At 25.9% G+C, this 112,428-nt stretch overlaps 8 protein-coding genes across 18 annotated transcripts; 3 read left to right on the top strand and 5 right to left on the bottom strand.

The window, feature by feature from the left end:
* Positions 1–9,257: 9,257 nt before the first annotated feature.
* Positions 9,258–43,080, top strand: LOC113552373 (lysosome membrane protein 2-like). Of its 3 annotated transcripts, none has more exons than XM_026955243.1 (11): positions 9,258–9,575; positions 24,490–24,823; positions 39,297–39,394; positions 39,465–39,628; positions 39,711–39,852; positions 41,509–41,718; positions 41,824–42,072; positions 42,141–42,279; positions 42,364–42,482; positions 42,546–42,674; positions 42,738–43,080. In XM_026955243.1, exons 2-11 carry the CDS (start codon positions 24,628–24,630, stop codon positions 42,960–42,962), a joined length of 1,671 nt encoding a protein of 556 aa, XP_026811044.1. In that variant the 5' UTR covers positions 9,258–9,575; positions 24,490–24,627; the 3' UTR covers positions 42,963–43,080. The 3 variants fall into 3 exon arrangements, with proteins under 3 accessions (XP_026811044.1, XP_026811045.1, XP_026811043.1); XM_026955244.1 differs by lacking the exon at positions 9,258–9,575 and adding an exon at positions 14,607–14,750; XM_026955242.1 differs by lacking the exon at positions 9,258–9,575 and having other exon boundaries at positions 24,382–24,823.
* LOC113552372 (zinc finger MYM-type protein 1-like) lies at positions 32,898–36,606 on the bottom strand. The gene is made up of 4 exons (XM_026955241.1): positions 36,152–36,606; positions 35,800–35,874; positions 35,428–35,526; positions 32,898–35,175 (listed from the first exon to the last, which is right to left on the bottom strand). The coding sequence occupies exons 1-4, from the start codon at positions 36,185–36,187 to the stop codon at positions 33,007–33,009; spliced, it is 2,379 nt and encodes a 792-aa protein (XP_026811042.1). The 5' UTR covers positions 36,188–36,606; the 3' UTR covers positions 32,898–33,006.
* A 3,247-nt stretch (positions 43,081–46,327) lies between the features above and the next one.
* Positions 46,328–51,462, bottom strand: LOC113555269 (inositol polyphosphate 5-phosphatase OCRL-1). Its single transcript, XM_026959679.1, has 17 exons — positions 50,848–51,462; positions 50,591–50,774; positions 50,303–50,434; positions 50,093–50,226; positions 49,907–50,031; positions 49,680–49,850; positions 48,924–49,086; positions 48,690–48,868; positions 48,309–48,530; positions 48,104–48,239; positions 47,769–48,045; positions 47,568–47,705; positions 47,414–47,511; positions 47,132–47,312; positions 46,929–47,056; positions 46,752–46,863; positions 46,328–46,485 (listed from the first exon to the last, which is right to left on the bottom strand). Exons 1-17 carry the CDS (start codon positions 50,902–50,904, stop codon positions 46,328–46,330), a joined length of 2,595 nt encoding a protein of 864 aa, XP_026815480.1. The 5' UTR covers positions 50,905–51,462.
* Positions 51,463–52,069: 607 nt separating this feature from the next.
* Positions 52,070–59,681, top strand: LOC113555271 (deoxynucleoside kinase-like). Of its 8 annotated transcripts, none has more exons than XM_026959685.1 (8): positions 52,070–52,206; positions 55,149–55,255; positions 55,517–55,656; positions 55,720–55,772; positions 56,423–56,548; positions 56,735–56,913; positions 58,548–58,666; positions 59,345–59,681. In XM_026959685.1, the coding sequence occupies exons 5-8, from the start codon at positions 56,432–56,434 to the stop codon at positions 59,596–59,598; spliced, it is 669 nt and encodes a 222-aa protein (XP_026815486.1). In that variant the 5' UTR covers positions 52,070–52,206; positions 55,149–55,255; positions 55,517–55,656; positions 55,720–55,772; positions 56,423–56,431; the 3' UTR covers positions 59,599–59,681. The 8 variants fall into 8 exon arrangements, with proteins under 8 accessions (XP_026815486.1, XP_026815487.1, XP_026815482.1 ...); XM_026959686.1 differs by having other exon boundaries at positions 55,723–55,772; XM_026959681.1 differs by having other exon boundaries at positions 55,517–55,772; positions 59,345–59,680.
* Positions 59,682–59,778: 97 nt separating this feature from the next.
* LOC113555270 lies at positions 59,779–71,228 on the bottom strand. Its single transcript, XM_026959680.1, has 8 exons — positions 71,065–71,228; positions 68,958–69,323; positions 64,791–64,945; positions 61,127–61,411; positions 60,976–61,051; positions 60,796–60,855; positions 60,299–60,417; positions 59,779–60,241 (listed from the first exon to the last, which is right to left on the bottom strand). The coding sequence occupies exons 2-8, from the start codon at positions 69,048–69,050 to the stop codon at positions 59,956–59,958; spliced, it is 1,074 nt and encodes a 357-aa protein (XP_026815481.1). The 5' UTR covers positions 69,051–69,323; positions 71,065–71,228; the 3' UTR covers positions 59,779–59,955.
* A 4,637-nt stretch (positions 71,229–75,865) lies between these two features.
* LOC113554731 (actin-regulating kinase 1) lies at positions 75,866–83,248 on the bottom strand. 2 transcript variants are annotated; one of them, XM_026958698.1, is made up of 13 exons: positions 82,928–83,248; positions 82,687–82,810; positions 82,470–82,585; positions 82,182–82,315; positions 80,381–80,829; positions 80,200–80,303; positions 79,814–80,138; positions 79,614–79,728; positions 79,385–79,490; positions 79,189–79,318; positions 78,982–79,080; positions 78,844–78,894; positions 75,866–77,548 (listed from the first exon to the last, which is right to left on the bottom strand). In XM_026958698.1, the coding sequence occupies exons 2-13, from the start codon at positions 82,799–82,801 to the stop codon at positions 76,434–76,436; spliced, it is 2,859 nt and encodes a 952-aa protein (XP_026814499.1). In that variant the 5' UTR covers positions 82,802–82,810; positions 82,928–83,248; the 3' UTR covers positions 75,866–76,433. The 2 variants fall into 2 exon arrangements, with proteins under 2 accessions (XP_026814499.1, XP_026814498.1); XM_026958697.1 differs by having other exon boundaries at positions 75,867–77,548; positions 82,687–82,852.
* Positions 83,249–83,963: 715 nt separating this feature from the next.
* LOC113554730 (intersectin-1) lies at positions 83,964–98,659 on the top strand. Its single transcript, XM_026958696.1, has 29 exons — positions 83,964–84,218; positions 86,044–86,218; positions 86,308–86,450; positions 86,517–86,807; positions 86,869–86,920; positions 87,118–87,276; positions 87,348–87,833; positions 87,904–88,042; positions 88,100–88,417; positions 88,484–88,721; positions 88,799–89,069; positions 89,127–89,328; positions 90,094–90,208; positions 90,672–90,841; positions 91,168–91,329; positions 92,650–92,691; positions 92,795–92,941; positions 93,009–93,162; positions 93,232–93,396; positions 95,654–95,769; positions 96,480–96,586; positions 96,695–96,767; positions 96,826–97,032; positions 97,100–97,183; positions 97,248–97,544; positions 97,608–97,803; positions 97,875–97,952; positions 98,063–98,233; positions 98,360–98,659. Exons 2-29 carry the CDS (start codon positions 86,067–86,069, stop codon positions 98,509–98,511), a joined length of 4,887 nt encoding a protein of 1,628 aa, XP_026814497.1. The 5' UTR covers positions 83,964–84,218; positions 86,044–86,066; the 3' UTR covers positions 98,512–98,659.
* A 2,296-nt stretch (positions 98,660–100,955) lies between these two features.
* LOC113554098 (flocculation protein FLO11-like) lies at positions 100,956–108,442 on the bottom strand. Its single transcript, XM_026957790.1, has 2 exons — positions 108,190–108,442; positions 100,956–104,326 (listed from the first exon to the last, which is right to left on the bottom strand). Exon 2 carries the CDS (start codon positions 104,318–104,320, stop codon positions 101,225–101,227), a length of 3,096 nt encoding a protein of 1,031 aa, XP_026813591.1. The 5' UTR covers positions 104,321–104,326; positions 108,190–108,442; the 3' UTR covers positions 100,956–101,224.
* Positions 108,443–112,428: the final 3,986 nt, after the last annotated feature.

Consider the following 112,428-nt stretch of genomic DNA (forward strand, 5'->3'; position numbering starts at 1 on the left):
GTGATGACAGACACAAAAATAAAAACATACATCATTGTAAAATCAATACATTCATCACTCCGTTCAGAATCTAAAATGTATTTAAATGTGTTTATTTGACATTTTTTTACTGTACTTTGGAATTTGAATTGTCTTAAAATAGACCCCTAATAATATTTATTTATTGACATTATTAAAACGAGCATAGGCCCAAAATCCATAAAGTTAGGCTTAGACAGTAAGTACCGCCAGTACCTATTGAAAAGTAGGCATTTTGTGTATATTTTAATATATTTTACTATTAACAGAAACGCGTGGATTTAACTTCGAGGGCGGGGCCGTCCCCTTGACAGTTATATTATATCTGTAAGATCTAGTATCAAATTCTAAGTATTATTGTGTTTACAAAATTATATGATATGATAAATAATATGAACATTTTTAGGTCTTCCTCTAAAAAAAAAATCCTAGATCTGCCCTTGATTATTATTTATTAGTATTTACGTATAAGATCAATACTTACAATGATCAGTTGTTAGGAAGTTAAGAATCTGCTTGTAAATTATGGTACAGTGGCGTTCGTAGATACCTACACCTAGCTAAGCTGGAAGAATGTTATTAAATACCATTAGTATTTATAATTAATGGTTTTAGTATAAATCATATCACCTGATGCCAAATTTTCTTAAATTGTAAATTTGTAATGTTCAAAACGCTTAACACGTAATCGAGTAAATAAATAAGTTTTCACGTCGAGTAAAATAAAAATCTTTTAAAAATATTGAATCTTATTAAATCTACCAATCTATGATAGATTGTTAAGAAGATGTCACCTTAGAAAACGGGTGTAACTACAGTGACCTAGTCTACTCTTTATTACCTATAATCATAATTTCATAAAAAGTCGTAGATGAACCAAACGGATAAGTAAGGCCAGTATTCTCTACTACCTATATGTGGCCTTTTTTAACTAATTTTGTGTTGCCCACACTAAAACTGAATTGTACATTCTAAAATCAACAGTACACTTTTAGAGTAGGAAGGTAGGTAAATAAAATAAAATAGGTACTTATTATAAAGTTTTATTATATGCAATTGCATTTGCATCTATTATTTAGCTTATCTTATTATTATTTTATCTTTAATTATTATCATTAAAAATTTAACTATAGAAACTATGCATTTGTACACCCAAGGGCCAAGGTAAAACATACACAAAACGAAGACCTTTTTTTTAGGTCAATATTGCGTAGATTTAAATAATTTTTAAAATTAGTAATTAGCTCTTTCCAATACTAGAAGGGATCGCTAATATATATATATATATATATAGTCACATGATATTAATATTATGATTAAAACAATTTTGAAAAAGAGATATTTTGTCTTCTCTGAATAACGACCTTGAATTAACATGAAACCAATTTATTTTTTATCTCGCAATTTTCTATTTCATAATTAGGAGTTTTTCATACGTTATTATTATTATTATTAATATTATCTAAACTAATTACTATGTAATAGTAATATTACACAATCTTTTCACAGCCGAATGTTATATTATTGTTAAACAAATGATTCATCAATCATCAATATATTATCTAGAAAACTAAAATAGTACTATCTCGTATAGGTTCTTATGTAATATAATATTATATTTATTATAAACAAATAGGTATCCAGGGGATCTAAGGGTTCTCGACTCACCTCCATCCCGATTTTTTTGTGTATCAATCTTGTAAAAAAATAAAAATAAAAATGATAATCAAAATTATTTTGGACCCTCCTCAAATTAAAATCCTTGCTACGTGCCTGATATTAAATTAGGGTTGCCATTTGTCCCGGTTTTAAAACAAGTCCCGGTACCCCCGCCCGGTCATTAAGCTTTGTTAAAAGCGGAAACCGAGAGATAATAACTTTAATATTGTATTATTTTTAAAGGTTTATTTAAAAAAAAGTTTATTCAATATTATGTCTCGGCTTGGTGATTTAAAAATCTGGCAACCCTATATTAGGCACTTACAATATACACTGATAATAGTCTTCAGTTATACGGTATTTAAGTAATGGCATTATTGGTAGAAGTACTAAGTACTATTATAATATTGTACTCCGTATGTGCACGGGTATCAGATTTAATTGTTCAATTATTAAATATTATTCACTGTGTCTCTATCACATTAAAATACTTAATTAATAGTGTTATAATTTATAGCCTACATAGTATATACTTCTTATGGTAAGTACAGATAATTAGGGCTTAAAATGACTCAACATTATGGCAATAGGTATTGGATACTTTAATCTCGGCATAATCTCTACATCATATTATACTACTATGTTTAGTGTTCTATCTTTTATACATGTAAACTGTTGAAATAATTCTTATTATGGTAAGGGTAAGTATCTAACATAGGTACTTAAAAATTGTAGTTTCATTATGTTGTTGTCATCGATGATGGGAAAAGGTCTTGTATTTATTAGTACTTACTTCTAATAGTTTTAATCTCTAGATTAGTTGGTAGGTTATAGGTTATAGGTACCTCATAATCCATAATTAATTTAATTTACATATTACATGTGTATTTCTCATATTTTCCTCCGATTATTTAATATAAACTCTAATACTCATTTATTCAGAATTTAAGCAGTGTAATGATTAAAAGTGTAAAAAACAATACAATTAATTTTTATGAAATCATCAAGATATAATTAAAAAAATAATTATAGTTTCATTAGTACCTACATGTTTATTTTCATAACCTTGACATAGAAAATCGCAAAATAAAATAAAATTATAATTATTAAATTAAATATAATAAAAATAATATTTTAATCAAACATGTGAAATAACGAGTTGATAAAATATATTTAAACTAATTAGGAAGGTACTTTACTCTGTATAATAATATTTTATCATACTAAAAATTAACTATTTAATAAAATAACTATACAACACTAAAATATATTTAAAAATAAATAATTATTTTTAAAGGATGAATTATTTTGATTAAATTAAAGATTCCAGGGTACCAGCATACCACAATAATAAAATATTAAAGCAAAACATTTTTAAACATAGTCAAGTTCCTTCGTGTCCCCTCTCACATTTAAACATTTTAACCATTACATCGAATATTATAATGATGAAATATTACAAAATATAAAGAATATGTAAGATGTACTGGATATAGCCTATATTATTTTATGAGGTACTTATTCCCAACATCATATAACAAAAAAGAAACAAAAAATAACAGAAATTAATTTAGGAATGAATTAACCGCGCCTAATACGTCATAATAATATCATAACATGAATGAATGTGACGTGCGTATAGGATCACCTTATTTTGTTATTATATTATATAATAAATAAATACATTTATATTATTAATCTTAATCTAATCGTATTATTTGACCTTTTATTAACTATCGAAGAGCTGTAAACTATTATTATGGCATTGTAGAATATGTTAAGACATTACAGTGAAATTGCATTTAAGACCTCAAAAAATAGGTATGTAGTAAAAAAATGTTATACGACATATTATTATATTTTATTATAAATAATTATGTGCTTAAAGATATAATATAATTAAAATAGGTATTACGTTTATACAAATTTACAAAGAACACACCAATTAAATAATATTAGTTGTAACAATTTATACTTTGATTTATTATTATAAAAATACGTATAGGTATAGACGGTACAGTACAATTATAGTACATTATATAACACTTCTTATTAGCGCTGTTAAAAAATTTTAAAAAGAAATTATTGAAGTACCTAGGTATATTTTGTTGTTGGTGAAAAAATATGCACTTTAAAGTTTTATACCTATGTTAATTGTTTGGATAAATTATTGCGTTAGTTATCAGTTATTACTTATTATTATTTATTAGGGCTCAGTTGATAACCTAAAAAAACATTAAATAATAATTACTTAAAAATGCAAATGTGACCTAAAAATGATAAAAAAAAAAATAAACCATAAAATACCACGATAAATAGTACTTTTTCCAATAAATTTTAATGCATTTGACTATATAAATCATATGTTTACATAAAATAATAAAATACAACACAGTTAATATAATTCAATTTATATGAAACAGTATCAATATACAATTATTATTAATACAATTATTTAACTTTGGTAAGTAACTATATAAACTAGTCAAGGGTACTAAAGGTAATATAGGCGGTACCTATATTCTGAATTTTTGGTCGCATAATACTTTTATGCGATGTTGTTCTATTCTCATCTGTAGGACTCTGTAGTATAGTTAGAATTGGCACAACCGTTAGTGGCCAATGGATTTATAGTATCTATAGGTAGAAATATTCTACCCAAAATAATCTCGAGCTCTCTTTCACTATTATTTTATGGATATCAATTAATTTTATTAAATTATTCACGTTCAGTTTTTCGTTAATAATATCATATACAGTGTTGGATTAACGTATAGGCAGGGTAGGCACGTGCCTAGGGCTATAGGGATAAAAGTGGCCGTCAGAATAGGCTATTTTTTTTTTAAAAGTGGCACTGTGGCAGTTTAACCAGGCGTTCGTGGCGAATGTCTTAAATTTTAATACGGGTGGGCTAAAAACAAAATATTATCCCTATAGGGCTATGGTCGGTCTTAACCCGGCACTGATCATATATATAACAACACTGTCACGGTGAATATTTTTTTGCCAATCTTTAAGGTAATTTCTTATGTATAAAAAATAAAAATTTATATAATACATTTTATATAATTAAACAGGAAAAACAATTTTTTAACAAATTTTATTTTTATGATACATAATCACAATTCACAATTTTCATAGCCCTAAGAATTCACTAGTGCTTTTTATTTCTTCGTTCAAAATATATATAAAATAATATGATGATCAGTGTATTTAATAACAAGATAATAATAACAAAAAAGTATTCAAACAAGATTACAATACTTGTTACTAGAAGTTGTAAACTCAAGTATGCGGAGCATAAAAAATACTACCAAGGCGACCGGGAACTACTAAATACGTCTCTATAGTCCCCATGTATATAATACTTATACAGGATGATTTATTAGGCTTATCGTTTGGAATACATTGTATACAAATAAATGTAACGTGTATGACATAATATTTAGCTATTATAAACAATTTATTTTTGTTTACTGAAGTGTCTGATTAATCTTACGTATGATAAGAAAATGGTTTAAAGCACTTGGAACACATAACATTTACTTAAACCCTAAAATAAATTATACTAGCTAATCACTAAGTTATGAATGTGCTATTATCGTGATAGTAATGTATGATTTATAAATATTAATAATTACAGAAATAATTTTAAAGTAAACAGTAATAATTGTTTTTAATAGAATTAATATGGTGTTTTATTTATTTAATATAATACCTACTTATAAGTTATAACTAAAACAAAAATTAAAACTCATGGTTTACTTAACAGTTGATATATTTAAAATTAGGCGTAATTAGATAGGTATTACACCAATTTTAAGTTTCTATAGATTTGAACTATTGAATAACTTTACAGCTTATCTGATGTCGTACTTCGTTAATTGTTACTTTCGTTACTATAATAGTTACCTACCATCATGATGTATTTATTTAGAAAAAATATATTGATTGACGATATTTTTGGCCTTAACCCGTAATATAGAATCATATATAGAGTTATATTGTCTTATCTCTCCGAGATAACAATTTTATTAACTCTAATTAGTTTAATTTAAACTTCCATAATCTATTGACTATTCCTATTATTGTTTAATAATTTCGTATACATATTAAATGCTGACTATAACATATTTATAATATAATAATATAAATACCTAGATATTATTTTCACTTGTTATCTTGAAAAGTATTCATTTATTTTGCATAATTTAACTTTAAACTGTTTAAAGTCATTACAAAACAAAGATTTTTATAAAAATTTTTGTTCTCCCTATTATGGTTTTAATTTTATAATTTGAAGTAAAGTATTTTGTTGAGAATTTCAGTATATCAAAACCTAATTTTATAAACTAGTTAATTACTTAGACCAGCGTTCTTCAAAGTGTGTTCCGCTAGATGTATGTGATAATTGAGAAAATAATTTTATATTATATTTAGATTATATATACTATTAAAAATTATTATTTAAAAAAAGGCGGTTTCACGAAATACAAACTATTTATCAAGGGTTCTTGAATTGTTACAATTCAATTGAAGTTACAATATTTATTATCACGTATTCACGTGTTGTTTAGATGTATTTTATTGTATTTATCGTTTTAAAGATAATATCTACTTAACCTAATCATGTTATATTATATTAATAAATAATACACAACATGTAATAACTATTTTTAAAACTATTGCAGATTATATTTTAATGTACCAACTTTTAATAATTTTGTAGATAGTAGGTATATCGCTGTATATTTAATATTTATATTTATCACATAAATCAGGAAGTTGGTATTTCCGATGGGCGTAAAGTGTATAATAATATTATTACCATTTATTGTTGCATACTCATTAAATTCATGTATTATGTAAACAATGAACAATATATTAATAAATAAGAAATATATTTTTGTTTTATTAGTAAGTAATGATAATTTAAAAAAAAAAATTTTTTATGTTTTTGTTACTCGAATTAAAGGATATAATTTGTTTGCTTTTGACAGTTATAGGAACAATTTTGGTTTATTTCTTTGTTAACCAGAGGACATGTTACGTTTTTCAACTTATTATGGTTTTTCAATAATTTTTTTTTCTAATTTAAAATAATTTATGAATTTATGATGCTTTGTTTTTATTATAAGTTATAACACAAACAATACTTTTTATTGAATTATAGCAATTCACCATTAACATTTTTTTTAGTTATAAATATAACCAAATATACCAAATAAACATAATGATAAATATAAATTTAAAAAAATATACGATAATATTAGAATTCATAAAAAATATTTCTAAAAATCAAGTGCTTTCCAGTATAACAGTTTTTGCCAATAACTTGTTACATTGTATATAATATGCCTGTACAAAAAATATATCCATAATGTGTACGCAAGTTACACATCATTATACATAGTGACTTATTAGCTAACAAATTTGATTGGTCTACGTTCTGATATAGGTACAATCATTGATTTTAGAATATATTGTAAAATCAATGGTATTGGTACAATACTCATGACCTGGAAGGAGTGGAAAGTTAGGTTTAGACGGTTTAGTATCTATATTTCAACACATTTTTTTAGATTTTTAGCGGAGCGTAGGAGTATAATATTAGTTTTACAATTACGTATGTTTTTTGTATCACTTGTTATTATTAGGTAGCCATTACACTTTAGAGAAGTAAAAATGCTTTAATCTTAGACTTAAAGTGCGATTTCTGATAGCATATTGCATATATATAGTAGTTAAGAGTTCAGTAAATAAAAATTTGTTACTGGTACTTTTACAATTAATCTAGAAAACGGAAAAATTTACGGATGGCGCTTCATAAAAATATAAGATGATTATATATTTATAACCATATAAACTTAGAATTTAGATAACTTACTAATAAAGAAACAATAATTGTGAAACTACCCTCTTAAGGCTACAAGTCTGCATTTTTTTCTGAAAAATTACAAAACAATTTTTACACACTCGTATATCGAATATTTAGTGATATTATTGATAAAATTATATGTACATATTAGTATAAAAATAACATTAATTCTAATAATATCTGAATCTTTTTATTTGAAATAATATTATATATATATATATTGTATTATATTTTATACTGATTCATTTTCGCATAATTATTATGATAGATATCTTTGATATCTATCATAGGTATCGTACGCAGGTATAGGAAATATATAAATTTGATACAGTACTCTAAGATTTATAACCAAACTTAATCTGTATATCTATACTAAAATAATATATTACATACAAGATATAGAGTATACATAGACATTAGATCTAATCGCCAATCTCACTATAATTTGTTAACCTAAGTTTACATAATCTAACCTCAATATATTCCTATCACACTATTTCATTATTTTAGTGACAAAAAAGTCATTTACATTGAGAAATTGGTAAAAATAAAAAAAATTGGTTTTTTGATTTACTTATTTATTTTAATACGCAATTTTGAATTAAATTGTATTCAATCTATAGTTGATAGTTCATAGATTCAGGGCCACGGTTATTATTTGATATCTTAAATTACTAATTCCCAGAATACATAAAGAATGCAGATGTAGCCTCCTGTTGCTATGATCTGTGACATTATTAACATTGTTAATCAAATTTACAATTAAAAAAGTAATTGTATTTGTATAATTTAAATATTGAATTAACCTCGCAGGCTGAAGAGAAAATGGTGTGGATATTTAAAATCTTAACTAATCCAAATCAATTAAGTCATAAGGTGACTGATTTTCTCATGTATATCATGCTAAAATATGTATCCCACGTGCTTATTACAAAAAATAATTACAGATTATGTGTTCTGAAATAAAATGTTAAATTAACAGAATTTAATATTATTTTTAAATTATAATTTAATATTTAAGTTGTAGTTGAGATATAGTATCAATACGTATTAAAATGTAAATTAATTTTTTTGTAGTCTCCGTCGGTCGGGGATCCTGGGGGATCCTGGGCTCATGTGTCGTCGTGCCTCTCGTGTCATTAGAGTCTTAGGGTAAAGACAGAACCGCATAGACTATAGGTAATTTATACAAGTATATACACCTCAACGTAACTATAGGAAAAAAATCTCAGTAATTTTAAAATAAAGTCTTTACGTATAATTAAAAATTCCGGAAATCAGATTTTGAATGACTGCACTATTGAAGGAAAAAAGGGGTAAGCATGCTTGGCGAATCACCCTGTATAAAATAAACACATATACATGTATATCGTGTACACGAAAAGAAAACGACCTTGCGCGGATGGACACTGGAGCGAACCATCGCGATGGTAGGAGGTAGTACTACACATTATTTTGTGACCGGCCCGTTGGCTATAACAGCCCGTCACGGACGACGCTCGGCTTCCGCCCGGAATGTGATGCGATATTTTTATTATTTTCGTGTAAATAGGGTTCGTCTCCGACAACGTGGCGTCGTGGTCGTCGGCGGGTCTCGACTGCAGTAGGGGTGCCGGGTGCAACCGTCATCGTTGTCCGCCCATTTTCCATGTGCTCTCCAACAGTGCAGTGTGCACCGCGTATCCACACACGTAATATACGCGCGCGCGCGCACACACACACGCACACACATACACAAACATTCAAGCGCGCGCTATACGACGCATGTTTGTCGGTACTCGGTTGTACCGGCTGCTAAATAGTTATCGTGCGTGTTCGTGTGTTAAAAATTGTATTATTATTATGTTGTTGCAGGGCTCGATCGTCTCGGTCGAACGCCGTTAAAAAAATAGTAATAATAATTTTAATAAATAAACAATATAATTACACTGTGCGGCAAGTGAAGACATGAAGTGAAAACTCTTTTTGCGTTTTCATAAAATCTCATCAACGATCCGTGTAAAAATGCACGCATATAATTGTAAGTACATTATATATGAGTTTCATTGTCTGTCTATAACATCCCATTCACGTTATGATCACATCCCTGAGGAAAAATCAACGCATATTTGCTGTACATACCTAGTTATTAAGCTAATAGATAAATATTTTTAATATTGTTAGGTTTGTATAGCAACGACACAACGTTCTGACGTTAAGTCTTAAAGATTTAGTGAACTCAGAAATGTAGCATACGAATTTAACGTATTGGTATTAGCAATCTATTCTGTGGTATTAATAAATAGTAGTATAGTATATAATAATAATATAATATTTCAGTATAGGTAGTCGGTACTATAGGTATTAATGGTATTTGTTATAATTTATTGTACACCTATCTAAGAAATATTAAGAATATTTCAAGGCATAATGATATTCGAAATTATATATATTATTTTACTTTTATATAACATTTAATTGCTATAATATTTATCTAATCGCAACGTTTTAATAGGTACCTAGTAAGCTATTTTATGTTTTTTTATCATACAAAACATAATATTGGGAAATATACAATTTTGTTGTATAATAAGTATAAACGTCGGTAATTCATAAATGTAAATAGCGTTTAAAATGTTGGGCGAGGAAAGGGCTTGGGTTCAGTTTAATACGTATAATATCATAGAAATAACAAAAACTCTAAATAAAGTTTTGTTTGAATTAACATCACTATATTATTTTTATAAGGACATATCTTTTTAACTAAAAATAAACAATATTATGATTCATATACACAAAATTAAAACATTTATAATAATAATAAAAATAATAATTTAATCAATAAATATTATTCATTTGTTTATAAACATATTATACATTAATCCGTAGGTATAATAAACAATAATATTAACATTTAATGCAATGACGCAGTGGCGTATCGAAGGAGTTGAAATCCAAAATTCAGACCCTCTCCTTTTGAAACTCAATAATTTGTAAATGAAATAATTATAATTATATTTATTTACGCGTTGAAAAAAAACTAATTGAAATAAATGTCTTCATTGTCCCTCCCTCTACTTAAAATAATGATACATTTTATATGTCGCGTCCGTCGCGTTAGCGGAACGATAACAAGCAAATAAGTAGGTAGGAACCAAAAAAATTCTGGTTGTGTTACTATATTATGACGTTGAATTATTAATTATTATGGATATTAATGTAGACATGAGATGAATTGTCGAGATGCTGACCAGTGTCTATATTATGGTGAACACGTTATCATTGATTATATATTTATAAACATTGTTATACATATAGTATCAATAATACCTATTTATAATTTGTATAATAAATGGTAACATTACTATAGAATATAGAATTATAGTAGTTAATCGACAATATATATAGATAAACTATTTTTTTGTTTTAACTACCTATATTTTATTTCTCCTTGAAATATATTTGATGAGGATTAACATTTTTTTTTTTTTGGTGGGTTGAGTGGTATGAGTAAATAAATGCATCCTTTATTAAAGTCTATAACTTCTTTAGATGAAATTATATTATTATACTAATATACATTTTTATTAATGTATAATGTAGTATATTAGATTACAATCAAAATTATGTACATATTATGTAGATATTTAATACCTATACTTGTCAAAACAAATTAATAGGTAAAATACTACAGTAACCACTAACCTATATTTAATTATATTTCAATTTAATTATACTTATCTTAAAATCTACAAATAAAATAAAAACATGGAAGTATAAAAAAAAAATATTTTATGAAAAGAATAACCTCAAAACGCTAATAATAATTATAAATTGATTGATTTGACTGATCTATAACTTATAAGGATTGGTAAATAAACATATAAAAAAAAGAAATAGAAAATAGGCAAATTACTCGATGATTTTTCTAACTTTAAAAAAATAATAATCGAAAGATTTTTCATATTATATACCTCTATGAAACTATATTTAAAACATTCATAAGTGTCTAATTTGAGTCTAAACCCTAGAGTTTTTTTGTTTACAATCCACCACTGTTACAAAAAGTTTTTTGAAAATTTACGATTTATTTAAGCTATATTTCATTTTTGCCGATACTGTTTATAGATTTAATTTTTACATGTGCAATTTTTTAACAGTGTTATTTATAAAAATGAAAAATAAAAATTTCCTATAGGTACGTGTGTATATATTTTTTGTAATTTATAGCACAAGAATACATGTTTATTCATAATTATGGGTAAATTTTAAAAATATTCTTTATAAGTAATTTTTTTTTAATATAACTAGAATATTTTGTAAAAAAAGATAATAACAAAGCGTAGTATAATAAAGACAGCTAAAACATATTTGGGATTAAGTGCTACAAAAAAAAAAAACTCATAATCTATTTAAAATTCACTTTAAAAATGTATTAATAATCGTTTAAATCAGGGATCATCAATTAGTATTTTTGGATATAAACTTTAAGAATTTAGAAAGTTTTTTGGAGACTATCAAACTTTAATATATACGTTTATTGTTTATCTAAGGAAAGTAAAGGCTGGCGCGAAATAAAACAAATACAAATTAATGAAAACCTTATTTAAACCATACAAATAATAATTAAAAATTGGTGGGAAAGTGGATATCCGCTGTACAGTTGGTGTTTAGTGGTTTACTATAATGGATAATATGTACCCATTTGAATTCAATGATTAAATACGAAAACGATTCTAAGCGCTGACAGTCTATCGGTCTTTGCCTTATATATTGAAGATAGGCAACTAGTCCGTGTACCTTTTTTATTTGACCCGCGCAACATTTTAAAATTATTACTATATACAATTTTAGCGTTTATCTGTATTTTATTTTATTACGTTTTTTTAATAAATATAAAAAATAAATATTAGTTCTAAATTTAAAATTTTTAAACTTGTTTTTTGTTTTGGCTTGCTAAATTTTTTAAGTTCTAAAAATTGGATTTCTAGTAACTTCGAGTTCCCCATCCCTGGCCTATATTACTCAGTAGGTAAATTTCATGATATTATGGTTTTTAATATTTTCATTAAAGTAATTTATTTTATTATTAGTATTACGGTAGGTTAATATAATTTTACTAAAAACATTTTATAATGAATATTACAATATTTAAAATAATATATATTATAAATACATTTTAACAACGTTTATTGAAATATTTACAATTTAAATTATAATAAGTACAATGAATAAATTAGAGGGAGAATTGATAGTGCTGGGACGATGAAGTCTGAGGAGACTTACAGTAGAGCTACCTGTACATGAATTTTATAAAAATTACAAAGTATTGACAAGATCTCTTGACCAGTTCCGGACGTTCTGGTTGAAGCATCTAATTGAGTTTCCAGGAAATGATTTTGAGTGCAGCTAAGATATGAGTTGGTTTGAGTTACATTACACTTTATAGTGAAGTTTTAGATAGTGAGTGATTGCAGTCTAATTGACGATAGAAACTTTGAGGTCTTTATGTAGAGCGAAATTTGTAACATGCCATGGGCGTTTTGATGACCAAAAGAATGCAAATGAATTGGTACGCTTGAATTGTCCTAGATTAGAGAATTTGGAAGTAGTACATATTAATACCATATAATATTATCGTTTTTATATTCTTAGTATAAAACTGAAAAAAGCTTAAAATTTAATTGTCCCAAAATAGCTCAAAATATTTTGAAAATTGTACTATGTATAGGAGGAAATAATAATATAAAACTTAGTGAAAATTTTAAGTTTCTACAGTTTTTAATTTTTAATTTATGAATTATAACAAAAAAAATAAAGAAATCAATTTTCTGAAAACTGATTTAGCATAAAATTTCTCATTTTCGTTAATATTTTTGTTTTACTTTTGAGCTCCCAGACTCCCAAAGTACCAAATACATCCAATTCCACTCTCAAAATTAAAAATCAAAGCAACTTTACTGCCTCAAAAGGCGATGATAGACAAAAAATAAAAAAAAACATATTATTGTATAATCAATATATTCAACTACGCTCAGAATTTAAAACGAATTTCTTGTCTGCGGTTCAGATAAAGTTGATTCAAGGTCATGATCAACTATATATTTTTTTATAAAGTAAACTAAAGCCATAATATCAACAAAATTAACAACATTTATTATACAGGATGATTCATCAAGCATGTTCATTTTTTCTTCTTCAATAATATAATTACAGATCATAAATTCAAATTTTTGAGATTTTGTATATTACTTTTTTTATTTAAATTTGCAAAAATTTGAAAATATGAGAGCTATGATAATTTGAAAATTGTTGTAACTTGTACAAATGTCAAATCTATCATTATTTATGATTTATAAATATAGTTTATGTATAATTAATTAAAATAGATTTAATATTACATCTATTTTATATTTTTGTAAGCGATTGTTAAGTATTATTATTTTTAATATAAACAATTTAGTAACTGAAAAACTACTTAGGTATTCAAATTTTTAATTAAGTAGATCAACAGCTTTGAAAAATTATCCCTTAAATAATTTGAAGTATAAATTGGTGGGAGGGGGCTGTCATTTGAAGTTCATATTAAGTAATATAAAAGAAATCTCAAAAATTTAAATATATAGTCCATAAGTATATCTACAAATTCTAAGAATCAGTATTCGAACAAATTCTTTATTAAATAAAAAAATTGAGGTGAGTATGCTTGGTGTATCATTCTGTATATTGTATTAATGTACATATACATATATGAATATAAACAGTATATTATATGTAGAACTAAACGGGTTTGTTGTACGTAATACTACGGATATAAATTTACATGCCAATAACTAAATTTGTCGTAATTGCAATCGGTACTGCAGATAGTGTCTTGTGTTTTTATTATAGGATTTATGATAAAATATATTAAATATTGGTTTATTTTAATTTTATAATAGATAATTGTGTACATAATATTTTTGAGTGTTTGATTTATATTTAATATGAAATGTATTCCGTTATAACTGTTATAAACTATGTTGATATTAAAATAGTTTAAAGATAAATTCTCAGTTTATTATAAAAATATACCTACACTTAGTTAAAAATTCTACATACCCCAAAGGTTGGAGAATTGTTGTTTCTCTACCTAAATTGTTGACGTCCTTGTGATGAGCTACATAATATACGCATTATGATTATACTTACATTTTAAAATTAATTGTCTATTGAGGTAAGTAACTTACATTTTTTAAATTTTCGTTGTAGATAATCTATTAAAACTGAATATTAAAAAATATACATAATATTAATCACGTTTTTTTAATAAATAATAAAATATTTTTCGTCATCAACTTTGTATGAATGTTAAAAACTTTTATTTATTATTTACTAAACAATTTATTTTGAATTTACTATTTACGTTTTATTATGTCATAATTATATTAAGAGCCGGGATTAAAGTCTAGTTAAAAGTATAACCAACATAATACTTACAATAAATTGTATATAAACAATCTATTTAGTTAAACAATTAACATTTTACAAATTATGAAATAAATATATATACTGGTGTATAACTACTTAAAATACATTATAGTAAAGTAACTAAATACCTAATGTTGTTTGTCATTATTTTATTATTATTATACACAGTCAATAGTCAATAGGTAATACAAATATTTTAAAATTATCTATAACTTAAGTATACATTCATCTTTGTATTTATTTTTTCACTTAGTATAGTTTTATATACACTTGGTAATTCATCTAACACTTAACACATTAGTACACTACAATAGATATATTTAATCAATTTTTTTGTTTTTATGCTTGTTTCTTGTTATTTTAAAAATGGAAAATTAATTATTATACATATAATAATAGATATTTGCATTTTGTGATGTTAAAATAATAATATAAATTGTCTACTTATTGATTTATAAGAACAGGAGTTTGATTTTTCGAATTTGAAATAGTTGATGACCTCATACCTAGTTTAACTTAAGCGAAACAAGAAATGTTAGTTTCGAAATGGGTGTCAATTATGAATTAATTCAACTAAGATTATACTTCATATTGCCATATTATGCACAAATAAAATTAGATAAACATGTTAATCTTTTTTACTACAATGTATCATTTAATTTGGAAATAATTACAAAAAAATAATAAAATGAGCAGTGCACAATTATACACATAGCTTAACCAAAATAAATAGATACAAACATGAGCTGCGTGACAAAAAAACGATGCTTGGTATGCTTGGACGAAAAACGTATGACTTTTTTTGAATTTTTGTTATTCTGAAGTAATTTACCTACTGATTTTAATTTCAAACGCATAGGTATAGTGTGCATCGCTAACAAGAAATATTATGTATCTACCAGTCTTACTCGCATGTAATGACGGATACACCGCGCGTCTTACAAGAGCATAACACAACAACTTTTTTCAGCAATAGTTATTCATTTAGCTATATCAGTTTTAATATTAGAGTGAATTTACTTATTATTAAATTTAAATGTGATAAAATATTCTGTTGAAAGTAAATTTGGTATTTTAATTTTGAACCAATCTATAAGCATGTAAATTATTACAATATCAAAATGCTCATAACCCTAAATTAAAAGGTAAAAAAAAACCACAAAACAATGTAAAAAATAAAACACACAATAAAATGTTATTACCTTTAAGTTAGTTTTAAGTATAAGTACGTTCACTCTGTCACTCTGAAATTACATTAGTGACATATTATTTTCTAAAATTTGGATTTAATCTCTAACTTCTTTCCAAGGCGGGTTATATTATATTGACGTTTCTTACAATAATTGAAGTATCAGCTTGAATACAAAAACGAATGTTTAAAAAATTGATTACATTTAAATGCAAATAATAAAATTGTGAGTTAAATTTGGAATAGAAAGATTCACAGAAGTTAGACTAGTGTAGTAGATTAATGTCATCATAAAAGTAAACACGTATCTGAGAAACGGGATATGATATCCCCTTGTTAAATCATAATATTTTATGATTTTGGAACCCATTTCAAATACATATATATTTTATTAAAATTAGTAAATAAATGTTTATTTCGTATAAAAATGATCAGTTACCATAATGGTTTTAAATCTAATTAAGTCTAACAATAAAATATTTGTTATTAACCTTGTCCTGTAGTTGAAATAATATATTTAGTTACTGATGCATTTATTTTGTGGTTGAATTATAAAATAATTAATTGAACTTCTAAATTGTAATTATAAAAAAATGGAAATTAAAAACTAAATTGAATATAACAACATTATTAATAATATATCAATTTATGAAAATTATATAATGTAATTCATATATACATTTACATATACAATAATATAATATATTATCAAAGTATCAATTATATCATTAATAGTTATTACTTACCGTAGTATCATTTAATGGTTGGTGATGGTGAATAGACGAACACAAATATACAACTTAAAATTATTAATATTATACGTAAAAAACTTATATAAAATAAGTATAAGAAATAAATGCATAGTATTAAGTAAATTTTAAAGTATTAAAAACCCATGACTTCATTAATTAGTGATTACCTAAATGATTGATGGGTAGGTTAGGGTTCCTCCAAAACAGTATTAGTCTTTTTATTTTAATTTAGTTATGACTTATGGGCTTAAGGTATTATATTGTTGTAAAAATAGGTTTTCTATCATTGTTTATAATGAATTTTAGCTTTTTTCTGTTAGTAAAATATTTCACAAGTCTTATCTTTAGTTGTAGTTAATTTTTCTTTACGTTTTTCAATGAACAATTACGCAATACGCAAATACGTCTCTTTTTTTATGATAAATTCATTCGTAAACATATTATATGTATAGTACTATAATGTATCTAAGCATAATTTATATACTCTAATTGCTTTTAAACACAAAGGTTACCTATTTAAGATTAAGCAATGTATAATTATAACTACGTTGAAAAACAATAATACCGTCAAAGTATTATATTTTAAACTTTAACAAATGTACGCTGTACTAGTTCATACCTAAATTAGTCCATTAATAAAATCCATATTGCTTAATAAATTATAACCAGTTTGGGAATTATTTTACTAAATATCTTTGTAAAATGTAATAAATAATTAAAATTACCAAAAATGCTTTAAATTATGCAAAATGTGCATTACATTTTTTTAATCGCTCGAATAATCAGTCTTTAATATATAAAAAGTATTGTCTCATATTAAAAAAAAAATAAACCATATTTTTAACCATTTTATTATTTATGTCCACAAATTTGTATATTATTTTACAAAAAAAATAAAATTAAAATTATAAAAAAATATAATACAAATTTTGGTTATAATAATCAAATAAATAAATTAATAATATTAATAAAATTAATTAATATAATAGATGAAATTTGTTAAAAATAGAATTTACCTAATGCAATAAATAAAACAAACAACATTGAAAAATAAAATATGAACAAAAAAATTGCAAAACTAAAGTTTCAAAATAGAATTTGTTATTATTACATAACTCAATCTTTGAGTTCAGAAAATTATGACTTACTATATGTATAAGCTAATAAGTAATTTGATTTACCTACCAATTCATAAGCTTGGTTATACAATTTAATTTGTATACATATATATTTACCTATTTAGTGTTTGAATTGGAGTTTTAGTTCTACAGTTTAGAAAAGAGCTGATAACAATATATTTCAGTTTCTCCGAAACGAATGATGAATTAATATGTATTGTAAATTAACATATTACGCAGTATGGCTTGTTAAGGATTTTTTTTCTTATTAGTACATATATTAAAATATTATAATATTTTATTTTATTATACTGGAAAATTTAAATCATTATATTTCTAGATGTTTTTAATAATTAAATTTATTACCAACGAAATATAGAAAAATACCTGTTAAATAAAAAATATAATTAATATTTTATTTATTTGAACTGACTTAGGGTAATTTGCTTCTTATAGTATTTATAAAGCACATATAATGGAACTAAAATAATTCTAGACGAATCAATAAAAGAGCCAATAAGCAATAAAGAATAAAAGATAATTTAGTAGCATTTTATTATGATCACATAGGTTCAACCAATTCAAACATTAAACTCTTGTCCCCTGAACTCGTTTATTAATAGCTTACAATTGATTTCTAAGAGACATGTGTCCAATTCATATTGTCTGTAAGACTATTTAGTCAAGAAAAAAGTTTTGTCCATTGAAATATTTCGTCCATGTATATGATTTTTCATAAACAATAAATTCATTAAAAGAAATGTATCTTATTTCAATATTCTATTTCTGTTTATGTTTTACTTTTTAAATTCTGATTGGAAAAATAATTGTATTGATTTTAAATTATGCGTGTGTTATTTTTGCTTTTACACGAAAATTAGTTTAAATAAATGCTTCGATTTTTAACTTAGCGGGTAATCTTGGATTGAGGGTTTAAAATTACCAGAATTTTTCAAAATAATTAGGAAAATCAAACAAAAATTAAGGAAAAACAAAACATTTTACATAAATCTATTTTTTTTACAAAAATTGATTTTGTTATTTCTATGTATACCTAACTAGAAAAGATACTTGAAATTGTCATATAATAATTTTCCATAGATAATATAATTTTCAAAATAATTTGACTATTTTTTTATTTATAAGCATTTATTTTAAATTTTTCCATTTTTTAATTTTTTTTTTTTATAAATGTCGATAAAATATATTTGTTTTTATAAAAATGCTTGAAGACAAAGTTCCTCATTAGTAGTTCATACTGAAATCTATAAAACTAAAGAAATATATAAGTATAATTTTGTAATAGAAATTTTATAGAAATATTAAAAAATTATCACATGAAATGTACTTAATGATACAGGCTAATAGATCGTCTCCCCTCGAAATTGTTTTTCTTATACAATGATTTTATCATTGAATTCAAATTTAACACATCTTTTAATGACCCAATCGATATCTACCATATGGCATATGCTAGATCGCTATTCACTTGCCGATATTTTTTAATATTTATACCTAAGGTTTGAAAATTTAATAAAATGTTGTTCTTCGTACATTTTCTTTAAAAAAAACCTTAGAAGAAATTTGATTGAAATATTATATAAATATTTTCACGTGAATTTAAAGTTAAGATGTTGACGACATTGGATATTCGTACGTAATATAACGATATCTCATCAAATGATTTTTGATATTTTGTTTTATTGAAAAAATATTAATTACAGACATTTTTAACATTCCACACTGTTATTTAAATTGTAATTTTGTGTAGTTAATGAAATTTTCAAAATACCTATATAAACTAAATTTAAGGTTTTATAACATTTGAAGTTTTTGATTTTTTTTAGTTTTTTCTTTAAATATTATGCTTGACCAAAAAACTTAAAAATTAGTATACAATCCTCAATGATTTGATCTTACAACAATTTAAAAATATCTCTAGCATATATATTTTTTTATAAACGTTTAAAATTAAAAAATTTGATCAAAATCCTCGAATCACGAATAATTAAAAAAAATAATATTTGTAATAATATTTAATGCCTACATTATATTATTATTTACTTTACACAATGAAATTTTTCAAAATATTCAGATTAGTTTTAAGCCATTACCAAATTATACCTTGAACCTATTCACACTGTTCTAAAAAAGTCAGTATTGACTTAAAACTTAATAACAATTAACAATGATATATGATATAAATATATATAATATACAATAGGTAGTATAATTTTAGTAACTTATGATACAATAAATGTAATTTCATTAGCAAAAATTGATTCAACTTACCGTTTTACTGTGAAATATATTATTATAATAGCAATGAATAAATCATAAAATATATTTAGTAATATAGGTAGGCTGACGGTTCGTCTTTGCTCAGAATCGTTTTTCGTATAAGCAATAATTTATCATTGAATTCAAATTTAACACATCCATTTCAGTGACTTACTCAATAACGAGGTACATTCAATAACTTCTGTACAGCAACAAATTAGTTAACTACTTTTCTACTTTTTATTATTGATTTTAATAATATTTTAACTGGCAAATAGTGTTATCAATTCATTTATAAAAACATTATTTTTATTTTGTTTCTTATTGTAGCCATATCCTAATGATTTATTGCTTATTTATTTTCCTACTTATTTTTTGCTGCTTTGTCTTGCATCATTATACTATGTTTGAATTTTTTTAATAGGTATAAAATATTTTTGTGATTATTACTCACTTAAATATTATATACTATTTCTGGATAAATTGAAAAATAATTGGAATGTAAATAACTGAATTAATTAAATAGTGGAAAAATTATTGTTTTATATTTTCTGTTATTTTTAGTTGTTTTAAATAATGAATTGATTCTTATATATACCTATATTAAATTTAATTAATCGAATGACATTTAATCATTTTAAACGGACCAATGGCCCCAGATGTAGAAGCGTAAAATCAATATCATAAAAAATTATAATTATAATAATTAATTATAAATGCGTAAGTGGAGAAAAAGTATTAATTTATCTACTAATATTTAATTTATTTGTTTTTGAGATTTTCAATTTTTATTTGTTATAACTAATGTTTAGGTAGTAAATGTTTGAATTTTATTATTTATTTAATGAGAAAGGCATTAATAAACAAGTACCTATGTTTTGTGTTATATCAAATCTACATTAATTGCTTATTATAAAAGAATACAAAATATAATGTAATTATAATGATTTATTACATTATATTAATAATTATGTATTTGATTAAACTCCTAAAAAAATATATTTTATGAATTTATATTTTTGACATTGGTAATTATTAATATAAAATGTATTATGTATGTATAATGATGGTATTATTTTACTTTGATTTGAAATTTTGTATATTTAAACTATTGATAATTAAATGTAAGGACTAATGAATTTTACATTCATACATTATTTGAATTTTATATTTTTTTAAATTAGTATACCTATTACCTACATTTTATGAGAATTAATATTTAAAAATACTTGTATTTACTATTTTTTTACAATGTCTACGATATCCTATGGATACAGGATACTTTATAGATGCCTAGTTTATAACATTTTCAAATATATAATTAATATTAATAATTATAAAATAAGTTAATATTAACAATATGTGTTTTATTTCCTGTATAATAGTTGAACAATACAATCTCATTAAAAACTAAAATAATATTTTTATCAATAAACCTAGTTTGTTGAATTTCATACTTTGAAACTAATCTCACTTTAACGTCCTCCAAGATTGTACTTCACTCTCAGATTGTAGCCGTTTTTAAGCTGTGGCCGTGACATCTTACCAATGTAATCACATTCTAGGTGTTTTGGCATTTTTTATTTTAGTCTTTTTGTTTTTTTCTTTTTTGACTTGGCAATTAAACTCCCTTGTTGGCACCTTAAATGATGTGTCATATTACTAAATTTAGAACGAATTGTGCGTTGTTTTCAAATTGTGATTGGATTTAGTTTGGATAGACAGAAATAATCATCTTTTATTACTACTCATTTTAATTATTAAACTGTCTTAAACTATTATTTACACTACATTGAATTTTGATTAAATTTTAAAACGCTTTACTCAAATATCGACAGATACCTAAATGGTTATGAACAATACTTTTTTTTATAACATTGGCAATCTTGATTAAATGATTATATAGTTAGTTATTAACTAAAATCAAGGTCTAGTTAGAAGATACAACTTAATGGTAATATAATGATAATACTAATATTAATGATTTAGGTCAATATTATTAATATTAAGAAAAATGTATAAATTTGAACTTCGCACAGTTTTGATACAATATATAGTTATATAAATATAGTACTATTTGAAATATTATTATAGGTGACTTACGAAAATGCATAGTTAATTATGCAATATTGGATTAGAACCAAATATTGTATTGGTAAAAACTAATAAGTAATACTAAGTATTAACTAAAGTAAAAATAAAAAATAAATAGTAAATGATAAACAACATTTAGTGTCTACATTAATCTACTGTTTTGATTTAGATAAGTAAATAGTATAAATATTTAGTGAAACCTCTCTATGGTATTTACCATAGAGAAACTAAAACGTGTCCGTTATTAGGAGGATATTTTCCAATAAATATATACTTGGTTATATTTTCTCTACAAATAATACAAATGATCTATAGATATTACCTATGTATTTTAAGATTAGTAATAAAATACGTATATAATGTTGGATATTTATAGCCACATGTATAATTTTATTTTGTATACGTAGGTAAATAAAAATTGAATAATATTTTATCGTGTTTTTATGTTTATTATAATTTATTGCCTCGTATTTATAATCTATAATATTTATTAGAATCTATACGATATATACGATGTTACGATAATCAAATATTTTATATTTAAATTCGGATACTGTTATAAATTATTGTATTAAATATTATTTATTATTCATTGATAATAATAGGTAATTTTATATTAATAATACGTCCACGGGTTTGTAAATATAAAAATATAACTATAAATAACTAAAAAGTAATGTAGTATAAATTAAATCAATTAACGAGAATTTTACACTTAATAACCCATAAGGAAACTACTATCTTTGTTTAACCTGTGCATAACATTACATAGGTAATTCTTGGTCGTTATTCTAAAAGTAATTCTCCATAATCTTTAAATTTATATTTATAAAAGTCAGTTACATAAAAAAATTATAGAATTATTTTAATTTAATTTGACTATTAGTACCGGGGCCGCTACAATACCTATCTAGTATCCTAATTGCTATTATTCAGAAAAAAAAAATATCATTGATTTAAAATTGAACTAAAAAAGTTATTCTTAATTTATGATAAAGGAAATAGTAAATAAAAATAAAATGTGATGTGCATCTTTGTTCTGATTTAAGTAATTATTAAAAATGAAGAATTTGCTAAAATTGTTTTGTACAGTTTAAATTTATGTTAATTTCTTTAGATACCTTGTTACTTCATATTTCATGTTAAGTTCTAAAATTTGTAATATCATGTATAACACGTAATATTTAAAAATATCAACACTACTATCACTATTATATTTTTAATATTAGGTAATAATGTTATTTTTTATATACTATATTTGTTAGTAAATAACTATCAGCTAATAGCCCAGATTTCGAGACTTATCTCAATAAAAAAATATATCTACATATATTATTATGTCATAGCATGTATAAAACAATAATATTGGTATTTGCTTATCAATTGTTTTGGGACTCACATAGATATAGGCTTACTAAAGAAATAAGCTTCTAAATGTAAGTAAGCACCTATATTGAAATACCTACAACACGGCTTTTATTTTTTTTTTTCGAAGAGTAAAGTATATTAAAACTATTTTTAAAAATCTGATATGATTATCTTAAATTTATTGGATACTATCGTAGATAGACATCTTAAAACAAAATCTTCAAAATAACTTTCCTGCAGTTATTTTTTAAAATTACATGATGATAAAATTGATACATGTAACATAAATATGTATATAAATTGTTTCGATGTTGTAATTTTTAACTATTTATATATATCTAGTTATTAAAAACAATTAGAATTATTAAATCATCAATAATTAGAATACAACATAGGTCTTACGCAGTGCGCATTCAAAAATGTAATGTATTGAACTCCTCAAATAAGCAGATAAATTAAAACAGTGGTGTGAGTCGTTAGTTCAAGAGTCAGTCATAACTTATCGTGCTTGATAAGAACTATAGCGGGGCGTGCACTATCTGTGTGTAATAAACTATACACGGATGCCGAATGCTGATCAGTATATCGTTAAACGCCTTAAATGACACACATGTGTTGATTGTTCTTTTCGTAACGAACAAAAATAAAATTCAAATTATTTAACAGTTCTTCATTTTTGTTTAGTGTCTGAATATAATGTTTACATGGATCACCCAATGGACTTTCGACAATAACAGGCCCTGTACTGCCTGATAGTTCAGTAACACTAACAGTGATTTCGTCCACTTCCTAAACTTTTTTTTTACTTGAAACTTTTTCGAAATGCCTATTGAAACGCCAAGCTCAAGATATTCGCCAGTGGATACGCGCGTTGAAGAACATATCGCTACTACTGCAGATCCCAAGGTCAAAGATGCTGCAAACGATGAGGATGGATATATAAGCAAGATGAAACATTTTCTGACCACAGCAACATTGGCCAATAGCTCAAAGACAAAACCATCCAAGAATTGTAACTGTAAGTAATTAATTATTCCATGTAAAGTAGCTTTGACGCACATAAAAGAGGTTATTTATGATTACACATATTTTTAAACATATAGATATTTGATATTTTTAATTATACAATTTAGTTTTATAATAGTCAATAAATACTTATCAACAGACTAAATTACACATATTTATAACAAATGATAAATAAGTATAATTTAATAAAATTAAAATAACAATTATACCTAAGTACCCAACCAATTTCCCAACTTACTTACGTTTGCGGAAATATGTATCGAATTGTTCAATTAAAAAAATATTTTTGAGGACTTAACGTTTAGTTTATAGTTATAGTTTCAAATTATAAGTTAGAATATTCCAATGCGTAGATTTAAAAATGTATAAAAATACACACAAATGTTTAGATTGTGTAACATTAAAATAAATAAAGATTTTTAAATAATAAATAGACAATGTCATAATATATTTATCATACATTTTGTTAAAATGAATATTATCAATTTCGTAATGACTAATAGAATTATTTAATTTTATTGTAATTTGATTAAATGATCATATAAAATTTAAATTCATGGTTAGCATATCATAACATATAATCAACCTTGTATGATGACTATATTTTTAAAAATTATTTTTAAGTTGTAGACAATATAAATTTTAAATTAATATTCAGTTAACTACAGCATATTATATAAATTGAAGTGTTAATTTTTATTAGAAAAATAGTTTGAGACCATTGATCCATCATACCCGTATAGTTTATATCTAATTACAAACAATTCGTTATTCCTTATAATCTTAGATGTATGTTAATTAAATTAATACTTTTTTATATTTTCTATTTGTTTAAGTAACTATGGAAATATAAGTTGGTTTCTCAATAAATTATATGTATAAATATATCGCAAAATTGGCGATGACTGTAATTAGTAATTATAAATTACCTAGTATAATACGATTAAAAAACTTATCTGATGATTAAAATTGTTTAATGTTATTTAACCTATAAATTAACAAAAATCTAAGGCCGTAATTACCTACCCTAGTTATTTTTTGTCGAATAAGATATGGATTTCTTGTGAAGATTTATTCGGTGACTTATCGAGAGGTGAGAGGTTATAATTTATGAAATGAAAATAAATTGTTACAAATTTCTAAATTATTATTTAGGAATAAATAAAAATAATGTCGTCATGTATACGTAGTCAATTAATAATTAATAATAAATGTTAAGATAATTATAGGTGGCTTATGAATCGTAATTACTCAGTACTCTTCATTATTTAAAACATTCAGTAACACAGTAATATTGTTTAGTTAGGTTAAATATTTTTAAGCGGTTGTTCATTAATAATAATAATATACTTACCAATTCTCCCCCACGCTTTATATTATAAATACTAATATATAATAAATACTTAATGTGACAAAAATAATACCATGATAAATAATACATGTGAAGGGCTAAAGAGGACGTTACACCCGCATGCATTGTCTCAGTCTTACAAAAGAATAAACAATTTAACTCCTACATAAGGTTCTAAATTGTTTATGTATTTTAAAATGTTCGTAACCTGCTTAAAAATTAAAATAGTAAAAAAACTTGTGAGATAAACTATACTTAATATTCTTACTTTTAAAGTTGATAATAGGTAATTTCATAGTAATATTAAGCATAAAGGGCTTAATGGATTCTTCTGAACATACAATTTCCAATGTTATGCGTTTGTAATACATACATTGTATACGGGTAAAGTGTCCTCTTAACAAAATATTTAAATTACTAGTGAGTAAGTCATTTTTTGAGTTACAGCAAAATGATTAAAGTCGTTAGAGAAACTGACAAGCCTATTGACTTGGAATGAATATTTTTTTCAGTATAAATTTTTAAAAAAAAATTAAGAAAATGTTTATGAATAGCTTAAAATGAGTCAAAATATTATGAAAATTATACCATATATAGAAAATTATAGTACTAAATCTAATGGATAAGTATCATTGTACGATCAATTAATTCATCGAAACGCTCAGAATCTAAAATCTATTTCGAATGAGTAAAAGAGTTCAAGTAGTATTAACTATTAATTAAGATTTATATATTTAAAGCTTGAAAATGTTATACATAATTTTAGATTTTGAGTGAAGCGATGAATGTATTGATTTTACAATGATGTGTGTTTTTTCTATTTTTTTGGTGCTGTAAAAATACTTTGTTTTAAAAAAAAATGAGGGTGGTTTCTGGTAGAAACTTTTGATACTTTGGTAAATCAAAAATCAAAAATTCTATATTTTATAATTAAGGAAAAATGAGAATTTTTTGGTTACGAATGCTGAAATACCAGAGAGCATTAGAAAGGACACGAAGAGTTATTGATTGGAACGCTTAAAGATTAGTTAGGTTTGAATTTTTTGATCTTTCTTAAAGTTGGTTTATGGTACGTCATTAACGAACGTAGTATTTCAACTTGCATTGAGCTATTTTCATGCATGATACATTTTTTTTCTATTATAATCTCCATAATAGATATTCCGAATTCTTGAAAATTTAATACAAGATCCCACTTACGTTGTTCTTACATCTATGTAAAAATATTAAAAATACAATTTTTTTATACCATACATTTGAACGAAATCGTTTAATTAAACGATTAATAGCATGGTGTTAATTATTTTGTTATAATTTAAAAACATTATTCGTGAGAACTTAAAACTTTTACGTATATTATATTATTATGAATTTTATATACGTAATTTAATTTTTGATTTATTTTAAAATATTATCTATTTATATTATGAATCTCTTTTTATTATTTTACGGTAATTACAAAAATATATTCAATTTTGAGTTATTTAGCTCTACATAATATAGAAAAATAGTAATTATTTTAATAATTAAATACTAAAAATATAATAAGTGCAATATTTTTCAAAAAAATGATTTTAAATAGCTATATATATCAAAAGAACATATTAAATATAGTTAGTAATATAGGTTGATAAACTGTCTCTATTCACAATCATTTTTCGTATAAAATTTTATATCATTGAATTAAAATTTAACATACCCATAATAGTGACACACTTGACAGAATAGCGGTATTTATTTGACTATCTTTTTATTATTGTATTATGAAATTATCAAAAACCTTAATTATTGTGTTTTATAAGCGTTCGAAGTTAAAATATTAAAGTTTTTTTTTTAATATACCTTAGATTACAACAAATAATTGATTGAATAGATAGATCATGTAATTAACAATTTTAACAATAAATTCTTAAATATTAAATAATATAATTTGTTATCCTATTATTATAGAATAAATTATTAAATTTATTATAAAGGTAGTTTAAATCACTACTACAGAACTATTTACTTTAATAGTTCATTTACTATTAATATAATATAAAATATCCTTAAAAATGAATAGTTATAAAATGCATTTATTTATAATACTAGTACTTAACAAGTATGTTTTTATTTTGATATTTAAATCTCGATCGCCAAACTTATATGGTATAAGACCAATGCCATTAGTAGTGTGGCACCATTTATTGTACGGTTCGTTTCAATTCTGTAGTTGACAAGTTTTTCACATTTCTCGAAAACTTAAAAGAATTCTAAAAATGTTCATACTAAATATACAGGTAGTAAGTAAGGACTTTGTCAATTTACGTATACTTACAAAGCCACTGCAGGTTTCTCTTGTTTTATTCCATCTCAACTCAGTTCATTAATTTTTTTAGCACATAAAAATTATAACCATGTAATCTATTAGTACCTATAAAATAACACAATAGTACTGTTCTATACCGTATCAAGGTTTTAGGTCACCAATCATTTCGGAAGAAGTCATGACTTATTAGCTTCAGTACTTGAAGATCAATTAATAATGTTCTATACCCAATATTCTATGTACTATAATAGTAAATAGTATTAACATTAAATTGTACGTTAATACGATAATAATTACGTTTTATAAACAAAAATGTAGAACCTTGAATTAGTACCAAATATTATCTTTTGACTAAGTTATTTACAAATATATTAATATACATTCTACATGCTCAATCTTATCATAAAAATCATTGTTAAGGATCTAAATTCTAAATCAATCTAAATTCAATTCAAATAATTAATTATTTTTGGATTATGTATTCGTTTTTTATTATATTATTCATCTGAAAATCTATATTCATAGATTGATTTGTATTAAGCTTTAGTAATTTTTGTTTTAAATTAATTGTTATTAATTGTTCATAAATCATAACTATTAAAGTAAACTATTTTTTATATATTGACCTGTGTTTAACTTCAGTAAATTATTATTAACTAATTTTTGATTACATAAAGTTATTTTTAATCAATAGCAATGTACCATATTATTAGAATAAATTGACCTATTGTCATATTTAAAGGTAACAACGTTATATGTATTAACCAGATGTTTTTTTTAAATAATTTAATTTTAAATCAATTATAGTTATGAACATTTTAAAATATTTTTTTCATTTCATTATTATTTTAATTTAATCTTTTGAATTTAACTTTATAATTAAAAAAAAGAAGGAACATATAAGTAATCGTTTTACTGTAGTAGATGTCAAGTGTATCTTGTCACTAAGAAATAAGTCACTAAAGCAGTAAGGCTCATGAGTTAAATTTGAATTCAATGATAATTCATGGCATATGAAAAACTATTCTAAGCGAACATGGTTAATCAACCTATATTTTCTTATTCTTCATTGGGCATTGGCATCACAACTCTTCAATAGTTTTTGCCGCTACCGACATCTCCTTCCACTCTTCTCGATTTTGCACTTTTTCTTCCCAATCCGGTATCCATAGTTTCTCTGAGTTCTGCATAATCAACCTAAATTACTAAGTTAATATTAGTGTTAAAGTAATTTATTTAACTATTTTTAACTATAAAATATTAAAATAATTTGCAAATTTCAATGATTTCAAAACATTTTATTAAATCTTTAACTTTAAAGGCTTATAAAAAAATATCGTGACCTTGTATTTTCTACTTTTTTATTAGGATATAAACAATTAATGAGTAACTTTATATTATATTTTTAAGGTTTTTGACCAAACTAACATTTTTTATCGATATTTAAAGGAAAAATAGGTTAAAAAGATAAAAATATTTTTTAAATGTTATACTATGTTATCGCTCCGCTCAGAATCTAAAATTAAAAAAAGTTCTTTAAGAAAACTGCAGAGATAATATTGTACCTTTTAAATTTGAAGATACATCACCATCAATCATTTTAATATTTTAAAACTGTCCATTATAAAATATATTTTACAAGGTATGAGTTAAAATGTTTACGATAATCCAAAGTGATGTGTTAAAAAGGTGGGTTATTTAAATTTAAAGATTTGCATCCACTAAAAGAACTTTGTGATATGTGTGTAATACACACTGTGTATACATAGCCAAACGTCAATAAAGAATTAACGGCACCCAAGCATTTTTTTTTAAGATGATTAATTTTAAATTATAAATGTCTCATTTTTGTATTATTTTAAATTTATACGTGCACGCTAAGAATATAAAATATACAAGTATTTGTTAAATTACTTTTTTAAAGGTGTATAATACTATCATAGTATTATATATACTATAAATTGTACAAAGTGTATTTGATAATGATAATTAGTAATACAAATTAAGTATTCGAGTACATTAAAATTTGATCGAAATATATTATATTTTTAAATATAAAATTATTGATCAATTAAATTTAATTATTCTACAATTATATTACAGTTATATAATAGTAAAATATGTTACTTTAATTTTAATTAAAGTAAACTACAGAAATTTAGTATTTAAAATTATACAAAGTGATTATTTTAATGAATTATCCTGAAATACTATTATTAAAGTTCCGCAAATATCAAATGATCACATTGGATACAAATATGTTTAAGATGGCTACATCATTTGATTCTATTATATGGTAATAATTATAAAACAATTCTAAAACATTTGAAGACTACCTATAAGACTACTTACAAATATGTAGTTAGTTAAAATTGTATTAATAGATTAATGCTACAAATTTCAATAGGCAATTTTCTAGTAAAAAATCAATAATTGGGAATATATTTTATTGATTAATATAATATTGAATAACACAACTACTCGAATATCATATATCTATGTTATTAATTTAATTTTCTGTTAAGTACATAATAGTTATAAATTTAATAAAATACCTAAAATCATTGAATAATTGTTATTTTTCGTTGAAGTATCCAATTTTTTTAAATTTTGAACTTCAAACGCTTAAAAAGATCTAGTAATTTCATTATTTCAGTAAAAAATTATAAGGTTATAATACGTATAATAAATAATATATCGTTCAGTTAAAATTGTATAAATATTAAATAACATATTAATAAGAAGCCACTATAAATGTATGACTTGTTTAAAAATTATCTTATTTGATTATTGTTATTTTATTTATCACTCAATAATACGTAATAAGGAGGTACATTGGTATTTCTAGCTTACAGTTAATATATTTTAAGTTGTTGAAAAAACAGTTATTAATTTAGTTAAATGGAAGTTTGATTGAACAAATGCGTACTGCATTACAAATATGGTGATACTACAAATTAATACCTACATTACCTAAATCAATAAGATGCATGTTGTACTTCTGTTTATTACAAATGGACTACAATTATTATACACTATTATGTCCTGTTACTAAAATATAATAAGTAGGTATCATATATAAATAGTGTATAATGTATGCATTGGTTTTTATTTTTTAATTATTAAAAAAACTTTTGTAAAGCACTTTTATTGATAGTGGCTATTTTTCGAAGCTTAATACAATTTTAATTAAATTAATGATTAATTAATGTGTCATTATTTTTTTCTTCTAATTTGATTATACATATTTTTTTAATTTTATTTATTTTTTTATTTATTCATTGCCATTTTTATCTTATCTACGATATATAACTTAAAATATTGTGGAATTTTTGATTATATATCTGGGATAGTATAAGGTATATTAAAAATAAATATAAATTGGTATAAGTATTATATAATAATTACATTACAATATAATATCTACGTAATTCCCATGATTAATGACTATGAGTAATAATACTTTATTGTAGGTAAATAGTAAATACTAAACACTTAGAACGCAGTGCTAATAATAACAATATTATAATAAATAGGTAATATAACTTTTAGAGCTTCATCGTGATCATATTTTGATTAACTTCAATTATCATTAAGAACAATAACTTTTAATTGAGAAATCAAAAAAAATTAATGATACTAATAAATATTTATATTTTATTACTGAGATCATATTTATAAATCTTATTTTAAATATAAAATATATTTGTACAATGTACACTTTTATGTCATGTAGGTACTCGTACCTCATAAAAAGTCAATACTTCAATAGTAATATTATAATATACATTTATATTAATTATATAAATATATATTTATAAATAAAATTAGTATGTTATACATTTAATATAACATTAAATTATTATTCTAATTTCTTATAATTTTGACTTTTGGCGATGTGTGTTTTATTGTCGTATTATGTAGGTAGTAAGTACATTATTACATAATAATTATAGCATATTATTATATGCATATTATTAAAATTAGCTTATATATATATATATAATACATTAATACCGGACCATACACAATAATGATATGACACGTGAATTTTTGATTCATGATATAAATACTAAATACAGTGGCGTAAATTGGGCTAAATTGTTAGGGTTGCAATCAGTTTCTAGGTTAGACAGACTTGTGGGGGGCTTTGCCCCCCACACCCCCCTAAAATATTTTATTTTATTCTAGATTTAACATTACAAGTACATAAATTCAACAAAATTATTTTAACCTTAAACACATATTGTATCTATTGGCAATTAGTATTATGAATATACGCTATAAATAGGGTATATAATTACTTACTGTCAATAAAATATTTATAATTTTCTTAAACAATATATGAGTACATTAAAAAAAAACAATTTTTTTATTTTATAAAATTTATATTTTAATAACAGCTGCCATTTATATTTTTTGTGTAATATAATACCTAATACAATATAATATATATATATACATTATAGGTAGATTTAAAATATTAGTTGGTTTTTTACTGAGGGAATAATATCATTTACTGCAGTAGTAATCGGCGGCCTCTACATTCTGCGGCAGCACTGAATTTTTCTATTACTAAATCTTTATCTATAAGAGATGATCTTTCACGTTCAATTTGCAAGATTCCAAGACTGTTTAATCTTGATTGTCCCATTGTGGTTCTTAAATATGTTTTTAACCTACGTAAACAAGAAAAACTTCTTTCGCATGATGCGGAGTTAGTTGGTATAGTAATAAATAATTGTATCAAACTTGTTAATGTTGGAAATCCAGCTTTATAATTTTCTGATGCAATGAAATTGATTTTTGATTGCACATTACTTTGATTATGTACAGCTTTATACATCCTATTTAAAATTTTTGTTTCTGCTTTAAGATTATCCTCATCAAAACCATACATTTTATTTATTTCTTTAAAAGAATTATTATTTGGAGTATCATTTAAGAGTATGTCTTGCATACAGTTTAAAATATATAAATTATTTTCTTCAAACCTTTCACTCATGTCATTTATAATATTATCCAGAACAGCAAAATATATATTTATTTTATAATGTTTATTTATGGTAGTATTTTCAACCTCCTTCAATCCACCGCCAAGTTTAGCTGGTATTTTTTGCTTTCTGGGAAGTATAGGAGAAGAAACATTATATTGTTTTCTTAAAATGTCTACTTCATTCCAAGTGTTATTAAAACTTTCTTCACACCGCATATTGCATAATTCTTGTATTGTTTCTTTTGCCATTGACTGTACATTACTATAAATTATTGAACTTGATTGTAAATACTTTGATAAAATATTAGTTAACAACAGTATCTTTTTAAGAAAGTATATACAAAATAAAAATTCAAAAGTATTTATTGACTTTAGTAATGCATTAGCATCAGATCCATAAACAGCATCATTTTCCGAAATATCTTCTAAAGTACTAACCACAGTTTGAAAATTGAATAAAACCGCCTTGAGGGCATCTAGTCGGCAACTCCACCTAGTATCACTGAGACTTTTTAAAGTTTTAGGTCCTTCACATGTACTTATATTTAAAACTGAATACATTTTTTCAAAAATCGCATGCCTCTTGGATGATGCACCAATAAAATTATGTAATGTATTTAATGTTCCAAATACATTTCTTACATAAGATACTTGTTTAGCCAAATCTATAAGGCATAAATTTAAAATATGTGCATTACAGTGAATGTACATTGCTAAATGATTTTCTTCTTTAATTCTTGCTTGTACCCCTTTATACGACCCTCTCATTGACGCTGCACCGTCGTAACACTGCCCTCTCAAGTTTTCTATTTTTAAACCATGAGATACAAGAGTTGATTTTATTAACATTGAAAGTGTTTCTCCATCTGTATTTTCTGTTTTATAAAAACCAAGAAAAACTTCTGCTGGAGATAAATCTTTTGTTGCGTATCTTATAATAATTGCGACTTGTTCATGTCGAGACAAATCTTGAGTTTCGTCAACTATTATACTGAAAATACCCGCAGCTATTACATTATCAATTATATTTTCAATAACAATATTAGCTAAATACTCAAGAAATGTATTTGTGTAATCACCACTGACATAACGAAATGTCTTTTCTTTTTCAATAAAATATCGTTGAATAATATCATTATCTTTAGCACGAAGTGTTAATAGTTCTAGAAAGTTTCCTTTGTTTGAAGAGTCTTCGTCTACTCTATGACCTCTGATAGCTATTCCTTGACGAGCACAAAAAAGTAAACTGTCTAAAATACATTTTAAATAGGCTCGATTATCAGCTACTATCTGCTGATGGTGTGTATTAACTTTGCTAATTATACTCCCAGATTTCTTAGAATTTTTATAACCAGCTAATTTGGCACTAGCTTCTTTGTGTCCAAATGATTTTTCATGCTGAGGAAAAGACTTGAAACTAGCTTTTGACCATTGCTTGAATCCAACACTAACAAAAGTTGGATCTGATGTTTTAGATGGAAAAACACGACAGTAAAAACAATATGCAGAGTTACTGCTAGGACTATATTCTATCCAAGGAAAAGAAGTATACCACTCTGTTCGAAATTTTCTTCCTAAATGCTGTGGAAATATAATGTTATTTGGTTGATACGGTCCAAACCCACTTGAAAATAAAATTAAAGCATTTGTATTCTTATGACCAGGATCTCGATTAAGATTGTCACTTATCTAGATAAATATATATACTTGAAATTAAAATAAATTTTAACAAATACCATATACAATTATTCAATTTATTAAAGAGTATAAAAATGAGTGAATATTGACTATTTTGTACAACATTTAAAATTCTACAAATTGAAATTATAATTATTTCAATACTTGTTTTATGTTTTGTGATTGCATGTACATACTATTTAAAATTCAAAACTTTTATCATTGGTTTAAAGATTAAAATTGAATGCAATATTTTATATTTACCAATAGTGTATTTGTAGTTTGATCTGACTTTGATGTACCTACATGGCTAGATATAGCATTCTGAATTTGATTTATGTCCTTGGTATTTGGTAGAATATCCTAAAATGATCAATGAAATTAATACAAACATGATTTATATACATATTTATCACTTTTATACTACACAAAATAACCAATACATTTACTATTATTTATTTAACGTAGGTAACTAGTTACAGAATTTTCACTTTAAATTTATTAAGGTAAAGTGTTTACTGTTAACCAAAATATCCTTAAATATTAAATGATATTAAATTAATATAAATTTAATTTCAATAAATTGTAAATTAATACTAAAGATATGATATGAAATTAAGTATTAACTGTATTTACCATTTTTGATCTTTTTTCTGGGGAAAGGTGGTTTTCTTCAGGTAAGTTAACATTTTTCTCAGCATTAGTATTTTTCTAATAAGCAGGTACAACAATTTATTAGAATCAAAATAATAAAAAAATATATAGCAAAATAAATTTAATTTTCCCAATAATATAATATTACCTTAATAATTAATATAAAAATTAAATTACAGATCAAAAATAAACTGTTTTATTCATCAAAATTGTAGTTTTAATATAATATAAATCAGTAATATATTTTAATGGCTACTCTTAACTTAATGTATACTAAATATGTGTACTAAAGACTAAACAATTATATGAATTTAAAGTAAAAATAGACACTTACTTTTGACTTCGATACTTTTATAAGAAATGTGTCCATTGTAGTAAGTACTTAATTTTAAGTCGATCACGAATAAGAAATAACAAGTGTAAAAATTAAATTCATGAATAAAACAAACAAATAGTAATTTTAAACTATGAAACACGTTTTCATTATCAGCTACCATTGAGACTCGAGTCGGCCGATCACAATAAATATACATATTGGTATAATAATAGAAAATTATTAATAACAAAACTATAAATAAATGTGGAAAGGATATAGTATAATAATAATTCCAGTGCTTCAAGACAACGTTAAACATTGGTTCTCAAAATATAAATTAGTTAGTTTATTATTATATTGATATTTCAATTTTTTGATAATTGAAATCGTAATTTTTTGGAGTCGCAAAAAGATACTCTTGCGACCCTATGATATTTTCAGGGGTTGCAAGTGCGACCCCGTGCGACCCCCAGTTTACGCCACTGACTAAATACATATTATATGCAAAATATATTTTAAATTTCATTGTATATAGAAAATAATAATAGAAACACGTAGGTAACAAAAAAAAGTTTGAATTCGTTATGATTAATATATTTTAAATTACAAAATAAATAATCTAAAATCTAGGGATGTAAGATTACTATTTTTTGTTTAAATATCAAATTTCGTTAATTTTTGAATTTCTAACACTTATGAAAATTAAATTGTGCTTATATTATATTTTTGATAATTTTAAATGATTATAAACTTATAGTGTAACTAGTACTATATTTTCAAGCATTTTACACTAATATATGGTTATTAGATGAAAACCTCAGGTATCTGTTATTATATATTTAAATATTATATTAGATACAAATAAAAACCAAAATCGATTTATCAACTACTCTAGTAATTTGTGTTTCTCCGTTTTTCCATATTTTTCTTTTTCTTTTATTATTTGAAAAAGTACTGAGAATTTGATACCTAAAACAGTATTGGCTCTAATTACTTTGTACGATCGAGCATTAAAAGTTCAAAATGCTAACATTTTGTACGGACGGGTAAAAATTAAAATAACAGAAGGCGGATACTTTGTACTATTATATACCTACATAAAGTATACATAAATTATAAACAAATCGTCATAGAATCTATTTGAAACGAAACTACCCTTAATCCTGAGCCAATTATTATAGATTTTGAGTTAGACGTAATAAATATAATAAATCGTGATATGGTGACAAATTCAATAACTCGGACTAGCAAAATTGTAAAAAGAAAATAAACGGATTTCCAATGGCTGTAAAATGATGACTTCATTGGTGTTGTTTACTCATTGACGAAATTTTAGTTAAATTAATCATATGATTTTTATATGTTTTCACACATTTTTAATTTAATTTTTAACATAACTTTTGATAATATATTAGCAAATTAAAAAACTGATCATTTTGACTTGTTAATAAACTATATTTTATAAAATATGTAATTTACTTTTTATTTATTTTTTAATTATTACATTTTAATAACTGACATTATATATACTTATTGATTAGGTATTAGGTATATCCCTTATATTTACAATATATACTTAGAAATTAAATTACCTATTATATAATAATTTTAAAATTCAACGTAATAGTACCAATAATTATAAACATAACAATAATATATTAAATATTTTATCGTGTCCGGTATTACACGTCATCAGCGTCTTAGCAGTTTAAAGCGGACGTGAATCGTTAGTTTTGCGCTTTTGTCTGACCGTCACCGGTGGTATACGCGGTTAGCAATAGTACGACTTTGGGCGGCCAACAAAAACATAGAACGGCGACGGTGATTACGATCGAGATGGTAGCTACCGACGACGACGACGACGATGAGATAATGTGAAAATTCACGAATCTGAACAGCACCTGCAGACCATCACGTACAGTGGAAAACCCGATGATCTGATTATATCTTAGTGACGGTCTGCGGTTGCCGTTTAGATCCGAAATTCCGAATACACAAACACAGCCGTACGTTATCCAGATGAGCGCATGCGATACTAAAATCTTGACCAGCAGAATATTTGAGTTAGACACCTGGCGTCGGGCGTGTTGTCGTCGGTAGCTGCTAGCTCGTTCGTGATCGTCGCCGCCGCCGCCTTACGTTCTTGTCCCTTTTTACAACCCTTAGCTATAAATTATTAACAGCTGAAGGATTTGTAAAATTTCGTAATTTTTTGTAACAAAAATTGAACATCCTAAACAGAAGCATAAATTAAATTGTCAAATCTTAGATATCAAAGTAAATTTTGTATAAATTACTTACTACAAAATACTGCTAAAATAGTTAAAATTTACAAACTACAAAATAATTTAATGACTTTCGGTATTTTACAAATTTTGTTAAGATCGTATACTTAAACTATACCCTAATACCCTAAACTCTAAAGAAAAATTTTTTTATCCTTCAATTTTCATTTTGGTAAAAACTGTCTCTTATTACAACTGGCGAATGTAAGTTCCTACACGATAGAAAGAGGTACATATGTAAGTTCCTACAGGTAAAAACTAGGTACGTATGATGTTAATTCCTACACAGCAGAAAAAGGTACATAATATATGTATATACAAATTTTCAAAAATAAATATTTGATAATTAAAAAATATAATAAAAATCGCATAGTGCATATTTGAATGTATATTAGTTAGCTATACCTACCAGCGTATAAAGTTTCAATAACAAATTGAAATTATTATATATTTATATATTATATTGATAGCACCTGTTGGTGCTGTGGCACTTCAATGTATTTTAGTACAGATGAATGTCTCAATAAGTTCGAATTACGGTTTTTTCTTATTATTATATTATATTTATTTGTGACAATACGTAATACAATTTTTATTATATTTTTTTAATCATCATATATTTATTTTTGAAAATTCGTATAAAAATATTTAATTTTTTCCGCCGTGTAGGAACTAACGTATGTAAAATGTAATTGTTTACTTACTACTCTCGAGTAGGAACTTACAATTCCCCATTACAGTTGTTGTGTATTTAACATCCAAGTTTAACTTCTTAGTGCTATTTTTAATATATGTACATCATTCTTATGAATATAAAACGTTTATAAATAAAATATAAAATTAATTTTACTAATATTATGCTTATTATTTATTTGCAGATTCCTGTACAATATTGTTTATACTTGGATTTATATTAAGCTTATTCCTTACCATATTTATATGGTTCACAGATTTGTATACTAACGAATTATATAAGGTAAAAGTTTTAAAATAATTAAAATAAAACATTTACTTAAAACCTAAAATGTATTGTTTTTATTTTATAGAGACTGACAATTCAAAACGGCAGTTTGTTGTATGATTCGTGGAAAGAACCACCAGTTAGACCACTACTGTGTGTATATATATTCAATTATACTAACGTTAACGAATTTATAAACGGTGAACACCAAAAGCTCAAAGTCCAAGAAGTCGGACCTTATTGTTACAGGTAAGTAATTTGTAATTTTTTTGTAATTTTTATATTTTTGTCCAATCGTAAAACTATAATTTAACTTAAATTATCTTTTTAGGGAAACTTTATACAGGGTGAACATAACTGATCATCACAATGGTTCTCAAACGTTCAATGAGATGAAAGTTCAAGAATATGCTTATGATGCATCAAATGGAAAAGATAGTGATATTATCATAGTACCAGACATTCCATACATTGTAAGCATCTTAAAATAATAGTATAGTTTATTTTTTTTTAAATAATCAGAAATTCACATATTATACATATTATAATATTTGTAATCCCTATCTTATATATAGCCTATAAGCATGTACTACCTGTACCTATATTTCTGTTATTCTAAGTATTATTTACTTCCCTCAACTCTCCATTGCTGTTTATGAAACTTTTTACAATAATTAATTTTCAATAAATTGAAATTAACCAATTTATATCAACTAATATTAAATGATATAATATTACATTTTGGTAATGTAATACATTATCAAGGTTTATAGAATTATTTTTAGTGGTTGATACCTACCTATAATTGAATATACACTATGTTTATAGAACATACCAGGTATGTCCAGAAAGTAAGTGTACTGAGGCTCTTACGACCGTAGGGAATATTTTTTTTACTCTTTAACTTCTGTATAGCTTTACTCATCTCCTTTATAACAAGACCATTACAAGTTCAGTACGTTGAAAACTATGGTCACAAGAATTTTTCTTGTGAAACATGTCGATCGAGTCTGCCGCTAAGTGCGAAATCCGCGCCGTCATTCATTACCTTTTTGGAACGCTATGAACTGGAGGGTGATAATTTTCTTAAGTCTATTGTTACTGGAGATAAAACTTGGGTTGCACGCTATACGCCTGAAACCAAGAGACAGTCCGAACAGTAAGCTCACACCAGTTCACCCTCAACCAAAAAGTTCAAAACCACCATTTCAGTCAAAAATATCACGGCATCAATGTTTTGAGACCACAAAGGCATCATATTGATTGAATATTATTAAAAAAATTGAAGAGAGATATTCAAAATAAAAGGAGAGGTCTGTTAATAAGAGGAGTCTGCCTGCTGCCCGACAACGCCAGATCCCACACGGCCAATGTCACGAAGCAATTTTTGGACTCATTTGGATGGGATGTTTTGAACCACCCTCCGTATCCCCCCAACCTGGCGCCTTCAGATAACTATTTGTTCATTTCCCTGAAGAAGCACATGGGTGGAAATAAATGTTCAACTTACAAGGAGGAAGTGGACAAAGTAGGCGGCGGCAGAGTTATACGAGGCAGGCATCAAAAAATTAATCTGTCGTCTCACAACCTGCATTGAAAGAGATGATGACTATGTTGAAAAATAGCACTCAAATGTATTCATATAATCACGTAATTTTTTATTTTTTTTAATATATTTTTTTGAAGTCTACAAAAATTGAATACACTTACTTTCTGAACACGCCTCGTATATATAGTACATCGCAAATTAATATAGGTTTTTTCATAATAATATCATTGTTAAATAGGTGGGTACCAAGTTAAAAACTGCAAAATAATTTAAAAAAATAAATTTCAACGTTTTATCTGAATATACTTAAGACATTATTATTATAGGTATGTGTTTCTATAAATACTACGTTTTCTTACATAAAAAAAAAAAATAGATCAATAAACTCTAAATGATAACTTATGTACGAGTATAGGTACTACATCATTAGTCATAATTTAAATAAAATAATTATACATTTAAAAAAATTTTTATTGTATAAAATATTAAGCACGACATGTTAAATACCTACCTATAAGGTATTGTCAAATGAATTAATATTTATTAGGAATATATATTTATACATAACTTTTTGTTTTAGAGTGCTATAGCTTTAACTATAGATGAGAACTTTCTCGTAAGGAATGCCATGACATCAGTTTTAAATCATGTATCCAATTTTCCGTTTGTCACTGTTAGTGTCTATGACTTTTGTTTCGGTTACCAAGATAGTGTGATAAGAACATTAGCTGGGATGGCTAAGTTGGCCAATAAGCCAGTTCCATTCGAAAAATTTGGTTTACTTTCAAAGGTAAATAAAATATATAAAATGCTAATTATATTGTATGTACTTTTTAATAACCTTATTGCAGTTTACTTGTTAATTATATTAGTATAATAATTTTTTTTTTTTTAGAGAATTGGAGTTAATCCAGATCGTTTGACTGTAATTAATGGTCTTGATAATCTGAATCAAATGGGCCAAGTGATACAACTAAATGGAAAATCAATGTTACACCCGTGGAGTACAGATGAGTGTAATTCTGTTGGTGGAAGTGATGGTATGTTTTTTCCAAGACTTAAAGTTCAACAGGGTGAAACTATACACTTATTTCATAAGGATTCTTGTAGAAAGTTGCCAATGACTTTCCTTTCTAAAGAAAAAGTAAATTTAGTACTTATAAAAATTTTAATGAAAATTAGTTTTAATTATTATTATTTTTTTCATTTAAGATTAAAAATGGTGTAATTGGGCACAGATATTCTCTGTCCGTAAATACATTCAATAACTCTATTCCTGAGAACAGTTGCTATTGCACTAGTACACCTTGTATGCCTGATGGTATATTTGATATGGGGAAATGTTCTACTCGTAAGATTGCTTTTGAACAGTTTGATATAATGATTTATTAAGTTGAATGAATATAATTATTTATTATTAATTATCGTTTCTTAGGTTCGCCGGTCGTCGTGTCACGTGCTCATTTTCTACACTCAGATCCATCTCTATTGAACGCAGTCGAAGGTCTTAGTCCTGATCCAGAAAAACACGAATTTCTATGGCTTATAGATCCTGTACATAGTGCTATCAAGTTTTTGAAAAATATTTAAATTACTAACTGTACAATTTTTTTCTAGATACTCGGAATAACGATGGAAACCCAAATGAGAATACAGCTCAACATTCAAGTACGTAATCCACACAATTACGGTACACTATCGAAAATAACAGACAATACTATATTGCCATTCACTTGGTTGGAAATTGTAAGATTTTATTACATGACAATGATAATAAAGTGTGTATCGCTAAAAATAACATTTTTACAGAAAACTGGTGATGTATCGCCAAAGCTGAGCATGTTATTGTTCCATTTAACTTTCACTCTTCACTGGTTCCAGACGTTCCTGATGTGTTTGAGTCTAGTTGGATTATTAGGCACTTCTTTTTGTCTAATGCGTATGTTAAATAGACGTTTAAACAAAAATATTGTGATAATTTCAAACGAAATACAACTAAAAGATAGGCATACTGAAAAAATTCCTATTTGTTAATTAAATTACTTACTTTTTGTTGTTTATTTAATGTAAATCAATATTTTTTTAAAATATATGTATTTTTATTATTAGTATTTAATTGTACATATTTATCTGCGATAATTTATATTTTCAATTTTTTTTTAATTTCTAGTGAAATATACAATAATTTTACATTTTTACTGTACACACAGTAAATGCTCATTTTTTGTCAAATTACTATTGATAGAATTTTTATACATTATATTTAATAATATTTTTATTTTTAATTATATTTTATGTACATGAATAATGTTATTAGAAAACTACATTATTTGTAAAATTAATAAAAAAATGTTGATAAGAAGATAAATGGTTGGTTTGAGTAACAAGTGTATAATTACTACATTTCCTATTTCGGGTACTACAGCCTCTTCATATTATGACCATTTTACGATAAGCTAAATTTAAACACGCTGACATGGTGTTTGCCTCCACTTACCATTTCCATCAAAGTTATATTTTGTGAATGTTAATTAGTATAATTTGTACGAATTTCTTTGAATTGAACTAACACGTCTTGTATGAATTTAATTACGAAAATATTAGCATTACTTGTATTTGAGGAAAATTGTTTTCTTAACAAAATGTGTATTTCTTAAATGTTTTAACACCGATTTAAGTTTGTAGTTAGTACTTAGTAGTTACCATAATTTTGTACGGTTTTATGCACAATATACACAGAAAAATCTCTGCCCCGCCAGCCGCCATAACCACGATATAGGAATGAGCTAGTAATGCTAGTACGTAAAACCGTACATGATACGTAATCAATTAAATTGAACAATAGAGAATCTAGCCATCTTGGTATGTTTAAGTTATATTAAACTATGTTTTTCTTTAGGCCGCTATTATTTTCAAATCGAAGACCTTTAGGCTCTGGTAAAATATTGGTTTAGTGAATGGACTAAAGATTATATTTATATAAAATTGGGGTGAAATAATTCCGAGAGAGTTAAGTAAAAAAAAAGTATATTAAGTTAAATTTTGATTTGGCCTGCAACACTTATGCAGTTATGCAAATATTTAGTATATAATTTATATAACCAACTATTAAATTTTATCAAAATTTGTTTTCAACCCAAAACATTTTTATTAAACATTTGTCATTTTCAAGGTTCTCCCGAAAAATACAACAAATTTTTGCACAGCATTTATATGTAAGTATGAAATTCGTAAGTATTTTGTGCAAATAGTACCTCTAAAATCAAGATTTTTCTGGTGCAACATCAGTATTTTCATAATAGAAAGTATCATTTATTAATGCTTAATTGCTTAATAATATTATTTTGTCTTAAACTCTTAACAAATAAAAATTGTTTTAATAACAGAACAAAAAATAATTTAAAAGTATTTAGATATGAAAATATGAACACAGACTAAATATTATATTTAGAATAGTATTCAAATACAAAGTTTTACAACACTTTCATTTGAATAATATGCACATGACTGGGTTCCATTAACCCGATTGGAAAGTATGTTTATTGAAATTATATTTTTATAAGCAAAATTTAAATATTTTTGCATTTTTATCTATTCATGAGCACAAAACACAGGATTGTTTAAGTATAAATATAACTTATGAAAAAAATTATTCCACTTTAAAAATGTTTTTAAAAAAGGATAAATTGGAAAAATACTAACAGACAATCTGAAATAAACGTGATTATATTTAATAAATAAATAGATATATTTTTATTTATAAACAAAAATCATCTAAAATAAATTAAACAGATAGGTACGACATATAATTATCACAGAGAAAAACTAAAAACTAAAAAAAAATAAATTTTTACATTAAGTACATAAATAGTATAGGTAAGCAAAAAAAAAAAAAAACAATACTTAATTTAAAATGATTAAAAACGGCATAATTGGTTATTTGGTATACAATGTACATATAAAAGCAATGTCAAACGAGTTTTATAGTCTTTTTTTTTTTATTAAAATATTGCATCAAAAGCACATATTATAGTAGTCTGTTTAGCCACATACATTTTATCAGTCAATTTAAGTGAGTTAAAAATTAAATGATTTTATATTATTTGAAGAAATGTATTAGTATAGTCTTATTAACTGTTTTTTTTTTAATTTTTACTTGTTTTTTTAGTAATAACTTATATTTTAAAAAAAATTTTGATTTGTAAATATTAAATGATTATTTATTTTTAATTTACAAGCATTTAAAGTGGAGTAAATTGTACCACAAATGTGTGAAATAACCCTGCTACTTTATACATATAATAATAAATAATATGAATAAATAAATAAATATAATGAGAACACATTTAAATATTATCCATTAATATATAGTAAATAAAAACCTGTTTTATATTGCACGTAATAAGTGATAATGTAAAAATATTTTAAAATGGGAATGTTATCAGGGCTAGTGTTACAAATATTGGCACCCTTAACAAAACCATGTCTTGCTACCCCTCACTGACACCACCAAGTTAATGTGAAAATCAGTTTTTTCAGTTTACAGGTTCTTTTGTAAAATTAATAGAAATAAAGTATTTAAAATTATAAGCACTTTATAATATAACTTTATTCCAAGACCATGGAAGTAATTAATAACTGAAATCTAAATTTTAACTGAATTCATAAGATTAAGTCTTTTCTACAAATTTGCATTATTTATATAATATTATAAGATATTTTGCTTCTTATTCTATTTATAATTAATATAAAATATATTAAAACCTAACTTTTCTAGTTGAGAAAACTGTTTGATGGCTTATTAATAATCGACTATGTGGCCATATGGGCTAAATAATCTTCAATAGACAACATAATATGATAGATTAATGATAAATTAAATTAATATCATTTTTTAAATAATATCCCCTCCCTATAAATTCACCTAGATCACCCTAACTTATGCTAGCCCTGAATGTTAGACATGTTTTATTGTTAAAATTATATTATTTAAGACAATGATAAAAAATTAATTTATAGTTTTCACTATTTGGAAACATTAATTGGTTAAAAAAAAAATAATAATGATAAGGTTTAAGTGAGTTGAAGAGTTTGATTTTACCTAAATAAATAAACCAACATACGTAATATATGGATGACAATAATAAAAATACATTTTAACTTTTTAAAAGTTTTTAAAATATTAGTTATTTTGTTTAGTAAATAATTTATAGTTTATACTATACATACTTTTAAATCGAGTACTTGTTTTTAAGATCATAATAATTTTAAGCTTAACTTAATTTTAAAATATCAATAAATTAAAAAATTATTTAATTTAAAAGCAATTTATGACAATAAAAATGTAAAATTAATATGCCTCATTAAAAACACCAGGACATGATCATATCATTTAACATCTAAAAAGATGTACCGATTATTAAATCACTTTGATCGTTGACTAGAAAATGGTATACAAAATTGGTCTTCTTCCTTGACATAGAAGTTCTAGTATGGCTAGATTTATCTAAACGAGATCTGGGAGGATCTCGAATAAATATTTCACCAAAAACAGAAGCTAGAATCAATACAACAATGATTAAAATTTAATTATTTGAAGATTGGTGAGTAAATTAAATAACATAGGTAAGTTACTAATCACAACTTATCTATATTAAAGGATGAAATTCAATAAATTGGTTTGGATAAAATTTGTGAAAAATGGAAATAGTAATCAAGTAAAATAAGAAAAAAACTAGATAATACTTAAAAGTCTTAAACACTAGGTGTGGGCACTTAAGAGCTATAAAGCTAAATGAAAAAAATAGTATAAAACTAACTAACCAATAGTTTTAACATCTAATTTGTTATCACTGACATGATTCAATAGTTCTTGAAGAAATGCACAAAGGTATAAAAATACATTTTTACTTCGCTCTGGTAATTGAGAAATAATCTGAATAATAAAATAAAGTTAAAAAATAAAAACAAATTAAACTTCAATATTAAAATAATACTGACTTGTTTACATTGACTGTAATAAGACACTGCAGATAAACAAGTTGCATGCAAATTGTATGGTATTATGGGCTCTGATGTACTGTCTAATAGTATTAATAGAGCTTCAGCTACAGAATGTACACTACCAGCTAAAATGTAATATAGTTTTAAAAATAATAGACAATTTTTATTTTTATTTTATAAGTAATGAAATCAAACCGTACGTAAAGCATCTGGTGTTCCATTATCTAACCAATTTCGAATCTGAACAAATTCAGATCTGAGACCAGATTGTTCAAATAAATGTTCTTGTTTAAGACCATGCCTGTATAAATGATCCACAAGGTACCATACTTCTTTAGGTACTGGGTAAGGATCTGAAGTTAAGTTGCTTTTATTGTTTTCCTTAAAAATATGGATTATCAATAATCGCAATAAAATAATATTAAATAAAAATATTACATTGATTATAAATGCATATAAAATAAATATAAATAATTACTTACAAGTTCCATAAGTTTTCCAAATGGTATATTTTTAATAGGAACCTTCAAATAACAAAGTGTTTCTAATGAACAACCAAAACAACTTCGTTCATAGTTACCTAAGAATATGGTCTAAATTATTAAGTAAAATATTATTATTTCTAAAATTATATACCTGTAACAGTAATAAAGATATCTTTTCCACCATCTAAATGTAATACTAAAATATCATACAATTTGTCTTGGCCACTAATCATTTTGTATGCTGATTTTTTATCTATCATAACTTCTAAAGTAATATCACATTTTTCACCTAGGAAAATATAAATAAAATATTGATGTTATTTATTGTTAAATGGGTAATTTAAGAATTTACCAGGATCAATAAAACTCATGAAAGGCTCAATTCGCAACCATTCTTTACAATATGTAGAATCGTCTAATTTTTTAATAAATTCAAATTGTACAGGAACTTGACCAGTATTAGCAACTGTGAGTTCTTTTAATTGAGGTTCCATAAACTTCACATTGTGGAAAATAATTTCAGTGTTATCAACCATAACTTGAGGTAAGTATTCATTTTCTGCTTTGTCTAATTTTTTCATTATATGTTCATGAATTTTTCTGTACTTGGTTAAATCAACAACTTTTACCTATTAAAAATTAAATCAAGTTTAATTTGAAAAATATGAAAATTAAAAAGTTATTTACTTCAGATTCAAATAATGCGCTGACTGGTTTATGATCACTGATCAAGAAATTAGGATGACTTCTGTATGCAAGTTGTTTAATTGAATTACCTCGCCACAATATTCGGTCACACCATGCAGGAGCACGATTCTTCTCACTAATCAAATATACACAAATTAAACATTCATATAATTATCATTTTAATATATAATTTAACAAAACACACCTGCTATCCCAGTCATTAGTACCCGGATCATATTTATAGGTAGGAAGGAAATTAATCGAACCTTCTTTATAACCTTTAAAAACATTTCCAGCTCTATGTTGTTGCTTTAACTGATCTGCTTCCAATACAATTTTAAAATTATTTTTGTGTACTAAATCTTTTACAGATATTGCATCCATTTCAGTTATCCTATAATTGAGGTCACCAAACCAATAAACTTGACTAAAATAAAAACACATAAAACAATCATTTATTAAAATAATAGTAAATTATTAAATTTTAATACATTTTGAATTTTTCACACATTTGGTTTGATTATTTATACTTTTGAAATAACCATAGATTTGTCATTTAATTTATATATAATTATTTATTACTCACTTATGATCCTTAACAGTTTTTGGAGGTGTAAAATTTGAAAATACCATTCTTGAACATATATTTTGATAATCTTGATTACGTCTTTCATATTCTTCAACATGGGCTGCTAAATGTGTATTAACAAAGCACAAAGATGTGTTATGGAAATCCATGCGAACAGCAACTCCACCTTTATTTCCCTAAAGTTAAGTTTAATAATTATGATGATCATAAAATAATTAAATAACAATTTACCAATTTTCCCATGATTCCAGTACCAACAGTGTCAGTAGCAACATTTTTCACATGATCCATATGTTTATTTTTAACAAACACTATAAGCATCATTCCCACCAATCTAACTAATGATACTTTTCTATAATTTCCTTTGGAATTAAGACTTTTTGTTACAGCTTGTCTAATTAATAAGAAATATTAATTCATTTTTTTTTTAAATATTATTAACTTAAGGTTTTTCTTAATTAAAAATTAAATTCTTAAAATAGTATAATTTAATAATGTTTTCTTAAAAATAATAATTAAAGTTAAGTTACACAAAAAAATAGTATTACTAACATGTACTACTTATTATTTAAAATCATTCTTAACATAATTTTTCATAAAATATGTTAACTCATGTACTTTTTTTAAACGATAGTAACTATATTGTGTCTTAAACAATATTAATTGATGACCAATGACCAAAACAAAAACTGTTATTAAATAGAGCTTAAATACATTAATCATTTGTTATTAAATAATGCAAATTACATGAATTACATAATTAGTGTCTTTATTAAACAGGTAAGTTTACATATTATATAGTAGTGATTGAATATTCAATTAATTAAAATAATTAAATATGATAGAAATATTTAGATATTAATTTATTAAAGAAGATTAATAAATTATTGATATGTAGATTAAGTTTCAGAATAAAATTATTTTGATATACTAAAAGTACTTAAATCAGATTATAATAAAACATATTAAATATTACAAATTACTTACAACCATTCTTCTTCTCGTGGAGAATCATTAAAAAGAAATGCTTCTTTACTAAGATCAAGTTCTTGAAATCCAATAGCATAAATGTCAGGGGGTTCGGAATCACAAATTAGCCAATCATTTAGTGAAGACAAGGTTGGTTGGCCATTGACATTCCAAGTACCAACATAAATACTAAAAACAAATAAATATAAATATTATGTTAAACAATAAATAGAAAAAAAAAATACCTGAAATTTTGTGCATTAGTATATTGTTCTTCACTCAAAATCATTTGTCGCTGTATAACACTTTCTCGAGAACTAAGTGCATGTGTTCCAGTAGGGAATGACATATCATTTTCAGATACAGCCATCTTATAAGTATAATACATAATTAAATTACCAATAATATATTTAATAAATATAAATTATTACATTAGCTGTTATTATACTGTTAGTTGTATTATCACCATTGATATTCATCATCAAACCTAATTCCAAGTCAAGATCATTTGTGTTATACTTTTTCAACCATTGAAAATCCAATTTCTGATGATTTTTTAAATAAACTGTTAAAAAAATACATATTTAATAAAAATTAATAAATTAGCTGTAGAATATTATTATTTACAGCTAAATACTAACGGTCCATTGATCTAGATAATTCATTAAAAAAATGATTAGTTTCTTGACCAGAATCCATTCCCATAAATAATTTAAAATTTCGTGCTGATAAGTTAATATAAATATCAGAGTTTGATTCTGCTGACAATGAATCTACAAATATAATTATAATTAATTTTTATATTATAAAAGTAATTGGTAATTAAGTACATATTAATATTCACAATAAAAAGGATTTGAGGATCTAAACATTATATAAGTAATATTTTCTAAGATTAATTAATAAAATATAAAATAAATAATGTTTACCTATATCACATTTGAAATCATTATCAATGGGCACAACAAAGTTGATTGTGAGGTCTGTAAAGGCTTGTGGTGGATTTCGAGATGTTGTAAATACAAACAAACCAAATGATGAATTACGCTCGACCAAGGCTAATAATCGATGAGCTTTGGGTGACCACCCTTGCAACAATACACCTTCGTGAAGCTGAGTAAAGAAGACATTTGTTATGAAGGTATAATTGTACAAACATAAAAGTTTAATAAATGCTACTAATTACCGCCACAACATTGTCACCAGCATTCAATTTATCCTTCATAATTGCAGCTAGCTCCATCGCAGAATAAAATATGATCCACAGATATAAAAACAGCTTAACCCGTACTTGACTGTTCGTTAAAATAGCCACTGCAGAAAATTTAAATGCTCCAAGAGCAAATTAGAATATTTTTAAATAAATTGCTTACACCTCCTTCGAAAATTATTACTGAATTCATGAACATTGTACACAACAACAATAGTAGTAACAATTTGTAATTACTATTACTTGTATTGGTGTATCCATTAATTTGAATGAAACATACTATTATGAATACATTATTATTATTGTTTTACTTCAGAGATAGGAATCATGATAACATAATGCGTATTGCATAGAGTATTTAAATTAAAGTCGCAATGGTTAACCAAATAGTGAAATTGATGACTAGATAGGCATGTTCCACAAGTCACAATTCTCCGTGTCGTGTAAAAACTAAAGTTGAATCATTAGAGTATTAGTAAGTATTAAGTTATTACTTATTATACGATATATAAAACTTTGAACATTGCTACCATAGATAAGTAATGTTTGATACGCTTAATCAGTTTAAAATATTAAAAATATTAATACATATTTATTTAATATTTTAAGCCGTGGCTTAACGCGTGGAAAAATATTAAAGGCGTATTGTACTGTTGTTGTATCACTATCACTACCTTTTGTTCCATAAAATAGTTGTTCCAAAATTAATTTGTTTAAATTAAATTAATATCCAAAATGTACATTTGTTCCGTCGCTTATTTATTCTAATGACCAATTGTTTCACAACCTATTTATTCTTCTAACCATTACTTCTAATATATTATTTTTATTCCTATGGCAAGGCTCATTCTATCAAACTGTATATTATTTTATTCTAAATTTCATACTTCGTACCAATTAATTTTTGATTTTTTTCGTAAATATTAATAGAATATACATATTAGTTAGTAGTTACTATGCTTAAAATTTATTATTGATGATTATTTTTATATTTTAATTTAAACTGTTATTAATTGTAATTTAAGTTAAAATACCTATATAATAATAAATTAAGAAAATATATTATAAACATTTCATATTTTTGATAGAATAAATATTCTAAAACAACTCGATTGCAATTACAGAAGTTAAACAGTTATACAAAATGTTATAAAAGCATTAAGAAAATAAATAATAATTTATTTAGCTTTAGCTATTTATTAAACTATGCATCATGTATTACTGTCAACTTAAACTTTTATTTTATTACAACGTTTTTGTTTTAAAAAATTAACATTTATAATCTGTATAGTTACCAAAAGAGTACAATAAGCAATTCTGACTGCATGTTAATAGGTAAGTAACGGAAATTACAAATTTAGTAGGTACTTACTAAGTATACTACTCAGTAGTCAGTACTCAATAGTGCTACGGCTACCCAACCAACTTACAGTTAATAATTTGCAATTTTTAATTCTGAAAGAGCAATGAATGTATTGATTTTATCACAATATGTTTTTTTTTATAAATACACGAGTACATAAATTATTGATAAAATACTTCATTGGTTTTCAAAAATATGGTTGGTTTTGGTTTTGGATATCAAATTAGATGTACCTAGTTTGTACTTTAAAGTCATTAAAGAGGTAAAACTTAAAAATTTCTAGTACTTATTTTTATGATTGGGAAAAAACTATCAAAAAATTAAGGTAAAACGGAAATTTTTACATAAATCCAATTATTCCAATTTCCGACAATATCGATTTTTTTTTAAAATGTTCACCAAATGTTTATATTATTGTTTTCTATTTACAATACATGCAATTTCCAGACTGCATTGACTATTTTTGAAGTATTTATAAGAAATTTTCATTTTTTTTTCATAAATGTCAATTAAAAATGATTTGTTGGATAGATATTCTTGAAAATTAAATACAAGGTTCCACAAAATATATTCTTATATTTATGTACAAATATTATGTACAATTCTTTTTTATGCATTAGGATTTAGAATTTTGACGAAATTCGTATGGTCAAAAAAAGATTTTATATTAACTATGACATTTTTTTTTGTTGGTTTGAGAGGTTATTTTTGGTCTCAAAAATAATGTTGGAGTAATTGAAAAGGGACAATAGGTACATAGGTAATCGCTAGGGCTGAGATAATTTGTATGTAAATACATATTTTTACTAAAACATGATAAATTAAATATTGCAAATGATAAGTTCATTTCACGTGATTTGCAATAAAATAAAACATATTTTATTTTACATATTTTTAAATATTTTGTCATGTATATATATTTGTAAAATTTTAGCATTTTTCTTTACATATTTCGTAATTTTGACAATTTTGGTGGTTTAATAGTATTATACATTTATTCTTATATAATAGTAATAGTACTCATAAAAATTGTAATTGAATAATGCATATAGGAAATAAGTAAATGAAAGTATTAGTTAAACTTGATTATAGTTTATCTTTTTTGTTTCTGTTCGATAAGACGATAACTATACATTAATGACCTTAGATTATATTTTATATTCAACAATCATTAGACAAAATATATTTAAAAATGTTCAACAGTGTCAGTACTTGCGTTCGTGAGGTTGTGAAAATATCTTTGTATTTTATATTTTTTAAATTAAATTGATTAGAAATCAAAATCAACTAATTGTGTATTATTCAAAAATTATTTAAAATTTAATTTTAATTTTATACGTTAATAAAATTTTACATTTTTCCTATTATATATTTTTTATTTTATACTACATATTTTGGCCATTTTAATTACATACGTATGTACATATTTTTGGTATTTTATTACATATAAATCCCAGCCCTAATGATCACATTGGAGTGATATACTAAGGCAGATGAAGATTTGGTGAGTAGATAATGTCAAAAACCGTATGTAGTGTTATTGTGGAATGTACAGAGAGGTAAACGTTTAATGAAAGTTTTAAGTTATAAGAATTCGTAGAGTGTAGGTCACACTCTGTAGTGGATGGTATACGGCAGTATACTTTCTGATCATTACGAACAAACGCTGTTACCTTCTGAGTTCTGGTTATATGGTATTAGGCATGACAAAATATATTTTGTCATGGGTATTAGGTACTCTCTGTTGTAGTGAAATAATATAAAATATATACAGTGTCCCGTGAGGATGTACCCAATGCGATATTTCCTGTAATAATGGAGATATCTTATGTCTGGTTCGTTCATATGATTCACAGGAACAAGAACTACAAGTATACCTATTTCATGTTTTAATTGATTTTAATGTTTTGGTAAAAAGTTAAAAATATATTTTTTTATTTAATTATTTAAAAAAAAATTTAAGATACCTACCTAGCCATTTTGTAGAGTTTATTTTTCTGAAATCTGAAAATATTGACGTTTTAGATTCTGAACGCAGTGAAGAATGTATTGATTTTACAATGATGTATATTTTTTATTTATTTTTATTTTTGTGTCTGTCATTACGATTTGGAGTAGAAATAATGCGTTAGGTTTTTGACTTCAGCCCCTGTTTGAAAAGGAAATTTCATCTAGTTTTTTACATATAATCAGTTTTCGACAAATTTTTGAAGATTTTTTTATTTTACTGTAATTCAAAAACAAATTATTGTAAATAATTGAAATTTTCACCGAATGTTTATATTGGCGTTATATATTTACGATTAAATTTTCAAAATATTTCTAATTTTTTAAGCTATTTATAAACACTAAAAATGTTCAATTTTTCTAAGTTTTTTTTTAAATGTTTATTAAAAAAATTTGGCACATCAAAAAATCTTTAAAATTTAATACAAGGTTTATTATAAGTTATACTTATCGTAGTAAAAAAAAAAAAAATCAAAAATCGTTAGTCACAATTTTTGTTGATAAGCATTTAAAGTTCAAATGTTTACAAAAGATGTTAAAATCGCGAAAATGTGCAAGGAATTTTGAAGTTGAAAATTCATAAAATGTTAGTGATTTATACTTAAGGTTAAAAAAATCCAATACAAGGTTCTTTATAAGTTTTCCTTCAAATGAAATTAAATTTTTTATTACAATTTGAATATAGTTAATATAGGTAATAATATGACAAATCAATACCGTTCATAATCGTTTTTCGTATACAATGATACCTGTCATTGCATTCAAATTTAATACATCCATTATAGTGACCTACTACCCGTCTACCCATCTTTACTGTATAGTAAAGCGATACCCACTTGCCCACCTTAATATTGACGTTTCAACATTTTAATTTCATTAATCTCCTGATTTTTTATATTTTTTCTAGTTTCGAGAAAAACTAAAATCGTTCGCCGGCAGTAAGAGCACGCTGGCCACAATGATACTATTTACAATCGTATTAAATAATTCACAATTTTTTTCGAAATAAGATGGGTAAGTACTACACTACTATAATAAGTATAGACGTGTAGTAGGTATAGACATATAGCATCTATATAAATATTTGTAACCAATAATATAACCATAGACTTATAAAACTTCTATAAGTATAAATATTCAATATTCATTAAAATAAAGTTAAAAAAAAATAAAATAATAAAATAGGACTATTAATCATTATATTATTACTCTTTTTATTTTCTATCTTTTTAGGAATACTTTTTAAATTATTCAAAAGAAATAAATAATTTACAGGTGTACCAAAGTTTAAAACGTAAATCCATACCACAGCTGCGGACGATAGGCAAAATCTTTCCCGCCTTTATTTTATCAAATATCAATAGAACAACTCTATTTAGTCTCAACTCAACAATGACTACAATAAATGAGAATACGTATAATAACACACTCAAAAAATACCATCGTTTATGTTTATAATATAATACATATTGATATAGCAGGTGCCAAGTGGAGATTTGCAAGTTACAAGTGGTCGTTCAACTCGTAACTCGTAAGTCGTAGTAGTCATTAGTTAATGTAGCATCGAACACTATAAGTGCGTGAGCCGCGCAAACGAGTGTAGTATTCACTATTCAGCATTCAGTAACCGGTTTACGTTTAATGTTTAATCTGTACTTAACAAATAACAAAGCGACAAGCTTTGTGAGAAACCAAAGCAGTAAATACTGAAGCAGTTCCATTTCGAAGTTTGTATCGTTTTACCTTCTTAATGTATAAGTCCCAATAAGCATATTCATACAGCCATACCGGCTCTCATAGCCTTTTTTGTTGTTATTACTGCTTTTCATCTATTCTTTATTACTGCTACATAGATATAAAACAGGTATATGAATACAAAATAAGTAATTTTTTTCAAGAATATATTTTTGCTTGAAAGTAATCTAATTTTTTTTTAAATACAACAATTAATTTGGGTTTAGATTTTTAATATAGGTATCAAGAATATAATTTAATCTGTATTCATATTAAATAATTAAAATATATTTCTTCAAATTATTTAATATTTCTATTAATTTTTAAATTGTGAACAAGTACCTATTCAATAACAATTTACAATAAATCCTTTTATAAACAAAACTAATTTTTTATTCTTATTAGTTCTAGATATTCACATTATTATATTTGATTTTTTGGTTTTAGTTTCTTTACATGAAAATGCAAGTAATTAAAAAACCATTCCGTGTAGCAATTGAAGGAAATGTTGGGTCTGGAAAATCAACATTAATAAAGTATTTTGAAAACTTTAAGGAAGTTGAAACAAATGCTGTGAGTTTAGTCAGCTTATGTATTAGACATAAGTGATTACTGAATAATAAGTATTTTTAATAAATTTATAGTTATGTTATCCAATAATTATATAATTGTATTAGTTCCCTAAAATCATATATTTGTATTTTTATTTAGTTTAAAATGTTTTTAAAATTTTAATTTATATATTTTGATATTTTGTAGGAACCAATAGAATCATGGAGAGATATAAATGGTCATAACTTACTTCAATTGACATACTCAGATCCTCACAGATGGAATTTTGCTTTTCAACATAATGTACAACTAAGTCGTTTGAATTTACAGTCAAAAACTACAAATAAAGACGTACAAATGTTTGAACGATCTTTACAAAATAATAGGTAATATTAATTTTTAAACATTTATTAGTAGAGCTCAGATTTATGTGCACTAAAAAATACCACAATATACATATACCATGTATATTCAAAAAAAAAAAATTTTAAAATAGTTTAGAACAAAAGAAAATGTACACATTTTGTTTATAACCCAGTCATTTTTTTAGTTATATAAGTTGATTCACATAAGAAAATTATTTAGATTTAAAAATTTTTTCTAACCATTCGTTTTGCAATAAAATAATGCCCAATTAATCTAATATAATTTTAGTTTGATAATACATTTTTAACTCGTTGAAGTAATTTTTAAATACAAACATATTTTTTATATTTATACTAGATTAGCTCTTTATTTTTTTTTTTATTTTCTATGTTGATTACCTACTTTAAAAAAATTAGGCATAATCATGATTGAAAAAGAATGGGTTTTAATAAATCATCTAGTCATGATATTGTTCTACATTTTAGTTGATGTTTTAAAACAGAATTTTTTGAATAATAAAATATAGAGTAGTATAAATAAATAATAAATCCATGGAGAGATATATTCTAAAACATAGTAAATATTAGAGATGTTCCGAGTACCCGGCAATTACTCGATATCATATTTAAAACTCAGCCCGTACCTGGCGTAATACCTTCATTTTTACCCGGTCCTTGCTCCGAGCTTAATACCTATGCTTTGTTATATAATTTATAAAATATATAATATGTATTTATTTATAATTATTAACTATTATTTATTAAATACCCAATAGTCATACTAAGTGTTTAAAGACTTATTAACTAATAATTAATATTATTAATAATTTACATTTTTACTCGGTCCTTGCTCCGAGCTTAATACCTATGCTTTGTTATATAATTTATAAAATATATAATATGTATTTATTTATAATTATTAACTATTATTTATTAAATACCCAATAGTCATACTAAGTGTTTAAAGACTTATTAACTAATAATTAATATTATTAATAATTTACATTTTTACTCGGTCCTTGCTCCGAGCTTAATACCTATGCTTTGTTATATAATTTATAAAATATATAATATGTATTTATTTATAATTATTAACTATTATTTATTAAATACCCAATAGTCATACTAAGTGTTTAAAGACTTATTAACTAATAATTAATATTATTAATACCTTCATTTTTACCCGGTCCTTGCTCCGAGCTTAATACCTATGCTTTGTTATATAATTTATAAAATATATAATATGTATTTATTTATAATTATTAACTATTATTTATTAAATACCCAATAGTCATACTAAGTGTTTAAAGACTTATTAACTAATAATTAATATTATTAATAATTTACATTTTTACTCGGTTAGTATTAAAAATTAGTACAGTGCCCGGTTTATAACAAATTATCTACCCGGAACATCTCTAGTAAATATTAATTTTAACTTAAATAAATCAACTTGTTTATTTATTTTATAGTTGAATCTAGTATATAGAGAGTATTTGTTAAATTAACGAGTTCAGTAATATAAGCATACTTACTGGTATGAGGATATTTTTGAAATTTGTTTTCAGTATTAATACACAATAAGTTAGTTAGTTAGCTAATTTATGGCATTATGTATAAAAATATTCATTAAGATAATACAATATTTTCTTTAGATATTGTTTTGTGGAGATGGCTCATGACAAAGGATTATTATCTAGTCCTGAATATGGAGTAATGTGCCAATGGTATGAATACATTGAAGCAAACGTAGACATTGGATTAGATCTAATTGGTAGGTATTAGGTACTATACACTATTTATTTTCTTATTATTAATAACTACATACTTGAGTTCATTGTAACTTGTATCTGTAGTTAATATAAATCGTTTTATTTTATACAATTTTCTATTTTATTTTCAAAACTCTGTTTCAAATAAATGTCACCAAATGATAACTGAATTTTTTGAGATGGAATATATTTTTGGTATCAAAGCAAAATTTGTATTTTCTGCCCAATTAATTTTTTTTAATCTATGCTTATTGTTAAGTGAATTCTGAACCAAAATTGTCATTAATCAATCATACATTTTACAAATGTTCTACTAAATTTGAATGGTATTTTTTTTATTTTAAGCATTATTGTGTTGGATTCTGAGCAAAACAATGAATGTGTTGATTTTATAATGATATGTTTTTTTTTCAGTAAGAATTTATCAAACTACTATAATACAAGTAAAATAAACTTTAATAGTATTATCAATAAACATGGCTAAAAGACAGCCTCTGCTCAGTATTATTTTTTGTATACAATAATATATCATTGAATTAAAATTTAATTTGTCTATTACAATGGCTCATTTGGCATTTACTGTAGAACAGCAATATCCATTTGCCCACCTTTCTTTTTATTAATTTTTTTTCCATTGCTAAATAAATTTAATATGGTTATGATATTTTTTGATATTTCAGTTTATCTAAGAAGTTTACCTGATATAGTATATACAAGAATGCAACGTCGCAATCGTCCAGAAGAGCGTACTGTAAAACTTGATTATTTGGCAGATCTTCATGAATATTATGAAAAATGGTTAATAAAGAAATATTATAATCTCCCTTATCCATTATTGGTGATAGATGTCAACAAAGACTTATCTGATAATCAGCTTATAGATATATATAAAACTTATGAAGATAGAATATTAGGAAAAATACCAGTTTTATAATGTTGTATTGTATGTAATACATTTTTGTAGAGTAAGTGATTTCATGTTTTAACAAAGTAACTCTTATAAAGATTAATTTTTAAGTTAATTTTTAATTTTTTAATAGTTTTACATTTGTATTAATTTGCATCTTCTTAAAAAAAAAAAAAAAACAATACTTTTTAATTTGTATAACATTTGTTACCTTAACTTTATTTTAGACCATTTTCTCAAACGTTTAACTCTAAATATTTTACATATTAGTTATATCAATCAAATATTCAATAAAGAGTACACATATTTACACATTGTTACCAAATTGTAATATATAGATTGATATGTACTTTGTCTTATGTGTACCTATCTATCTTAATCTTTTTAATTGTTCTTGTCGAACACGTCTTTGTTTCTTTTTGAAATTTCCGATTGATTTTGATAAAACCTTCGGCCTTCTACCTCTTCACCAAGTCCACCCTTTCTTGTTAATAGATCTGGATTTATACTATACATGCATTCACAGCAGGATGGTAGCTTAAAACTTTCATAATATATTTCTTTAGAATCTTTGATGGCAACCAATTTTTTGTAGATATATTTTTGTACACAAGTTGTTGTGTAACCATTTGGTAAAAGATCATTAAATTTACATGTCGTTCCAGCATTTCTACATAAAAAATTCAGTTAAATTAAACTCTTGTACATTCTTAATTTTGATACTTACATACATTTCTCCACTCGAATCCCTTGTTTAAAACTAGTATTATCATTATTTGGATCTTGTATAATATAACGCCATTCATTGTTTTTTGTAATACCGGCTTCTGGAAATATTACATCTTCCTAAAAAAAATTATACTTATTAAAAAATATTCTTACATAGATTATGTTATGGTAATAGTATACATGTACTAAAAGCCTTGGGTATACCAACTACCAAGGGATCTAAACTTAAAATGTTCACTGATAGACCATGGTAAATTTTAGCATCATAAAGGTATGAGGTACAAACTCTTCTAGACTCATTCAAAGTATTTATCAAGTTAAATGTTTTATAATACATATGTTTTTAAAATTTTTAAATCACTTATACATTTAGATCAAAACAACTTGTATATTAAATTATTATATTTTTTAAATTTAAATTACATTACTACACTGGTTTATAAAATAATAAAAATGTATTGTAGTGGACATTAATATTGATTGATTGGTACTTACTTTTGATTCACAGAATGGTTGAAGATTATTATTTGATAATCTTGTCTCCAAATCATTTATCTAAAAACAAATATATTTTTATAATGTACAATTTTAGTAAGGACTATAATTATTTGGAATAATATTAATACACTAAATTTATTGTATATTTTATTTGTATACAATATTAAGGTCACTTACTTCATTTACAGTATCTGTTCCAAAATAAGAAGTTGACATATATTTGCTGGTTCTAAAAAGATTGAACAAATCTTGCCTAATAAAAAAAAAAATAATTTTAGATAAATTAGTTTTTGGGTATTTTTTTAAATTTATTTGGTTTGGTAAATACCTTGGATAATTATCAACTTTGATACAAAAGCTTTCGTTTAATGAACATTTTTCGATTACATGTGGTTCTGGTATAAATTTGTTGATTGGAATTGTTTGAATTTTTTCATTCATTGAATTTGGAAAAACAATTGATGAAGATTTAGTTTGTGGTAATTTTAAACTGCTGTTGAGTTGTTTATTAGTATTATTGGTTGTGTTTTCATTTTTAAATAACGATTTTGTCAAGTTTGCTGTTGGCATATCTCTTGAATTTATATTTTTAATATTAATAACAGGTTCATTTCTAAAAATAAAATTATAAATTATAAAAAAAAAACAAGTTTTAAGAAGTTATTATTAGAAGTTTGCTCATATTAATATTATATTTATCTAGATCTTAAATTTCTAAATGCATTATTTTTATGTTTAAAAAAGTAGGTACCCATTGTTTATGTGTACCTATAGGTTACGGATTAAAACCAGTTTCCAGCGACCTCCAGTTAATAACATCGACTGGACTTTATCAATATTTATAGTGTAAAACATAATATAGTAAATCATCCAAAGTAACAAAACTATTGAGATCATCTAAATTCTAATAAATCCTGTAATTTTTAAGAAATATTTTTATGTAATTAACAAAATAAAACAGCTTACTATATCTAAGAGTGAAACAATAGGAATTGTTTACAAATAATGAAAAAAGTTAGGGGGAAGAATAATTGCACACTTTAGAGAAACTTGATGTAGATAAAATATATTGAATACTTATAATTGTAATTATATAGGTAATTTATTTATTTTATTATTATTCACTAGCACTTTATCACTAATATTAAATAAATAATAATATAATATTATATTATATATTAAATATAATTAAATGTTAATGCTTACTGACATAACATATTATTTATTACGCATAGAACGATTCACTAAATATGGTCAAGTATTAGTATGCTCATACTAATATATTTTTACAAATTCTGTTCTTTAGAATTTTTAAGTTAAGTTTTTCAAACGAGAATGATCTTTTTCCTGTGAATTGTTAATCAAATCGCTTTTTTTAAATGTCGATACCTATCTAAATTGAAACCTAATCGAGTAATTTTTCAATTATTTGACGTTGTACTTACTAAGAATAATAGGTAACTATTAGGTCCATAATAATGGGTTTTGTAAAATGTTGGTGCTATAATGTTTTAGAATTTTTTATTCCTAAGTAGATATCTATGAATTTTAGAAATCTATCAATATTTTAAAAAATGTAAAAACTGACCAACTATGATAGATTGATAGGTTAAAATATAAAATCATTTTAATATTCCAGAAAGTACCCGTTAAAATTTTTATTTAAATATATCAACTTTTTCAACAAAAATTATTCGTTTAATAATTTGTAGAATTCTCATTTGTATATCACCTCAGAAAACTCTTTAAATAGAATAAACGATTTTAATATTTGAACTTTAAAAAGCTTTTTTTAATTAAGTGGTTTATAAACATTTAAAAAACTTTGCAGACTGATTAGGATATACGCGGTTGGAAATTACCGCACTAGATATAGCATATACCTACCTATCTATAATATAAATTGTTATTAATTGTTCACCTATTGATAAATACAAATATTAAAACTTTCGAAAATGTTTAATTCATATAGTTCCATATTATTATTTTTGGCTGTTTAATTATTAGTTACACCTTTGATTATAAATAGCCAAATAAGGCTACTAGTATTTAAAATCAATGATTACACATCATATATTAATTTATTCCTTTTTAAGTTTTCCATATACAAGGTACTACGTCACTATGATATGTAAGTTTGTAAAAAAAATAAAAAACTGCAGTTACTAACTAATCTGCAGTATCTATGCTTATATAACGGACGCGACGTAGAGAATACTTTTGTTCGTGATGTCTTTAATCGTTTTAGCAGTTATAGCCGTTATAGGTACATTACTACATTATAATATTTGGAAACCATCGATAGTATCGTGGACCCCAAGAGTTGCGGATCACAATTTAAGAACCACTGACAAAAATCAGAATATACATTATACATTTATTATATAATGCGTAGGTACAATGCACTAGTTTTAAAATTTACTTAGAAATCGATGGCGTTAAAATTTATACAATCAAGAACCTATAGTACCGCTGATAGCTGATAGGTCATCGGTGTCATAAATATAAATTATATTTACAGTAAGTAATAGGTATACCTATGCTCCAATTTACAAATGAATACACGGTATTGCAGTGTAAGAAATTCATAAATATATATTTTATGAAACTATATAGTTATAATAATTAATATTTACCTATTCATAGCTACTTGGCAAGAGTACTTAAGTTCGTTTTAAATTCAAATCTTATAGGTGAGTATGTTTCTAAGTACCTACATTTTTTATTTTCAAATTTTATTAATTTTGGTTTAAAACATTAAAAATACTCAAAAATGTATTCTACTGTATAGATTTCGTGTATATTTTGTCTTTATTATGTACCCAAAAAATGTACACAGTAATGTCTGTAATTATTGATGATTAAAATAAAATTTTAATTCGATGATTATTTTTTGGAGTATAAAGATGCAAAAGAGGCAGATGGATAAACATCGATATTTCTAGCTTTCTAAGAACAGATTATTTTAAATTATACTCATACAAGTTATATCTGTATATTATAAAAATTATAAATATTTTTTTAATTCCATATAGGTAATTTGATGCATTGATTAAATGGACAATAAATAATTAAAAATATTTTGAATGGTACTTCATTGTGTAGGTACACATAGAACTGAATAACTATAAAATCATTAAAAGATAGATTTTCGTTGAAATAATACTTATACCTTCCTTTCCAATTCAACCTTCCTCTTTAAAATATTTTACTTTTTAATTTTTATTTATAAAATCGTCATTTCGTAAAAAATTATAAAATTAAACCGACAAATCTCCTGTGCAGCTGGTGACTACACTCCACTAAGAAGCAAATTCATCTCCTTTAAACCCCTATCCTACACAGCAAAAATTTAACAAACCTATCATTAACTGGTTTGTTAAATTTTTGCTGTAGTACCAACTATACATTTTATATTTTATATGCTGAATTATTCATCGATAAAAACATGTTTACTTCTCATTACGTCCCATTAACTACCTATTCTAAAAATATCTAAGAAAATACTATAAACAATATAATAAAATTACGGTATTCGTATTCTTAATGGAAAATTAAAACCAACAATGAAAAGCTTTGTATTATAACTTTAACTTTAAACGAGATATATTTTTTTCCGATTTTTCAGAACAAAAACATTTTATACCATCGATCTGACAAAGTGACAATTTACAGATAAGATTAAGATAGGTAGTTAAGGAAAGTTCCAGAGATCACTAATAATGCCTATATTGAACAACTTTTCTGCTCCTATATTTAGAAAATTCTAGAATCCAGCTAATAGTAAGTACATTTTTAAATAGACATTACCTATGATAAAGGTATATCATTATTCACATTATTGTGTTAAGTAGATAGTAGATACAATGATAATATTAAATAGGTAGGTACAGAAGAATAAGTATTGATGATAAAAATGTTTTATATGTCGTAATTTAAGCCTTTAGGTAGGTAATTATGAAACTATGCATAGAAATTACCAATTAACCTACTTTTGATCTTCCTTATAATTTGATGTTGTAGTTGTAGTATCTCGATTAAACAAACTTGTTCTTTTCGGCCTATTCCTTGCAGGAGACGATAAATATCCTTCCCAGTATGAATTATAGTCATAAGTGTGTTGTGCTGTTGAATTGGACCATTGAATCTAAAAATTAAATTAATCTTTTTTAACCTTAAGTTAAGATGATTTTAATCAGTTTAATTATAATTTCAATTTTTAACATTGAATAATCATGTGATTTAAAGGGTCCTGAGGTTATTAAACTAATTAGCTTAGTAAGTGTTAAATTTAGATTTAATTAAATATTTGATAACTTTATGAGTAAGAATAAATTTAGGTAAATATATTTGTTCTAACAGTAACGAACTATTAAAATGAAAATTAAATATGTAATAGGTAAATACTCGCCTAATTTACGTTATATGTATGTACTAGAATTAAAGAGATTGTATTAACTCGATTTAAAATTTGAATATATATTTTTTATCCTAATCAATTTACATAAGGATTAATAATACAAAAATACGTGGTGGTTAATTCGTCAGTAGCATTAAATATTAATATTTAACATTTAGGTAAGAGGTAACCTTATTGCAGGTTAAAATTATAAATTATTTGTTAATTTTTTAAACTTTTAAAATATGACTTATTTTGTACTAATACTTTGTAGACTTTATAATTAATCTTGATAAGTATACAATTAAGTATAGTTCTGCACTACTTTATTGTGATAGCATTATTATTTAATTAGGTACCTATCATCCTATACAGTTCATACAATAAGGAATATATAAATATATTTGATCGGTAATAAAATAATAACAATTCTATTAATTGTATTATAGTAAATTGTCGTTAGGCACTAACAAAATAATGATAATTATTCGTATTATTAATCTAAAACATAACATAAATAAAAAGTATAATCTGAGCCTCTGACCTTATGCATTTGTTATTTGATCATAATTATCTATTTTAGAGAATCTTATATTATTAATTTAGTCAATTAGTCTGATCAGATACCGTGAATATGAATGAATATATAAACTGAGGTGAATAAAAATAATGTTGAGAAATTAGTATATTTTTTACTTAATAAAAATGTAAGAATTAATATTTAATTACAAGCAAACCTATTCGATTAAAAATGCAACATATTATGTCAGTGTCTAAACACGATACATACAATCATAATTTCTAATTTTGGAACATATTGTATATAACACTTATTAGGCATATCATCTAGTATCGAGGAATTATTTAATTACATTCCAAAAATATTTATAGTAAAATACTAAAATGAGTAATGATTAAATAATATAACCAACATAACGTGCTAAGATTTTCTCATCAGGCGTTTTAATACTTTAATATTATACATTATATAATGTATATATATATAATACAAATAGGCATAGGTATTATTAGTTAATCGCGTTAACCTAAACGTGCGAATGTTTATCGGAATTTTTACAAAATATGACGTTATAACTTACGTATTAAATAAGATTTAATGTACAACTGTAAACCATTTATGTATGAAAAATAAATATATAATGTAATTGGTTACGCACGTCACACATACATTTATTATAAAAATACTCATACGTGTATTAATTATTACAACTTACTGAATTTTGTATTAATCGCATAACCTTTGAAATTTTAATTTACTGACAAATTATCGAATATTGTTATTAGCCATTAGGGGCGCTCGCAAATTGCCTCCCATGATGTAACTCTCGAATTGCCTCCTGATTTCCAAAATATCATTCACTTGAATGGCCTCCTATTTTGAACCCTCTTGTATACTAGGATCGCATCCGATAGCTACAATTAATCGATTTAGGTATAATCTTACATATTATAGCACGGAATATTCATAATTTAAATAAACTGAGAAAATTGAGTTAATATCGATTGATTTAATGTCAATATTAATATTACCTAAATTTTAATAAATAATTATAATATTTTAGTAAATAGACCAACTCAGCAGTAATAATCAATAATAATAAAAATAATAAATAATAAATACACATAAAATAATTTAGATGAAATATCATTCTGTAATTTTGTTGTATAGACAAAACCTTAAGTTTATATAATATAAGATGGACTAATCTTTTACTGATAATACGTAAGTGATCGACAAGATTGTTGCATTCAACAAATTAATTCGTATGGGAAATACTGCATATATGTCTTATAAATAATATTTTTGAACATTACGGAAATCGATATTACATGTATAACTATCGATATTTTAATTAATAATCTAGATTTTAGGTATGCTATGGAAAGCAATTCGAGTAAATCATTTAGGTATACTCGAATTGGGTATTGGTAAACTTTCCCGATTTTTAAAAATAGTAAACTCTCCCGGATCAACATTATAGTTACCTGTAAGAAATATGTAAGCTCTCCCAGGTTAACATTTTCAAACTGTAATATACATTGAAATTCAAAGTTGCAATAATAAATTAAACAAAACAAGTAAAAACTGTAATACAAAAAAAATGAAAAAACAATATCTAAAAGAATATTAGAATCGAAATAGATACCATAAGTTTTTTAAAATCTGTATGTGTTTATTATAGAAAAAAAAAACAAATTAAAACATTTTCATTTTATTATATATTTTGTATTTATTTTGTATCTTAGATTTATTTTATGAATTTTTATTTTTTATTGTATTTTGACTATAATATTATAGCTCATTGCAGCTAAAGGCATTAATTTAAATTATTATTATTATATGATTAACTATTTTTAAATGAAACTTAAATTTATATTAGATTTATTTTATGATTTTTATTAAATTAAATAAGTAGTACTGAAGACCCGAGATAGTTTACATGTTTTCGTCAGGTAGTATTGGAATTGATCCGGGAGAGTTTACCATTGAGAGAGTTTACAATCGCCCCTAGCCCTAGAATTGCCTCCAAAAACACCCGGAGACAATTCAAGTAAAAAACTACCTACCTAAATTTGGAGGACAATTCGAGTGTCACCGTAAGTATAGGTAGTTAGTAGTTACTATCTATACCTTCCAATAGGCAATAATAATATAATTGTATAAATTATTGGATTTGGTAATAGATAGGTTAACACTTTTAAATACGTAAATAGGGTAGGTCGTCATCACTCATCAAAAGGTTCACTGTGTCCTGTGTGTAAAATTAAAACTATTATTATAAGTATATAATAGGTGTATAATACCTAACCTAGGTACTTTCTAATTGTCAAGTTTCTTTTCTAAATAAATATCAAATAATATAAATTAGGAGTGTAATAAGTAGGTAGGTAGGTACTATAATATAGTATAGGTAATAAACAATACCTAGGTAATATATTATGTTTTCATAATATTTTATAAGATAAAATTGCGTCGTATAATAAATATTAATTAGTATTCTGTAAACATTAAAGATTGAACATACACAGTACACGTCATACCTATAATTTGGTTTTATAACAAATAAAACTATTGTAAAGATATATTTTTGTCATGCTCTATAATTTGCTCACGTAGGTATTTAGTTAAGAGTTAGGTAGGTATTCAACTCTATTCAATTATTATTTATTATGAATTAGGCATTGACATAAGTTAAATACTACATTTTTCCAGTTATAATTTATTTCAACTAAATTAATTAATTTTAATCACTACCTAACGAAGTAAAGAACTTGATACAAAATTAAGGTATACATTTTAATATTATCAAAGGTATTAGAACTGAAAAAGTACCTATCTCAATAAAATAAGTAACGAGTAAACTATACCATTATACCATTTATACCTATCTTAATATTTTAAAGTAAGTTAATTAAACAAAATGTATTGGTTAGAAATATTATATGTATTATTAATTAATAATTTATAAGCTTTATATTTTAGTTATTTTTTGGAGTAGGTACTATCACCTATAATAATTATAAAAAATGTGTAAAATAAATCTATGATGCGAGTTTAAAATGATAATAATAATACCATAATTATTCTGCTTCTAACGGCCAGTTTGTTTTAACTATTTCATATTTATATAATAATAATATATGGTTATACTATATGTACAAATAATGCACTACATGCCTATTGGTAAAAAGTTGAAACCAGTAAATAAATGTTATTTATACAAAAATATTTCATTACCGTGCTAATGAGAGCCAGTATAATCATCAGCCACGGCCATTCGGTCATTTTGTCAGGGTTTTCACATCCGCGTAAATTTACATAAATATACATGCAGGTACATGCATAATATTTTATACAAAAAACAATTAAATATGTACACAAAAGTTATAAAATGTGTTTATGTATTTTATTTTGTTTGACAGATTGTAACGATTGATCAATGTATACGTAAACATAAGTTTTATAATATTATTATTATTGATGCACGCGCACACACCAAACGGTTTGACTGCTATTTAAGCACTGCCGGACTGCCGCACTGGTGTCTGGCACGGTGGCACTTGCCACTTGGCCACTAGAACAGTTGGGCGGCGATGGATATATCTATAATAATAAATTATAGGTACTTATATACATTATATGCACGAGCGGTTTATTGTACCGGTTTTTGCCTACATGACGCCACTGTAAATTATCAGATCGACTATTAACTAACATTCAAAAACATACAATTAAAACGTAACTACCTACATTTAAATATTATACAGTATTTATATTTTACCATTGCTTATACTAAACCTCATTAAGTCTCGTCAAGTGCCCAAGTAGGTATATGATATAAACAACACGATATGATCGCAAAGGTTCAGATTTAATTTAAGTCTGCGTAACACGTTACTTGTTTACCCTTTACTCGTAACTCGTATTATTATATTGTCATTAAATTATTATTACTAGGGCTGGGATGTGTATGTAATAAAAAACCAAAAATATGTACATATAATATATGTAATTAGAATGGCCAAAATATGTAGTATAAAATAAAAAATATGTAATAAGAAAAACGTAAAATTATGTAAACGTATAAAATTAAAATTTTTAATTTCTAAACAATTTAATTTAAAAAATATAAAATATAAAGATATTTTCACAACATCACGAACGCAATTACTGACACTGTTGAACATTTTTAAATATATTTTGTCTAATGATTGTTGAATATAAAGTATAATCTAAGATCATTAATGTATAGTTATCGTCTTATCGAACAGAAACAAAAAAGATAAACTATAATCAAGTTTAACTAATACTTTCATTTACTTATTTCCTATATGCATTATTCAATTACAATTTTTACGAGTACTATTACTATTATATAAGAATAAATGTATAATACTACTAAACCACCGAAATTGTTAAAATTTACGAAATATGTAAAAATATGTAAAATAAAATATGTTTTATTTTATTGCAAACCACGTGAAATGAATTTATCATTTGCAAATATTTAATTTATCGTGTTTTAGTAAAAATATGTATTTACACACAAGTACTAATTATTACTGTACCTATACCGAAAGATCTGACCGTCAAAAAGTTCCGATTATGCCTTGTTAAAAAATAAATTTAAAGTCATATATCTAATATTATAACAATATAATTTGTTATTTAATAGTTTTTTTTTAAAAAAATAACTAAATTAAAAATACTTATAGTTTATAAAATAAAATAATAAAATATAATATAAATTATGTTATAATTTAATACAATACCAGCTGTGTGATATCTATGTATATTATGTTTTGTGCCTATCTAAAATCTAAATATAATAATATTACCTATTTGCTATTTTATCAAGAAATTAAACTATTATTGCTATTAATGTTGGATTATGCTGTATAATTGTGTAAAATTATGTATAATAATTGAATTGTCTGTTAATAATAGTCTCGTACTAAAAGCTAATTAAAAAAAAAAATGTTAGATTATATTTATTAGAAACAGTATTTATGTGTATTAAATTTTTGAATCCAATCATTCCAATTTAATTAAGTCTAATTAATTAGTGTATAATAAATTAATAACATTAAAACTAAAATTATTAAAAACATTTTTAGTTTGAACTTGGTGATTTATTTTTAAATCAACTTATAAAAGCTAAGTTAATTGGACAATAAGTATAGTTAAGTTTAAAAGTTTTAAAAAAACTAATTTTTAACTTAATTTAAATGTTTAATAAATTAATGCATATCTTTGCTTTCAATTAACTAATATAGATAAGTACTGACTACGTAACTCGTATAATTTTATTTATTATATATTAGCTACATCTAATCATGCTTACCCATGAAGGTTAGGTTAACAATGTTGACATATATCTCACAGACGTTGAAATAAAAAATTAGTTAAATACAAGTAGTTGGAGTGTAGAAGGCAAACTAAATTTACTGACTTGTAGAAAAGTATGTTTAGTTTATAAATTATATTGTTCATATTGAATATTAGCATCTAAACAAAGATACCTTACCCGAACTACCTACTTTCAATTAATGATCTTATAGGTGAGTATTACTAGATATAGAAGTTTTATTATTTCAAGTACACATTACATTTATAAACATAGGCATAAGCCATCGCCCATTATATTTGTTACAATATATATATATATAATATATAATAGGTATAGCATATTAAGTTATATTTTTGAACGATCAAAACATTTGAAACCTTGCTTCAGGTTTTTTTTAAAATACATATCTATATCCATACAAGGATATCTAATAATTAACTGAATATATTATTATTATAATTGATGATTATAATTTATTTTGATGTTTATACGCAGTTATTCTAATGGTAGTGTAAAATAACGCATTATATATTTATTATTTATCGTTTTTAATGTATTCAATACCTATATTTAAGAAAATGTTACTAAGAATAAACTTGAAATTATAGTAGGTAGGTATATTAGCATTGATAATTAGTTTGGTCGACAAATAATTTAAAAAAATATGTACAGAGTGTTCAAAAGTTTAGAAACACTAAACGGTCATTAGACTAATTGGGATTGATAAATTATTGTATGATATAGGTAATTAATGAGGTTGTTAAATATTTTATAAACAATGATCACACCGTGATTTTACATCATAAATTTACAGTAGTGTTATCTGATATTGCTCTTTGTAGGTATTAAAATAATATGCATACAGTAATTAAGTTTCTAAACTTATTGAACACCTGGTATATAGGTATATATTATATATATACGATATAATGCATAAATATATAAAAGGTGTTTCGAAAAGAACGCCAGATTTCAAACTGCTATGGATTAAATTTATTTATGTAAAAATATTGAAAAAGCATATCATTCTCTTCAGGAGAGGTTAAATTTAAAACATGAAAAATATCATATCGGGCATGTACCCATCCTCTACTAGCCTTACAACTTGCAAGTGATTACTCGGTTCATGAAATTCTTCATCGCCCGATTAAAGTTGTTTGCTTTTTTAAATTACGGCACACTCTTTTGATCTTATATTTCAAAGCAGAAAGTTTTTAATGTCATTGTTAATGATACATAAGTTAAATATATAGGTAAGAGATAAGTAGTGGATACTTATAATTGTACAAGTATTTAAAATGTATATGAGAAAACAGTGAACCAAAATTTTTCGATGATATAAGGTACTCGTTTGAATCTTGATTTTTACATAGATATACATTATACATAGAATTCAATAAAAATATTCGGTGCTAATAATTCAGTTAGGTAATTCTACAAGTTTTGCCGTTCTACATTTGGTCCACGTAAGATATACGGGGATATTGGATAACGAATGTATATGTGTTATCTGCATCGTTTTTATAATGATGACATGTTGGGTATTTATTTCGACTTTATTATCTAATCTTTGGCCATCTCTAATTGTCTTTACCTTAAATTGTATTAAGTACTGTAGGTTTTATTACAGTTGTATTTTCGGTTTTCAGTTACATATCACGGAAAAAACTAAATAGCTGGTTAAATAATTTTTATGGTTAAATCAACTATAATTATTTAAAGTTACATATTATGTGACAACATAAATCATTGTTGAATGTACTAAATGTATTTAGGTAATTATTTTAGTTGGTTTAACCACATAATATTATACTATTTTTTTAACAATAACATTTGATTAATTTAACTATATTATATAGGTAGTTATTGTCAACTACATTTTGTAGCTGGATTAGCCAAAAGTTATAGTTATAGCGCTCACGGAAATTTTTTTTATGAGTAAAATATTAATTTTTTAAAATATTTTTTATGTATTGTGTATTATTTATTAATTGTAATGGCTGTAATGATGTTTCGTGAGTTGTATACTACAGCAGTGCCAAAATGCCAAATGATATCGTGTATCATCAGTTTTTAGTAGAAAAAGGATTATTAAAAAGTGTAGAAGACAATGTTTTGCTGTACGCCTCTTGGCCTTTGTCATAAATTCGGTACAGAAATACTGCAGGTAAAACAACGGAAATGCCGTTGATGGGGAGTGGATGGTGATTTTTCGGTATCCAAAAAGAAGGCTGTTAGACAACAAGATCACCACGAGCTGGTAGCAGCTTTTTTATTTTACTGATTTGAACCAACGTTGCAACAGTGGGTTAACACTTTGTCAAATTGTTGAATTTGGGTTTATGTTTTTATTGGAATTTCCTACTCAAATTACAAATATCGTAATGGATCGGACAGGAAGGCTATGAGCGTGTCACCGACTGGTTTAACATGTGCCGAGAAGTATGCACAGCTGTTTGAAGACTAAAATGGTTGAAAATGCACAAAATCTAATACAGATTGACGAAGCTCGTTTCGCTGACCGAAGGAAAACAATAGGGGTAGATTATTAGCTAGAGATGTTTCTCCCTCCTTGGCAGATATAAATGTTGAGGTAATTAATAATCGAAATCACGGTGCACGAATGCTCCAGGGCATTTGGGTTAAAAATATAGAAACGATTGCTGTTATTTTTATTTTCATCGACGCGATTGAGAAATACTTCTACCGATAATAGAATGCGAATGCGAGGCAGCATCAGAAACTCATTCTGATGAATGATGGACTGTGTATAGGTGTCTCACAGTCACAAGCCGAGGTCTTGTTCAAAAGACGGTAAATCATCAAATCTCATAAGTCGATGCAAATACAGAAACCCACACTTAAAATATTGAGAGGTTATGGTTAGACGCGAAAATTAAATTATTGAAGATAATGAGGGGTGTTCCTTTTAATAAATCATTGCAGTCTCATCTTGATTACTAGGTATTGCTGGCGACTTTACCAGTGCCAGATGGAACTTGAAATCTGAAGGCCCTGGTGTGAAAAAAATGTAGGGACCCTCAACTTTACCGTCATAACAGTCCGGACCTATTTTTCGCCATGTTAGAAGACATTCAGATCGTGAACCATCAATAAAATAAAACGTAATCAAAACGACGCATTAGAGCACATAACGACTCAGAAACATTAAATTATATTATAAAATTATTCTATAGGTAACGAAGTACCAACATATTTGTATTTATTTTGTTAAACAGGGTTTTCGAAAAACAAAGCATTTAAACATTATTATATTCACTGTTGAATAAAATAGGTATATTTGATATCTAAAGGTTTTAAAACTATTAATAAAATACGTGTAGGTTACCTAAAAAAGATAATATACAAAATCAGGTTGATTAATATTGGTAGATAACGAAATAAATGCAGTCGTTTTGCATAAAGCAAGCCAACCAATTGTAAGTATAATGTTTACGTTATAGAGGTTTCAGTATTTCACAGTAATTTTAAGAACAAACAATTATTTTCTAAAACGTATTTTTTCCTGATAATTATTATGTTTAGTAAAAAGAATCATACCATTCATACTCATAGAAAATCATACCTTGTACATAATGTATTTTTAATTTTTATGTGTTAAGAAGTTTAATGACATGAATAAACTATAAGGAAAATATTATGTATCATCTGTTTTTATTTAGATATTAGCAATTACTGATTACTATTATTAGGTATTATAATACTATATAATGTATATAAAGCTATAATATAAAAAGTAAATAAAGTAAATAGGTAGTATGAAATACGTCTTATCTGACGTTAGGACTCAGGACGACATGCTGTATGACCCTGAATTTTTTTTCTTTACTGAATATATAATGGTTAACGGACATAATATTGTACTTGTTCATGAAAAATTGTAATGAATTAATTGAATCATCCCCTCTTTTTTAAATTAAATTATTTTTTCTTTAAATCGACTTATACAGATTTTTTACTAATTTAAAAATTGATTTTATGGTTTTATCGTATTTTTTAAATAGGAATTTTAGTTTTATAGGGTTCCATTAATTTCGTGCATATGATATCATACCTGTTTTCAATACAATTATACAAAATTTTACATTTTCTCTAAAGAAAATCAACTCACAATATTAGACGGACTGTTAAGAAAATGTATGATGAACAAGGTACCTACTACATGCATAAATATAAATCGAAAACAGGACGCCCTTTAGTGCTATTTTTGTATTGAACACGTACAAAATATCAAATTTGTGTTCAGCATTAAACAGCTTCAATTTTAAATATTAATAATAAAGAGAATTTACCAATAATCGAACTTGGAGGTAAAAAATATTAGTTTAAGAATTTTATAAAATAAAACCAATACTTAGTAGATACTTAAATATGTGATGCATACAATATTGTTCTTTGGTTATTATAGTAGTGTTCAAATTTTTGAATACTTATGGAAATGCATAGATTTGTTAGATGTTCTTAATATTGTACTCTTGATGTTTTGTACTCAAGTATAATAAAAAAAAATATTTTATTTTGAAATAATTATGGTTTAGATTAATCAGTATTGCTGATAATAGATATTAGCAATAATTTAACGTCTTAACTAATATAGTTAAAATAAATTGATATTTAATTAATTAGACAGAGACAATGTATGTTTAAATACATCACATATAACTGCAAAATAGGTAATGAAGAAAGCGTTGTTTTTTTTTTTGTTAAATAAATAGATTCCATTTTCATAGTTTTCATACAAATTAAAACCATCATAAAACAATTTTCATCTTTCATTAAAAAGTTGCCTAAAATATTAAAATAATACTGTATTCATTAAGTATACTTATGAATATAATAATTATTGTAACACATGTTTCAGCTGCTACAGTTTATAGTATACACACAATATAGGATACTTTATAGGTAGTATTTGACTATAAAATATAATTGGTTTAAATATTTAAAATAATGACTATTAAGAAACTAGATAAATAAAACAACAATAGGTATTTTTGAAACAATTGAAAAATAATAAAACAATAATAAAATGTAACAATATAAATATAAGACCATCAATTGCCAATATACTAGACTTAATAATACTTGTCTTAAGTGCTACACATATCACACTTAAACATAACTAAAATCACAATAGAAATGTTTTTAAAACAGGAGAGATTTCATTATGTTGTACTTTTAGTAACAGTTGTAATACCTATGCTAAAATAATTGTGTTTTTTAATACATGATTGTACTTTTTGTGAATCAAGAAAACTAGTGTTAAATTAATAATTTAACTAAAACTATAGACCTTAATTATATAACATATAAGGTCTATAAGATGTTTTTTTTTATATTTGTTATGTAAATGGATTACTACGACTCTTTAATGAAGATCTTTTTATGTCACATTCAGCCGGTCGAACAACTTCAAAGGGTGAATAAACTGGAGCTTGTGACTCCTCAGCATCACTACTTGAGTAATCTTCAAAACTCATATTACTAAAGCCACTATTTGTAGCTAATGTAGTTATCACTTTATTAGTGGCTACCTGTGTAACATTTTGGTGAATTATTTTCATGTAAATTGGCTCTTGTGGATCTAAATCCACTAAAATAGCCTCTTTTGGTTCAGATCTGAAAGGTATTTCGGTTGAATCTTCTTTTTCAAAGTATACACTATCGGCAAAATCAGCCTGTTCAAAAGGATTCGTGTTTAACTTAAAAGGTACAGAACCAAATAAATCTGAGTCGCTGTCTGAACATTTTTTTTTTGCCTTAGGAAATGGTGCCATTGCAAACACATCAGTATTACTTAAACTTTCATACTCTTCTCCTTCATTATCCGAAATCAATGGTATTTCAGCATCAACATTTTTAACAGGTACAGGGTCACGAAGTCTAGTTGCTCCTGGGGCGTTATGTGGAGGAATATCATCTCGTGCCATGCTTTCACATTCAGCATGATAAGCTGATGATCCACATGTAATCATACTGTCTTTTACTGTCATAGTTTCAGGAATGTTTTTGTTTGTGTCTTCCTCGTCGTTACGAGTTTGGAGATCACTAGCTGATCCAATAGAATCATCATCAGATTGGTCATAGTCATTTTGATGTTTTTTATTTTTTTTGTCCTTTCGAAAACGACTATTTGATTTAAATTCAGGAATTTTTCTTCGTTTAGAAGATTTTTTCCTAGTTTCACCGCTTGCTACTTGACTATCATCTGAAGATACTTCATCAGTATTACAAGCTAATTTTTCATACTTTGAACGATCTTCAAGTGGAATTTTCACAAATGGGGTTGATGAACATTCGTTTGATTCCAATTCATCATCACTACGTGTAGTTGCTACTAAACCAGTAGCAATCTCGTCACTGTCAGGTTCATTATTTAATATTAATCTGTCTAATTTCAAATTATGTTCAATGAAGTAGGTTTTCCATTTTTCAGCATTTTTTTTAAGGTCAGTGCCTAAAAAATTAAGAGATGATAGACGAAAAACACTAATAAATTCAAATTAACAGTATAATATATTTTAAATAATATGATATCCAACATTTAACATGCAATATTATAAGGTATATAAGATTAAAGGTTAATTACAACTATAAGAAATATAAATTGTAACTAAGTAGAATAGTAGTTGTTGTAGAAGGTAAATAATTCATGCATATATTATCACCGTTACTCGTATCTATGATATGCACAATTTATGGTGAGACATTGTTAAATGTGTATCAATCCTGATTCCCATCATGTTGCAAACCTACAAAGAACCAACCAACAAGCACCATATTACCAGATAAGAGTTTTAATGGTTGTTAAATAGCACAAGCTAAGTTAAATTGGAAACCAGTATTATATTTTTTAAGATAAGAAATAATTTATATTAGTTACAACATTTTTAAAATTTAATTTTAACATTACTAAAATACAGATAATTCATGCTAATAGAAAATTGTATTAAGTATAATTATTTGTTAGTAAAAATAAAGAAATTCATTAGGGAGGTTTCCAATATCCAAGATACAATCTGCATTAATATTTCTTTATAAATATACTAAGAGCTTATAATAAAATTTAGTAGATGAATAAAAAAAATGATTAATAGGTAAAATATACTTAGTGGAAAGAAAATATAAGGATAGTAAATATATAAAGTATATAAAATAAAATGTTTAATCCATTAGCTTTTTTATTTTGTAAATAATAATAGGTTTAACTGTTCTAATAAATATTTCATTATAGAATATAGATACATCCTTTAATAATTAGAAAATAGTTGCAAAAAAGTTTGTCTTAAAACAGACAGATATATTATGTTTTATATATTTATGTTATAACATGCATGAATAAATTATTTCATAATCTAAAAAAAATAAAATAAGAACAGTTATCTCATTGAACAATGTCTGTCTAACCAAGTCTATTAATCTATTTATTAGTATTAACTATTATCTATAAGCTACTAACCAAAATAACTTAGTATAAAAGCATAAAAGTGTGTAAAACAATATGATAGATTATTATTTTATTGTTTAATAAATTGAAGTTTTATTTAAGTCAAAATCATACATTTTTATGAGAATATTTTATAAAAACAAACAATCTATAGTTATAAAATATTGATTTGTATACATTAATGTTTTAATTTTATTATTTACTCCAAAACTATCACCATACTGTTAAGGAAACCTCCACAATTATGTTTTTTAAAGGCTATTGCAATAAAATTTGATAAAAAAAAATACTAATTATTTACTTACCATTAAGGGATAATTTTCTAATTGGACTATTTCCTATAGATTCGTCTATACCTAAAATATAATAACAGAATTATATTTTATGATTTACGTCAATTCACTATTAAAACTAATTAAAAAAACCAATACAACTTAACTAACTTTTGTAAGGAAATGGTGCAGAACCAAATGGATCTTCGTCTGTTACATTGGATTTCACTGTTTTGGTAGTACTTTCTTGAGATTTTTCATTAACTTCATCTAAAAATTGAACGTTTAACTAAAATAAAATAGTGTACTAATGGTACAGATTTGAATAAATTATTAATAAATATAATTTATATTAAAACTATGCAAATAACTTTTTACCATTGTCATTTGAAGGGATTTGATTAAATGAAGAGTTAAAAATTTCTTCACCACTAATTTGATATTCAAAAGATGACGGTTCTTCAAATGGATTCCACGATGTTTTTGCATTCAAATTATTAACTTCTACCTAAAATATAATATATTAATATTAATAGGGATATAAGTATAATAATAATGAATAATTAATACGCACATTAGAAACAGGAAAATTAGTAGAATCTTTTGAAGATACAGAACATACTTTAGTAGAATCTCCATAAGGTGGCATGAATTGATTTGAATTATCATTAACAAATATTCTAAAATAAAATATTTTGCTTAATAAAGGGAAATACAAGTTTTCTAAATAAAAATTTTAAAATCAATAAAGGATACAATTTCTTTAATAATAATAATAAAAAAAACAAAATAGGTATACATACTTGGAGAATGTAGAAGTTTCACTAACATTTCGTTTATGTTTAGGCACAGAAATTAAAGGAGATGATGAAGGTGACACTGTTGTAGATTGAGTGAATTTAGTCTCAACAAACGGATCTGCATAGTTTGTAAATTATTAACATGTATTACTTATTAATTTAAAGTTTATTTCATAAATGTTTTAGTTATATTTATTATTTACCTTTTACTGGAAATAACACCTGTGGTGCCTTTTCACGTGGAGATATTTGTTGCGATATTTTATTTTGGTGGGATGTATCTGGTGAATGAGAATTTGCCAAAATTCCAACAACTGGTTGAAAGGCTCTTTTAAATGTAGGAGACGAACCTAAAGGTGGAGGTATTCCTGAACTTAAAGGTTTTGGTCTTTGCCTTGGATTCACACTAGTGCCTTCTACAACAGAAGATGAATGGTAATTTGGTTTGACATTCGTTTTTGGTGTTTGAGGAACTCGTTTTTCATTAAGAGATACAATTAATTCATTGATATTAGGATTGGGAACATTCTGAAAAATAGAAAATGTATGATAAAAATGTCAACTCCTGTAAATAGGCAATTAATAATACATTTAAATTTTGAACTGGACAATCTTTTCCGGCTAATTGGAATGCAATGTAAGAAACCTGGTAAATGTCTGGGCGTAAATCAGGTTCAATCTCCAACATATATTCTGTAAATTATTTTTTATTATACTTAAACAATTTTGATTTTATGTTAAATATATATATTTGTTAGATAAAAACTTACTAATTAATGTATTTAATTTAATAGAGTATTCTGGTGTATCTGGAATACTGAACTGACCACTTTGTATTTTTAACGGACTTTCACCAAATGGTAATGTAAAATAGCATAATTTGTATAATAGACAACCCAAAGCCCAAATATCCGATTTTGTGGTTATTACTTTATTGTTGTATAAGTCAATCATTTCGGGTGATCGATAAGATATAGTGGTATATTTGTTTATTTCTTCTTCTATAGCATGTACTCCTTGTATATTTGGATCAAGTTCACGTGCTGTGGCTGAACCAAAATCACATAATAAATATTGACCATTTTCACTAACTAAGATATTTTCTATTTTTAAATCTCTATGTATTATAGGCGTTTGAGAATGGTGTAAACGGCTAACTGCTTCACAAGTGTCACAAAAAATTTGAAGAACTTCAGGTTCTGTTAGGCCAGATTGCAGTCTAAAATACAATATAAATAATATATATTTTTCAAATTAAATTAAAATATATTTATTATAATGTTATGTTATTTCTTGATAACAAAAAATAAAAATGCCAAACTTTATAAAAATTTAAATATTTTTTTGTAAGTATAATAACTATAAATACTTAACATTAAATGAGTGTTTGACACATGTCAATAATCCATAATTTATACATCTTTTTATGAGTCATATCAATGAATCATCAAACTAACTAATATTGTTAAAAATATATATTTAAATTTAATTTTAAATAGTATAGAATTGGGTTTCTTAATTTATGAAAAAATATCTATAACTACTCAATTGACAAACTAGTGATTACATGGTACTATGGTAGATATATTTATTACTATGTTCAAGGCTAACAAACTAGAATTGTGAAGTGAATATTTTATTGATAATACAATTATGGTATTAATATTAACAATTTAAATAAATTATACTCAGTTAACATGTATATTCTTATAAAATTAAAAAACGTATTGCTTCAACTAAGGCTAATGAAAAATTATTTATTTTAAAATCTTTATTGTAAGTAATAGAGGAGAGTTTTTAAGTCATTCAAACTAATAATGGAAAAAATTTTAAAATTTTGGAATTCAAAATATTGAATTATTATAAAAAAAAAATATATAGCAACATGTATCAGTACATAATTGTGATAATTTATTATTTACAAAGTACAGAATAGTTATTGTAAATAGAAACAAAAATTCAAATTGAGAAGTCAGCATTTATTTTAAAATGAAATAAATTAAGAGAATTAAGGGATTATTAATTTACATATTTACTATGATTATTAAACCAATATTTTCATGGTGTTTATTATAAAAATCAGTTCTGTTGAAATAAATGTGTTCTAAAATGGTGACGCACTGTAGTAAAATTTTTATTTTTACAAGCCTTTCTACAAAAATTTTTTGTTATTTCAGTCCAAAATATAAATACATTTTGTGAAGTTTTAAATGTGTTACCATCGATTTTTAGATAAAGCGAATATTTTTTAAGATAAAGTTTGATATCAGGAATCAAGAATGGTTATAATTTTATGAATATATTGTCGGAGATGCAATTAGGAAAATTGTAACCAATAAGGCAACATCCGTGATTTTTTTTAAATAATCCTATGTTAGGTATAGTTGTATAATTTGTATTACAATTTTAGATTAGGGAATATTTTTTAAAATTTATAACCTCCCCCTCCCCCTCCTTATAAATAAAATACTGATATTTAATAAAAATTTATTGTCATATTGATATTTTATTATTATATCAAAAAAGATTTTAAATTAAAATTTAATTTTGAATTATGTTATTATACATTACCTGTTGTTCATTAGAGTTAAAACGTTAGACGGACAGTACGGCATCAACATCAATACTTCATGAACTCCATTATTATGGCGTGTAATATTTGAGTCAATAAAGCCAACAATATTTTTATGCCCATTTAAGCTACTCTGAAAGTCCAAAAAATATATAAATGATTTTATACAAAAAATGTATCATCTATAAGCTACAAATTAGTAGATATCATTCATTAATTTAAGTTTGTTAGAATTAATATCGACCACAAATATTCAAATTATTTTATTAATCACAGTATAAACATACGGCTATTTGTATTTCCTTTTTAGCAACACCCAAGTCCACTTCATCGTTAACAAAGAGTCGCTTGACAGCATATTTTTTATTGTTGCTTTTTACAAGGAAAACCACAGCAAAACCTCCTGGAAAACATATAAAGTAAGTATTGCAAATATGATAACGACAAGAACAATATCATAATAATAGATACTATTGTTATTTTATTATAAGTGTGGTGGTGTACCTTCAGCAATCACGTCTTCAACAGTTACAGATGTACGGCCAACAGTGAACTGTTTACCTACAAAGCAGTTGGGATCTTTGTTGGAGTTGTCGATTTTTGAAAAGAGTTTTTTCATGTTGACCAACTGGAAAGTGTTAGACGACTCGATTATCAAGCATTCAAAAACCTAATGCAAACAGTTTGGCACAAATCAATTTACAAACAAGTTATAATTTGCAAGCGTTGTATAAATTATACGTACCTAAGAGTAGTAAAATTGTGCCAGTAGTTGAAGTAGTGGCATTGAAAAGGGTATTTCGTAGTCGCGACCAGACGACAGTAATTTTAGTTACGACACACGCGAATTTTCCGATTACCGTTGATCATCGATCGATAATAATATCGTGTCGTGCATGTAACACCTATAGAGCGATCACGGGCTAGATTAGATAAATGTTTCCTCTTCAAATTGCATAGGTATAATCTTTTATTTTCGGTCTTCTCCGCCAGAAATATTAATATTGTCGCACGTCGAATACGAGCCTGCTGCTGCTGTTGGCGGTGGTCGTGGTACGAGCGAATAATAAGATAAGGAGGCCAAGTGTTCAATACGCAAAACAGCTGACAATCAAGTGCGGACCAAAATATCAGGCAGCCGCGAGCTGAATATCGTCGTCCCGCCTCTGTCGTCTATCGATCCATATTCCATGTCCCATGATTGTGTGGACGTTTAATAATTCATGTCCAAATGGACAATTCGAAATCGTAATATCAAATATTAATATTAGAGCGGATTGGGAGATTCATTATATGTATTCACTAAGACGAGTAAACGACTAAGTTTTTGTAAAATTCACTCGACAATATTCAATATTGTCAATATTCGGTCGGGCATTCGAGCGTTTGTGTGAAAAGTCGACTAGTTCTAAATATGGGTATAGTGGATTATGATATATATCATACATTAATAATATAGTTTTGGCCATTTTCTCAGTTCTATAAAAAATAAAAAAAGGAAATATTTTTTAGCGTTAATATTAGTTACTTAGTTATGATAAAAATCAAGACGATTAATTCGGCATTTAACTTCAATTAGGTAGTTCAATTGAATACAATGTATTTATTTATTTTATCATTTTATGTGCATTTAGCACTGTTGCAACCGGAACCGATGGCAAAAAGTTTAAACGTACGCTTTTTATGAATATCGTTTATCCTTCGTCCGCGTTTAGGCACCACTAGCGTGCGCGACACAGTGATAAAAAAACCAACAAAAACGTTTTGTTATATATATTATTTTTATTATAATAGATAAGTGAGATTTCCTTGTAGCCTGTGGTCTGTGGGCGGGCGGTCGAAAATCGGGGAAAAAAAAAAGTAAACGTCAAATGATAAATAACGCGGCGAAAAAACTGGCGATTACATTTGGCACTACGAGCCTAAATTTATCGGCTTAAATTGTTTTCCTACCGTTCTCGTCAAACGCAACACGCACGCCCATCAAATAATTACGTCGACAGAGTGTGGGTTCGCCGTCAAAGCTGTGTGCGCCGGTAAGATTGCTCAATTCGCAGTATTGACAGTATTGTGTGTGTCGCGTTCGTTTCACGGTCACGCCAGCCGTCGCGTTGGCTCGTTCGTTGTGTCGCCCGACACGCATAATACCTACAATACTATTAATTATTATTTATTATTAATCCGTTAATTGCTATTCGTCATTACTGATGCTGCGTCTACTGCTGCTACTGTTACTACGAATTACGGCATAATAATATAGTATAATACTGTACATATGATAAACTTAATAATATTCTCATCATCGGTGGGTGCCGTGGAAACTATATCGTTCGATTCACCGTTGTTCGTTTTCCATTCATCGCGTGCGTTACAATACCTATTAAATTAATATATAATTTTGTAAAACTGTATTTTTATTTTTTTTCAAATATTCTCACAAGAATTGATGAATACCATTAAATTAACCCAATCATCATTATACATGTATCTATTATTATAATATAATAATATTTGGCAGGTATTCATCAACAATTATAACATTTACTATTATAATTTTTATTATTGATTATTGATCGATTATCTATCCATGTTTCTGGGTCATGAATCTACTTAAATTGTATTTGTCAAATATTCTCCCTTTGCCTAATTGTATAGTTCTAGGTATAATTCAAAGTTAACACTGATAAAAATATTGCCATTTGCTTTTATTTCATTCATTTTTAAAATTTTATTTTGTTTTTAAATAGATTTACTAATAAAATTTTTTTTCACAAAAAATATTTATACTATTTATCATAATCACCAACTCTGATAATTTCATTGCCTGCTAGATTTTAAACGGCAACTGTTTTTAAGATATTAATTAATTTAATACTAATACATAATAATTATTAATGATATATTTTGTATTAAGTTCATTAATTGTTAGATTATAATTTTAAAATTAAAGACCGACGAGTCATAAAGTATAAGATAATAGATATTAATGTAAAATAATTTAATAGATATTATGAATCATAGTAAAAAAAATATGAGTCAGTAATTTTGTTGAAATGTAGAACTACACTACTTAACTTTTTACTTGATACTCAAAATTCCAACCACTTCTAAAATAGTTTAATGCTTAGATAATAACTTTGTTTTTCAAAAGCAAATATTCAATCTATAATTGTACAACAAATATATTTAGTTCAAGATGAATGTAAGATTGTGATAATGTGTTTGAGAATAAAACACAAATGTGTAATATTAATTATTATTATTCAACATTTTTATTGCTGCTCCTAAATTTTAGTGTTGATATAAGATACATAATTAAATAACTATTATTAGTAATTTATTGAGTTGTATAGCCTACCATATGTAATATATTTTCAAATATCCAAGACTAGTTAATTTTTACTTGATATTTTATTAAATGTTATACAATTTTTTAAATTATAACGTGACCTGTTCACACCTTGGTTACCTTGGTTATACTTAATTTGTTGTAAGTTAGATAAATGTTAATTTTAGTTTATATAATCTTGAATTTTTCCTTGCTTTAAAATATTTATATTATTAATTTCTTTTCATCAATCAATATGACCATGAGTTATTATGAAATTCAATAAATATAGGTTATAGTGAGCTTATTGGTAGAATTCTTTATAAATATATTCCATTCTTTCCAATATAAATATATTAAAATATGACTTAAAAGTTATTAGTGCGCAATGTTTAAGTAAATTGAATTTATTTACATTCAAAACTTAATATACCAAAAAGTTCATAATTGTTTTGTTAAGTAACAATAATAATTTAAATAAAAAGAATAAGAAAATAAGAAATTTATATTTATTAAGCATTTATAATTTTTAGGTTGAATTAATAAACCTGGTGATATGGATCCGTGGGTGGTCACTCCTCAAGAATGGACACGTTTTTGTACACATTTTCAAGCATTAAAACCAGTAGGTGGTGTTATTACAGGTGAACAGGCCAAGGGATTTCTGTTACAATCTAGATTACCTCCACTAGTTCTTGGTGCAATATGGTAAAATTATAAAAATATTTTTACTCGTGTATTTATTTATTGTTAATTTTATCTAGGTTATTAATATATTAAAATTAAATAATTTTTAGGGCTTTAGCTGATACTGATGCAGATGGTCGTATGAATATTATTGAATTTACTATTGCTTGCAAGTTAATTAGTCTTAAACTTAGAGGTTTAGAGTTACCTAAAGTCATCCCTAGTAATTTATGGAATTCTGTTCAGTCTCTAAGTAATTTAAAAAGTTCTTTTCTTATGCTTAATTAAATTAAACTAATTTTAGAATGTACATTTTTAGATTCAGTTCCTAAAGCTTCATCTCCACTTCTTACAAGTCCTCCATCAATGACCCCTGGAATTGCACCACCTATGAGTTTGCCATTGTCAAATGTATCTCCAACAACAATTTTACCAGCAGTATCACCACCATTAATACCAGCTGCTACTTCTCCAATCGCTTCTGTAAATTCTACAGTTAGTCCAATTGTGAATAGATCTTCTCCAGTTCAGATTGCTAATGTAGCAAATAATGTGGCATCAGGAGGTCAAGCAGGTCCTATTAAACCTACACTACCTGCTGCACCATCTCGTAAGTCTCAAAAATAATTCTGTTTTCTATTATATTAATTTTTATTATTTAATTTGTTTAGTCCCTGGTACACCAGTTGCTTCTATGCCAATGCCAATATCAATAGATTCTCCGTAAGTTAAAAATTAAAATTATGTATGCATTTATATATATTTAAAATTAGATGAACAGAACTTTGGTAAAATTTCATTTTAAGGTTTTTGTAATATTTACAATATTTGTATTATTGTTTTAATGATATTATTAATTTTCTTATGATAATAACATTATTCTACTAAGATAACTTGTATTACATTTATATTTATTATAGAGGAAATCAGGAATGGGCAGTACCACATCAAACTAAATTGAAATATACACAAATTTTTAATACTACTGATCGCACGAGGACAGGATTTTTAACTGGAGTTCAAGCACGTGGTATCATGGTGGCCACTCAATTACCACAAAATGTCCTAGCACAAATATGGTAAAGTTGAATTGGTACAATTTATAAATCTTTTATGTTTAATTAATATTAATGTGTTTTAATTTTTGAAGGAATCTCTCTGATATGGATAAAGATGGTCAGTTATGTTGTGATGAGTTTGTCTTAGCTATGTACTTGTGTGATTTGGCTAAGTCTGGGGAAAAAATTCGCATTCCTTTACCCCCTGAACTTATACCTCCATCTGTTCGTCGCCAACGTCAGAATAGTTTAACTGCTCCAAGTGAAGGAACTCCTGAGTCTGATTCTTGTTTGATTAATCAAACAACTTTTGAGGATAAACGCAAAGAGAATTTTGAAAAAGGACAAGCTGAGTTGGAACGACGCCGTAAAGCTCTATTGGAAATACAGAGAAAAGAACAAGAGGAACGGGAGCGTAAGGAAAGGGAAGAACAAGATAGAAGAGAAAAAATACGATTAGAACAAGAAAAAAGGAGACAAGATGAACTTGAAATACAAATGAGAAAACAAAAAGAATTAGAACAGGAAAGAGAAGAGCAAAGAAAAAGAGCTCAAGAACAAAGAGAAGCTGCTCGAAAGTAAGTCTCATTTTGTATACCTTAACTTTTTATAATAATTTATTGGATTTTTTTTTTTAATGAAATAAAGAGAAATGGAAAGGCAACGCCAATTAGAGTGGGAAAAACAAAGAAGTATGGAACTTCAACAACAACGACAAAAGGAACAAGAAACAGTATTGAAATTAAAGGGAAAAAATCAAAGCTTAAGTATTGATTTACAACAGATGGTAAGTTGTTAATTGAAAATAATAATTTGTGTATTAAACTGAATTCAATGTTTTCAGACTGATAAAGTGCGTGAGTTATCACAAAAAATTAGTGAGACTCGTGCTAGTGTAACGGGGGTAAAATCTACTATTGATAGTATGCGCACTACACGAGACACTCAAATGAATGAAATGTCACGATTAAAATCTACTTTGAAAGAACAAAATCAACGTCTTATTACTGTAAGTCAAGAAAAAATACGTTTAGAAGCCAAGAACAAAATGAATTCTAGTATTGAAACTGCAGATGTACAAGAACAAACACAATTGGCAATTTCAAATAAAAAGTTAACATTCAAAAGTTTACAAGATAAAATTAATGATCTCAATTCACAAGTAAGATCATACCTAATAATTATTAATTAGAAGTTTATTTTTAAATTGTATAATCTGTTTTTTTAGATTGAACTCAAAAAACAAGATGTGGAAAATAATAACAGTTCTATTGATCAATTAAAAACACAGTTAACTAAGCTTGTAGAAGATTGTGAAAAAATCTATCCAAGTTATGAAGAAAATACTAAGAAAGTTATAGAAATGAAGAAAAATAAAGCAAAAGAGATGTCATCTTGGGGAGATGATGCATGGAATTCAGCACCAACTACTGACTGGGTTGAAGAAAAATCTGCATCTACTTTGGGTATCAGTTAATAAATTATTTATATAAATTTTAAAATTGACAATTTTAATATTTATATATTATGTATAAATGTATAGAATCAAGTGCATATAAAAAATGTCGAGCTTTGTATGAGTTTGAAGCTCGCAACACTGATGAATTATCTTTCCAACCTGGTGATATTATTATGGTTCCATTGGAACAAAATGCAGAACCTGGATGGTTAACAGGAGAATTGAAAAACAAGACTGGATGGTTTCCAGAATCTTATGTTGAAACAGTTGATGGTTCTGATGACATCCGTGATATTATTGCCAATCGCCAGGCTCCTCTAGAAGACAATTTTGTATCTACTCAAAAACCATTAGAGTAAAAATATTTTCCTATTTTTTATTTAATACATTTTATAACATTATGTTGTTGTAGGGGAATTGCTGAATTGCCAGAAAATGAGCTTGGACAAGGATTTGAAACTGATGAGTTTAGTACTTCATATCCTACTAAACTTATTTTAGGACTTGGTAAATCAGTAAATATTAAAGCACAAGCTTTAAATAATTGGACTGGTAAAGACAGTACTTATTTGTCATTGACAGCTGGTGATATTATCGAAGTAACTGAAAATCAAGTATGTATTAATGATTAATTATATACCATAGAAATCAATTATAAGATAATTCAAAGAAGTTTTTAATTTTAATTTTTTATAAAGGATTTTTATTTTGTTTGTATTTAGAACATTTAGTTATTATTTTTTCCCTCTTTTAAAGCCTCTTCCTTTTAGTATCACTGTATTATTTTTATATCCAATAACTAAACTACAACCAAGAGTTAAAAACTTTTGAACTTTAAAACACTTCCCATTCATCAACATAGTATAGTCATGGTCTTACTTTTTTTTAGCTTGTTCATAAACTGCCCTATAATATTGCCCTTTCTTGTATTTATTTATATTCTTTAACTTATTCCTCATGTTATGTCAGTAGACCCCTAACATTTTTAAAATTACTTGCAGCACGCTTGGGAATATTTTATTCCCCGGTTGTAAAAATGCCTAGTTCCTTGTTACAATTTTAATAATAATGATTTAAAGATATAAGAGTAATAAGATATATTTCATATAATAAAACTATAAAATAAGTATTTTATTTTATTTTTTTTAAAAGTTTATAATGTTCAATTTAGTCTTAGTGCAAGCCGCATAGTGGGGGCCGTCGCTTCATGTGTGTGTTCAGGATAACCATAAATTAAATGTCATTCCTTTTCTTATTTAAGTTTTTTATGTTTTTCCTTCTTCTGATTCCGTATAGGGTACTTGATAATGATTTAAATTTCCTTCTAAATTATTTATCCCTTTCTCATCATCTCTTTAATTTAAATTGTTAATTTCTAGGATGATTGGTGGTATGGTAAAACTTCAGACAATCGTGTTGGCTGGTTCCAAAAATCTTCTGTGTCAATAATTGAAAATGCAGTCAAAGATACTACTATTCCTACTGACAAACAAGGTTTTTATATTTAATATTATTATATGTCAATACATACAACTGATTTATTTTGTGCGAATATTGTCATCCATCACAGTTTTCAGTATTTATGTTTTGTTTTTGTGCTTTCCGTTTTTATATTTTATATTCGACTGATTGAAGTCAGTTGCATATGATATTTATTAATAAATTAAAATTGTATTGTTTATACTCTATTCATGTTAAGAAGGAACTTCAGCAGTGGCTATCAGTTTTTGTCAAATAGCTACTAGGAAACTCTTCTGTTTGTCAATTAGTCAACCAGCATATACACCTGCTGTGTAGTAAAGCCATGCCATTGAGCATAGGACGAATGCTAAAATTCCTTCTTAATATAAATTGAGTATAGTAAACAGGGTTGGGCAATACTTACCAAAACATGTCATAAAATTAGTTTATTTTCCTTTAAAAAATTGTTTTGAACTAATTAATACATTATATTTAGAATATTATATTGTTCTCTACCCATATGATTCTGTCGAACCTGGAGATTTAAATATGAATCAGGATGAAGTGGTTTTAGTAACAAAAAAAGATGGTGATTGGTGGACAGGAATAATAGGTGATAGATCTGGAATATTTCCTTCTAACTATGTACAATATCTCGATCCTCAGGTAAATTTTATCTTTAATGTATCATTGTATTTAAAAACCATGTAAGTACAATGAAACCGCTACTATAACTAAAGTTTAAAAATGTCACAACATTTTTAATAATGTAAGATTAACATGATAACTAAAATTTTATATGCTATTGTTATACCACATTTATCTTGTCTAAATAATTATTAAAAACGATTTCATCTTTTAATAGTTATTATAATCTTAATTTGTATACTTAAAATGTAAAAGTTAATATTATGGAGGTTACACTGTACTTATTTTTTATAATAAATGTTTTTGTTTCAATTTTATTTTTTAATTAATATAATTATATTTAGCCTAAGGAAACTGCTGTGAATAAGAATCCTCCATTTGAAACAGCTTCGTCAGTAAAATCAGAAACTTCTGTCACTTCTTCACCATTAACTACTCCTATCATGCTAGAACCTCACAAGCCTGATGGTAGTAGATCGGTGACACCAGATTTAGCATCAACAAAGGTATGAATCCATTTAAATTTAAATTACTAATAATATTTTAATACACTTAACACTCACTGTAACTATTTAAACACTTAACACATTCATAAATATTTTAATCCTTTTTTATAAGATAAAAACTATTGACTGGTTTTGTAAAAAGTATTCATTTCTCAGAAACATAGTACAAAAATCTTTTTTCTAATTTAAAGTAAATCAATTAATTCAATAATGTCATAATTAAATACAAAAATCTTCAACTTATTATTTTTTGGAAAAGTAAATTTTAAATTCTGGTGTCACAGTTTGGGGAAGAAAATAAACTAAGTAGCAGTAAGGAAACTGAAGGGTAACACCACTGTCTATTACTACACATTTAACAATGTAGGAGCAATTTTTACTTTGCTGCAGATGCTTCACTGTTTTTATGTTATGTAGCGTGTTGGCATAAATTTATTTTCTTTGACATTTTGATATTCAACTTCAGTTAAAACTAAACACAATTTTGAATTTGATCATATCATTGTAAATCCAAAACATTAAATAGGCAGTATTCTAAAATTGAACATTTTTTTAACAGGATCAGAGCACTGGGAGGTTTCTTGGTGGCCTGACATAATTGAGTATTTTTCATAAATTTATTACTACATTTAAAAATATTTTAATGATTAAATTATTTTTCACTTATACAAATTTTAAATTTACCATGGTTCTTATTGTAATTAAATAATAACCTATATATAATAATAATGTATTTTTATACATAGGTACAATTAAAAATTTGTGACTAGTATTTACCTATTTTAAATACTATTGTTCATGTGGTATTCGTAAACAGTAAAAAATCCATATTCTTAAGTTAAACCTTTCTAGCTTGCTTAAATTAATGTACAGGCTTTAAATATTATTCCAGTCCATTTTTTTTTGTGAAAGTATAATTAGTAAATTTAATTTTTAATTATTTTATTAAGTATTAAGTTTTATGCCAAATAATTTTTCTTGTTATAAATTAATTATTTTTATTTCATTTTTGCTTTAAATCAATAATATTACTAGTTAATTAAATATTCTTGGGCAATTGTTTACATTTGAAATTTAAAAATATTAAGATTTGTTTTAGTTAATTATTATACAAATTAACAACATTTAAATACATTATTTAGTATCTATTATAATAATTTCAATATAATATCATGTTTACTAAATATTTTTATTTAATTATTGACAAATTTATTTTTACTAACATTCTTCCTTTTATCAATATGTCATTATTCCATGCTTTTTGTGTATTTTTTTATTGTTTGTTTGTTGCTGCATATGGCTTGTGTTTTTGATCATCAGAGAGAAAGCAGTGCAACAGAAGATAGTGAAAATGATGACAAGGTATACTATGCTTTTAGTGTTTTGTTTGCATGAAATAATTGTTTTTAAATATTAAAGCATAACATTTCAAAGTTTTTTTTAACTTAAATGTATGTTTATTTAGATATCAAAAGGAACAAAAAAAGCAGAAGTGGCAACTGTAATTGCACCATACACTGCCACTAGTGCAGAACAATTAAGTTTACAACGAGGACAATTGGTAAAAATTAGAAAAAAGACTACCACTGGTTGGTGGGAAGGAGAATTACAAGTAAATAATAATAAAAAAAAAAGCTTGATCATTATTTAAAAAATTATTTGTTTAAATGTAATATTAGGCAAAAGGACAAAAACGTCAAATTGGTTGGTTTCCAGCATCTTATGTAAAACCATTAGGTAACACTGGTAGAGCAAATTCACCTGCTACAAAAAGTAATCAATCTGCAGTAATGCCTGTTACTACTACAACACCTTCATCCAATAATACTCTAGGTAGTATAAGTATAATCATAATATCGTCTTTTTTCTTTGATCATTAAATAATGATAATATTATTTTCAGAAAAAGTCATAGCATTATTCCCATTTAATGCGGTTCACAATGATGAATTAACATTCCAGAAGGATGAGATTATAACATTAGTGTCAAAAGACGAGCAAGCTTGGTGGAGAGGAGAATTAAATGGAAAGACTGGATTGTTTCCAAGTAATTACGTGGCACCTCTATGTAAGTAAAATAAATTAATATTTATAGTATTAGATAATAATTTAATGACATACATTGTATGTGTATACAAAATCTATGTTTCAATGAAATTTTAAAAAATAAGTTAGACATTTTAATGTAAAAAAATTACAATACAAATTTTTGTAACTAAATTTTTATAATTTTATCAAGTTTTTAGATTATAAAAAATATATCTCCTATAATGATTATTTTAATGGATTACTCAAACTAATAAGATATTTAAATTAAATTATTGATCATAAAATCATATTTTAATGGGTTCAAAAAATTATAATGAACTCTTCTAAATCGTTTAAATAATTGTATTATAAGTTATGAATAGATTATAAGATAAAACTTATACTAACATCTTCTATATTCTGTCTCTTTTGTTTTTGTTTTGTTTTTTTGTTTTTGTAGGAGTTTGTTATAGTCATTTGTTCACTGGCTAACGACCCATCAGGCGGATGAACTTCAGAATATTAGTATGATTATTTTTGATTAAATTATATATTATTTTTTTCAAAGCCTGATTAGTAAGTAAGTTTAATGTTTATGATTTTAAATTATAAAAGCTAAGAAAATAACTTTTAGTCATAGACAAGACTTGTATTATTTTTTTTAGCTATCAAACACCCATATTATAGTCATTGCAATTGATGGGTCAGCCATTTATAAAAAAATATTCTGTTAATTTATTTAATTAATACTATCTACCAATTATCACTTTTAATATATACATTAATTTATAAAATAACATACAATATATTTTAGTAGAATCATTCTATCTTATGATTTACTTAAGTGCAATATTTTCCCTCCATTTTATTATTAAAATATTTATTTATTGTATAATTTGATTATACCATGTGAATTTTAATTTTTTTTTTTATTATTATTGTTTGTATTAGAATCTCTTAAACTGATTATTGTTTTGTTATATTATATACATGTCAGTGTTACTATATATCTACTTAAGTTTATGAACAAATGCCTTAATAATTTATTCCACTAAAGTCATTATTCTAAAATTGTTCATTTATTATTAATATTATAATATTTTGTTGAATAATAATTATTTCTTATCTATTGTTAAATTTGCATGATATGTAGTCTAACTTATCTGTATTGTATTTAAATAATTAATGTAGTAATTGTATTACTAACTCATATATTATTATATCATAACATTTAGAGGAGTTCATTATAATTAGTTAATATTGTGTGGTAAATTTAGAATAAATTTGTATTATTTATCACTTACAAAATATTATATTCTATTCACAATGGTATTTAAAAATAAATAGAAAATTTCAATTATTATAAAAATCTTTTCAATTTATTCCACTTACCCCCTTTTTCCAAAAGCTATAATGTTTATTTTATTAATCAAATATATATTTATATCGATTGAAATAAATACCTAGTTTTTAAATCAGTAAAACAGACTAATAATAATATAAGTTTGTTTTATCATTCAATTTCTGTACAGTATATACACTTATGAATATGAAAATGTCAATTTCCAATCACTTAAAAGTTAAAAGTAATCACATAAATTTGTATTAACTATAATCATATTAATTTTAAATAAATAAAAATTTTTTTTATTAAATATATTTATTGAATCATCAATTGAATATCAATACCTATTAAGATCATATTTAAGCAAAAGTGTATGATATTTTAATGTTATTTTTTAAAATTAAGAGGGTACCAGTGTGGTATTAATTATCTCTCTCTAACCCATGCGCAGCATAGCAAATTTTATGTTTATAAAAATGATTATAACTATATTCATTTCTTAAATTAGAGTGCAATGACTTATTATAGAATTTAAAGTTAAGAACATTATCTAGGGCATCCCACAAGTGTTTTAAAGCAAGTTATAAGATTTTTAAGATGAATAAACAATTTACAATTTTAAAATACTCATAACTTGCTATGTTATAGTTAAACTATTGTTTAGTCATTTTTGTGAACGTAAAATGTGCTATGTTGTGCGTGGGTTAGAGAGAGATAACAAATACTACGCTGGCATCCTCTTAATTTTACTTTCCTTAATTTGTTATTCTTATATGAAATATTATAAACTATGTTTATCCCACATTTTATTACCTTATTTTATTTTTTAAAATAAAAATCATCTACATTAAATGTTAAATAAATAAACACAAAGTATATTAGATTACTTTTAGTTTAGTAAGATAAATCATATGAAAATTATTTAATTTCCTATTGTATTATAACCATGTAGCTGAAGTGACAATTAAAGTGAAATTAAATAAAGAAGAACGAAAAAGACAACAGCATATTCATGAATTGATTACCACTGAGCAGGCTTATATTGAAGATATGATTGCAGTACACGAAGTATTTATATTAAATTATATTTATTAATTATTATTTTTCTATCATTTATCAAATATTATATGATGGAAAATTTTTACTTTCATGTAAAATTGAATAGCATTTTTTAAATTTAACTGAGGAGCATTAATGCACAAGTTAACAAGAAATCGGAAATATTAAATAAAAATTTTTAATTTCGGAGCTATGAAAGTAGCATGACAAACAATTGTTTTTGATGATACCAACAATTTTTTTTCTCATGAGACCCACTGGCCATCACCTTAATTTTATTTCTGCTTCAAATTAGAAAATTTAACTATAGGTAATACTATTAGTTATATTCATGATTTTCATTTTTATTATCATATTTTTAGTGGCAATATTTAAGTAAGGATTAAAAAAACAAATTGCACATATATAAATACATAAATATAGTATTGTCAATTCGCGATAACTCGAATCTCCATAACAACTTGATAACTTGAATTTTTGTTTTATTCCTCTAGAAATATAAATTTAAGTTAGATATCTCGAAGCAAATTTTTATCTTCCTTCAACTTCGAGTTATCATGACTACTATATATAGATTCCCATTATAAGTTATTAAATTTGGATATTCAGGTTTAATAATATCTGTTTTTTTTTATTGTAAAATATATATATTCTATTTTATTTGCATTTAAAATATCAAACCTAATCTATCCCAGAATTTTGAATTTTGTGTTATTTAGGTATTTGAAAAGCCATTACATGAAAGTGGTGTTCTCACTACATCTGACATCACTAAAATTTTTATTAACTGGGAAGAAATTATAGAGTGTAATCAAATTTTTTTGACGTAAGTTATTTTAACACAATCAAAAAAAAAAATTTGAATATTAAATATGACTTTTAATTAAAACTGTTATTCTACATCCTATTAGTTATTATAGAAAATATTTTGCAGATCATTGCGAGTGCGCAGAGATATGAGTCCTGCCGGAATTGTACGAATAGTTGGTGATATTTTGTGTGAACATGTAAGAAATAATATGATTAATTTATTATCATACATACTTATGTATTTCTTTATTTTAGTTTCCAAGAATGACTAGATATGTACGATTTTGTAGTTGTCAATTAAACGCTGCAATCACTCTACAGAAACTTACTGAGACTAATCCAGCTTTTTGTGAAGTCACCAAGCGTTGCCAGAGTGATTCTCGTATTAAAGGACTACCATTGAGTTCATTTCTTATTAAACCCATGCAACGGATCACTAAATATCCTTTACTTGTGCAAAAGGTATGCAAAAAAATAATTATAAATCCATAATATTTAATATCTATATTATTGTTGTTTATATTTACAGATTTTAGAGCATACTCCAAATTCTCATCCAGATCGATTACATCTAGAAGAGGCACATGCCAAAGCTGAAGAAATATGTCTTCAAGTATTTATAGGTTTTTATTTTTCTATGAATATATTAAATAATACCTATTCTTTTTAATTAATAGGTAAATGAAGGTGTCAGGGAAAAAGAAAATTCTGACCGTTTGGAGTGGTTGCAAACACATGTAAATAGTGAAGGATTAAGTGAAAGGTTAATATTTAATTCACTAACTAATTCATTGGGGTCAAGAAAATTTCTACACTATGGATCTTTATCAAAAACTAAAAGTGGTAAAGAACTTGTTGGATTCTTGATGAATGATATGTTTCTTCTTGTTAAACCAGTAAAACCAGCTATACTATCAGGACAATCGTTTTCATTTGATAAATTTTTGGGAGATTCATTCAAAATTTACAAACAAGTAATTTTTTTATATTTTTTTAAAACTAAATATCTTATTAATTTATGATTTATTGTTATTTAGCCTTTTTTATTAATGCTATTAAATATTGCTGACTCTGTGACTGATAGTGTTGAATTTCGAATTGATTATGATAATATACCTATATTATTATCGTCTCCGAGTATTAATGAACGAAACTTATGGCTAAAAAAGTTAAACGAAGCTAAAAAAATTTTGATTGCCAGTGAAAAGAATCAAAAACAACTAATGGAATCAAGTACATTATTTAATAATATTAATGTATTATTGGTATAATCTTAATGTTTTAAACATATTTTTTTGTTTTAGAAAAAGCAGATTTTGGTGCTTGTGGCAGAGTCTTAGTTTTTGTTATGGATGGTAGAAAACTTCAAACTCCAAAATTTGGTAATTTATTATAAATTAATTAACTTGTTTTAAATTAATGAAAATTAATAATTTTATTTTTTTAGAAATTGTTTTATTGATTTGTTTTTATGCAATGATATTATGTTTAGGTAAAAAAGCAGTATTCTGTGAAGTTAGTATGGGATCTCGAAAACAATGTACACCAGTAAATGAATCTCCTGATCCTAAGTGGGATTCATCAATGCAGTTCCTTGTTAAAGATATTCAAGATGATATTCTTTGTGTTACAGTGTATAATAAAGGGCACTATTCTCCCGATGGTAATGATATTTTTAAACTACAGTTAGTTCTTTATGTAAAATGATGATGAGTTAAATACATTTTCTGTATAATTTATTTTTTAACTATAATCTGCCTTTTAATTAATCTAATTTATTTTATTTTAGAATTTTTAGGACGATCTGAAATTCGTGTATCAGAAATAATTCAATCAACTAAAAATAGCAGAGGACCTCTTACAAAACATTTACAGTTGAGAGAAGTACAGACTGGTGTTATAACTTTAAAGTTGGATTTATGCCTATTTGATACAAATTGATAAAGAAAAAATATTTTTTTTTCTATTGAGAAAAACTATCTATTGATTAGTTTTATAACCTACTTAGATTTCATATAATTAAATTATTTATTGTATGTTAAGTATTAATCTCATTTTTTGATTCCAATAATGCATTGATTTATATGTAAATGGCTTAATAGATTTATAAATAAATTATATATATATATATATATGTTACCAATAATTATTATTTCAATATTAAACTTTTAACTATTCTTAATTTATAATAAATATTATTGAATTTTTCTTATTAATTTCTGAATAAATATACATATAAATAAATATCCCTTCAGAGTATTTAGTCCATGCTAGAAAGCCTTGATATGAATATTAAATAGTGCACATACTGTGTTTTATACTGGTAATAATATTTTTGAATGAAATTACAATTTTGTACTCCTGATCATAGTTGACATTGTTATTCTATAATTTTCTATGTTCCTAAATAATTTAGCTGTTAAGTATATGTTTGAATTTATTATTTATGGCCTTAACCCAATTACCCAAATTACCCAAAACCTATAACTTCCTTAAAAGCTCTTAATAAATCCAACGTATAACCCTATATATTTTTTTCTGAATAAAACATTCTTGTTAAGGGCATTGGAAGTGGTTATCTGTCTTTTTACATTCATAATTATTTTAAATTATGTTAAGTAATCAAAATGTCGTTATCCTTATAATTAGCAATTCGCAATAATACAAATAAAATATAAATACTGTAATTGTGTGTTAACAACCCCATAAACAGGGGCGGTGCTACACAAGGGCAAGGATGGACAAGTTCCTCTCAAAATTTATTTTACCCCTCCATTTCCCCCCCCTCCCCGTGTAGCACCAGGGTGGTGCAAATAATTGAGGCTATTTGTGGAATTGTTAACACACCCTGTGATTTAATGTTAAAAAAATGTAAGTAAATGACGAAACTGTATATCATTAATGTATAAAATATAGTATTAATTAAGGGTTTTAGACTAAAGTTATGTATATTATTTTAAGTTTGACATTATATTCAAATTAAATATTTTTTTTTTACACATTTAGAAATAAAAATGCACAAGAAAGTTAATACTAACTGCATATTTTCTAAAATCTCATACATTAAAAATAAAAAGTTATGTATTTTTAGACACAAATAAAAGAAAAAGGAAGAAATTTGAAGTCTTACTGTGTCTAGTATATTTGTGATACCTAATAATATAGTAGGTATAGTTTTTGATTATTTATTTAAATATATAACATATTATACCCGAAACATTTTTAGCAATACTTTCCTGAAAATATGGTATAAAAAAATAATGAGTAGCCATACAGAAATGCCCCATCAGACAAAAAATTGGCCCCCGTATCACCCCCCCACCAATAAAACATATCTGGCGCCACCATTGTCTACAAACCACAATATAATTGTTATTTTATAGACTATATAGCAGAGTGAATTCTCCGGCTTTTACATATTTTAGTAAACTAGGACAAAACCATTACAAATATTCTTAAAATTGTAATAGAAAGTTTTGTATCACATTTTAATTACAAAAATATAAACATAATTTCAACCATGTCGTTAATAATAATAATTACATATAAATACAATTAATTGTATATATTTATTATATGTTACATTAATCGATTAATTATTAAAAATCAAAGACCGTTGTATAATATTGACTAATTTTTATTTTTTTTTTTTCAAAATTGTCATTTGTTCTGTAAATAAATTTAAAATTACTTTTACTGCATAAAAAAAGTCTTTAATACTTTTAAAAACAGTTATATTTATATTTTTTGCTACGATAATAAAATAAATAAAATATATAAAACAATTTGTGTACAAATTATAAAATTATTCTTAGATATAGGTAAAATAATAATATATTTGTAACGCTATGTGTATAGCTTATAACTACTTCTTAATATATAATTACGTACAAAATAAAATGATATAATTATTGAGCTTTATTTCATTATTTGTCATTTAGGATGTCTACAATATTTGTAAAATAAAAATAAAAATAAAAATAAATATATATATATACATTATACATGGTTTTTACAATATTTAGGAAATATGTTATAAATAAATATTGTTGATGAAAAGTGGCGTATTCAGGGGTGGCCATAAGGGCCATGCTCCCCCTCACTCATTGGTTATATTTATTATTTTTTTGTTTTAAAGATTTATTTGTATACATGAACGCATACAATATGTCATATAAAATTTTAGACAGTGTGTGCCCTCCCCCCTAAAAAAAATTCTGGATACGCCACTGTTGAATGATTATATTAAATTAATATAAATATTCTATTTATTGGGCAATTACATTATAAATATTGATCGTTTAATGTGAAGTTATATTATAATTCAATACTAATGTATATTGCATATTGTTAATGCACATACTTATATTATATAGGTACTTATTTTTAAATATTTTAAATTTAACAGTTAATTAAATACTGTTATTTCTTATGTTTTTACTTTAGTTAACGTAATTATTTAGTACTTTTATCTATACATTATATACATGAATAAATTAATATTCACTTGCAGGGTGATTAGTTTACAATATATGAGTTATGGGTTTATCGTCTATGACATGTTTATTTATGTAATTTATGTATTTGAGTATTTCTTATACTTTATTCCAATGGATTTGTAAATGATATAAATATTTATTTAATCTCTTACAGATTATTTTGCTCTTTCGGATTGTTCAACTGTTTTTTTTTCTTTTGCATCTTCTGAAGGAGGACTTATTGGCATAAAACCTCCAACTAATTGCGGTTTAAAGTTGTCAGGATCAAACTTCTCTGTAGACCCAACCACATCACCAGCTTCATCTATTCTCTCAGAAGCGTTATCAACTTGTGATTTTCTTACAACTGACCAACCATTACTATTTTCTGGCAATTTTAAACTTGGGTGGAAGGGTATTTGAAAGTTTTGTAATAGAGGTTTGTGACCTTCATCAACTATCTTATGATTATCTTCTGTCGTTTTCAATGTAGCTGTAATTGGTTTTTGCGAAACCACAATGTTTGAAGTAGAATCACGAGTTACAATTGGAACATAATCTTGAAGATTTGGCACTAGTTCTTGATCGATATTTGGTTTGGTTGTATCCAATTTGGTTGGACTGTATGCTTTATATTCCAACGAAGATCCGTTTTGATTTTCATCGGGCTTAACGATTTGATACGGGAAGTCCATTTTTGTGGGCTTGATATTAGTGGTTTTAGTTTTTAATATTGGAATATCAGATCTATCATTGACGTCTAGCATTACGGAATCATCTATTATTTTTTCAGGTTGTTTTGATGGAGTGTTTGCCGCATAAATAATATGTACAGGATTTTCTTTATTATTATCATCTCGTGATTTTGTCGGGGCTCCGTGTTGGATCATTTGCAAAGTAGTTACTTTTGCTGGTTGTGGTCCGGTTTTCTGCAAAATTCTTGTTTCCTTTTCAGGTATATTTAAAATTTCTTCGTCAATACTATCATCATTTCTGTCTACTTTTAAAAATTGAGGTTTTGGAAGGGGTGGTGGTCTTAAATGATCGATTGGAATTTGAACCCTTTCAATGGTCGCGGAGTGCGATTGAGGTACCGTTGGTGGTGTATCGACTCTGGCGTTTGGTCTGAATTGAGGTAAAATATTGGGTAAATTCGGTCTTTGTGGGGGAGGTATAGCGCCATCGCGTTTCGGAGGTGGATAATATGTAGGAGGTTTTGGTACGTTCTCCCACTGAGGTCTTGGATACGGTTGTTGTTTTTGGATTGGTCTTGGTGGAGGAATTAGTGGAATTGATGTAGTCGCTTTGGTCTTTATCGGTATCGTATGATTAACAACGGTTTCAGAAGAACCATCTTCAACCATTAAAACTTGCCCTATTCCTTGTGCTGGACGTGTATCTGTCCGTTCTCCGTCCATACCAATTGAAAAAGAAGTCTGAAGTGCGTAGCTTTTGTTGTCTTCGTTCGGCTGAGTTTTTATGAAATGGTTTATTACATGTTTAGGAGGTTTAAACTTAGATGTGTCTGGTTGGCTCTGTGGAGGAGTGTATTGAGGTTTATTTTTGACATACACATCTGTTTGTACCGGATATGGTGGTGGCCGCCCTTGAGACATTTGAAGCTCTGTATTTACCGGTTTTCTAGATACATCCTGAGAAGTTTTTATTACGGGCGGCTCTGGTTGATAAGGTCGACTTTGGATTAGAGGATTCGTAGGTCGGTTTGAAACCGCACTAGGAAGCTGTTGTGTATTGTAAGTATCCGGTCTGACTTTGTAGTAAACTGTCTCGAACTGATCAGGAGTTCCGTTCGGTTTTAGTGGTTTGGGTTTTGAATACGTCGATGCAAGTTCTGGGCTTATCGAAGGTTCAGGCTTACCGTTATTGAATGTTACTCTTGAATTTTCATATACAGCAGTTTCCTCGGGCTTGACTGTATCTTCTATATTTTCTGGACGTAGAGGCCTAGATGAGTATACCGATTCTTCCGACACCGGGGCTGGGGATGGTTTGATATTTGACGAGTGGTCCTTTGGTTGGTTCAACGATATACCAGACGATACGTGAGCAGTGAACGTCATAGGCACTTTACTGTTGGTGATCAATGGATACGGTTTGTCGCCGAACTGATAGTTTCCGTGTAAAGGTTTGAAATGTTGACCGTACATCTCCTGGGAGTGTGGTTTCTCCGCTGGTTTAATCGCGTCGTCGTAATCAGCGAATGATGTTCCGTCCAGTTTGGAATCGATCTCTGGTCTGACAGTAGTTACCTGTACTACGCCCGTAGTTCTGTTGACAACGGACGAGGTAACCGGAGCTGATGGTGTTGTTGTGGTCGAAGACGGTAGTACGGTCGTGGCAGCAGTGGATGGTTCCGGAGTAATAAAGGACGACGGCGACGACGATAGTGGTGGATTGGTGAGGTGAACGACTGTCGTCGGTTTCGTTGTAGTGGTGGTGGTTGAAGAAGTGGTGGTGGTTGTTGAACTGATCGCTCCTTGTGCGGTAGTGATGTCATGGTGTGACGTCGGTTCTTGCGGGTGAGGGTAATCGTAATCGTATTCATATTCTTCTTGCTGCGGAACCGGGATCGGAGTCGTGGTAGTTGACGGGGCACGAGTTGGGGGAGGGGTGGGCCTGGTGGTAGTCAACTTGATGGTATTGTACCACGACGTGGCAGTGGTAGTGGGTGTAGTTACTGCTGATGTTGGTGTTTGAGTTGAGGTTGATGGCATCTTATGATTGCTGAGTGGCGACGATGGTGATGACCCGCCGGACCCTTGGATTTTTGTATTGGCGTACGAGCTGGACATGAGTGGAAACCGATCACTAGAGCTGTACTTTACGGGCAAGTTCAGGAACTGATAGATGTCCGTCTGCTTGTTTTTGGTGGGTGCAATATCGTTGGGCCTGGGTAACAGACCAGGACCCGCCACGTCCTTCCTGTCAATTGGATCGCCCTTATAGTCGAATGGTACTTCCTCTAACTTTGTAGAATCGTAATCGTAATAATCGTCGCTTCTTTGTGCCGCGTTCGGGGGCGATCTAGTATTGAAGTCTATGGAACCTGAGTTTGGATCAACAACGAATGGTTCACCGTTGTTGAATGGAAACGATGATGGATGGTAGCCATTGGTCAGGGTCATGGGTCTCTGTGGCACTTCTTTGACGGTAGCTGCGACGGCGGTGAGATCCTGTGGCCGGGCAGAACATGCGGCGAATAATAACGCCGAGACACCGCACATCAACTTCAGACGCCACCATCCCTCCATTTGAACCTGAAACAGGAATGGAACATAAATATTTTTGTAGCAAAAAAATCGGGTAAACCGATGGTTTTGAAAAATGATATCAGATTAAAGATAATTTGTAGATATTTTGGTAGGAAGATAATAGATAAACATTGATTATTTATTAAATTACCATCATTATTATTATTATTTTTTAATCACACAACAAAACAAACGAAGAAACGACGTGACCGTCAATCACGCACGACCTTGACCATAAAGAGAACGCACGTTCGTCTACCTATATATGTGCTGCGCGTACATAATAATATATTATACCTAATAGTATACATATGTTGTCACAACTTTCTTTTTGAATACCGATGACAATAAAAGAGTACTCGTTAGCATATCTAAATGGCACAGAAAATATCTAGGAATAAATGTAATTTCACTTCGTACAGTACATTTTTTTCACCCAGTAACCTCACCTATCTACCTGTATAGTGTTTATTTGTATGTGTTCAATATCTAAGTACTGTTATTTTGTTAAATTTGCTGTTGTCTATAAATAAAATATGTAAGCCTGTGTTACATTTATCCCGCGAAATAGCATTACCGACGATACTACCTCTATAGAGTATATATTATAATAGTATGTATAAACATCCATACTAATTTGATTTTTAGTATACTATTTCATATTTACAAACTGCTGGCTAAATTATGGCGTCTATCGGGATCTCGTTAACCTAAACGTGTATGTGCATTGCAGCGTCATCGGTTGTTTAATTATTACTATTGGCGGATAAAAAAATATATCTGATCATAAGACGTCTGTAAAATAGTTTTAAAACATGCGAAAAATATAACATGAATATTAACGTGCTGTGTGTTATACTTATAATATACGTGTATTTCTATTAAATATCAGTGAAATTAGTATCATTGCATTATTATGTTTTATTATTTGGTTCGGTTATCGCTGTGTCTGCGAACGACCGGCAATCCGAGACAGCGTCTACGATATACTATATATCTTCTGTATAGGTAGGCGCCCCGACACAACGAGTGTGCTACAAAAACCTGTTACACGGAAATGCAGTGAAGACGTGTGTGTGTGTATAATATATACATCATCATACATTTATATCGTATTATTTCAGTATGTACGGTTATAATCGGGACGAAACGACGTGTGTATGTTAGGGTTACGGATTATTAATAACCAGAGTACACGCATTATAATATATCAGATATTTTTGTATACGTTCAAGTAGTTGGGTTTATGTTAACATGCACATTATATATATATATATGTGCGTATATAAGCGTGGCGATAAGCGGATAACATATTCATTCGACCGACCAAACACACTACCTACCCATGTAGTATACCTAATACCACCTACCTACCTACCTACCTACCTACCAGCCTATATACATCAATTTATTATTGTCCTCAATATGCGTCTATTGAACTACACTTTTTTTTGGCCCACTTTTTAACGACCCAACCGAAACCAATTAAAATCACATTATTATATTATTCATACTATTTAGAGTAGATTGATTTTTTTTTTAAATTTCAAACGAAAGTCGTTCGTATGGGTATTACTACTATTACATCTTTGCGAGCGTTTAAGTCTTGTACGGAAGAGCGGGAAACGTGAATAGCGAAACTATTTTGACGAATAGGATCTCGATACGTTGCATTTGTTCGAATTTTGACATATGCATTAGGTATTGTTATTGTTTATCTTGGTCGAACCCTATTGTTGTGTTGTTGTTACCACTATATAATAGCACAGTAATAACTGACTTTTGAATTTGGTTTTTCTCTTTTTTTCCACACAGCAAGCGTTAAAATTTCAACGTACCATTTTATCCTAAAACCATTGGTGAAATCGCAGCAACGCTAAATAGTATCTAATAATAATATCATTATTATCATCATTATCATTTAATATCATTATTTTTTTTTTCATTTTGACTGAAATATTGACAATGGTTAGTATAGTGAAGGTATCATGTATTATAACGTGTCCTTTTATTTTTTTTATTTCAAAAGTTGATATTATGAAATAAGTTTCATGTTGAAAATTTCGAATTTTGTATAATAATAATCAGTTTTAATAGAATTATGTCCTCGAATCTATATTCAGTATAAAAATATACTTTTTATGCGAGAAATGCGTGATGTATTTCCACAATCACTTTCTTCCTTATCCGGTTTCCATTCTGAAGTTTTGCTTGGGATAACTAGATTACTTTTTACTATTATTATTATTGAAACCCACATTCTTATGGAATATAAGAATTTATCATGATGAACAAAACCATAGATATAAATGTTTACAACGTAAAAGAAGACTTTTTTACTTACATTTTCTAATCTTTCTGTAGTACGAGAAATTGTCCAATTAGTTGTCGATCGAAGTGTACTTAATTTTACTATACGTATTATTGTTGTGATAATTTTGTATCAAAGTAGTATAATATATATTATATATTCACACCAATTTTTAAATAATTTATTTCTGAAGAACTACATATATGTATATTATTTTAAAATTATTATAATACTATTTGTAAGTGAACTATTATGATAAAATGAATAATTATAAATACTAGGTATAACTTTAAAAGTAATCAGTATACGTAGGTTTGTAACGAATTGAAATAGATTTCAGCGGTTTTCATAATCTTTAATACTTTTATACCGTATTGTTCAATGATTGACAATTTTAATTATCCTTATACAATTTGTATCTAATAATTTTTTTTAACTTTCATAAAGATAGTATAAATGTTCATTTTTAAATTTGTTTATATAAAATCTCCTAATAATCACCCATCGGATTTACAATAAATTCTGCAACTATGAAGGCTCCACATTTTTTTTTTGCCAATAAATTTAACCGTCAAATAAGGTTTTTAGGAGTCTTTTGTATATCTTATTGGCACCTGTCCACACCGAACCGCTTACATTTACTCATGTTTAATATTATAATTAAATTATAAAACATTCAGATAAATTAGCAATTAATATCCGTAAAAACTTTTAGATTAATAACTAAAAAAATGCAAAGAAACCAATTTATGTGTATATTGACGATCTAAAAAATTAAACAAACTAAAACCTGTAATTTTCCGGTGGTTAAGTATTAGACATGATAACCGGATGGAATTGGACAAATATTTTTCAGGTCAAAAACCTTTGATCATATATGTATAAGAATAAGAGTATAAGTAATAATCACAATGATAATAAAAAAATAAATATAGATTTTTTTTAATATGAATTTTATTTTAATAAAAAAACTAATATAAGAATAAATGAATGTATCATAAAATATTAACAATAGAAACAGTGCGAAAAACAATTTTTTTGTTTATATTGTTATAAAATTTAAACACATTATATTAAAAGAATTTACATAATTTGGAAAATTGTTGAAATATTAAATTAATATTAAATTTTAAATCGTCTTACCTATAGAGAAAAAATAGTCTGATTCTAACACGTACAATTTTTAAAAATCACTATCGTGTACAATTAATGTGAGAAAGAAATTATTTAGTTACAGGTATTAGGTTATATTTTATTTTTAGTATCTATATAGGTTTATATCCTGTTGGTTATAGTGACAATAATAAGATTAATATTAAATAAGAATTTTAATATAATTAAATTAAGTCAAGCGATAAATAGGCATCTAGTTGATAATTTTATGTAATGCGTGTAGTTCGGTCAGGACTTCAGAAACTTTAACTCTCGTCCGAACACTCCGAACTCGCAAAACACAATAATAACGAGATGCATATTATTAATTATTATGTAATTTAAATTTCGAATGAATGACACATTACATTATATTAAATATTATATTATATATGATGGTACTCACGGTTATTTTTTTAAAATTGAATCGATCGAGATCGTTCCGTTTATTGATCACACGTATTATTGTGTTGTGGCGATCGCTATAACAGCTCGTTAATGATATATATGTTAGTTTGCAACTATTCGCATCCGTACAGCAGTAACGTGACAAATGATAACATTAAGTGGCGGTGGCGGCGGCGGAATTGACAAGTGCTCTGCGTCCGACGGCCGCGGAGCGATTATTACAACCGTGTGGCTGGCGGGCGCGCGCTGCACACTGGTGACCGGGAAGAAGAAGACTGCCGCGCGACGTCTAACACTGCCACCGCGGCGCAGGTTGTCGTGGTCCGATGTGATGTCCGAAAAATATTCGTTGGTACATTTCGTTTTTTTATGTCCGATTTAACAAAAAATAAATCAATAAATTGTAGAAAAAATAAAAATCCACTAAAATTTAATATTATTATTTTGGATAATAATATAACTCCAACGTATCTAACTGAGGAGGGGTGGAGACAACATTGGTAGGGTGTGAATGTTATTTAATATCATTATTGTTACTGTTGTTGTTAGATTTAATTTAACGATATACTTCTGACGAAGAAATAATAACTATTTTTCAGCCGAGCATCGGTGTTTGGAAGTAGTAAATATTAAATAATAACGATTGAAAAATAGTTGTATACGCACGCACGCACTATACAAGAAATACAGGGAGATTTTTTTTCGACGATTTTTATTTACCGTCAACCACATACAGGTCGATTACCGAGCATCATCCTCGGATTAAGAGCGCGCTATAAATCGGTACCCGTAAAATAATACATAATATATAATTTTTACACACGTTAGATAATAATGATAAATACAGTGAACTGATTATATTTGACGAGACAACAAACTGCCAGAAAACAGTTCCTCCACTATGGGACTTAAATATTGTACGTGTACTGGTGTACCTACTTTTTACTATACAGTATACGCACTCAGGGACCAGGACTTATTAGTTATTTTATTCCATCCCTTAAAGTTAAAACCATAGACTATGGTCCATAGTCGTGCGAGGCGCGTAGAGTAAACATGTTCCCCGCAAAGTCGCAAAAACATAAATGTCCTTAGATACATTCTCATAATTCTGCTACTATTATTTTAAGAAATATTTATGATAACCATAACCATTTGTATTATCACTGCTTATTATTGCCTATAGGAAATAATTAATAATAGGTTTTTCAACGTTATTTTTTCACATTGAAAAATAAAACAAGTTTTTATGAAGACGTGTTTACTGAAAAGGATATAATTTCATAATTCTTGTCATACAATTAATGATCGTGAGACGCCAATATAAATTGTATCCATAAATTTTGTTTTTTTTTCTTCTTCTGAAAGCTGTTGTTTTGGGACTTTGTTTATATTATGCACTCTAAAAAAAGTGCTTGTTCCAGTGCACAGGGCACGTAGCTGATACATTGTAAGCGCTTATCCCACACATATACCCCGTGCTCACGTCTATGGTAAAAACAATTGTATAAGTGTAAAATTTAGGCCGATGAACGTTATCACTCTGTAGTGAGATATTTATGATGTCGGATAGGTGTTGCAGCAGCCGCATATATATTATATTATATGATCGAGAGAGATGTTTTCGTGTTAGAGAATGAGGTGGCAGCGGCGGCGGGGCCAATCGACGAAAGAATGCGATCGCGCGATACCACCGTACCGCTGCGACTGCCGTCGACCGGACCCGCCGCCCGCGCGTAGTCGTACAATGATGATATAGGTACAGTTATTATTCGGTCGCCCGTTGGAGGCCGCCGATTTTCTGTGTCCGTCTTGTGGTCTGGTTTTTATTATTTTTTTTTACCACCTCACTTACCGACTTGGTCTGTACCTACCTGTATCATTATCATATTATAATATATCGCATCGTGTTTATAATGATAATATGTATATATATATATATATATATATGTATACAGCCATAAAGGGCAAATGTTGACGTCCGTCCGTTATAACAATATACATATATATAGGTGATATTATGCACCAGTCAGGTTTTGAGTGTTTTCATAATACATACATGTATATATATATATAATACACACATGCGCATTTATATTATAATCAGCTGATGTATAATCGAGAAATTCTATGAAAAAAAAGTCATTTTTACCGTTTCTCCGTCGTGTTAAATACCGTGTAACATAATTTAAAATTTATAATACTATATTATTTTATATTTTTATTGAAATTAAACGATTATCATGTTAAATAAATTGATATTGAAAATTTATTGTGATAAAATATTATATAATATGTATTATTTATAATCACAACATATCGTTATTATTATTAATTAAGTATGGTTATTATTTATTATAATGAAAAAAAATCGAATATTGTATTTTGATATTTCATTTTCGTGAATTATATATCTGACGCAAGCGCGGAAACCAAATGATATGTTATAACTCAAAATACAAATACATGATAATATAGGTATATTATATACATATTATATTAAACATAAACATACATAATATTATAATTATATATGTATAATATTGTAATTACCTAGATCGGCTGAACGGCACTCGGCAAGTGTATAGACAGTGTTACTATAGAGTAACTCCTACTCGCATTGTGTGATGATGGACGTGTATTGTAATACGACTACATTTTTTTTTTTTTTTGATTCCACTAAAATATTTTATTTTACGAAATAACCGTACTTATTACTTATCCATTTGATTTAATATTTATAATACATATATATTAATATGTTATACTCAACCAAATAACAGTACCTGTTACGTGTTTTACACAGACCGCCGAATAAAAAACGACAAATCAGAATTCTCTATTAGTCCACAAGCTATAGTCTATATTATTAGCGGTTATATTACTATATGTCTATACATATATGTTTAACGGGAATGTTTCCATTTCTTCTAACTTTGCAATTTGCATCCCGTCAAATCGATAAGATATACGTACCATTTACCTATATTATTATTTGAAAGACGCGGTTTTTGATGGTTTGTCCGGTTTTATTTACTATTTTTTTCATCATTTTTAGTAGAGTATAAATAAAAATGATTATAAAATATTTTTAAAAGAAATTACAATATAGAGTTAATCATATATATATATATATCATGAATGGTTTTAATAAACTGTTATTCTATAATTGTAGTATTGCATGTGATAATACTCATAATACAATAATTATTGTTAATTATTTTCTAATATTTATATTAATTGATGAACTATATATACATTGTATAAAAATGATGAAACTTATAATTGTATACAAGTATATTTAAAGGAAAAAATAAAAATATAAAAAGATAGCTTTCTCATTTAGCTCGCATAAAAAAAAAAACTAAATTCATAATTGTCTTCTTATGGAGTAACGTTGGAATCCTTATTTAACTGGCTATCGCTGTACAATTATAATAATGGTATTTTTGAATACTATATTTTCATTTTCCATTGAGGTCATATTAAATTTTTTTTTTAAAAAGAAAAATCCTGCAGCTTAGTAGACTAAAACATAAATTATCTACCAGTTATCATATTTAACAATACATTACTTCTGTGCAGATTGAAATGTTTATATAACTCCCACTTTCAATATAATGTTTTTTTTTCACAAAGAAATAGTAATATATAATTTACTATGATTTTTTTTTTAGTAGAATAATTATCGAGTTAAGTAGGCTGAAAGAGAATATAAAAACAATTTAAATAATTGCCCTAAATATCAAAATGAGATATTACACGAAAAAAACTTTTTTGATAATATTTAACCTAGAAGAATATATGTCTCAATGAAAAACCCGGATATACATACTTTGTAGTTGATACATGACACATGTGCATTGCGCATGACTGTGTCAGTGGTATAATGTCATTATAAAACTGAAAGTAATGAATCATCGCGTTCTAAAAATATATTCTTGACAAACCTCATTTACAAATGAATAAATAATATTCCTCGACGAAAAAAATATGTGTTTACTGTTGATTTTCGTGATTTTTTTTAAAAGAAAATTAGTTGGCACTTATTTGTTTTACAAAAGAAATAGTCTAAAATCTACGTATCAAAGTAGTACATTCATATATTTTGAAATTTTTGTACAACACTTTTTAAATAAATATTATATGTGTTACAGACGTTTTTTAAAATGTCGAAAAAATGTAAACAATATACGGAATGTACGTAGGCTTTAATAGTTAGAAGGGCCAAAGCCAT

Source organism: Rhopalosiphum maidis, chromosome 2 (genome assembly GCF_003676215.2).
Source record: "Rhopalosiphum maidis isolate BTI-1 chromosome 2, ASM367621v3, whole genome shotgun sequence".
NCBI classification, from domain to species: Eukaryota; Metazoa; Arthropoda; class Insecta; order Hemiptera; family Aphididae; genus Rhopalosiphum; species Rhopalosiphum maidis.

Excerpts from the sequence above, each read along its gene's own strand:
- LOC113555269 (XM_026959679.1), bottom strand. The coding sequence starts at position 50,904 with ATGGAGCTAGCTGCAATTATGAAGGATAAATTGAATGCTGGTGACAAT. Across the intron at positions 50,227-50,302 it reads ATTATCTAGATCAATGGACC|TTTATTTAAAAAATCATCAG; the intron begins GTTAGTATTTAG and ends TTTTTTTAACAG. Across the intron at positions 46,864-46,928 it reads ATTACAGTCAATGTAAACAA|ATTATTTCTCAATTACCAGA; the intron begins GTCAGTATTATT and ends TTTATTATTCAG.
- LOC113555271 (XM_026959685.1), top strand. The coding sequence starts at position 56,432 with ATGAAAATGCAAGTAATTAAAAAACCATTCCGTGTAGCAATTGAAGGA. Across the intron at positions 56,914-58,547 it reads CGATCTTTACAAAATAATAG|ATATTGTTTTGTGGAGATGG; the intron begins GTAATATTAATT and ends TATTTTCTTTAG. Across the intron at positions 58,667-59,344 it reads CATTGGATTAGATCTAATTG|TTTATCTAAGAAGTTTACCT; the intron begins GTAGGTATTAGG and ends TTGATATTTCAG.
- LOC113554098 (XM_026957790.1), bottom strand. The coding sequence starts at position 104,320 with ATGGAGGGATGGTGGCGTCTGAAGTTGATGTGCGGTGTCTCGGCGTTA.
- LOC113555270 (XM_026959680.1), bottom strand. The coding sequence starts at position 69,050 with ATGTATATTTATGTAAATTTACGCGGATGTGAAAACCCTGACAAAATG. Across the intron at positions 60,856-60,975 it reads GAACAGATACTGTAAATGAA|ATAAATGATTTGGAGACAAG; the intron begins GTAAGTGACCTT and ends ATTTGTTTTTAG. Across the intron at positions 60,242-60,298 it reads ATTCGAGTGGAGAAATGTAT|AAATGCTGGAACGACATGTA; the intron begins GTAAGTATCAAA and ends TTTTTTATGTAG.
- LOC113554730 (XM_026958696.1), top strand. The coding sequence starts at position 86,067 with ATGGATCCGTGGGTGGTCACTCCTCAAGAATGGACACGTTTTTGTACA. Across the intron at positions 96,587-96,694 it reads TGTAATCAAATTTTTTTGAC|ATCATTGCGAGTGCGCAGAG; the intron begins GTAAGTTATTTT and ends AATATTTTGCAG. Across the intron at positions 97,953-98,062 it reads ACTTCAAACTCCAAAATTTG|GTAAAAAAGCAGTATTCTGT; the intron begins GTAATTTATTAT and ends TATTATGTTTAG.
- LOC113552373 (XM_026955243.1), top strand. The coding sequence starts at position 24,628 with ATGCCTATTGAAACGCCAAGCTCAAGATATTCGCCAGTGGATACGCGC. Across the intron at positions 41,719-41,823 it reads AATTTGGTTTACTTTCAAAG|AGAATTGGAGTTAATCCAGA; the intron begins GTAAATAAAATA and ends TTTTTTTTTTAG. Across the intron at positions 42,073-42,140 it reads CTTTCCTTTCTAAAGAAAAA|ATTAAAAATGGTGTAATTGG; the intron begins GTAAATTTAGTA and ends TTTTCATTTAAG.
- LOC113552372 (XM_026955241.1), bottom strand. The coding sequence starts at position 36,187 with ATGGACACATTTCTTATAAAAGTATCGAAGTCAAAA. Across the intron at positions 35,875-36,151 it reads TAAAAGTATCGAAGTCAAAA|AAAAATACTAATGCTGAGAA; the intron begins GTAAGTGTCTAT and ends CCTGCTTATTAG. Across the intron at positions 35,176-35,427 it reads AAACTACAAATACACTATTG|ATAAGTGACAATCTTAATCG; the intron begins GTAAATATAAAA and ends ATATTTATCTAG.
- LOC113554731 (XM_026958698.1), bottom strand. The coding sequence starts at position 82,801 with ATGAAAAAACTCTTTTCAAAAATCGACAACTCCAACAAAGATCCCAAC. Across the intron at positions 82,586-82,686 it reads TGAAGACGTGATTGCTGAAG|GAGGTTTTGCTGTGGTTTTC; the intron begins GTACACCACCAC and ends TATGTTTTCCAG. Across the intron at positions 79,491-79,613 it reads GAAACTTCTACATTCTCCAA|AATATTTGTTAATGATAATT; the intron begins GTATGTATACCT and ends ATTTTATTTTAG.